The 125,118-nt window shown below is 41.7% G+C and overlaps 6 protein-coding genes and 1 long non-coding RNA gene across 11 annotated transcripts in view; 6 read left to right on the top strand and 1 right to left on the bottom strand.

Annotated features, from left to right (window-relative positions):
• The first annotated feature begins 12,854 nt into the window (after positions 1-12,854).
• NRIP3 (nuclear receptor interacting protein 3) lies at positions 12,855-37,251 on the top strand. Of its 2 annotated transcripts, XM_039244580.1 has the most exons (7): positions 12,855-13,050; positions 30,029-30,190; positions 30,681-30,763; positions 32,767-32,906; positions 33,692-33,744; positions 33,853-33,947; positions 34,236-37,251. In XM_039244580.1, exons 1-7 carry the CDS (start codon positions 12,877-12,879, stop codon positions 34,249-34,251), a joined length of 723 nt encoding a protein of 240 aa, XP_039100511.1. In that variant the 5' UTR covers positions 12,855-12,876; the 3' UTR covers positions 34,252-37,251. The 2 variants fall into 2 exon arrangements, with proteins under 2 accessions (XP_039100511.1, XP_039100512.1); XM_039244581.1 differs by lacking the exons at positions 33,692-33,744; positions 33,853-33,947; positions 34,236-37,251 and adding an exon at positions 33,042-33,226.
• A 581-nt stretch (positions 37,252-37,832) lies between these two features.
• LOC120240041 lies at positions 37,833-72,332 on the top strand. Its single transcript, XR_005530570.1, has 4 exons — positions 37,833-39,574; positions 43,610-43,617; positions 71,512-71,515; positions 72,321-72,332. It is a non-coding gene; the product is annotated as an uncharacterized LOC120240041 (long non-coding RNA).
• Positions 45,795-62,471, top strand: TMEM9B (TMEM9 domain family member B). Of its 3 annotated transcripts, XM_039244625.1 has the most exons (6): positions 45,795-46,026; positions 48,144-48,235; positions 54,122-54,230; positions 56,110-56,244; positions 61,293-61,466; positions 62,015-62,471. In XM_039244625.1, exons 1-5 carry the CDS (start codon positions 45,922-45,924, stop codon positions 61,446-61,448), a joined length of 597 nt encoding a protein of 198 aa, XP_039100556.1. In that variant the 5' UTR covers positions 45,795-45,921; the 3' UTR covers positions 61,449-61,466; positions 62,015-62,471. The 3 variants fall into 3 exon arrangements, with proteins under 3 accessions (XP_039100556.1, XP_039100555.1, XP_039100557.1); XM_039244624.1 differs by having other exon boundaries at positions 61,293-62,471; XM_039244626.1 differs by lacking the exon at positions 48,144-48,235 and having other exon boundaries at positions 45,946-46,026; positions 61,293-62,471.
• On the top strand, positions 69,538-70,083 carry ASCL3 (achaete-scute family bHLH transcription factor 3). Its single transcript, XM_039244627.1, has one exon. The coding sequence runs from the start codon at positions 69,538-69,540 to the stop codon at positions 70,081-70,083; it is 546 nt and encodes a 181-aa protein (XP_039100558.1).
• A 1,295-nt stretch (positions 72,333-73,627) lies between the features above and the next one.
• CUNH11orf16 (chromosome unknown C11orf16 homolog) lies at positions 73,628-83,619 on the top strand. Its single transcript, XM_039244634.1, has 7 exons — positions 73,628-74,049; positions 74,178-74,359; positions 75,608-75,764; positions 77,833-78,067; positions 78,653-79,312; positions 82,599-82,760; positions 83,556-83,619. Exons 2-7 carry the CDS (start codon positions 74,196-74,198, stop codon positions 83,561-83,563), a joined length of 1,386 nt encoding a protein of 461 aa, XP_039100565.1. The 5' UTR covers positions 73,628-74,049; positions 74,178-74,195; the 3' UTR covers positions 83,564-83,619.
• Positions 83,517-92,052, bottom strand: AKIP1 (A-kinase interacting protein 1). Its single transcript, XM_039244633.1, has 6 exons — positions 91,968-92,052; positions 91,519-91,746; positions 90,971-91,051; positions 88,665-88,769; positions 87,222-87,296; positions 83,517-84,361 (listed from the first exon to the last, which is right to left on the bottom strand). Exons 1-6 carry the CDS (start codon positions 92,049-92,051, stop codon positions 84,221-84,223), a joined length of 714 nt encoding a protein of 237 aa, XP_039100564.1. The 5' UTR covers position 92,052; the 3' UTR covers positions 83,517-84,220.
• Positions 92,053-113,305: 21,253 nt separating this feature from the next.
• The window catches only part of DENND2B (DENN domain containing 2B), a 157,540-nt gene continuing 145,727 nt past the window's right edge, over positions 113,306-125,118 (top strand). The window contains exons 1-2 of one of the 2 annotated variants that reach the window (XM_039244629.1): positions 113,306-113,337; positions 113,612-113,745. The gene's annotated coding sequence lies outside the window, so the exon portion shown is untranslated. Of the gene's footprint in view, positions 113,338-113,511; positions 113,746-125,118 lie in introns of those variants that run through there. The other variant, XM_039244630.1, reaches the window with a different exon arrangement.

The raw sequence follows: 125,118 nt of genomic DNA, 5'->3' as shown, positions 1-125,118 counted from the left end.
AGAGGAAGGGAAAGGCAGCAGCCAAAGAGGCCTCCTGTTAGCTGAGCAACCGGTAGCTGGAGGAGACCATAGGAAGAGAGAGTCTGGGACATGTGATGGTTTTACAGCATGTCCACAAATTCTTTGATGCTCCTTCCATGGAAAGTTGGTGGTCTTTTACCCCTCCCCTTAAATTTGAGCTCTGGGACTGCTTCCCCAATATAGTTCAGCAGAAATAACATTTTACCAGTTCCCGGGCCCAGGACTTCAGACACTGGCATTTTCCACTTCTTTTGCTCACAGCGAGAACTCAGTCCCTGCAGTCTATGGAGCAGCCATGCGGAGAGGAACCACGGACCCCAACCCATTGTCCAGCTGAGCTCCCAGGTGACAGCGAGTAAAACTATGTGAGTGAGTCATTGTGGGAGTGAATTCTTCAGGGGCCTGATGGCCCAGCAAGTCAAGCTGTCCTAGCTAGTGCTTCACAGAGCAGTTCCTGTTGAGCCGTACCAAAGCTGCAGACTCATGAGCAAAATCAATGATTATTATTGTTTCCGGTCACTAGGTTTGGGGGTGATTTCTTATGCAATAATAAGATACTGGAAAAGGAGAAATGACCAAGAGCTCAGTTTGGGCCACTCGTACCAAGTATGAGGTACCTGTTTAGGAATCCACACTCAGACTTCAGATAGGCAATTGATTCTATGAAGCCTCAGGAGAGGTCAGTGCTGGAATATGAATTTTAATGTCACAGAATAAAGACATGAGACATGAGGTTGAGGTCACTGGGGAAAATGTGTACATAAAGAAGACCAGGGAGCTCTGAATTCTGGGACTCCCTGTATGGGCACAGGACCAAGACTTGGAGGAACTGCTTGTTAAGTAAACAGGAAGAGGTCAGAGCTGTTTCCCCTGCCCTCCAAGAGCATTTGCTCTGTGGGAGGACCCTGAGTGGAAGTGGAATCTGTACAAGGCCTTCCTTCCAGCTGTGGATATTGTTCTTGAGCCATTTACTCAAGTACTGCATTTGTGGATTTAGTAACGTTTCCCTTGAGTTTCCAGTGCTAATAAAAGAGTGTTTGCCTTCTCACACTACCAGATGATTATCTTCACTGTGGAAAATTGCTTCCTCTGAATCATTCTCTGAGCTGTTAAGTGTGTTGTCTATAGGCATTCACTGGATTTAGGTTTGCAGGTGATGTTAAAGTTGTCATGTGGTAATTTGGGAGAGACTGCAGCCGCACAGCACAAAGCAAGGACTCACTTGTCCTCAGGCAGATCTTTGTGGGCAGAGCATCAGGGCTGTTGGCTGCTATAGTGGGTGGGCCAGTGTGCTGGGAAAGTGCACCCACACTAAGCCCAGCCTCCAGTCTCTCCTCAGTCCAGAAGGGATGCCTCTTCCTAGGGCCGTCAGCATCTCTGCTTCCTTTCACGCAGTGGGATGAGTCCTATCACTCTCAGCCAGTATTTGGGAGGCAGATGGATTAGATGAGGAGTAAAGCAGTTTTTCACCAAGTTTAGGGAGGTTTGTTATCTATGGCCTCCTTGCTTGGCAAGCCATCCTCAGATTCCAGGCCCTAGGTGTGGCCACTAGGGACCCATCCATAGGAGCTAAGAAGCCATGGTGAGGCTTCCTTTCTGTGGTATCTTCTAACCAGGGGATTATGAACCCAGCTTAGGTTTCCTGAGTATTTGTGGTTCCCTGCTTCCTTCTCCCTCATCAGCCTGCAGGAGACCATCTTCAGGGGCCTGATGGCCCAGCAAGGCTGCTCATGTGATAGACGGTCACAAAGACCTAACTACTCAGCAGGGATCACTTTCCAGAAAACACAGTAGGATCAACATAGATTTATAGATTTAGAAAATGAAACCATTCTACTTCTCAGGCAGGCTGCTTTCAAAGCTGAATAAAAAGGTCACAAATTCACCTACTGCAAACAATGACAATAACTTAGCATTATTTGGTTTTCAGAGTATCTCACTAGGGGAATGCTACTACAGATCTGAGTTACTAATAATTCTTTGTTATGTGTTTGCTCATTTATTCATTTATCCAACATATTTCTTGCACACTTACTAAACACTACGTACTGTAGGAGGTGGTGGTACTGTAGTGAGCAAAATAAAGTCTTTGCTTTTGTGGACTTTAGATTCTAATGGAGAGAGATAGAAAATAAACAAATATAAATAGCAAAGGCAAGTGTGATAACTGTTTAAAGGAAACAAAGAAGGGTGAAATGGTAGAGGATGAGTAGGTGGTGAGAGGGAGTTGCTATTTTAGATACAGTGAGCTCATCATTGGAGTCATGAATCCAGGCCTCTCCGGGGCACTGGTTCCTCAAGCCTACCCTGGCAGCACTGGCCCTGGCAAGTTCCCCTACCCACCCAGCAACACGTGACATTTTGTCTCATGCAAGGCTGACCAGAGCTCCAAGTTGTGAACAAGCCATTTTGTAATTTCTAGAACAGGTGCCACCTAGTGGTTGTAAAATGGAATAGGTCAGTGTCTCCATCATCCCCCTGCTTTGGAGTTTAAACGGCCACTTCAATTCGAGGCAAAATGTTACCAGTGAGATGTTGTGGACCAGAGCTGTGACTAACTGCATGTTGTTTAATACATTCCTCACAATGTATCTGCTTAGATCTTTTCCTTCTCTCTGCCTGACCTAATGACTAATGACCAGGTAGGAAGTCATTGAGTTGGGTCTTTTCAAACTGTCAGCAGGGCTCTGAATCATGTACACACACACACACACACACACACACACACACACACACACACACCACTCATTCATTCATTCATCATTCATTGTTATGGTCTAGGCAACATGCTAGGTTGGATATATACTGCTGAGACAGGAGGGAAAAAGAGTCAAAAGAATGAGGAGGGAGAATTCCCATAGTGTAATCTTGTGAAATCTTTTAGTACATGTAGTTCCAGGAGCTACCAACCCCTGATTCTGGACCGTCCTCTGCTCCTATAGTCTACACTAGGACTGCAGGATAACTTTGAAGTACAGTTTGGAGTTTTCTGTCTTTTCCCTACACAGTGCAAAAAGCAGAAATATAAACCTACCTCAAATGATCTTTCGTGCTGGCTTTGCCTTTTTTTTTTTTTAATTAAAAAATATTTATTCGTGAGAAAGAGAGAGAGGGAGAGCACGAGCAGGGGAGGGGCAGAGAGAGAAAAACATACAGAAGAAGAAGCAGGCTCCAGGCTCTGGGCTGTCAGCATAGAGCCCAATATGGGGCTTTAACCCATGAACCAGGAGATCATGACTTGAGCTAAAGTCAGACGTTCAACCAACAGAGCCACCCAGATGCCCCTGGCTTTGCCTTATTATACACACTTTGCGGTTAAAGAAAAATTAATAGCTGCTGAGCAGGAAATGGAACTAATGCCTCGGGGAGGACAGAGCCTAGCAATGTATGACAGCAGGACAATGTGGCAGTTAAAGAGTGTGAGCTTGTGGTAAACCCTGGCTAGGTCTGCTGTGCTCAGCCCTCCGCAGCCTTGCGGGTAACTCACTGTGGGACCACAAACTGGTCATTTTCACACACTGCCAATACAGCTGCATGTGCATGATATCTGTCTATCATATAAAACTGGATGATACAGCAAGACGGTAATGGCGACAAAGCAACAATGTGTTTCGAAAATACCAATGTTAGATCCAGGTGACTTGGCTTGAGGAAGGGAACTTTCAGCAGCCACGAAGGTACCAAAGCAGGAATTTTAGGTGATGTGAGTGCAAGTATCAGAGACCTGGTAAATGTGATTCAAACAGCATCAGTCATCCAATATGCCCCCTCCCAGAATTCCCAGTATACTCTTCTACAAATGCATTCTGTTTATCTTAGTGAAAGGTTTCTCTAAGAGTGTTTCCTAATGCTCATTTTCTCCAGGACTCCTATTATGTCCTCTGCAGTACCTGGATTGGTATCCCAGTTCTGCCACTTAATAGTTGTGTGACCTTGCATGAGTCACTTTACCTCTCTGTGCCTCAGTTTCCTCATATGGTACATACACTGACTGGATAGGGTTGTTGTGAGAACTAAATGAGTTGCTCATGGAAAACTCTTGGAACACCTGCCTGGAATGTAGGAAGGGCTTAATAAATGTTAACTATTATCATCACCATTATTTCCTACTTCTTGAGACTTCAGGAGTTAAATCCAAGATTTTTTTTTAACATCTCCTGGGTTTATTTGAACATTCAGAAGATAAGGCAGGAAATAATAACAGAAAAGAGGATGTGGTATGGCAGTCGCAGCTCAGACCACCTCCCAGAGCCAGGAGACACTTAGCTCAGTAAGTAGTGAGTGGAGCCAGGGCCCTAGGGCTCCAGCCATGTCAGTACCATGGGAAAGAGGACTCAAAGCAGAGTCCACAAGCAAATCTCTGGCCAGGGGCTGTGCCCACCTTAGGAGATGTGATGGCAGGAGGTGTCCGTCATTGGTCACCTAGTGAAGGTTGTCCCAGGCCTTCCAACCACCCCATGGGTCAGCGTAAATCCAAAATCTATTTTTAAATGGGTTCACACTCTGCTGGTTTCTCCCATCTCACTGAAACAGAAAGTCCTTTAGTCGCAGGCTTTGTAGTGGGATGTGTTCTAGGAACAGAATTAGAGCTTGGAGCAGGAAAGAAAGTCTAGAATGCGTGATTTGAGTTCTCACACAAGACCTCTGAAAACCCTTATCTTCCCGAGCAAGGACAGTGAAATGTACTTGTCCAGTTTCCTCAGACTGCTTTTCTCAGGTCAGGAACAGCACATACACGCAAAGGCCTGTCAATCCTTCATCTTTCCTTACTTCCAATCTTCAGCCCCTGATGTGTGAGGACATCAGTACATCTTGCTGAATCCAGGATAACACATTCTCAGAAATGTCTATCTCAAATTTGATGTTTCCAACATGGTAAAGTCCAACTTCTGACTCCAGAGAAGTAGTAATCTGGGTTGTAGACAAATCAAGCCTACAAAGAGGCTCACTTGGCCAGGATGTGAACTCGGGGCCAAAAGGAAACAGTGAGGGATCTGCATGAGCCCTCACAATCCGCAGGACAAAGTCCCTGAGGAGAGGACACAGACCTGGCCAACGTGGGTGTGACCACCATGCAGTACATGCCTGGGAGAGCACAGAACTCAAATGTGCTGATGGAGTATAGACAGCCTGGAAAAGAGAGAACTTCGTCTTTTAAAAAGTCATGAATGGGGGACAAAAAAGTCTAGTAATTATACAGAAGAGAAATCAGGCAATACCTTGGTCAGATGATCAGAATTATCATCGCCAGCAAAGGGCATAAAGACATCACATGGCTCCACATCTCCTGAAAGAACATACCATCACCTGTACAGTACTCAGGCCAAGAATGCAAAGCCTCGGGGCGCCTGGGTGGCTTAGTCGGTTAAGTGTCTGACTTTCGCTTAGGTCATGATCTCGCGGTTCGTGGGTTCGAGCCCCGCGTCGGGCTCTGTGCTGACTGCCAGCTCAGAGCCTGGAGCCTGTTTCAGTCTGTGACTCCCTCTCTCTCTGACCCTCCCCTGCTCATGCTGTCTCTCTCTCCTAGAAATAAATAAAACATTAAAAAAATGTTAAAAAAAATAAAGATACATTAAAAAAAAAAAGAATGCAAAGCCTCAGTGTCAATACAAGGAAACTTCAGACACAAACAAAATGAGGAATACTCTATTTTTAAAAAGGGAGGGGAGTTGGAAAACAAATAACTTGTATACCAATGAAATTTTAAATGTTTGCATTTCAAAAAATACCATCAAGATGGGGCGCTTGGGTGGCTTAGTCGGTTAGGCGTCCGACTTCCACTTAGGTCATGATCTCGTGGTTCCTGGGTTCGAGCCCCGTGTCGGGCTCTGTGCTGACTGCCAGCTCAGAGCCTGGAGCCTATTTCAGAGTCTGTGTCTCCCTCTCTCTCTCTGACCCTCCCCTGCTCACGCTGTCTCTCTCTCCCTCTCTCTCCTAGAAATAAATAAAAATATTAAAAAAAAATACCATCAAGAAAGTGAAAAGGCAACCCATAGAATGGGAAAAAAATGTTTGCAAATCATATCTAACAAGGGTCTTGTAGCTAGAAATATGAAGAACTCTTACAGCTCAACCATAAAAAGGCAAATACTTAAAAATGAGCAAAGGATCTGAACAGATATTTTTCTAAAGAAGATAAACAAGGGGGAGCCTGGGTGGCTCAGTCGGTTTAGTGTCCTACCTTGATTTCTGCTCAGGTCATGATCTCAGGGTTTGTGAGTTTGAGGCCCTTGTTGGGGGTCTGTGCTGAGCATGGGGTCTGCTTGGGATTCTCTCTCTCTCTCTCTCTCTCTCTCTGCCCTTCTGTCTGTTTCAAAATAAATAAATAAACAACTCAAGATGTAAATAAATAAATAAACAAACAAACAAACAGATAAACAAGTGGCCAATAAGCACATGAAAAAATGTTCACCATCATCAGTCATTAGGGAAAGGTAAATCAAAACCACAATGAGACACTATTTCACACCCACTAAAACAGCTACAATTAAAGGGTCAAATAATAAGTGTTGGTGAAGATGTGGAGACACTGGAATTCTCATACACTGCTGGTAGGGATATAAAATAGTGCAGCTACTTTGGAAAAAGTCTGTTCCTCAAAAGGTTATATCTCAATAAAACAATTTTTTCCTATAATATGAAAGACTGAAGTCTTCAAAAATGTCAATGTCGTAAAAGATAAAGTTTTGGAACTATTCCAGATGAAAGGAGGCTAAAGAAACACAGCAACCAAATACAATACCTGACCCTAGCTGGGTCCTATATTGGAGGAATATGTCACAAAGAACATTATTGGGTCAACTGATAAAACTGGAATGTGAACAGTAGCTTAGATAAAAATTTTGTATCCATGTAAATTCAAGAAGTTTATATCTATACTGTGGTTATGTAAGAGAGAAATCCCCATTCTTAGAATATACACAATGAAATATTAGTGGTAAAGGGTGATAATATAGGTAACTCACACTCAAATGGCTCAGAAAAAAATCTGTGTGTGTGTATGTGTGTTGGGGAAAAGCAAATGATACAGCAAATGGAGTAAAATGTTAATAATCTGATTGAAAGATATATAGCTGTTCTTTGGACCGTTTTTGTTTTTGCAACTTTTTGTAAGTTTGAAATCATTTCCAAATAAAAATTTACAAATCATCACAAATGACTTTTCCCTATGGTCAGTGCAGAGCTGTGTAAATAGGTCAGATTGAATGTTGTATGAGTGTGTGTGTGATGTGTAGATGTCTGCACACGTAAGTGCCTATACATGTTCCATAGGGCCCTTCTGTCTCCTCCGCTATTTGCCCCATTTGGCCTAGGACTTGCTCAGCAAGGACCACTGGCCCTTAGCTTCCTTGGGGAAAGCAGCGGAGCCCTCCATGTGCCTGAGGCAGACAGAGGTAACCAGAGTGAATGGCCCTGCAGCTTTCTTGCCTTTGGCTGAGAGCAAGCAGATCAGGCCTAGGCTGCATTCTGAGAGGCTTGCCATTCTCAGAGGTCTGTTTCCAAACTGAAGAGCTCTCTACTGGCCTCTGGAGGGCTGATCTTTCTCCAAGTTCCCTGCAGTCTTGGGAGAGGGGACTGAAAGGGGAAGAGGACTCATATTTATTGAGGGCTCCCTTTGTGTCAGGCCCTGTGCTTTATATGTTAAAGCCCTGCCAGATGGGTAAACTGAGGCTCAGAGAGCTGCAGTAATTTGGCCAAGTTGCACAGTGAGCAGGAGGCAGAGCCAGATTCGGAGCCAAGCCTAGAGTCCCTTCTTTCCCCCCAGATACTCTTGCTTCAGTTTCTGAGATTTTTTTCCCCAGCCTTCTCTCCTCTTTGCTGTATGATTTGAGGTCACAGCCTGTTCTTATCCCAGGAAATGAAATAAAATCATTGCTAACAGGAATGAATCCAAAAGACCCAGCCAACTTTGGAAAACACCAGCAGGGCTGCCATCAGCCCTGTTTTATGAGGCTACGGTGATGCTGGGAATCACTCTGGAGGAAGAAGACAGAAATATCTCATCTTTGCTTTAACCTGCCAAAGTAGACATAATCTTTGAGGCTGCATGCCAAGTCATGGGTTCTGTGTAGCCAGGGATCCTGGCACACATATGGTACCTGTAGTGGACAGATGTTTGAAGAATCTCCCTGACAGAGGGAGTCAGGGTGGGGTGGAGGGCACCAGAGGAGAAAGCAGACTCCACAGCTATAAGGATGGGGATGGTGAGCAAAGGGGGTTCTGGGAAGTGGCCATTACTTCTAGGGGTGCCCAAGGGCAAAGTCAGAGCAAAATATGTATAGGTAGGAAAGAGGGGGATAAAGACTCCTTAGAAATCTCCACTTTCTCTTCTACTCTTCTCATCTACTCTTCTGGCCTCCCAGCCCCAGGACTCATACTATACCCCATTCTCAAAGGTCTTCCTATTAGCTGAAGACTCAAAGGAGGGGTGCAGGGAAAACAGATTATAAGCTGGGAGCTGCCAACAGTCACAAGACAGGAAGAGCCTACCTACGGTGGCATCACCTCAGTGCCTACAGTGGTAATGTCATTTGAGCCCTTGGATCCAGGCATGCCTGAACTCCTTCCAGTTTTAAATAAGAGGACCCAAAGGTTTACACTTTTGTTTAACAAATTTTCAGTAGGGATTCTGTCACTTATAATAAGAACAACATAAATAAAATCCTGATTGAAACAGGATCAGTTTGTCTAGTAGACATTTCAAGAACTAATCTTCTACAACAGCCAAGGCAGGATGTAGAGAACTTTAGTAAAGAACCATATGACATGGTAAATTCAGAATCCAGAGGCACCGTGGACAGGAAGAGAGCTGGCCATCCCCTGCCTCAGGAGGCCTTAGCTCCAAAGAGGGTGTAAGATGCTCAGGTCCAAACTGCCTTGCCTGGAGCTTTATAGAAAGGTTTGGAGCAGGCATAGCCAGGGCCCACTCTGAGACTTAGCAACCTATGGGTTTTTCTGAGTCTGTCTCAAGTGATAACGATGGTAGCCACCTTCTGCTGAGCCTTTACTCTGTGCCACAATGTGTTATGTGTATTATTTTATTTAATCCTCACAGCAGGACTGAGAGGGAGATGTAACTGGCATTGTTTTCTAGATGAGGAACTAAAACATAGTGGTGAAGTAACTAGTAACTTACCTGGTAAGTGGCAGAGCAGGGATTCAAGCCTAGTTGTTTTAAAAAAAATTTTTTAATGTTTATTTATTTTTGAGAGTGAGAGAGACAGAGCAAGAGCAGGGAAGGGGCAGAGAGACAGAGGGAGACAGAATCTGAAGCAGGCTCCAGGTTCCGAGCTGTCAGCACAGAGCCTGGTGCGGGGCTCAAACCCACTGCAAGATCATGACCTGAGTCAAAGTTGGACGCTAAACCAACTGAGCCACCCAGGTGCCTCTCAAGTCTGGTTGTTTTTAACAACTACATTACACTTTTTCCAAGACAGGTCAGTAGGGCAGGGAAGGTTGGCTATGTGGAGAATTAATGATCTTTTCTGTTGGTAAAGCCCTCCAGAGTTCACGAAGCTCAATTTTATATGCAATCTCACTGCATCCATTTTGCAGATAAGGAAACTGAGGCTTAGGGGCAGGAAGTGACTTTCTCATAGTCATTTGGGCAAAATGAATAAACTGACCAGAGGTGATGCTCTTCAAATGGAGCAGCCAGGCTGCAGTTTGCAGAAACTCATAATGTGCATGCTAGCCTCACCCCATTGACCAATGCTTAAGAGAAGTGATGGTATCAGTATGGCTGAGGATGATCTCTAAGAGATAATGGGACCAGTTGTGGTTTGGCCACAGATCCAATTACAGAACACAAATCCCACTACAGCAAAGAGCTCTGCATTCACAAAAAGATCCCTAGCTCCAGCCAAAGCCCTGTTTACTTTTCAGCAACACTTGATATGGACAAATTCCAGTTCAATCAGAGGCATTCAGCTTCCTGGTGTTCCCAGAGTGGGGACAGGGAATCTTGCTTATAAAAGGAGCCCCCTTCTTCCATTGGGCTATCCTCAACAAAAAAGCTGCAAGACTGAGCTAGTTGCCTGAGGGGTGGGGAGCTGGAATCTTCCTGCCTGGCTCCCTCCCAGAGGAAACTAGCTGTCCCAGCTTAAGCCCCAGGAGCCCTCACTATTGGACCTGCCTTGATACACTGCCCAGTCAGAGGTACCTGTTCTAGAGAGACAAGGCAAGGCTGTCTTTCACTGTTCCCTGGGCGATTCATGCCTGGAGGAGAGACCAGGCAGGAATCCAGGTAACAGGACGGAAGGGGCCAGGGTAGCCGCTGTTGTTTGCTGTTGGAAGTGTACCAAGGGGACTGGAAGGTGTGCTGCCCTTTTTGCCCCTCCCTCCAGCAGATCCTGCCCTTGATGAATAGGGCTGGGGGGTAGGGGCTTTCTTGAAGCCAGATGAGTAGCCTTCCTGACTTCTGGATTTCTTTTTCCGCAAGCAGGCTGTGAGCTGTGAATCTAGGGCAAGTGTTGAAGACAGAAATAAAGGGCAAGAAGCAGGTTCATGAGGCGAAACCCAGTCCTTCCAGGTCGGGGAAGTCCAGCCCATGTTGTGGGGGCAGACAGTCTGGGTTTAAAATACTTACACTAGTATTTATTCAACACCTTATATGTCCTGTGCTAGGGATTTAATGGTAAGCAAAAAAATACTCAGTTGCCTTCTTAGAGGTGACAATGGTGAAAGAGGTAGATAGTAATCAAACAACCAATAACATGCCCACCACTACCACCAAAAGAAAAAAAAAAAAAGTGAAAGTCCAGCAAAGATGTAGATAATACAACTGGGGAAGATTCACCTACTCTGGGAAGTGAGAGAAGGCTTTCCTAAAGAAATGATAATGGATCTGAGGTGTAGAAGAAATGATAGTGAAGCCGAGGTCTGTTTACTGAACACGGTAGAAGGGACATTCCATGTAGAGGGAACAGGATATTCAATTAGATCCTTTGAGGGGCGCCTCGGTGGCTTAGTCGGTTAAGCGTCCAACTTTCGCTTAGGTCATGATCTCGTGGTTCGTGGTTCAAGCCCCGCGTCGGGCTCTGTGCTGACTGCCGGCTCAGAGCCTGGAGCCTGTTTCAATCTGTGACTCCCTCTCTCTCTGACCCTCCCCTGCTCACGCTGTCTGTCTCTCTCCTAGAAATAAACAAAACAAAGCAAAACAAAAAAAAAACCTATTAGATCCTTTGGCAAGGAGAATGACTCCTCCAAGAAACTGGAAGAAGGCTGAGGAGGCTAAAGTGCAGATTGGAGAGTCAAGTGGGGATAGACCATGCAAGAATGTGGGCCTTAGGAGCAACAGAACGTTTTTTGTTTTTGTTTTTAAACTGAGAGGTGAGATTAACACACTTGTAGTTTGAAAAGGTTACTCTGGCAGCAAAAATCAATGGATCAGAAGAGAACCAAAGGAACATTCAGGAGAGCAGTTAGGAGGTCTCCAGTATTTGCCTGTAAAATGGGGATATAACAGTTAATACTATGTCATAAGCTGTTGCCAGGATTCCATGAAATACTGCATTTTAAGCGTTCACGCCAGTATCTGACACACCGTAAAGGCTCAGTTAACGTCATTATTTTTACTTTTGTTGGTTGTCTTCGAAGAGCTGATCTTTCTGCTTCGTGTCTGCTCCTGCACACGGGGTGGGAAAGGGTAGTGGCCGTGGTTCCTAGGGTGGACATGTGGTTTGTCTTAAATCACAACGTAGAGGCCAGAAGCCAGATGCCTGAAAAGCCTATTAGAGTGGCTTGAGAGTATTGAGAACTCACAAAGAACACCGAGTTCCCATTGCTCTCACAAGAATGCTGGGGAGGAAAGTTAAAGACCCTCGGACGGCATGGAGGAGGGCACTTGTGGGGATGAGCACTGGGTGTTATGTGGAAACTAATTTGACAATAAACTATTTGTAAAAAAAAAAATAAAGAAAGAAAAAAAGACCCTCGGACGGTAAGCCCTAAGTGTTAGCTGAGAAAAAAGCCGTGCTCCTCTCCCCGGTGTTCCGAAGAGCAGGTGTGGGACACCACGCACTCCCGTGCAGTGGTGCGGAGGCCGGGGCCATCGCCACTCTTCAGCCGCAGGCCGACTCGCACGTTTCCAGCAGGCCGCGGCCCCGAGTCGCAAGTGCGGATGCCAGTACCAGGACAGAGGGTGCCAGGAGGTGGAGTGGGGCGCGGGAGTGGTGTCCCCGGAAACCGGCTCCCGCCGGCTCGCAGGGGCTGCCCCCTCCTCAGTCACGTGGCCTGGTGGGTGGGGACCAACCTGAAGTTGCAGAAATCCTGAGCCGTCCCATCTCTGAAGTGCGCTGTGGACGCTGGGGTTCCTGGAGGGGGCGCGGAGGTGGGAATTTGCAAAGCAGAGCGGCCGCGCGGACGGCGGGACTTGGGGCATGGCTCAGCTGGCGGTGATCCCGGGGTCCGCCACGGCGTGGCCAGGTGAGCGGGAGTCGGGGACCGCGGCGGCTGGGGTGGGAGAGGCTGCTCCAACCAATGAGCTCCTACACCGTATCCTGGTGCAGGGGATGCGGGGCGCCCACAACGGGAGAGGGCGGTTGGGTAAAGCGGCCGTGGTAGACCCTTGGCACTCTGAGTCAGTCCAGCCAGCGTCACCCCTCGTAGCCGGTCGTTCCCTTCAACGAGGTGCCTCGGAGACCCGCAGCCGCAGCGGACGCTGGAGAGCCGTGAGCAGGGAGGGGGCGCTGCGCCGGCCCCGCCCCCTCGCGCGCGCACTGGCTGCTCCCCGTGACGTCACGCTCGGCTATAAAACTCTGGGCGCGCGCCTCTCGCAGCTCTGGAGGAGCTCGAGGCTGAGGGCTGCTGGAGAGCAGGGAGCGACGCGGACGCCGGGCCGCGGGCGCCTCAGCGATGTTTTACTCAGGGCTCCTCAGCGAGGGCGGCCGCAAGGAAACGGACATGCGGGAGGCCGCGTCGCTGCGGCAACAGCGCCGGATGAAGCAAGCCGTGCAGTTCATTCATAAGGACTCCGCTGACCTACTGCCCTTGGACGGCCTCAAGAAGCTGGGCTCGTCCAAGGACACGGTGAGCCCCCCGCAGCCGCGCCACCTCAGGATGCCCGCACGCGGCGGCCGGTCACCTTAGCACGGTGCGGTCCCCCCGGGCACGCCCTTGGCCGCTTTCACTGAGTCACCCGCCCGGCCGCCGCCCGCGCTCCCGCCCCCGCCCTCCGCTGTCTCGCTGTTGCTGGCTCGGATTCCTCTCCATCCAGCATCTCTCTGCTTGGCTTTCTGTCGGGATTCCGTCGCAGCTTCTTTTCTAGCTCGCGCTGCCTTCCATTCTGCCTCTTCCCTTCGTGTCTCTCTCCTCTCAAGTAGGAGACCTTGCCCTGCCTTCTGTCCCTCTGGTCGCCTTTCCTTCCCGTTATTCTCATTCGTACCGAATTTGATTGCATATGGGGCTCGAGCCTCGCTTGGCCGGGCTCCTTGGCCGGTCCAGTGACCCAGACAGAGGGGTGACTGCTTTATGAGTGTGGGAAGGAGAGGAAGAAGTGGGAAGGGGGTTTCTTGGCAGTCACCATACCCAGATGATTTTATTACATCCATTTCCCCCTATGCAAAATCTATGTCTCCGTTTGATTTTGGGCTTATCTACCTTGACCTTCCCCCGGAGGAGGGAAAGAGAAAAAGGGTTGCATGTGAAGGAGGTTTCTTGAACCGCATACATCTCTTCATCATTCTCATCTCTCCTCCTCCTATACCTCTACCTCTACCTCCAAAGAGTGGATAAGGGGAGCCAGGCTGCTCCATCTCACTGGCCTGCTACCGTGTGGAGCTGGAGCTGGCGCAGGCTTTTTTCCAACAGGGCTGTTCTTTGCCTTAAGAAGGAGAAACTCCAGGACAGGAGGTCTGGGTTCAAAGACCATGCTGTCCTCTCTGGGAGGGGGTGGATGGTTCAGGATTGCTATTTTAAAAAACTGCATTTGACTGTCATCCTTCAGTCACTGTAGGTGGTTCTGGACCAAATATATGTTTGGGTTTGTAGTTTTATCTGGAGTTTTCTTGTAGTTTACTTGTTTTCTCGAATTTCACAACCACTTTATTATCTGGGCAATAGGTTGTGAAGCATTAATTAAATGTCTTTTAAATGAGGTAGATGGTCTGTATAATTCTTGCAGTATTTTTTGAGATTTTGGAATATTTAATTTGCAGGAAAAGAAAAGTGTCAGCCTGGTTCACAGAAATTACCATTTCAAGCCCTAGATGACTATGGAAGGCAGAACTTCTGAATCCACTTCTTTTTTTTTTTTTTTAACCATGACTAATGACACACAGATACCAATATCAGATTTGCCCTCCCCCATTATAAAAGAGAACAATTTTAGTTATTTTTCAGCAGGGAATGGCTGTCCAGTTATTTTGCTCTGATTTTTTCCAAGGTATTTTTCTTGCAAAAGCCACGGGACAGTCAACCTATTATGCTTACGCAGAATGGCGAGTGACTGAAATGCATTCCTAGAGAAAAGATAACTCTCTGTCTTCCCTTCTTTCACTTTAAAGTTGTCTAGATACATGTTGCAAACTAGGTCTAAATCTTCTTCCCTTCAGTCCAAAATAATCCTAGTTCCTAAAAATTTCAAGAACCAATAAAGAGGGAAGTATTTAGGAAAAGAAGCAAAATGTGGAATGTTTTTCTTCCCCTTCTGCTGGATATAAGAAATGATTGACATTTGGTTGTCTTGGGCTGTCAGAGTTCCCTAGCCCTGAGGAACTACCACTCCATCCTTCTGCTTAGCATTCCTTACATTACTTTATCCTGTGTAGGCAGAATTCTGTCTGCTTTTCTGACTCCAGTCTGTGTCAGTGGAGCCACATAGGAGCTGATAGCATAAAACATAGGCAGTCAGCTGGAAGGAAGAAGCATCCTCAAGAAGCAAGTTACTGTCGTGGATATGATGCATAGCAATTTACTGTGAGACCTTGAATTAGGGTTCACACTTTTTTCTCCCCCTCCCTCTGTCCCCACCGTTGCCATGGACTTGATATCCCTCTCTTGCTGTTTTCACACTCTTAATGTGAAAATGATTACACAGAAGAGCTATAACAGGTCACAGAAACCAAGGCAGATTGAGGTAGGGAAAGGAAAGCTGTGAGTGCTGGGGTAAGGGAGCATGATTAAGCTCTCTTGAAACTGATGTTGCTGCCTCAGTACAATCTAAGAAATAACTTTAGAAGTACCTTATCGCATACACACACAAAAGAGGTACCCTATCACTTCACTTTATACATATGTCTGGTAGTATAGACAGGTTTTGAGTGTATTTTCTCTTACCAAAGTGAAAATTTGAGCCAAAACGAATTATAGGTCTATAGTACAAAACCAGAAGAAGATGAACAATAAAAAGGAAGGGATGGCAAGAAAGTTTTTGAGCCAAAACTAATTGAATAGGTCTGCAGTACAAACCCAATAGAAGCGTAAGAAAAAGAAGGATATGGGGGAAAGGACAGATTAGGTTGTTGTTGATGATGGTACAGAAATAAAGAGGACAATTTTGTTTGAGATTTATTTTTAAAAATTTTTTAATGTTTATTTATTTAATGTTTATTTATTTTTAAGAGAGAAACAGTATACAAGTAGGGGAGGGGCAGAGCGAGGGGGGGGGGGGAAACACAGAATCTGAAACAGGCTCCAAGCTCTGAGCTGTCAGCACAGAGCCTGATGTGGGACTTGAACTCACAGACCATGAGATTATGATTTGAGTTGAAGTCGGACACTTAACCAACTGAGACACCCAGGCACCCCAGGACAAGTTCATTTGAATTGATTTGGGTTTGTGTCAGTGAGGAGACTGTGGGTTGTTTTCCTCATGCTAGTCACCAATATTAGAATTATACTGTTGGGTTTTATGAATTATCTACCTTTAAACATGCTGTTTCTGAAATATTCACTGTTCGATACCAGCCTGCTGACTTTTATTTATTTATTTTGGATTGGCAAAGAGCATCTGTAGGCAATCAAATGTGGTCTTGTTCACTTGGCCCCAGGGAAGTGCCTTTGTCCTATTCCTGTTTATGTGTAGTTCGCTGGTACAAAGTCTAGGTGTATATAATCTTATTTCTTATGTCTGGTTATCTTATTTTGTTTATCCTTTTATTTTGTGATTATTTTTTTCTGTATTAGGTTAAGAACCAAAATCAGAGATATGAATAATATTTTATTTATTATTTTTTTTAAAGTTGATGAAGCTGGAGAAAAAAATTTCCACTCTTGGAATTTTGCTTCTTACAATTTCTTTTGTCTTAGCTACTAGTTTCATAAATGTTCTTTTCATTGAGGTAAGGTCTTTTTAATTTTTAAAAAATGTTTAATTTTGAGAGAGAGAGCTAGAGTACAAGTGTGAGTTTGGGAGGGGTAGAGAGAGAGAGAGAGAGGGAAAGAGAATCCCAGCAGGTTCTTCACTGACATTGTAGAGCCCAATGCAGGGCTCAATCTCATGATGATGAAATCATGACCTGACCAAAATCAAGAGTTGAATGCTTAACCGACTGAGCCACCAGGTACCCCAGGACTTTTAATTTTTAAAAACAGTCCTGTCAAATACACTGTCTTTCCTATATGATAATATTATTGACCATTAGATCATATCTTTAGTTTTCCAGCAATAGAAAGAGTGTTTTTTTTTTCCTATCTATGATTGATTCTACTTATAGCCAAATGCTTTAGAAAAACTCACTAGAATTAGTAACGAAGGCTGGAGCAAGGATGGTAGAACACAGCAAAGCCAGCTGACCATGAAATCATTAGCCTTAGACTCTGAGCATCTGATTTATCTGATTGCAGAATGCCACAAGACATCCATCCTGCTACACATTTTGAATCAGAGAACTTTGGAGCCTTAGAAGAGGAGCATGAAATAACAATATAACACCAGGATCTGGTGCAAACTGAAGGTGTCCAGAGCTATGATTGTATCCTAATTACATTATTTTAATACTTGGTATGTTCAGGACACAGTACTAGGTGCTCAGACCACAAAAAAGATGGCAAAGTTTCTTTCCACAAGAAGTTTATAAATTAGGGGAAAGGACAGGATAGGTTAATTAATTTAAAACAAGTAAATATGTAATATATCAAGTAGTAATAGTGCTATGGAGAAGATAAACCAGGGTAAGGGGAATAGAGAGTACAATGGCCAGGGTAGGGTGGAGTGGAGCCTTGTACTTTATATAGGGTGGTCAGGGAAGGCCTCTCTGATAAGATTACATTTTAGAAGATATTGAAGGAAATCAGAGCAAAATATCTTGGGAAAGAATGTTTTGGCCAGAAGGAATAGAAATTACAGAGGCCTGAAGTGTCAGTATGCTTGATGTGACTGAAACACTATAAGAAAGTCATTGTGGTCAGAGCAAAATGAATAAGTAGGAGGGTGATAGGAGATAACATCAGAAAAATAGTGGGAGGTCAAATTACTCAGGACATTAGAGGTCATTGTAGAGATATTTGGCTTTTAATCTGCTATGGGAAACCAGTAGAAGACTTTGTGCAGAGGGGTGACATGGCATGACTTATTTTATAAACAGATTATTCAGACTACTGTGTGGATTAGGCTGAAGATGGGCAAGAGTAGAAGCAGGGTGACTGATTAGGAGTCTTGTTATGTAGTAATCCAGGTGAAAGATGAAGGTGGCTCAGAGCAGTGAGATAGCAGTGAAGGGGAAAAAGATCAGGTTCTACATATATTTTGAAGACAGGCTTAGGTGATAGATTGGATTAGAGACCTGAAAGAAAGAGTAGTCAAGAATGACCTTAAGGGTTTTTATCTAGCAGTTGGAAGAATAAAGTTGCCATTTACTGAAATGGGTAAGACTACAGGAAGAGTAGATTAAGGATATGGATTAAGAATCAGGAAAATGATTTTTGAATCAGTTGAGTTTGGGTTCTTAATCAAGTGTAGTTGTTGAGTATACAGTTCCATGAGAAGACAATAATACCAGCAGGAAGCCTGTGCTTTTTGCCAAGGTATTATAGTCAATAAACACTAGAGGAGTTCAGTGGAAGAAGTAATTACTCTGGCTCAGTGTGGCAATAGTGATGGAGATCAACATCTGATTACAATTTCATCATTTCATGGTGAGTCAACTTACTATGAGATGTTACAGAGAGGACACCACTGCCAGAGTGTGCCCTATAGAACCTCAGAACAAGAACTTTACAGTTTTTCTGGTCCAATTCCTTCCTGTGTGTGAATCCTTCCTAACAAAAATGTAGCCTGCCATGGACACCTGAGAAACTGAGCCACTCAGGCACCCCAAATTTTAATTTTTTAAGTATAGTTGACACACAATGTTACATTAGTTTCAGGTGTACAATATAGTGATTTAACTTCTCTATAGGTTATGCTGGTCTCACCACAAATGTAACAGTCATATGTTACTATACAGTGTTATTACAGTATCATTGACTATATTCTATATGCTGTGCCTTTTGTTCCCATGACATATTCATTACATAACTGGAAGCCTGTATCTCTCACTCCCCTTCACCCATTTTGCTCACCTCTCCCATCTCCTTCCCTCTGGCAACCATCAGTTTGTTCTTTTTATTTCTAGGTCTAATTCTATAATGCATGTATTTTAAACACTACTCTAAGCAAGGGTTGGCAAACTTCTTCTGTAAAGGACCAGATAGTAACTGTTTTCAGCTTTTTAGTACAAACAGTCTCTGTCTCAACTACTTAACAATGCTGTTGTAGTGCAAAAGCATCCATAGACAGTAAATGAGTGGGGTTGGTTGTGTTTCAGTAAACCTTTATTTACAAAAATAGGCATCAGGCTGGATTTAGCTTATGGACTGTATTGCTGACCCCTCTTTTTAAGTGGTTCTAGTTGTGGTTCTATTGCTGGCTAAAAACCTGGGTTTCTCTTCTGGGAGTAAAAGCCACAAAGAAGGTAGACTTATGTAATTTCAACCCTGTTTTCTGGTCTGGTCTATTCTTTGGACCACAAAATTCTATTAGTTTGATTCTGTCTGGGTTCAGTCCAGTATAGGTAAAGGGATTAAGACAGTGGCCTTAGAAGTTCTTGTTCAAAACATGATTTTATGGCATTCTGCAGTATAATCTACTTCCTCTCACCTCACTTTTCTTCCCACTCTATAGCCTGATTAGAAGAAGAGATATTTAAACAGATTGGGTGCCAGATTGAGGAACCTCAGCTATTTCAACCCAGAATATAACACTGCCCACAGAGCGCATTTCTTCAGAAGCTCCTGCTAATAGCTAAGGCAGCACATTTAGATGCCTAAACCCTGGTTAGGGTTTAGCAGCCACATTTCAGGAACAGGAGAGAACCAGGAATTGCTTAGGTTAGTAGTTACCTTGTTGAGGTAAACACGAAACAAGATCCATGTCAGAAGGATGACTGGAGAATAATGTCCAAAAGGTCACCAAAGTGCCTGTAGCACCTTTCTAGCTAATTTCTAATGTGTATCTTGAAGGACTTCAGAAAAGTAGAAGACAGTTCTTGGAAAGCCAGTTTTTCAATAAACATAAAAATAAACCACTTAAGTAAATTTACTAAGCAATAGTTAAGGAGTGGGAAAGTAGTACAAACTATGGAATGTGTAAGTATTGAATGGATTCTAAAAGAAAGAACTAGACGATGTTAATCAAGAAAGACTTTTTGAAGAAGAGTAGAGATTTGTTCATTCAGTACTATATCAAGAACTAGGGGTGTAGCTGTGATCAAGACAACTAGGGTCCCTGTTCTTATGGAATTAACAACCTAGTGGGGGAGTGAAATAGTAAACAAGTAAATAAGCAAAATAATTGTGGATTTATAATTACTATGAAAGAAATAGTGGGATATGTTAATAACTAAAGAGGTGGGGTACCCACTTTAAATAGTATAGTCAGGGGGGACATCTTTGATGAAATGATTTGAGCTGAGACTTGAAAGATGAGAACAAGCTAACTATTTGAAGTCTTAGTGGGAGAACATTTCAGGCAGTGGAAATAGCATGTGCAAAGGCATTGGAATTGGAAAGAGTTTTTGAACAAGGAGGTGGGGATGAATACAGGGAGTGTGGCATGTATATGGTATGGAAATAGAGATTGGAGCAATGGACAAGAACCAGATGACGCAGAACCAAATAGATCATGGTAAGAAGTTTGCATTTTGTTCAAAGAACAATAGGAAGTCATGGAAGGGTTTGGAGTACGGGAATGTATTATCCAACTTATATATTTTTAAAAATGTTTTAATAGTTTATTGTCAAGTTGGTTTCCATATAAGACCCAGTGCTCATCCCCACAAGTGCTCTGCTCCATGCCCATCACCCCTCTTCCCCTCTCCCCCACCCCCATTAGCCCTCAGTTTGTTCTCAGCATTCAAGAGTGTCTCATGGTTTGCCTCCCCCCCTCTCCCCAACAATTTTTCCCCTTCTCCTCCCCCATGGTCCTCCATTAAGTTCCTCCTAATCCTCCTATACGTGCAAACATATGGTATCTGTCTTTCTCTGCCTGACTTATTTTGCTCAGCATAACACCCTCAAGTTCCATCCATGTTGCTACAAATGGCCAGATTTCATTCTTTCTCATTGCCATGCAATATTCCTTTGTATAGATGAACCACATCTTCTTGATCCATTCGTCAGTTTTTGGACACTTAGGCTCTTTCCATGTTTTGGCTATTGTGGAGAGTGCTGCTATGAACATTGGGGTACATGTGCTCCTATGCATCAGCATTTCTGTATCCCTTGGATAAATTCCTAGCAGTGCTATTGCTGGGCCATAGGGGAGTCCAATTGTTAATTTTTTGAGGAACCTCCACACTGTTTTCCAGAGGGGCTGCACCAGTTTACATTCCCACCAACAGTGTAGGAGGGTGCCCATTTCTCCACATCCTCACCAGCATCTATAGTCTCCTGATTTGTTCATTTTAGCCACTCTGACTGGTGTGAGGTGGTATCTCAGTGTGGTTTTGATTTGTTTTCCCTGATGAGGGACGCTGAACATCGTTTCATGTGTCTGTTGGCCATCTGGATGTCCTCTTTGGAGAAGTGTCTGTTCATGTCCTCTGCCCATTTTTTCACTGGATTATTTGTTTTTTGGGTTTGGAGTTTGGTGATTTCCTTATAGATTTTGGATACTAGCCCTTTATCTGATATGTCATTTGCAACTATCTTTTCCCATTCTGTCAGTTTCCTATTAGTTGTTTCCTACAAACAATTTGCCTATTAGTTGTTTTCTACAAACAATTATTGATTGTTTCCTTTGTTGTGCAGAAGATTTTTATCTTGATGAGGTCCCAATAGTTCATATTTGCTCCTGATTCCCTTGTCTTTGGGGATGTGTCAAGTAAGAAATTGCTACGGTTGAGGTCAAGGAGTTGTTGCCTGCTTTCTCCTCTAGGGTTTTGATGGTTTCCTGTCTCACATTCAGGTCTTTTATCCATTTGGAGTTTATTTTTGTGTATGGTGTGAGAAAATGATCTATTTTCATTCTTCTGCATGTTGCTGTCTAGTTCTCCCAGCACCATCTGTTAAAGAGACTGTCTTTTTTCCATTGGATACTCTTTCCTGCTTTGTCAAAGATTAGTTGGCCATACATTTGTGGGTCCAATTCTGAGTTCTCTATTCTATTCCATTGGTCTATGTGTCTGTTTTTGTGCCAATATCATACTGTCTTGATGATGACAGCTTTGTAGTAGAGGCTAAAGTCTGGGGTTGTGATGCTCCTGTTTTGGTTTTCTTCTTCAATATTACTTTGGCTATTCAGTATCTTTTATGGTTCATTACAAATTTTAGGATAGTTTGTTCTAACTTTTGAGAAGAATATTGGTCCATTTTGATTGGGATTGCATTGAATGTGTAGATTGCTTTGGGTTGTAATGACATTTTAACAGTATTTATTCTTCCAATCATTAGCATGGAATGTTTTTCCATTTCTTTGTGTCTTCTTCAATTTCCTTCATAAGTTTTCTGTAGTTTTCATCATACAGATATCCAACTTATTTTTAAAAACTCACCCTGGTTGCTATATAGAGAATGAATTGGAAAAGGATGAAAGAAGAGGCAGAAGATGAGTTAGGAGGGTTTTTTTTGTTTGTTTTGGGTTTTTTTTTTTTTTTTTTTTTTTTTTTGCAGTTCAGATAAGAAGTGGTGAACCAACATATGGAAGCAACCTAGGTGTCCATCTGTGGATGAATGGACAAAGAAAATGCAGTATATATATATATATATATATATATATAGTATTCAGCCATAAAAAGTAATAAGTCTTAATGTATCATTTATCATTTGTGATAACATGAATGACTGTGAGGGTCATGCTAAGTGAAATCATAGCATTTATGATAACATGAACGACTGTGAGGGTCATGCTAAGTGAAATCAGTCAGAGAAATACAAATACCATATGATCTCACTTATATGTGGAATCTAAAGAACAAAACAAACAAACAAAATAATCAAGGTTATAGATACAGAGAACAGACTGGTGCTTCCTGGAGAGCAGGAGAACGAAATGGATGAAAGTGGTCAAATGGTTCAGACTTCCAGCTATAAAAAAATAAGTCATGGGGATATCATGTACAGTATGATGATTATAGTTAATACTAGTGTAGTGCATATTTGAAAGTTGCTGAGAGGGTAGATCTTAAAAGCCCTTGTTATAAGAAAAAAAAGGGAAAAAAGGTATAACTATATATGGTGATGGGTGTTAACTGGACTTATTGTGATCATTTTGCAGTATATACTAATATGGAATCATGTCATATACCTGTAGCTAATATAATGCATATATAATGTAATTATACTTCAATTTTTAAAAATTGCATTATTTAAAATAAAACTTAGAGGATGAGGTCAATTAAAGTTACATTGCATTTTAAGGGGCGCCTGGGTGGCTTAGTCGGTTAAGCGACCGACTTTCGCTTAGGTCATGATCTCGCGGTTCGTGGGTTCGAGCCCCGCGTCGGGCTCTGTGCTGACTGGCAGCTCAGAGCCTGGAGCCTGTTTCAGAGTCTGTGTCTCCCTCTCTCTCTGACCCTCCCCTGCTCACGCTGTCTCTCTCTCTCTCTCTCTCCTAGAAATAAATAAAAATATTTTTAAAAAAAGTTACATTGCATTTAAAAAAAAAAGTTACAGTGCGTTTTTAAGGTCTAACAAACTTTGAAGGTTTTCTGCAAGTATAAAAGAAAAAAATGATGGTGGCTTGGATTAGATTGGAGGTGGTAAAGATGGGGAGAAGTAGATCAATTCCAGATATGTTTTAGAGGAAGCCACAACAGTACTTTGGGATGGAAGTTTAGAGAAAGGAAAGAATCAAGAATGGATGGGTGTATGGCGGTGACATTTTACCAACTTGGTGGAAAGGGAGTGATCCATAATGGTAAAACTGAACAGGACTTTGGAGCTCAAACAAACTTATTTTATTACTGATGAAGAAAGCAATGCTTGAAAAAAGTAATGTCTAGCAAGGTTAGTGATTTGCCCATGATAATATGTAACAACTGATCATCTTGCTGAAAGCAGAAAGTCTTCCTGGAGGAATAAGGATAAGTTTGGGAAGGAGGGAAGTTTGGTAGTGGAAGATCTTAAATGTTAAATTGAAGATTTTGTGTTTGATATAGCTGGCCAGAAAACCACTATAGGGTAAGGAGACCATGAAACTAGTTTTTTAGGAGATTTCTTGGATTTAGCAATAACAGTAGAAATGGAGAGGGATGCGGTTCATGGGTTCAAGCCCTGCATCAGGTTCTGTGCTGGCAGCTCAGAGCCTGGAGCCTGTTTCAGATTCTGTGTCTCCCTCTCTCTCTGCCCCTCCCCCACTCATGCTCTGTCTTTCTCTGTCTCAAAAATAAATAAACTATAAAAAAATTAAAAAAAGAAATGGAGAGGGAAATATAAGGTGTTAAAGAGCCAGAGTTTCACTCACCTAGATAGAGAATAAGGGAGAATGTGTAGGTTTTGTGGGAAAGATCAGTGGGACAAGTTAAGTCTGAAAGCGCCTGTGGAATGTCTAAGTAGAAAGTTCAAAGTGGCAGTTGAGTCTATGCGTCTAAAACTCAAAAGTGAGGTCTGGGCATGAGACAGTGTCATCATCATAAAGGTGGTAATTTATGATACTAGCAATGAAAGTTGACAACATTGCCCTGAAAGAATACGTAGAGCAAGAAAAAGACCAAAGACAAAGTAATGATTAAAAAATGAGCAGAGGCAAGGGAACCAGTAAAAGAGACAGATGTCAAATAGGCAGAAAGGTGGTTTTAGGAGCAAGTGGAGGAGTGTGTCAAGAAAAATGGAATGCTGAGTTTTGTTGCAGCATAGTTTTTAATGGCAGACATGTGGAAACAATCTAAATGCCCATTAGTAGTTAAATGTTAAACTGAGGTACATTTGAACCACACATTAGTAGTTAAATGTTAAACTGAAGTACGTTTGAACCACAAACTCAAATGTCTGCAGAGGATATGCTGTTTTAAAATGCAGAAAATAGGGCAGATGTAAGAGAACAGGTACCAAGGTGGGTTACCTGCCTAAGTTACATTGGTGTGTGTGCATACATGCATGTACACACACTTTGGTCATTGCATGATTTGGCTGATAATGTTAGATGTCTAAATCATCTCCCATACTCAGACCTTTTCTACTTGTATGACTCCTCTATAGAGATTAGAAAAGCTGCATCCTCTCCCAACTCCCCTCGCAATTAAGACTGGCCATGTGAATTCTGACCAAGGAGATATAGGGAAAATACTGAGGGAAGTTCTGGGAAAACTTTTGCTATCCTGATAAAAGGCATAGATGGCACTATGTCCCTTCCTCCTTTGTCATTTCTTGAGGAATGTTCATATGATCATGAGGGAATGTCCAAGAATATAGAGACAGTAGCTGTGAAATTGTTAAACTGCTGTTATTGCCAACACTGCCTACTTCCAGACTTCTTGTTATATGAGAAAAAATGTACTTCCATTTAAGCCATTGTAATTTTGCTTTTCTTGTGGCTGAATACTTTCCTAGTATATGGGGTATACTTTTTCATGTAATATTTGCTTATATAAAAGATACATTTAAAAATTTAGACTATTCTTTGTGTTAGGGATCTCTATATATCTAGGTAAATTGTGATATTACTATTTCTTGATTTACTGATTTTACCATTATGTATTGATTTTCTACTATAATAGGTAAGGTTTAATTCTCTTACACCTCTTTATCATGCCCTCTCTCCTAAGATACTAATATTCTGTTAAGTAACTGTTTTGGGTCCAATCAGCATTTACTACTTAGTAAATGAGAAACTAGGACTGTTCATATTATTCAGAGCTGTGTCAAATAATGGTACTGTATTTCCTTTCTCATGCAAATACTTACTTTTCTCAAAATTAATAGTTGTCTAGTTATTTTTTTATGTAAAATTTAAATCTCCTCCAAGTACCTTAAAACTGTAGATGATCTAGCAGGTCCACCTCTTTTTTATTGGAGACATCCTTCCTGGAGCCCTCCATCCTATAATTTCATTTTGGACTGGTTGCTTTCAAGGCCTGTTATATATCCTATATCCTAAACTTTTCCTTCAGCACCATTTTCAGAATATCCTTTGCCTCTCTTCTCTATTGGATCCTTTATTCTTGAACCATATGATTTTTTTCTTTGTTCATTGGTTTCCCTCACTTTGGTGGAGCATATCCTTCAGTAGCTTCTTGAAGGTTCATGGGAAATATCTTTCCTGAGTCTTGATTGATAGTTTGGGTAGGTTAGGAAACTATGTACTATCAAATTTTTAAAAAGTATTATTCCATTGTCTTTTAGCTACTGTTGTTACCATTGGGTTGTTCTATGCCATTTTGGTTCCTAATCCTTTGTATGTGGATCATCTTTTTCTCCTTGGAGGATTTTGCAACCTGTGTCACCCATAATATTCCAAAAATTCATAGTGATGTGAAACTTTTTGGGGGGCCTTTCTACTCTCATTATATGAGTCTCGATGTGGGTTTTTTCAATCTTAAAATTCATATCCTTCAGCTCTGGTTTAGTATGGCACTCCATCCTCACCCTTAGCTGTTCTAGAAATCTGAAGTACATGATTTATAAGCCTAGACAAACTATTAACCAGAGTCTTTTGATTTACTATTTCATTTTTTAATTTATTACTTCAAAAAGAATAAACTTTTGGCATACTTCCCATTTGTCTGGGTCAAGTGGGAGTTTTATCAAGGCTTTATATCTATTTCCAACCCTCTACCTGTAGAGGTTATAATACCTCTCACCCCCCAGCCTTTCCAGAGTTTAAGTAGGAAAACTGCTATTACAGCTTGACCCCAAAATATAGCTCAAATATAATAGTTTATTTTTTCTTAAATAACAGTACTAGTAGAAAGGTCAGCAAGACAGTCCTCTTCCATATAGACTTAGACTGACAGTGGCTCTTCCGTCTTTAACATGGGACCTCTAAGGAGCACCTGGGTGGCTCAGTCAGTTGAGCATCTGACTTTGGCTCAAGTCATGATCTTGCTCATGGGTTCAAGCCCCGCATCACGCTCTGTGCTGACAGCTCAGAGCCTGGAGCCTGCTTCAGATTCTGTGTCTCCGTGTCTCTCTGCCCCTCCCCTACTCATGCTCTGTTTTTCTCTCTCTCTCTCAAAATAAATAAACATTTTTAAAAATTAAAAACAAACATGTGACTTCTAAGAAGGTTATCTTAAAGATCATTTCCATTCCAACCAGTCAGAAGAGTAAAAGAATGGAAGAATGTGCACAGGACATTTTTATGGATCAGATCTAAAGTGGTACATGTCACTTTGCACATTCTGTTTGCTAGAACTCAGTCATACATATGGCCATGTGTAACTACAAGGAAGGCTGGGAAACATAATGTAGGTATCTGCACAGAAAAAAAAAATAGGAGAACATGGATTTTGATAAACAACTGGCAGTCTTTGCCACTCTAGCATTGTATGGAGTGGAATGGTGTGAAGCTTTCTTTAGTCTAGGTTAGTTACCACTTTTCTGTTTGCTTCTCAGATTCCACAATTTTGTCTCTTTTTGTCTCTTCGTTTTTGTTATTGTTTCCTGTATATTGCTCTTTTTGTCCTTATAGGTTTAGGCCTTTCTTATTCCTTAACTATGATTTTAGTGAAATTTTGGTTAGGAACACAGGTAAATGTGCAGTTGCACTGTTTAAAACATGTAGGCATAATAAAATGATGACAGAAAAATATTTCTGAGGTTCATGTGTGTTTATTGGCTGTGAATTTTCAACTCCTAAACTATATTATGAATACTTGTAGTAAGACAATTTAACAAAAAGAATTATATGTATGATATAGAAAATTTTCTTTTAAATATTAAAAGTAGAAAATTTTAGAACAGTGTTATAGTATGATCCTATTTTTTGAATGTGTTTGTATATATACTAAAATGTTTGGAAGTATGTACTTATAAATTTAATGGTGGTTATTTGTAAAGAGTGGGACTGAGAAAAGGTTGAGAAACTTTCTCTTTTGATTTTATATATTTCAGTGATTTGAATTTTTTCACTGAGCATGTGTTGTGTTGGAACCTTTCTTTGGTTACTAAGGAAAAGAACACATAAAGAAATTGTCAGCAGGGTCAAATGCCCTAAAGAAGTCAAGGAAAAATGAAAGCTGAAAAATATCTACCAGATTTGGAAATTAGGAGATTTTTATTGCTGTTGTGGGATCAGAAGTAATCTCAGTGAAGAAAATATAGGATATCAGGAAATATATATAGTGTTTTTGGGCTTATTTAAGAATAGACTATTCAGTGGGGCACCTGGGTGGTTCAGTTGGTTAAGCATTCACATCTTCGGTTCAGCTTAAGTCATGATCTCATGGTTTGTGGGATTGAGCCCTACATCGGGCTCCTTGCCTACAGTGCACAATCTGCTTGGGATTCTCTCTCTCCCTCTCTCTCTCTTTCTCTCTCTCTCTCAAAATAAATAAATAATCTTAAAAAAATAAAAATGGACCATTCAAGACAAGGGTGTGATTAGAGGAGGGTATTGAGGAGGCAGGGTCTGAGGTTATGTGGAGTTTCTCCCCAATATATGAGAACTTTGAGTATGTTTTATAACCTGTGGAAGAAGGATTCCATATGGAGGGAGGAAATTTCAGGAAAGAGATGACTTCAAGGAAAATAATTTTAGAATTTTCCTCATCTGTCCAGAGATGATTAGACTCCTTTGCAAGATTAGGAGTAGCAAGGTAAAGCTGTGTTCAGCAAGACTGATGTAGAAGGAAAACCCCAAACTTTCAGTGAGCAGGGCTTTCATTAAATGTCCTTTGAAGTCCCTTTCAGTCTTCACTTCTACAAATGCAGTTTATCTGAGTTGGTTCTAGTGAGCATGGACTTGACAGAAGCAAACACCCTACCCTGCTTTAATATGACTTGAACTAGGAATCCAGGTTTGTGAGAGATGAGAATGAAGAATTTCTGTTTCTTTTAAGGAGCAAGCATTCTCCAGTGTCGCATCAGGAAATCTGACAGAGTTAGCACTTCTTCTAGCTCCTTATCAAGTTAAGAAGCTCTCATTTTCTGTTTAAGTGCCTCTCTCTCTCTCCTTTTCCCAAGAATACTAATCTAGAATCTGCTTTGCCAAGAATCTGTGTATTTTGGGAATCTATTTCTTCACCTCACCAGGGTTACAGTGAGTCATGGCTCTGACTCCATTCTTCCTCAGAAATTGTAAGATGGTAGATAATTAAGACCTTACCCAGTTTTACCCCCTTTCCTGGGAAAATTCTAGGCTCTAGGCTTCTAAGAGTGATTCTCTTCCCCCTAAAATTGGAGAAGCACCTGGTATGTGTTATATAGAAACTTGGAGTTCGACTCTTTCCTCTGAGAGATTTTAAGTAGTATTGTAAACTGAAAATAAGATGCTTGTGTGTAGAAATTACTTGGGTCAAATGAGTTCTTATCAAGAGGTAACCTATATTTTCTAGAGGCCACTTTGGGTAGAAAGAGCAGAGCATGGATATGGCTGCCCTGTAAACTCTCCAAACAGAAGGTCTGTCAAAGAGCAGACTTGAATTCATATCCTTCATTCTGCCTCCTAATATTAGGTATTGTGGCATAGATATAAGGTCTTATTAAATCTCCTGTTACTTGGTCAGTCTCTGCCCCTTTTATACTCCCACTTTTTGGCCCTTTGAATTGAGAGAGAGTGGAAAGCATGCATCTGAGAAGACTTGCCTTATGCTTCTTGAGGTCCAGAGGATGTCAGTAAAGATTAGTCATATGGGTTCTGCCAGGTTTCAAAGTATGTCTCCTGAGAGGGTTGCTCAGCAGGTATGGATTCCTCTCTTCCCACCCCAAGCACCCCGTGAATTGCTTAGCCCACAGGACAATCAGGTCACTAAGGTATATGAAAACGGGGTCCAAAAGATGAGATTGTAAGGGAGTGAGACTTGAAATACAAGTGGGCAGGGGTACCTGGGTGGCTCAGTCAGTTGAGCATCCGACTTCAGCTCAGGTCATGATCTCACATTCGTGGGTTCAAGCCCCACATCATGCTCTGTGCTGACAACTCAGAGCCTGGAGTCTGCTTCAGATTCTGTGTCTTCCTCTCTCTCTGCCCCTCCCCCCTCTCAAAAATAAATAAACATTAAAAAAAAAAAAAGAAATAGAAGTGGGCAGAGCTTCTGACAACCAGTACTGGGTAGGTTTCTTTGGCCTGTGAGAATGAGTTGCCTCATAGACTAAGGTCCCTTTAGTCCTTTTAAGGGGAGGGAAGGTAGCGGGCTTTCCAAATCACAAGGGTCCCTCAGTTTTCTTCAGCCTTAGAATATTCACGGGCCCTGTCCACATTTTCCAGTGTCCCACCTTGCTCTTTAATTCATTCAGGGTTGTCTACTTGCAAATTGACTTATAGTACCTGCTCTGATAATACCAATAAAGTCTCTACTTGAAGGAAGAAAAAATAAGAAGGGAAGAGCTCAGTTATGTGAGGTTCCTTCACTATTTCTGTAGGACCTGGGGGACAATGGGAAAGGTGGGAAATGACCTGTCACTAAGAAGCCTCTGCTTTCTATTCCTCAAGCAACCTCATAACATTCTGCAGAGGCGCCTCATGGAAACCAACCTGTCTAAACTTCGAAGCGGCCGTGTCCCTTGGGCCTCCAAGACCAACAAACTGAATCAGGCTAAGTCTGAGGGACTAAAGAAGTCTGACGATGATGACATGATTTTGGTTTCTTGCCAGGTAATATTCTGAGAATAGTTTTTGCAGGGTTTTCTGGAATAGGATTTGGGCCCATTGTGATCCCCATAGTGGGGCCCTCTCTTCCAAACTGTATAGAGTGCGGGTCTTATCATGGAATTCGCAAGTGAGTTTTACAGGAAGTATACACAATACTTTTATGCATGTACATCTTTATGAGAAAATGGACCAAAGTTTTCATCATATTTGTAAAAGAGTATGTAATACACACACACACACACACACAATTCAAATTAAGAGCTACTTGTTATAGAGAATTTTAAACACATAAAGTTCTTTGGGATCCTCTGTCAGCTCTAGATTCAGCAGGAAAAAAAGCTCCTCAAAGGAGACACAGCAGTGGTTAAAGATGAGACATTACCAACCCATAATTGTGAGATGCTCTCCTGCCCTGCCTTTCATATGACATCTGCTTGGTCCCTTCCCTTTTGCTTCCCTGGCTCCTGCTGAACAGTATGTTTCCTCTCCACAGTGTGCTGGAAAGGATCTGAAAGCCTTGGTTGATACAGGCTGTCAATATAATCTCATCTCTTCAGCCTGTGTGGATAGACTGGGGTAAGTAGCCACTTGTACAAGGTGGGAATAGGATGTTAATGCTCTCTTTGCCTGAATCTATTTTGAGGTTAGAGATGGTGAGGGTCTCCACCAAGGCTCCAAGAGAAGTGTACAGAGTTCACCTAATCAGCTGGAATTAGTCCTTAGTAGAGGGGGTATGGTAGGTTCTCAGGCATCTGGGAGAAATCAGTGACCCAGGAAAGCCTCAGGTTTTCCATTAACTCCCACCTATTAATTTCTGAGCAAAGACTCTGAGGCTCTAGAATGAGAGAGTGTGAGATCCTTGGCTCATTGTTTGCCACACCCTGATTCTGATATGTGCCTTGCCATGACAACAGATTAGAAGGAGCTGTCCTATTGATATATCCCAGATGAGTAAAAGCAGGAATGCAGTTTGTCTTAGCTTACTCAGGGTACTTCTGGAAGCCATACTGCCTATCCCAAGAAGACAGAACTTAGAATAGGATGGCTATTGCTGCTGGGCCTGAATCATCGTAGGTGTGATTAGCTAATAGTTTCTTAGTGCCTTTCCTCTCTGTAAAGAATATGTAAAATCAAATCTTACTGCTTATCCAGCTGGGGATTGGGTGTGAGGCAGACACTTCATATATTGAATGTCTTTGGTTCTTCAACAGCTAGAATTGAGTTCTTCCTCCTTTAGTCAGAGAAACCCATTTTGTATCTTTCCTCCTTTTCAGTCAGTGGGTACTTTTATTTCTTTCCTTCTTCCTTCTCTTCCTTCATAAGTAACAGGTGGGCCCTAAGGTCTAGCCCAGAATTGGAAGAATCAACCCAATGTCCTTTTCCACTTTTCTAGCCCTCAGTATAACAAATCATTCTCCAGCTGAAATACCTGTATTCAGGCAATCGCCAGTGTAGACATAAGGGTCCATTCTAAGCTACTTTCAAGATGTTCATATTCTTAGATGGGACTTGAACAAGGCTTGGTTTGTATAATTAGTGACTTCTGCCATCTGATCTGTTCCTTCTTGTTTCTACGCTGTCCTTACCCCTCACCACCACTGTCACTCTTTGAAGCTGGCTCTGTGGATTTTGTACACTGATATTTAGGCTGGAAAGCCCAGAACACAAATGCTCTTGTGGGAAGAATCCTGAGCTTTTTTATGTGGTGAAGAGGTGAAACATAGTGCAACATGATGGTTCCAGAAAGACTAATAATGTCCTGATGCATAATTAGGCAGCAGTCTGCCATGGTTCCAGAGGAATTAATAACCATCTGTAAAACTGCAGTTATTTTTCTTTTGGATGAGCTGTAACACCAAAAGAGAGGAAATGGAGTAACGCAGAAGTATTGGCACAGAAAGTCCATAATTAAGTTTTTATCCACCAACCCATAATAGCTTGGGTGCTAGCTGTTCCAATCAGCTTATATAACTTTGTGAAACCTGGGTGCTGTTCCTTTCCTTCCTCCCCTGCAGAAACAAGTTAAATTAATTAGGAATTTCTCCATGTTATTCCTTGATGATATCAATATCAATATGCTTAGCAAATAAGTACCAGCGTCCACTAACCTTATAGCCTAAGACTGATGAGTATAAACTGAAATAGGAAAGGTAAAGAGAAAATTAGACACTGAACAAAAGCATCTTCTAAAATTAGGAAAAACCCCTGAGCTCTCTGAGATCTTTTACCCACGGATGGGTAAAAAGATATGTTAACTAAGTTGCCTTGCATAAGTGGGGATGTTAGGATGCAGAATAGGATTTTCTGAGTGTATCAACTTTCATTTTTACCAATGCAGATAGTGACACAGCTTTTTGAGAAAAGGAGTTAAGTCTTTTTTGGTTTTTATATCCCTTGGCATAGGTAGGAGAAAGTTCTGAAACAAGAAGTATAGGATGGCTAGCACTATTTTTTTCTTTTTGGTAAATTAGTCCCAGGAAACCCTAGAAAATTCCACCTGGGGGTCAGAAGGTAGACATTGCTAGATTCCATCAGAAACCACTGCCAAGGGGATTCTGATAGCTCCCTTTCTGATGCAGACTCAAGGAGCATGTCAGATCTCATAAGCATGAAGGAGAGAAGCTTTCTCTACCCCGGCATCTGAAAGTAGTGGGCCAGATTGAGCACCTCGTGATCACACTGGGCTCCCTCCGTCTGGACTGTCCAGCAGCTGTGGTTGGTGAGTAGAATTGAGAGTGGGACCTATGGACCCCTATTGCAAACCCTCTCCCTTCCACCAAACCCTCGTGAGGTCTCATGCCTGTAAATACTGACTTCTTCAAAATCTCAGGTTTCCACTTTTTCTATACTATAGACTTGTCCCAATTTTTACTCTCCAAAGTACCAAATGGGCTCTGAGCTACATGCAAGACATGTTGAGAATCACTAAGAAAAAGGAGTGTGTAATTCAGGATAAAAAATATCAAAGGATAAGAAAGCAGACATTTTTGTGTGCCAGTGAAGATGGTTCCTGAAAGCTTTTCCTGAGCTAGTTGGAAGTAGAAGGCAAGATCCTCTTACTCTTTTGCCATAAATCTCTTGATAACTTCCCACCACCTCCTGTACTTTCCCTTATGTACTTTACTCTAAACTATTGTAAATTTCTGAGTTTTGTGTAAACTCTTTTAGAGTTTTAAAGTCCTAGGTTTGAATCTTGGCTCTATCATCTTTTAACTATAATGATCTGGGAAAATTAATTAATATAATAGATGTTCAACATATGTTTATTAGATGGATGGATGGATGGATGGATGGATGGATGGATGGATGGATGGAAGGAAGGATGGATAAATGGATGGGTGGATGGATGGTTGGAAGGAAGGAAGGAAGGAAGGAAGGAAGGAAGGAAGGAAGGAAGGAAGGAAGGAAGGAAGGTAGGTAGGTAGGTTGGTTATATGGAGCCCGATGTAATAAGGCTGACTTTTAAACCAGAATGGCAATAGTTGAATCTTCCTTTTATTTTAGAGGACAGTGAGAAAAACTTGTCCCTTGGTCTCCAGACTCTCCGGTCCCTTAAGGTAGGATTGATTTTATTTTCCCTTTGATACTTACGCTCTGAGGTGGGGTTCCTTTTGCATTGACAGTGGGATCATTGACAGTGACCAGTGATTCTCCTTTGTTTTTAGTGCATAATAAATTTGGATAAGCACCGCCTGATCATGGGAAAGACAGACAAAGAAGAAATCCCTTTTGTGGAGACAGTTTCCTTAAATGAAGACAAGTAAGTGCCCAAATGAGTCAGGTCAAGTAAAATCCACTTGTCATTAAGTGGAGGGTTCTCATACAGAATATTGGGTTGTGCCCTGCCTTTGTCCTTCAGTCTTACCATAAGTACACTCACCCGGAACCCCTAGAGTTCACCATTCCACAAAATTTTCTAGCCCATGTTCTGGAATGAGTAGTGATGATACTGGTGGGGAAAATAAGTAGCTTTTAACTAAAATACACTTGCCTTCAACCTAACTTCTTTGAATTTGGTATCATTTCTTCTATTTCTTTCTCATTTCAGCACTTCAGAAGCGTAACTACAGAATGCAGCATGTCTGCATGTATGCATACATACCAGGTTGACAGACTGAGAAAACTGGGTTTGAACCAAATGCAGTAGCAACTTGCTGTGGACCAAGTCCTTCCCTCTGATAGAAGCTCCAGGGGCTCCTTCCCACCCAGACCTCTCTAGATTTTAGTCCGTGCTTAGAGATCTTATCTGGTTATAGCCATTGTTTTTTACTCCTCTGATCACTTAATTTATAGACCTTTTGACACTGCCAGGTCTCACTTGTGGCCTACTTCTCTGCTTCTTCCAGGAATTTGCTTTTATTAGTCAAGTATAGGGGCTTCCAGGTTCCATTTCTCTATAGATGCACTTGCTTCTTTTCCTATAGCTAAAATGTATAATAAACAAGAACCTGACCTTTACCTCCTTTCAGCTGTTTCAAAGAGGTGCAGGATACCTAGGTCTCAGAACTAGAATTTCTTCTAATTCGTTCATTGATTTCTCAAGTATAAATTTATCTGAAAGAGCCCAGAGAGATCATCTAGTCCAACCCTTTTATTTAAAGGTCCAGAGAGGCAAATGAATTATCCAAGTTCTTATACTAAGTGACTGGTAGAGGAACCTAGAGACTCAGACTTGACAAGGCAAGACTATATTCATTCCCCCATGCTGCTATTTTTGTCTTCAGGCCTTGAAGAGGTGAGCGTTTGTAAAAAGGCAGGGTAGGGGAAGAATCTGCTTTGGGGGTGGATGCAGGAGGATCTGAATAGCCCTCTCTCCTGTGTGCTAAGTCTACTAAAAGTCTCTGCCCCAAATTGTCACATGTAGGACCTTATTTTGGTGCCTAAAAGCTGAGGGTACAAAGATGAATGAGATAGTCTCTCACTGTTAACTTCTTAGAGGGGAGAAGGGTGAAAGGAACCACAGACAGAAAACATTAATCACTTTCTGAGATGGAATTGAAGGCTATGATAAATAATCTGGGGATCATTATTAGACATTGACACCCCCAAGATCCAGTCATTATTTCTGCCCAGTCTGTTATTTGTCTGCTGTGGACCCAAGTAGATGGGATCAGGAATAGGGAAAGGAGATGGAAAAAACCCGAAGAGGTCCAGAATAGAAGGAAGTACTGGGTAGAATCAGTTGGTGGAAACTCCTACCTATGGAAACCTTTCTGGGATGGAGGTCAGGAAGAAAACTTCCAGGCAGGGAACTGAGGGTTGGGAAGCTCTTCAGATTTGCCCTATTTCAAGGAAAGAGGCAGGGCAGGAGCTGGCAGTGTTAAGGACAACTTTTTCTGACTGCCCAGTGTCCTCTGACTCTTCTCAAAACATTGGCAATCACAGGGATGTCTTGAAGCATTTTTGTTGGGGTGTCAGCTTAGGCACACAGATACCAATAATGGAATCTCCCTTTCAATTTGGTCATAGAAGTACTTGGAGGAGTCAGAAAAATACTCAGCTGGGAGTATCTTTTTAAGAGATCCCCAGCTCTACCCTTGCTTCATAGTAGTTTCCAGAGCATTTAATGGATCCCATGTTGAACTTTGCCAGGTCCCACCAATAATCTCATCTAGTGTTCAGCTACTGCCTCTACCAAACAACTTTTTGGAACCGTGAATGTCTTGAGGCTTACAGAAGCTCCCTAAAGACTAGGAACTTGGTGACTCCCACTTGAACAGCTAGACAGCCATAGTACCGCCTAGGTCACCCCAAAGCTCCTCTTCTTATCAGCCTCTATATAGAGGAAGCAAGATGGAAAACTAAGCACAGCCACAGCAGAGGAGGCCATGGCTGGACTTCAGCAGGGGTGATTCCAGGTTACCAGCCTTCGGTGCCCCCTTGAAATTTATCTCATTTTTGCCTGGGGTGAGGAGGACCTGTGCCTTTCCACTGAGGCCTCTCCACTCTCCTGCCCTACCTATCATAGCATCACTTTGGCCTGCTCCTTACCCTAAGGCTGAGTTGAAATACTTCATCCCTTCCTTCCCAGGTTGAAAATTCCATGCCAAGCCTTGACTCTTGGCCACAAGAGAGGCATATTAGAAGTTCCTTGGCCTGGTTTATCCTTATTTACATTCCTGGTGGACCAAGTGAGGCCAGGAATTCTTTGGTGCTAGAAAGATGTGACAGATTTCTGACCCTTGAGTTCAGGATTATATGGTGTCAGAGAGATGATCAGTTGCCTTTAGTGATCTTTCTGGCCTCTGAGAATTAATGATTTTCCAATTTTGGAATAGAAACAATTGGGGTGATCTGAGCTTAGGGTATCATAATCTCTTTCAGTGCAGTCAGATTATTTGAATTTACTAACCAAATAATTGTGCTGTAAACCTTGGTTTGATAGAGGTACCTAAAAATGTCTAAGGACAATTATGGGAAGTCTTGAGCTTCATTAATCTTTAAATGCTGCCAAGTTTATTATTATGATAAGCCATATCTCTTTGGTATTCACTAGGGAGCACCTGAGCTACTTTTGGGGGGCTGGCAAGGTAAAAAGGTGAAGTTAGTTCTTCCCAGAATCCTAAAAAATTCTCTCTGGCACCTCTTATTCAGGATGTGAGAAGAAAGTGTCTACCCAGGTCAGAGTTCTCAAGACAGGCAGTAGCAGACATTAACCCTGTAGAACTAGTACCCCTCTCATTCCTTATTAGATGTCCGTCTCAAGTACAGGAAGTTTGAAAAATATTGTTTTTGTTATTTGGTATATCTATGCCTGAGTTATTTAAGGAACAAATGTTTTCTGACTTTTCAATTTCCTTGCCCTGCACAGACCCCATCCGGTAAGCTTTTCTATTCCTTAGCTCAAAGTGTCTGTAGAATGGATTGCTTATTGTGTCAGCTACCCTGACTCTTGTGTAATAGAAGCATCCTTCCAGGCTGGAGACATGGAGGACATGAACTGGATTCTTCCCTCCTTCTGTTGCCAAGCCTCTACATTGGCACTTTTACCTGCTCAGTGTTTCTGGCTGTGTTGGGTTTATTTGTGAGATTGATGTAACAATAAAGTAAAATCTCCCCCTCTGTGTGCTTGTCTCACAAAGTCTCTGTGTCAGGGCCCCTGGAAGGTGAGGGAGCCCAGGCATAGCCTAATTGCATCAGTGTTTTTCTCATAGGATATTCTGAACACAAGGCTTTGAGGTCCTCATTTTTCCTTGCTACTGGTCCTTTAGCAATCTCCTACTTAACTGTGACAATAATTGTTTATGATGGGCCAGCAGTGTGTAAGAGAATATTTCTTTTAGAAAGGGAAATTTTTATTTAGTTCAAATAAATAGGACAGATTTGGGAAGGGGCAGTATTATTTAATGAGCCTTAATATATAGTTAAAGCCATTGCCTAAATGACATTTCAAATAAATGCATTTTACAGATGATAGAAAGCTTTAAATATTAATATTTTAATATTTAAGCAGTATGACTAAAGAGTCAGCAAAAAACATTTTTTAACTACGACAGTGTTTATCACAATCTAGAATTATGGTTCCACTGTTACTCAGATGATACCGCCTCAAAAGGTTTTGTCTTATTTTTGTCCATTTATTCTAATTTAAAAAATTAAAAAGATTTACCCAATGTGACTCTTAGTCAATAGGTGACAGATTCAAGATTCATGATAATCTTAATAGAATGAAATAAAGAAAAATACATTTTAAAAGAGTTAAAAAGATATATCCTGACTTTCATGTTAAAAAAATCTATTGCTCTTGCACAGTGGGGGAATGCTTGGATTAACAGGTTTACATGAAGGTGATGTTGGGGTTTTAGCTAAGGAGTATGGAATTAAGGACTCTGTGTAAGAGATGTCAGTTGTAAGACAGGAACATGTGCACAATTTGTGGAGCATCTAGAAAAGGGCAATGATAACATGATTATTGTCTTCAGAGCTGTCGTGGAAAGTGTTCCTTCTGGAACCAGAAGGGAAGCGTTTCCAGCAGGTGGAGGTTGCAAGGAGGCATACAGATCCTGGTTCAGTTGGAGGGAAGCATCTACTATAACCCAGGGACTATGCTAACTCCTGCAAAGAAGGTGGTATTTTTCACAGTTTTGCAGAAGGAAAAGCTAGGACTCAGAGTGGTATCAAGATAAAACTGTTTAGCACAAATAAATAGTCTCCAAATTTCTTTCACTGGAAGTGAAGGGTGGGATGATCATTTTCTAGCAATATTATGAAAGATTTCTGTATTGGGTAGAAGGTTGGATAAGGAGACCTCCAAAGTAATTTCTAATGCCAAAATTCTTTGATTCTAGGATATCCTTATTAAATGGCATTGTGAATCAGATATAGTCTCTTGCTGACTCACTGCCATCACTACAAACAGACTCATTAATTTGGACTTAAGTTATGATCTTTTTACCCGGATTTGAAGGGTTTCAGGTTACTGTTCTTATGGAATCAGAAAGCAGAGATCAACTGTGTATTATACCTTGGACTCCTCTGTCAGCTGCCACTTCTTCTATTATTAGCGCATCCTGGGCTATAATATGCTACTGTCTTATATTTGCTCATTTGTCTGGCCAATGACCTCTTGGCAGCTGTTTCTCACACGGTGTCAAGCATATGGGCATTGTGACAACTGTTTTCTCAAAGATGTTTTCATTCATGGGCCATGGTATGTTCTGGAAGACCGGGGCTGCCAGATTCCTGACCAGAATGGAGAAAAATGGGCCTTTATCTAATTTTAGTAAGTGATTAGTCCAAAGGTTCTAACAACCTGATGACTACAAGCTTTGTTCTTGCTTTCCAGTACCTTTATCACATTCTTTCCTAGACCTGTGCCTCTAACCAGCAAATCCAAGCTATGAAAATGAGAGAGGGGAATTCAGTCTTAGGATTGCTTTTACTAGAATCATAGTAGTCTCCAAATTTGTAATTAATATAGAAAACTTAGCTCTCCAGGGAACTCATATACTTTGATATTGACATACTCAAACCATGCCAGTTGTCTGGAACAGGAAAATAGGTTGGGGAAAGGGAGTATGGTTGATTTAGTGGAGATACTTGTTTTCCAGGGGAGAAACTTGGAGGGGAAAATATAATCTTTTGTATTGTAAGCCTAGATAATAGGAATTTAACCTTTCTTTCATCATGTAGCAAACTAATGTGGAATGTCTTGGGATTCTGGACTCCTTGGATATACTAGATGACCTTGTAATTGGGGGAGCTGCTAAAGTGGTTCTCATCTTATTTTGAAAATGGGTAAAGAGATGAGAATTTGATTGGTATTAGGGCTGATCATACGAAGAAGCAATTACTTTTTTGAAAGTTCTACAGAAACTGTCCCTTACATGTCTGACTGAGCTCATAATAGTTTCTCTGTGATAAATATGAACTAGTGGGAAATAGAAAGTATATTAAAGTGAACAGGTTTCATAACTAACTCTTATGAGCCCCCCTTTGTTTGCTTTGTTTCTTAAATTCCACATAGGAGTAAAATCATATGGTATTTATCATTCTCTGACTGGCTTACTTTACTTAGCACTTATACTTGCTAGATCCATCCTTGTTGTTGCAAATGGCAAGATTTCATTCTTTTTTATGGCTGAATAATATTCCTGTGTGTGCATGTATACTGCATCTTCTTTATCATCCATCAGTAGACACTTGGGCTGCTTCCATAGTTTGGTTATTGTAAATAATACTGCAATAAACATAGGGGTACATGTATCCCTTCAAATTCGTGTTTTTGTATTGCCTTCCCACCAATAGTGCACAAGGGTTCCTTTTTCTCCATATCCTTGCCAGCACTTGTTGCTTTTTAAGTTTTTTATTTTAGTCATACTGAGAGGTGTGGGGTGGTATCTCACTGTGGTTTTGATTTGTATTTCCCTAATGATGAGTGATATTGAGCATCTTTTCATGTGTCTATTGGCTATTCTGTATGTTGCCTTTGGAGAAATATCTGTTCATGTCTTCTGCCCAATTTTTAATTGGATTATTTGTTTTACTGCTGTTGAGTTGTAGAATTTAAATGTATAAAAATTATCCTTAGATTGCAGACTGTACAAAAACAGGACTTGGCCATAGGCTGTGGTTTATTGGGCTATGTCCAAAGTTATTTCATACCTTCTCTTCTTCTCAAGTCTCTAACACCTCTTTTCCCATTCTCACTTTCAGATGATGAGCTTTCTTTCTACTTCATTCATAGAATAATCAGCAACACTCACCACCCCTACCTTATGTAGCCTCTAACTACCCTGTAACTTGCATCTGTATACATATATTCAGCTTTCTCTTCTGTTACTGTTACCATAGCACAATACCTAACTGCTGTATAATTTACCACATTTGTTTATTGTCTGTCTCCCCCTCTAGAATCTTAATTCCAAAAGATAGGGAGTTTTTTTCTGTTTTATACACTGATGTATGCCCAGTACTGAGAACAGTGTTTACCATGTAAGTATTCAGCAAATACTTGAATGAATGAACATGGACTACTAGACCAGCAAGGAGCAGTTTAGAGAATTTTTCTTCAGAGAAACTTACCTCTCCTTCCAAGAGAAAAGACTTACCTATCTTGTTATTTGGAGTCTCCTTGAGCACACCAAGTGGTAATTTTAAAATTTCTTTGAAAAAACACCCACAATAAGAAATCCCCATTTTATGGGATTGACCCAGTACTTAAATATGTATATGTGGTGTGTACATATATGAAACCAAAGTTTCACAAAATAACTTTTTTATAGGTGATATATTCTGATATATTTTCTATTCTATTCTGTCATTTAGGGCAGCAGGGAGTGTGGATTGGTTGCAACTGATTACATTTATTTCACAAACCACTAATGGGTGTGCAATCAGAATTTTGAAAAATACTGCAGGGTGTCCTAATTACAAGCCCTGTCCATGTACACCGATCTTCCAGTCAGCTTTCTTTCTAAGACCGCACTCTTCACCAAGGATCTCTTAGACATTTAAGAAAAGCTTCTAACACAAAAGACAGAAACAAAGACTGAATAACTCAATGCAGACAACTCAAGAAATAAAACATTAGAAATATTCTCAGAGCAATAAGATACTACACCCCACAGATGGAAGAGAATGCTATTTAAAGAGTGGAGGGAAAGGTGGACAAGAAAGTACTCTAGTAAATACAAGGCAGGATTACTGAAATGTAAAAATTCAAATGTAAAAATTCCAAATTCCAGATTTGGAATATGGAAATCTTTCAGAAAAAAAAGAAGTAGAAAAGGGAAGAAATGATAAATTATCCTAGGACAAAAGCTGTGCAGTAGGTTTGGAGAACAATCAGTCCAGAGTGAGGGAGGGTGATGGATTCTTAGAGGGTTGTCTCCAGCTTAAAAAACAAACTGATACATTACCTGATGTGTTTGAATATATTGAGAAGAGAGTTTTGGATAAATTATTTATAGATACTTGAGTGCTAGCCACTTAAGAAAGTATGGAAAAAGGGACAATGGCTAATTTCAGTCAAGAATCCAAAACCTAGTATTATGCTAATGGGATCAACTATGAATAATATATAGTCATAATATAATGAATGGTTGTATTAGATACATTGAAAGATAGAGAAATAATATGTGTGTTTACGAGAGGGCATTAGAGTATAAATGCATAGTCTATTTCCTATAGCAAGAAGTAAAATAATAGATCAAACTGAAAAATCAAGAACTAGTAGTATAAGCCTGTTATCAAGAAATATGGAGAGGGGCACTTGGGTGGCTCAGTTGGTTAAGCATCTGAGTCTTGGTTGGCTCAGGTCGTGAACTGTTGGTTTGTGAGATCAGCCCTGCGTCTAATAGCGCAGAGCCTGCTTGGGATTCTCTCTGCCTTTTACCTGCTCACACACCCTCTCTCTCAAAAGAAGTGAAGAAACATTTAAAAAAATATTTGGATATAAATCCCAGAAGAGATAGCTAAAAGGTAAGAAAAAGGTAGTCTCTGAGGAGCTGAAATTGAGAGTATAGACGGCTGGGGCAGGGTCTGCTGTGAAATCCGATTTGATTTTTTAAAATATACTATGTTGGTAAAAAAATAAACACAAATAACAGATTTCATTTATTTGAAAGTCATAATGATTTAGAGAGGAGGGACTGTTTTCCTTAAGTGTTCCCTTAGAACACTGTGAGACCAACAATACTGATTTAGTAGTCTTTTTAAAAGAAACTCTTAAGATCCTTCCCAGCCTTGGTACTAAACCTTGTATTGCTTTATTATTTTAGGGATTCCAGTAACTTATCAGCAATAGTGGCACCAAGCATCTCTAGAAACAGAGAATATTCTGGCCCCATATATTGTTATCATGGTGGGGACCAGCATGTGATATGGCATGGCACACTTACACAGCTTTACAGGCAGCGGAGGGCAGAAAATCTCACTAATGGAGGTTGAGTAGGAGGAAGTATCCTGGTCAGGCACATGGTAAAGGAGAGGGCTCATATAAGACATTCTTGGGTATGCTCAGAAATAACTGGAATAACTTGTATGTGCCCTATCCTGCCATAACCACTAGACACACAATCCAAGGAAACCATCATCACTGATGTTATGTATGACTCCATTTGTTCTGGACTGACATGGCCTGGGAAATTGTTGAGTAGATCAGGTAGGGTGGAGAAATAAGAAAGGGGCATCCAGAGAGCTGTTTGATCACTGGAGGAGAAAGGATGTGAGGGGGCTACAGACAGAGCTGGCAAAACCTTGGTCCCAGATACATTTGTCCTGGATACATAAATTGTCGCTTCTGCTTCCTAACCTTCTGATTTCCACATTTAAATTCCCCACCAGGGAAATTTTCAGGCCTAACAAAGAAGTGAGAGGGCCCAGGCCAAGTAGCAGGATCTGTGTCACTCCTTAAAAAAGAATGAAGTAGGGAAACCTAGTCACAGGGAAGCAAGGAAAAAGGAGGGCAAGAGTGGGCACTAAGGCCAGTCTTGCCTATAAAAAGAACTCTGATGTGGCCTGAAGGTCTAGGAAGACCCTACGTTAGAAATCTCCCCTCTCCTGCCTCCTATGGTATCAGATCCCATCCATACTTCTTTGGGCTCAGCATCACCTTTTCATGGTCAGAAAGGAATCAAGTAGGGATTCAAGCAGGTACCTGGTTCTTTGAGACAGACCAGAGGAACCTCTCCAGTTCATGCTTTCTGGATCCCCGGACACTTACTGGTTGTTACACTATCCCAGTCTCCAGGTAAAAAGATAATAGGCAAGGTCCCTGCCCTCAAAGAGCTCACAATATTTGAGCGGAGGCTGGGAATATAGAGGCAGATGCAACACCATAATTTTACCATAATGGGGTAAGTTATGATATATTTGCACAAACACAGAAGGGAGAGCACTTTAATCAGATAAGTCTCTCTAGCTTACAAGACCCCTGACCTAAGGGGAAAGTGTTATCTAGGTGGAGCAGGGCAGAACAAGAGGAACTAGTCTCTTTACTTCTATCGCATCACCTAAAATTACCTTCATTTTTTTGGCAGAGATATACCTCTCCTAAACCCTTGGCTCCAGCTGTGCCAGTTCCTCCCAGTGACCTTTCTCTTTAGCCAAGCCTGAGTCTTCATTCAGCCTCCAGCCAGGCAACCATCTTACAGTCACTCTCCACTCACGGTAGCCATATTCCATATTCTGGAACAATGATGCCTAACATAAATATTAAATTCTCTCCTAGCTACATTTAAGAAGTAAAAAGAAACAAATGAAGTTATTTTAATAATATTTCATTTAATCCAATGTATCTGAAATATTTCAACCTTAATATAAAAATAGTATTGAGATATTTTGGGTTTTTCTGCACTAAGTCTTTGAAATCCAGTGTATATTTCACACTCAATTCAGAGTAGCCACATTTCAAGTGCTCAATTACCACACGTGGTTAGTGGCTCCTGTATTGGACAGTGTAACTCTAAAATTCTGCTTCCATGAGTCTACCTGGTATTTCTCCATTAAACATATAAGGCCTATCAGACAGAGGCATTACTATATATTTATTCTAAGCCTTTGTACTCCCAGTCAAGGGAGAGCAGTTTTGAAGAAAAGGCCTATGAGGTTTTAGCCAGAATGAGAACTCCCTTTATATGCCAGACCTAGACAATTAACCCTAAATTGATCCCAAACTTGCTTTTAGCAATCACAGATGCACAATGCCTCACAGTCATACGCATCTGATCCTAGGTTTCTCCAAGTTGTTCTCTGGCCAACAGACCACCCACAACAAAGACTTGATATTTCACTAATGTGACAGTAATCTTCACAGCAGCCTGGAGGGGCTTTGATGGAAGGTCATCTAGCCCTACCCCTCTGATTCTGGTTGAGACTAGGTGCCATTTGGGATCGAAGGGGTTAAGTATACCTGGGGCAACACCAGACACCTTGTGTTACATTCTAGCATCAACAATAATCAACAATAATCACTTGGGGAGAAAAATATAGAAAAAATTCTATTAAAACATTTCTGCAAACCAGAAAAAGACTACCTTTAAGTTTTGTTAAAAGAAGAAATATGGATATTCCATGGGACAATCTGAAATCCACAGATAAGAATTCAGTCTCATAATTCTCATAACCAAGAGTCTCCATAAGTCTCATAACCAAGAACCAGAGGCCCAGAAGTGTTTTGCCCATTCAGCAAATCTGCTGTAGTGGTGATGAGCCCTGTATCGGTTCCACTATCCCGCTCCACTGTCTCCACTAAGTGAAAAATATTTTAATCGGAGACACCGTGCCGTCTCCAGGGTTCTAAATTACCTGCAGAGGATGACCTGCACTGGAAAGACCGGTCAGCACTCCCCCAACTAGGACTTAGGGGCCAGCCGCCCTGAATAGGATTGCAGCGCCCTGATCCCCCACCTTCTGGCGTCCGGGGCAGAGGCCACTAGGGTGGTTCTTTCGCCAACTCCACACCCTGCGAAGCCCGACCTGGCACGGCCCAGCCCTGCCGCGTCGCTGTGGCCCAGTTCCAGCAGCAGGCTGGGCCTAGGCGGTCAGCCCCCAGCGGGAGGCAAGTGGGGAGAACGAAACAGAAGCCAACCACGAAAGCAGAGATAGTTAGAAACCCTGCGGGGAGCTGCGTCCGAGAGGCGCATGGGCGGCAGGTTGGTGCCCAAATGCCAGAGAGGACCCCAAACCCCTAGTTGGGGGTTAGGCTTCCCGGGAAAGGACGGCTCGGGCAGTCAGTCCCAGAACTCCGTCTCCACGCCTGCCACCCGCCTCCCTGCGCCTGCGGGATGAGCCGCCCTCTCAAGCAATCCCTGCGGCTTGGGCTCACTGCAGCCCCATGTCTGGCAACGAACGGCTCCGGCCTCGCAGGGGTTGCTAGAGGTTCCCATCTCAGCTCCCGCGTTTGTTGGGGGTCTCCCTGGGCGAGACGACTTCCCAGCGCGCTGGCGGCCCACAGCCTCCGCTGCTACTGCGTCCGAGAAAGACAGCCTCGCGCCTCAAAGCTCTGCTAGGCCGAGGCTGCGGCGCCGGAGGTTCCCCCTTCGTGCTCTGGGCCCAAATGTACGCGAGACTGGCGTACACTGCGCGCAGTCTCCGGGCCCTTCGCACCGGGAACCGTTTCCGGGGCGGATGCTTTTTGTAGCTGACCCGGCGCGGCGGGTGACGCCAAAGCCCAGACGGAAGTGCGGGCGGAGGAGCCGGCGCCGGAGCTCCAGCCTCAGCCCCAGCCGGGAGCAGGTCTCGGCAGGGGGAGGGGGGCTCCGGGCTGTGGGAAACTGCTGGGTCTGGCAGCGATGGCGACCCTGTGGGGAGGCTTCCTGCGGCTTGGCTCCTTGCTCAGCCTGTCCTGCCTGGCGCTCTCAGTGCTGCTGCTGGTGCAGCTGTCAGACGCCGCCAAGGTGAGTCCGCCCAGCCTTCGCTCCTGACTGGAACTCCTCCCCTGCCCCGGCCTTGCGGAAACGGAGTCTGTCAACCTGCTCCCCACCCGACTCCTCTCCCAGCCCTGCCAGCCCGACGCCTAGCTTCACAGCCCTAGCAAATCCCCCACCCAACACCCTACTGCCTGGTAACACTGTCGCCCTCCGGCCCTGACATTCTGACAGTCACTGACCCCACTGCCACCCCTAGCCACGACACTCCTCTCCTCTTTCCCGCCTGACTCCGCCGGCGGCCCCGGCTCCACCCAGGCGGACCCCGGCTCCACCCAGCCCTGACAGTGGGCGCAGCCCGGAGAGCAAGTCCTCCACCTCCTGGACACTTCCCTTCCCAGCCCCGACAGCACCCACCTCAAACTTTACAACCTTTCCAACTCTGAGAGCCTTTAACTTTCCACCCTTCAGCTCCAGATAGTCTACGGCCGCCCTCCACCTACCTGCCTCACAGACTGCTGTCTTCCTCTCCCTCCCACCCCAGTCCCTAAGGCAAAGGGATAGGAAGCCCCCAGGTCCTGGAAGTCTTGCCTCTTAGGAAGACTCATTTCACCTCGTGTCTGAACCGATTCCCTTCCCAGTGTAAGAACTTGCCTCTCCTGGCAGCCTTCCTTCCCAATAGGACCTACCAGAGTCTCTCTCACCAGCCTAATAACCTAACCTAACTCCCTCTAGGATCTCTTGGCCCCCTTTTGCTCGCCTTCTCTTTCCCTGAAAATTTAGGGGAGAAGGGAGGATCCAAACTGCAGGAGAGGTGAAGTTGTGGCCTTCTCTCCTGCTCCAGTTCTTGGCCCTTCTAGCCTCCTCATGTTGCCCTTTAATCCCCTTCCGCTCCTGCCCTCCAGACCTGCTCTGGCCCCATACATGCTTGTGCTTCCTCCTTGATGAGCCAGCTCCTTCTTGGGGAAAACAGAAGGAATTCACATTAATGTCATGGAGAAATTTGCAAATGGGGACATTTGCAGTTTTAAAAAATAGGAGCTTTAATCTATAACATCTTTAAATAATAGGGGCTGGGAAAGACAGGTTACATGCAGAGAGATCAGGGAGTTTTAACTGGAAATTCTTTTTGAAATCTTCCCTACCTCCCACCAGAAATGGGGACAGCAGCTTCAAAACCCTGCTGGCATCCTCTGCATGTCTCCTGTCATCACTTTAAGTATTGTGTTGTAATCATGTATTTGTTAGTCTCCATTACTAGGGTGTGTCCTAATTACTGGCAGGAATCTGAATCCACTTCCTTGAGCTCAAGTTCTGGTACTGAGCAGATGCTCACTAAGTGATTGCTTAATGAATGAATGCATTGTCAACTGTTCTGCCACACAGAGCAGCATATATAGTAGCAGTGGACCTTGTCCTCTGGGGACTAATGAGCTACTGCACTAAGATAATTTCCCTTTTGCTAATGAAGCTTCTCCTACTTCCTGTACTCCTATATTTAGTCACCTCTTTCTCCACCTCTTGCAGCTTGCTTTTTCAGTAGTTATCCTCTCTGTCTACCAGAATTAGAAGCAAAATTTCCTGGGAAGGGTGACCAAACTGATCTCAGCTACCTACTTTGTGTACTTCTTTCTAAATTATAGCTGAATGCCTCTAAAACTTCATCCCTTCTATAGAGCTCTGGCCCACCCGCTTTTATCCATATCAATGCCATTCTACCAAAGGGTGGAAGAATGGTGGATAAAAGAATTGTGACTTGTTTTATAAGTAATATTTAGTTTGATTCTTCCCCATCATTTCGTAATAGGGTTCTAATTTGCAGGCACAGCTGTCTGCTGTGTCTTTTTATTGATAGGCAGAGGGTGATAACATTAGCACAGTTTGACTGTCTCATGACCTGTAAATTGTGAGTGATAAATCACAGATCATGTACAGGTATTATTTCAAAATAATTTTATGTAACATATAATGATTCATTAGCATTACCAAAAAGAACCTGGGGCTTTTTAGAGCTTTTATTTCTCAAAATGAATGGTTTTAGATTATTTGGCAGGAGATGCTTAGTAAAATGTTTATGGTGCATTTTTTTAAAAATATTGATGCTAATCTGTCAACAAGCTATACTAAGTTTCCATTTTGGTTTACAGAACTTTGAGGATGTCCGATGTAAATGTATCTGTCCTCCCTATAAAGATAATTCTGGGCATATTTATAATAAGAACATATCCCAAAAAGATTGGTAAGTATTCTAGATTACTGAATTACCTGTCATATTTCTTTCTCTGGTTGTCATTGTTAGCCCAGAATGTTCATCCAATGTGTTGTTTCCTTTTTAGGTACAGCTGATCCTTGAACAGCGTAGGGATTAGGTGTGCTGACCCTGGTGCAGTCAGAAACCTGCATACAAACTTTTGACTCTCTCACAAAACTTAACTGCTAATAACCTACTGTTGACGAGAGGCTTACCAGTAACACAGTTGATTAACACATACTCTGTATGTTATGTGTATTATATGCTCTACTCTTACAATAAAGTAAGCCACCGAAGGAAAATATTAGGACAGTCATAGGAGAGAGAAAATACATTTACAGTACTGTACTGTGTTTGTTTTTTTATACACAAAAAAATTTGTGTATAAGTGGACCCATGCAGTTTAAGCCCTTATTGTTCAAGGGTCACCTGTTTTTCTTTTTAAACATTAAGTGTCAAATTCCACTTCCATTTTATTTTATTTTTTAATTTTTTTAATGTTTTATTTATTTCTAGGAGAGAGAGAGAGAGACAGCGTGAGCAGGGGAGGGTCAGAGAGAGAGGGAGTCACAGACTCTGAAACAGGCTCCAGGCTCTGAGCTGGCAGTCAGCACAGAGCCCGACGCGGGGCTCGAACCCATGAACCACAAGATCATGACCTAAGCGAAAGTCGGATGCTTAACCAACTAAGCCACCCAGGCGCCCCTCCACTTCCATTTTAAAAAGTGAGAGTAAAGCCCTGCGTGCTTGATGTAAACTTAAAGGAATATGGCCAAAACACAAAGCCCCAAGTAGGGAGGAGTTTATAAGGGATGGAGCTGAGTTTGTGGCACCTAACTGCCCATAGCTACCTTCCTGTGCCCCATTAAATCTTAGTCCTCTCTTTTGCTTTTCATTGGAAAGTAAGCAAGCCTCATTTATCTAGGTTATAATTTTCACACCTTGTAGGTTTTGATGATATATTGCCAATTACATAGGAGTCTATGTTTAGAAGTGTCAGAAAGCTCAGGAAAGAATGGGAATGCGATGTGTATTCATAGTTTCCCAATTGGTGTGCCATGGTTATAAATGTGTCAAGAGCAAGTTGCTCCCTCAGTCCTTGGGGTAATCAAGCAGGCCTGTGATGACTGGGATCTTGCCTCACTAGGCACCAGCAGCCTCCTCTATTTATGGACCTTCCAAATGATAGCTTTTCCACATATGGCATAAGATGATGGGGAAGTAGTTGTTTTGCAGCAGGATGGATGAGCCCTTTCTCAGGGAATTGTGAGGTTTTGTGGTTTGTAACCATGGTGGAATATTGCTGGGATAGGCTTATAAGAAAAATAGCTCCAGATGCTAGGAACTTTCACACATACCTGATTTCATAGCTAAATATCCAGCAAAACTTTGAAGGCAAAACTAAATTCATTTGATTACAATATTCCAAATTAACTTTGAAAAAGAAAAGGCAGCCTTTGAGCATGTTATTTTTTTCTGATACCATTGTCTGTTCTTCCCATGATACACATTTAGGTTCAATCTGATATTTGATAAGTGTGTTCTTGAAAATTTCTTATGAACTTCTGTGCTCCACTTTAAATTGTCTCATATCATATTACAGGGGCGCCTGGGTGGCTCAGTTGGTTAAGCATCAGACTCTAGATATTGGCTCAGATCATGATCTCACGGCTTGTGAGTTTGAACCCCACATTGGGTTCTGTGTTGACTGTGCAGAGCCTGCTTGGAATTCTCTCTCCCTCCCTCTCTGTCTCTGCCCCTCCCCTACTTTTGCTTGTTCACACACTCTCTCACAAAAGTAAGTAAGTAAATAAATATATCACAAAGTGATTTAGCTATATTCTTACAGATTGCTCTATCATCAAGTTAGTTTTATGATATAAGAAAGCTGAAGTAAGTTTAGTTATTCCTATAAATTTTCCAAATACATTAAACACTTATATTTAGGTTAATCTATTATTAGTAATAGAATATGATGCCTATTATTGGAGGGGCAAGAAAACTCACTGTTTAGCACTAATCTTTTCAATGACTTTTTATAATTCCAGGTTTGTACAGAGACATATGTCATTCATCTTTGGTTATTGGTCAAAATAGGGGGCTTTGAAAATAAACAGTTGAGAACAAAGCTTGTTTGCAATTTTTCTTCCCTCTCTCCCTTCCTGCAGCTCAGCTTTTACTGAGGATATGTTCTCAGTTGTTAACTGGCTTTAGGAGGGTAGGCAGGTTATGATTAATCAGGACGTTATGGCTTTACAAAGCCTCCAATAACTATTTGGTGCTAGGTATAGTTTTACCTTGTGGCTTCCATTTCATCCCATTGTTAGCATTAATTCCTTATTGACTTACACTGTTTAAAAAATTTGAGGTCTCTGGTTTGTTTGGGATATGATGTAAGTACTCCTTTTGGCACTAGGGGGAGGTGTTGCCTCATTCACAGAGTTGTTGAGTTCTCTCTCTGGGTTCTGTTTATAATGACCAGCCACTTAGAACCTACCTTCCTACTTCTTTTCCACCCTGCACAACTTTTGCACAATGCTCAATATCTCCTTGTTACTAAACTGTATCAGTACTTGAAAAGAAACAGTCAATACTCAACACTTTGATCCCCAAGTAATTCCTAGGTATTGTTGTGAAGGCTTCTGAAGCTGAAATAGGAAACTAGGAGATAAGTCTTATTTTCCTGAGGTTCAGAGAGATACAGGGGAGCTGACCTAGGTGGTAGAAGTCCTGGGTTCTGTGAAAGTGGGGCTGGATAACCTCTAGGATTCTGAGATAGATTCCCCTGAATAGGATTTAGCTTCCTCTGCCCATTTTATGCCTGCACCCAACTGGATACATTTCTGGTCTTCTATATGTTTGGAACAGATAACACAAATTTGTATGCTGTGAGCTATGGGACCTTACCACACTACCAGTTGAGGCTTCTTTTTCATTAATACTTTTGTTAAAATTAAATTAACCTGTTAGGGATAACTGAATTTTTATCATTTATGCCATTTTGGGTTTTCTCTCTTATGCCACAGCTTGAGGGAATGGGACACAAAAAAGCAAAGAGAAAGATGTAGCCTAGAGAATTGGGTGCCTCCAAGAAAGATGGGTGGGGTGAGACAGGATGCTATTGTAGAGTTCTTCAGGCAGCCAGAAGTGCCTAAGGAAACGATGACAAAAGAAAATGGCCAGCAGCTGACAGGAAAGTTTTGCCTACTTTTATTTTAAAAAAATTTTTTAATGTTTGTTTATTTTTGAGAGAGAAAGACAGAGCTCAAGTGAGGGAGGGGCAGAGAAAGGGTGGAGACACAGAATCTGAATTAGGCTCCAGGCTCTGAGCTGTCAGTACAGAGCCCAACATGGGGCTCAAACTCACAAGCCATCATGACCTGAGTAGAAGTTGGATGCTTAACCAATTGAGCCACCCAGTTGCCCCTTGCCTACTTTTGCTGAAGGTGAACAGAGTAGTAGGCTCTTAATAGCCAGGGAGAGTAATAATTTAATTATTTCTTAAAATTGACAGATTTCTGGGAAAATATTTTTTGATAGAATCTCTTTTTTCAAAAACCATAAGTAAGTAGCCTGGAAAATGGGGGGAAAATAGAGAATACCCAACAACAAAACTATTCAGCCTTTTATTTTTTTAATATATTTCTTCTGGGTAATCAGTTTTCACTTTTAAATATTTTTGTTGTCCTAAGCCTATTTCCCCATCCTTTTTCAATAGACCTTTGCTCATTAAGAAAAGTAATTGTTTTTCACTGTACTTTTGAGTGTTCAGAATTTACCAACTATTAAGTGTAATTAGCCTTTCAGATACCACACTGTGGCAGTTAAGACTAAATTAATTCATTCATAAAAGAGGTATCTCATGTTTGAACAATGCCCCAAGATACTTTATTTTTTATTTATTTATTTATTTTACAAATAGTTTATTGTCAAATTAGTTTCCACATAACACTCAGTGCTCATCCCCACAAGTGTCCTCCTCCATGCCCATCCCCCCCTCCCCCCCAAATCCATCAGTCCTCAGTTTTTGTCAGCATTCAAGAGTCTCTCATGGTTTGCCTCTCTCCCTTTCCCCCACCATTTCCCCCCTTCTTCTCCCCCTTGTTCCTCCGTCAAGTTCCTCCTAATCCTCCTATACGTGCACACATATGATATTTGTCCTTCTCTGCCTGACTTATTTCGCTCAGCATAACACCCTCAAGGTCCATCCATGTTGCTACACATGGCCAGATTTCATTGTTTCTCATTGCCATGTAGTATTCCATGGTATAGATAAACCACATCTTCTTGATCCATTCATCTGTTGATGGACACTTAGGCTCTTTCCATGTTTTAGCTATTGTGGAGAGTGCTGCTATGAACATTGGGGTTCATGTGCTCCTATGCCTCAGCATTTCTATATCCCTTGGGTAAATTCCTAGCAGTGCTATTGCTGGGTCATAGGGGAGTTCTATTGTTAGTTTCCTGAGGAACCTCCACACTGTTTTCCAGAGGGGCTGTACCAGTTTACATTCCCACCAACAGTGTAGGAGGGTGCCCGTTTCTCCACATCCTCGCCAGCATCTAGAGTTCTCTGATTTGCTCATTTTAGCCACTCTGACTGGCGTGAGGTGGTATCTCAGTGTGGTTTTGATTTGTATTTCCCTGATGAGGATGGATGCTGAGCATCGTTTCATGTGTCTGTTGGCCATCTGGATGTCCTCTTTGGAGAAGTGTCTGTTCATGTCTTCTGCCCATTTCTTCACTGGGTTGTTTGTTTTTCAGGCGTGTAGTTTGGTGAATTCCTTATAGATTCTGGATATTAACCCTTTATCTGATATGTCATTTGCAACTATCTTTTCCCATTCCGTTGGTTGCCTATTAATTTTCTGGGTTGTTTCCTTGGCTGTGCAGAAGCTTTTAATCTTGATGAGGTCCCAATCATTTATTTTTGCTCTTGATTCCCTTGCTTTTGGGGATGTGTCAAGTAAGAAGTTGCTGCGGTGGAGGTCAAGGAGGTTGTTTCCTGCTTTCTCCTCTAGGGTGTTGATAGTTTCCTGTCTCACGTTCAGGTCCTTTATCCATTTTGAGTTGATTTTTGTGCATGGTGTGAGAAAATGATCTAGTTTCATTCTTCTGCATGTTGCTGTCCAGTTCTCCCAACACCATCTGTTAAAAACGCTGTCTTTTTTCCATTGGATATTCTTTCCTGCTTTGTCAAAGATCAGTTGGCTGTATACTTTTGGGTCCACTTCTGAGTCCTCAATTCTGTTCCATTGGTCTATGTGTCTGTTTTTGTGCCTATACCATACTGTCTTGATGATGACAGCTTTGTAGTAGAGGCTAAAGTCTGGGATGGTGATACCTCCCGTTTTGGTTTTATTTTTCAGTATTACTTTGGCTATTCGGGGTCTTTTGTGGTTCCATACAAATTTTAGGATAGTTTGTTCTAGTTTTGAGAAGTATGCTGGTGCAATTTTGATTGGAATTGCATTGAATGTGTAGATTGCTTTTGGTAGTAATGACATTTTAACTATATTTATTCTTCCTATCCATGAGCATGGAATGTTTTTCCATTTCTTTGTGTCTTCTTCAATTTCTTTCATAAGTTTTCTATAGTTTTCATCATACAGATCTCTTGTACAGATGCATTTTTAACTGTTAACAGCAGCACTTTTGAAAATAGCTACTTGATATATGGCTTTGGTTCTTAGACTGTTAAATCTCACTAAATTGTTAATATTGAGAAAGCAAATGATTTCACTTCCCTTATTATTTATTCCTTAAATTCTTTCATTGGGTAAGGTCAGTGGTTATTCTGAATTTCAGGAAAGTTTTGGTCAGTACAAGAAAATCCAGGTAGGCTGATACAGTATTTTGTCTTTGTTTTTCCAGTGATTGCCTTCATGTTGTGGATCCCATGCCTGTGCGTGGGCCTGATGTGGAAGCCTACTGTCTACGCTGTGAATGCAAGTATGAGGAAAGAAGCTCTGTTACAATCAAGGTAAAAAAAAAAAAAAAAAAAAATTCATCTTCTCTGCTTCTAGAATAGTTCTTGATGGTATCTAGACAAGAAAATTTTGGACATCTGGGTTCTATTTTAGTCACTCAACTACTATTCTTCTCTCCCCTCCTCACTACCCACTAACCCCTTCCTTCCTCACCCCCAACACTAACCCCAGAGAAACAGTGGGTCTGCTTTCTGCCTACCTCACTGAGATTCAGCTTTATTAGAACACATTACATAGGGTGTGATATGAAATGGCACAAAAATGTCCTATGTTTACATCCCAAAACATATCCCAACTTTTCTGTGGGCCGTGTTTGCCAGAAGCTAGTGAGAGCACAGCATGACTAGGCCCTCTCTTCCTGCCTTCTCAACCCTTAGGGAAAAAACTTGTATAAATAGACTACTTTGTTCTAGAAATGTCACTCTGGATTCTAAGATTTCCTTTCTTTATTTCCTACAGGAAATAGAATATAGATCACTCTCCTCACCATTTGGACCTCTAATAAATTAAATTACTTTATTATGGTGGCTAACAGCTCTCCTCCCCAATTTTGTACATAGAGCTTCCCATTCATTACCCCTGAGAAAAGACTTTATGAGGAATCTGGGGTGGTCAGTGTAACAATTACAAAGATTTCTGTGGGATAATTTCTGCTGCAGCAGAGTGCTATCTCGTAGAGAAATTCTCACTGTACTTTTTTATTTTTCAACTAAATTTTTGATGTATAATTTATAGAACCTAAAAGTCACTCATTGTAAGTGTATAATTGAATAAATGTTAGGAAATTTTAAACAATTAAAAAATGTTTTTTAAATTTAGTGTTAAGACTTTCTTATCACCCCAAAAAGATCTCTCATGCCTATTTATAGTTAATCTCATTCCCACCCCCTAACCCTTGACAGTCAGTATTCTGCTTTGTGTCTCTACAGATCTGGATATTTCATATGAATAGAATCATACAATATGGGTCTTCTGTGACTGCTTTCTTTCATTTAGCATTTTTTGAGGTTTATCCATGTTGTAGCATGTTATCAGTATTTAATTCCTTTTTATTACTGAATAGCATTTTAGTATATGAATATACCACACTTATATTATCCATTCATTAGTTGATAGACATTTGAGGTATTTCCACATTTTTATTATTATGAATAATGCTATCATAAATATTTGTGCACATGTCTTTGTGTAGATATATGTTTTCCTCTCAAGTAGATTCCTTAGAGAGGTAAGTTTATTTTAACTTTTCAAGAGACTGCCAGAATGTTTTTCAAAGTGGTTGTACCGTTTTACATTCTCACCAGCAATGTATGATCGTTCAGTTTTTCCACATTCTTGCTAACATTTGGCACTGTCTCTAATTATAGTCATTCTAGAGGTGGGGGGAGGGGGAGTCACACTACTTTTTGACAGTATACTAATTAAGATTTCAGGAAAATCACTGACCTGAAGTGTATTTTTGTATATCTAAATTGATCTAAAAGAGTATTCTGTTGAAATTCATCTGACTTACATTTTTTGTTAGGGTTCCTTTAAGTTGTCATAACACAGTGCTGCTGAATCTAGGATACCATCTTCAGGTGAAAAAAGCAAACGGGTGTGCTAGCAGCTGTGACAGATGATTATCAGTAGGTGAAGATGGAACTTCGAAGATTCACAAAAAGATCCCAAAGACAAAATGCTTACTTTCCTTGTACTATTTAAGGAAATAGTTGGTGAAGAGTTGAGTGTGTTTATGTTGGAATCTGGTTTGTATAGGAATCCTTTGTGCTTTGCTGAAAAATCAGTCTTCACTGTGGCTTTATTATTATTATACAAATTTCTGATTTCTTGGCTTGAATAGAGATGTAACTTATTTTCAATTTCCTTTAGGTTACCATTATAATTTATCTCTCCATTTTGGGCCTTCTACTTCTGTACATGGTGTATCTTACCCTGGTTGAGCCCATACTGAAGAGACGCCTGTTTGGACACTCACAATTGATACAGAGCGATGATGATGTTGGGGTAAGTAGTTGGCATGCCCTAGCTGTGTATGGCCAGTCTCTGTCCTCATCTGACATAAAGAGCAAGTCGCATATAGATGTTCATGTGCTGGAGCAGGTCCTCAACTAGAGAAGCCAAGGACTGTTCTGATTTAGTATATGTCTCTTCATGAGGAAAGTGCTCTGTAAAGCCATCAATATGGTAGTTTAAATGGATGGTCTTTGGCGAGTGTGCTGCACAGGGCTTTGCCCCTTAGTATCAAGGGCTCACTTTTTTTTTTCTTTTATAGTTTATTCTCAAGTTGGTTTCCATATAACGCCCAGTGCTCATCCCAACAAGTGCCCTCCTCCATGTCCATCACCCCTTTTCCCCTCTCCTCCACCCCATCAACCCTCAGTTTGTTCTCAGTATTTAGGATTCTCTTGTGGTTTGCCTCCCTCCCTCTCCTTAACTATTTTTTCCCCTTCTTCCATCATCCTCTGTTTTTCTCCTGTTCCACATATGAATGAGAACATATGGTATCTGTCCTCTGCCTGACTTATTTCACTTAGCATAACACCCTCGAGTTCCATCCATGTTGCTACAAATGACCAGATTTCATTGTTTCTCATTGTCATGTAGTATTCCATGGTATAGATAAACCACATCTTCTTGATCCATTCGTCTGTTGATGGACACTTAGGCTCTTTCCATGATTTGGCTATTGTTGAGAGTGCTGCTATGAGCATTGGGGTACATGTGCCCCTCTGCATCAGCACTCCTGTATCCCTTGGGTAAATTCCTAGCAGTGCTATTTCTGGGTCATAGGGGAGTTCTACTATTAATTTTTTGAGGAACCTCCGCACTGTTTTTCAGAACGGCTGCACCAGTTTACATTCCCACCAACAGTATAATAGGGTCAAGGGCACACTTTTCATTGCCTTTCCCTGTTTACACCGAGAAAAACTTCTGAGATAGATTTCTCCCCAAGCTCCTGCCTGAATACCTTTCCTGTCAGCATGACCAAATATATTAGAAGGTAAAGAGGCTTTAATGAAGGGAAGCATGAAGACTATGTTCTTAATGAGGTGCAGCTTGATAACCTGCTGATGTTTTATATTTCTCTTTTCCTCCTTCTAAAAAAAAACTATCATTCCCAATTCTCTTCCTGCCTTCAAAACACATTTATGTTTCTGTACATATAATTGGAATAATCAGTATGTAAATTATTTTCTGGTCCCCTTTTTGTGTTAATATTACTTCATTCAAAAATGTCTAGTAATTGACGTAGTCCACAAACTTGTTATTCAGTATAGCTTAGAGAATATATTATTTTGTCATTATCCTGTTTGGGTTTCTTTCCAAATTTTCCACTATTTCATTATTCTATATATAATTATTTTTAGATATTACTTTTATTTTGGATTACTTTATTGGCCTGTATTCTATAAAATGGATAAAATTCAATAGAGTTTCAAGAGCCAATCCCAAAAGCTAAAGCAAGTGTGAGCCTTTGCCAACCATAGTCAGAAATCCTTTTACTCTGGAATGGCTTGTGGACTTGTTGGTAAAGGATGGGAAGAGGGAATCTTGACTAGATGGCTTGAGTTATAACTACAAACACAGCCTGCTTTTTAATGAATACGTTGTTATCATATGAATACCAATACTCAACTGATTTGGGCAAGATTTCGTTTATGTTTTGTCAAGAACTTTAGTAGAAACACCTCTGTTTGCCTCTTTTTTCCTTGCTTCCTTATTAATTCAACCAACACATAATGAGTAACCTTTCCGTGTCAGGTCCTCTGCTAGGGACTAGGAATAAAGAGATGAATGAAACAGAGACAGACACTTAAAAGAAATGACTAATTATAGTACATTTCCACCTTTTATTTTTAATCATGTAAGAAATGCCTATTTACTTTTTAAGAATTTGAGGCAAAGAGTGATAGGCCGGGAGAAAGGTCAAGACTGGAGATCTGATGTCAAAAACTAGGCATATGGGGCTAATAGGGCAAGAGAGCTAGAAGCACAGGAGGTTGTACTAGAAGCATTAGAGTCTCAAATACTGTTCCCATGTTACTTTTTATTCACATATGACAGATTTTCTCTGCTTCAACAGTATTGACATTTTGGGTTGGATACTTCTTTGTTGTGGGGTCTTGTCCTGTCCATGGTAAGGTACTTAGCAGCATCCCTGATCTCTACACCCTAGATTCATCGCAATCATGATGATCAGAAATGTCCACAGATATTAGCAAATGTCTCTGTGGGGGGCAAAATCACTCCCAGTTGGGAACTAACATATGAAAATATTATGTATCAAAGCTCACATAAACCATTTCATAATAGGCACACAGATAGATAGAAAATCTGACTTAAACTATATTCTTTGCAGTATAAAATATCTGGCTCCTGATTTTAGAAATAATATAACACATATAGAACATACAAGAAATGGATGCACAAATGTGTAGAAGAAAACATGTAGGAAAGTCGTGTGATTGGTAGGGTCATGTGCTTAATAACCATTTTGTTCACCATCTTAACTGAAAACATGGTGTCTGAGAGGTCTGGCTAACTCTTGGATACCTATTGAATTGATTCTGGGCAGAAAGCCTCCAGCTGTGAATTTATGGTAACAAGTCTGTACAAACAGAAGTTAAATTTAAATTCCTATAGTTGTTGCTTATCTAACATGAGGGTTCTTAACTATTTATGTGCTTTTAAAAATGCTTTATTAAATTCTCAGTTAAATTCTTTTATTTTTTCTATTTTTGCTCACTGTAGAGAATTTTAAATTAAGTGAGAGTTGGTATAAATAGTTAAGAAGCTCACTGCAAGTAGTCACAATATTTATCGTATCATGTATCCATGACACATCATTGCTATTATCAAAGCATTGCATTAAAACGTGTTTTGTATTTATTGTAATTTTATCAGGTGTAAAAAGAATAAACATATAAAAGGGATAAATCTCTATTTGCATTCTCCCGGCATCCATGACCATGAGCAGCTAGTTCAATCTTGTTCTGATAAGGTGGAGAACAGACCAAAAGGATTAACTGGTTTGTTTAGTCCTTTAAATTTCTCCCTTAGGAAGGTTTTTCTCCTCCTACCTTGAAGGGTAGATAACAGGACTATGAAATTGAGAGCTGCTCTGCTGATAAAGTACATCCTTCTTCCCAGATTGTTTAGGTCAAAACAAACCGATGGTAATACTATTTTATATACAAGTTCATTGAAGCACCATATTCCCATAGAGTCATTTTAATCTACTTGAACAAAATCAGTGTGTAAAGATGATATAACACCAAGTCAAGGTTAGGTGAGGTAAGCCTTGTGTTGGTTTGTTACATGACCTCAGATCAGTGTATTTCAAGTAATCCAATAACTTTAGCCTTCCTCGTTCTTGACCTTTTTTCTTACATCTTTGAAACATTTTGAACTTTATGGAATATGTTTTTATTATTTTTATTTGTAAGGTTAAAAAATTTTTTAAAGGGGGGCGCCTGGGTGGCTCATTCGGTTAAGCGTCCGTCTTCGGCTCAGGTCATGATCTTATGGTTCGTGTGTTCGAGCCCCACGTTGGGCTCTGTGCTGACAACTAGCTCAGAGCCTGGAGCCTGCTTCAGATTCTGTATCTCTCTCTCTCTCTGACCCTCCCCTGCATGCTTTCTCTCTCTCTCTCTCAGAAATAAATAAAACATTTTAAAAAATTTTAAAGGACAGGGGGCTTGCTGTTTGCCTTTGTTTTAACAAGCTGTTACCTAAAGTAATGAAAAGTTGAGGCAGTTTTGGCAGAGAAGGCAAGGAGAAAGATTGATTATAGAAAACTCTTTGATGTCTTTGAAACCTAGACATTTTATGAGTGTCTTCCTATAAAAAGAAGACCAGGTGTTATAACTCCACATAGTGAAAGATGTGTATATAGTTAATGTGGTTATAGCTTTCTATAGATGTGCTGACTCCCGCCCAGATACATGATGGAGCTTTTGCAAACATCCACGGCAAAACAGTATTTCTTTCTTTGAGGCAAGGTTTAATGAGAGAGGTACAACTTGTGACTTGGATCCTATGTTGGAACATTTAGAAGCTTTGCTAACACAGGGTCCAGGAAGAAGATCAAGGAAAAGGCAAACAAAAAGCAATGAATTAGTATTGAATGCTTTTTGTCATCTAGGCAGCTGTGTTTATATCAAATTCATAGATAGATTAGCATAGTTGTTTCCTGTGTAATGACTACAAACATCAGTGGCATTGGTTTACTTTCACCAGGATAGCTTGGTTTTCTACAGGTACCTAAGTAACCCTTCAGTAGCCTCTTTCTGAAGGCAGCAACTAACATGGAAGCCCCTGAGTGCTCAGTAGTGAAAGATTTGAGTATTTATCAAATAAAAAGGGTGAAATAATGATTTCCTACTGTCTTTGGTAATAGATGGTAATTGTAGCCCTTGAGCTATGTCTCTTTTCGTTACAGATTGGGGGAGGGGGAATGAAAAGGATTTGGGAAACCAGTCCATTTAGTGTATGTGTTAAAAATGCAGGGAACTATTAAAACCAGCCAAGTTAAGATCCTATCAACTCCTCTCCCAAGGATGAATGTGGTTCCAAGCTGGCAAGTAACAATTCTAATGTAATGGGAATCAGGAAAGTAAAAGACCAATCTTTTCTCTGCCTGATTAACTATAAAGTATTGAATAAAGCAAGGAAAAGTCCTGCTTTCCATATCTGTAACATGTAGATATTAATGTGAAAATGGATTTTCCTTCCCCTACTTGTCAGGGAAAGCTTGTCTTTAACATAAATGACCACTGTCTTTGTCTTAGTCCCTGCTTTTCATGGGAACTGTCTTTGGAAATGGTGACATTTCACAAATACCTCCTTGTCACTCATACTACTTGCACCCCATTACTGTAATCGAGTTCATCCTACTTCTGGCACTTGGGCGCCTAAGAGTGCTTGGCCAAAGAGATGGTCTGTTTGTAAAGTCCAGCTGCTCCTCTCTCTGTGGCTGGATAATTGCTGTTTTGTGTGTGTGTTTCACACTATCATGCCATCTCTGATCTTCTCCATTCCTGCACTTTCAGGATCACCAGCCTTTTGCAAATGCCCATGATGTGCTAGCCCGCTCCCGCAGTCGAGCCAATGTGCTGAATAAGGTAGAGTATGCCCAGCAGCGCTGGAAGCTTCAAGTTCAGGAGCAGCGAAAATCCGTCTTTGACCGTCATGTTGTCCTCAGCTAATTGGAAATCATACCGAAGGTGATTAGAAAGAAATGAGGCAAACAACTGAAAAATATTGACTGAGTATTCCTGGGTTTTGTTTTAATACCCTGTTGATTTCACCAACTTTTGCTGGGAAATTCAGCATTGGAAACAAAAATGTGCTTGGTATTTTCCTTTCTTGTTAAGGTATTAATACAGACATTTTTTAAAAGCACACACCTCAGAGTCAGCCAATAAACCTTTTTCCTATTTGTGACTTTTACTAATAAAAAATAAGTCGGCCTGTAAATTATCTTGAAGTCCTTTACCCAGAACAAATACTCTCTTTTTCACCATGCAGTTTTAACTTGGTTTTCAAGATAATTTTCAGGTGTTGTTTTGTTTTGATTTGTCTTTCTGGCAGGGAAGAGGAGGGGTGTGTGGGAAGTGGTTAGCATAACTTTTCTCAAGTCACTTTACTAAACAAACTTTTGTAAATAGACTTAACATTCTATTTTCAAGTTTCATTTATATTTTGCAGTGTAGCCAGCCTCATCAAAGCCCTGACTTACCCATTTGAATTTTGCACTGACTATATTATCTAGGTATCTGGTTCGCCTGTGGCTGCACTTCATGGTAAAGTGGATCTGAAACACCTGGTGGCTCTTCATAAAATGCAGATTTTCCTCATGTACTGTGATGTCTGATGCAATGCATCCTAGGACAAACTGGCAATTTGCTAGTTTACTCTAATGACTAAACATAGTCTGGTGTGTGTGGTCTTTCTCATCTTCTTCTAGTATCTTTAAGGATGAATGCTAAGAACTTGGACACTTGCAATAAAGGAATTTTCTTTTAACCCGAAGCCTCTCTGGATTGGTGACATACACACCTTTGTCTACATTTCCGGTCAGATAGAGAGGCAGCTGTTTGAGCTCTACTGTATGCTGGGGTTCTGGGGGCCTCCTTCTGAAATGTGTTAACAGTTATTGGATAACTGGCTTTTTTCTTTGGACATCCTCTTTTGGAATGTAACAATAAAAATAATTTTTGAAACACTTACCAGTGTGTCTTTGTCTCCTAACTTTTCTTTCCTCTTTCATTTGCTGCATGATAAACTTGAAGATACAAAGACATTTGGTATCCTGTTATGAGACTGTTTTATGACAGTTTAATTATTTTTTTTAATGTTTTATTTATTTCTAGGAGAGAGAGAGAGACAGCGTGAGCAGGGGACGGTCAGAGAGAGAGGGAGTCACAGACTGAAACAGGCTCCAGGCTCTGAGCTGGCAGTCAGCACAGAGCACGAACCGCGAGGTCATGACCCAAGCGAAAGTCGGACGTTTAACTGACTAAGCCACCCAGGCGCCCCTATGACAGTTTAATTATAAAGTATCGATACTAAATTGTGTGTGTGTGTGTGTGTGTGTGTGTGTGTGTGTGTGTGTGTAGAAAAAGGGAGAAAGAGAAAATGTATGGGTACTTAGACGGGGCTCTGAAAGTATACAAATATTTTGACAAATTGAGAGATTAAAAGTCATGAAAACACACGAAGGAATCCTTTTTCTAAGAAATTCTTGGCAAAAATGATAATTAAATTAATAAGGCCAAGGTTTTAGGAGCTCTTAATGGTTTTTTTAGCTAATCAAAAACATTTTTTGAACCTACAAACCTAACCTAGACTTACTGATTTTATTGTTAGTATTAAAAGATATAAGCTCAACTACAACCAAGTGGAATTTCTCACTGATAAATGAGATAAATGCAAGGCTGATTGAACATTGAAAAATCAATTAATGAAATCTATCACAGCAACAGGCTAAAGAAGAAAAATGACATGATCCTATCAATAGATGCAGAAAAAACATTTGACACAATTCAAAACCCATTTATGATAAAAACTCTTGGTACACTAGGAATAGAGGAGAAATCCTTCAGATTTATAAAGAACATCTACAGAAACCTATAGCTAACATACTTCATAGAAACCAGAAGCTTTCCTATTAACCAGGAACAAGGCAAAGATACTGTATCCTCTCTCATCACTTCCTGATTTTCAACATCATACTGCAAATTCTAGCTAATACAATAGTAAGAAAAGTATGGATTGGGAAGGAAGAAATAAAACAGCTTAGATGATATGATTGCTTATAAAATCCAAAAGAATTAGCAAAACAAAACTATCCATGGATATGACAACTCAATTGACAAGATGTCAGTTCTTCCTAATGATCTATAGATTCAACACAATCCCAGCCCAGATCTCAGCAAATTATTCTGTAGATATCAACAAACTGATTCTAAAGTTTATATGAAAAGGCAAAAGACCCAGAAAAGCCAACACAATATTAATGGAAAAGAACAAAGTTGAAGGACTGACGTATCTGACTCTAAGACTTACTATAAATCTACAGTAATCAGTGTCAGTATGGTATTGACAAAAGAATAGACAGATGAATAGAACAGAGAGCCCAGAAATAGACCCACACAAACATAGTTAACTAATCTTGACAAAGGAACAAAGGCAATACAATGGAAAAAAGCGTTTTCAACAAATGATGCTGGAACAATTGTATATCCACATGCAAAAATAAGACAAATACTAGATACAGACCTGAGACTCTACAAAAAATTAAAATAGATCATAGAGCTAAATGTAAAACAAAATTAAAATGCCTAGAAGATAACATAGAAGAAAATCTAGATGACCTTTGGTCATAACTTTTTAGATAAAACACTAAAATCATGAATCATGAAAGAAGTAATGATAAGTTGGAGTTCATTAAAATTAAAAACTTGTGCTCTGTGAAAGACACTACCAAAAGAACAAGCAGATGAACCACAGACTTGGAGAAAATATTTGCAAAAGACATATCTGATAAAATTCTATTATCCAAAATCTACAAAGAACTCGTAAAACTCAACAGGAAGATGAATTTAAAAACTGGGCCAAACACCTGAACAGATTATCTCACCAAAGAAAATATACAGATGGCAAGTAATTATATGAAAAGATGCTCTACATCATGTCATTAGGGACATACAAATTAAAACAACAATGAGTTACCACTACACACTATTAGAATGGCCAAAATCCAGAACACTGACAACACCAAATGCTGATGTGGATGTGGAGCAACAGGAACTCTCCTTCATTGCTAGTGGGAATTCAAAATGGTACAGCCACTTTGGAAAACAGTTTGGCAATTTCTTAACAAAACTAAACATGGACTTGTTATATGATCCAGTAATCACACTCCTTGGTATTTGCGTAAATAAGTTGAAATCTTATCTCCACACAAAAACCTGCCCACGGATGGTTATAGCAGCTTTATTCATAATTCCCAAAACTTGGATGCAACTAAGATGTCTTTTGGTAGGTTAATGGATAAGTAAACTGTGATACACCCAGACAATGGAATATTATTCATCACTAAAAAGAGATGTTATCATGCCATAAAAATACATGGAGGGACCTTAAATGTATATTACTAAGTGAAAAAGGCCAATCTGAAAAGGATATATGCTATGATTCCAAGTATCTGACAGCTGGAAAAGGCAAAACTAGGGAGGCAGTAAAAAAAAAAAAAAAAAAAAAAAAAAAAAAAAAAAAAAAAAAAAAAAATCAGTGGTTGTTAGGGGATGGAGGGATGAAAAAGGTGAAACATAGAGGCTTTTTAGAGCAGCAAGACGATTCTGTATGATACTGTAATGGTGGATGCATGTCATTAAACATTCGTTAAAACCCATAGAAGTACAACACCAAGAGTGAACTCTAAGGTTAACTATGGACTTTGATGAAGTGTCAATATTGTTTCATCTATTGTAAGAAATATATTACTGGGGCCAGTGGGGGAGGATGTACAAGTGCAGGGAAATGATCATATGGGATCTTTGTACTTTCTGCTCAATTTTGCTGTGCATCTAAAATTACTCTAATAAGTTCTAAATTAGAGGAAAATATAATAGGTATCTTTTTTAATTTGTTTAAGTTTATTTTTTTATAGTTTATTGTCAAGTTGGTTTCCATATAACACCCAGTGCTCATCCCTACAAGTGCCCTCCTCCATGCCCATAACCTCTCTTCCCCTCCCCCCAAACCCCATCAGTCCTCAGTTTGTTCTCAGCATTCAGAGTCTCTCATGGTTTGCCTCCCTCCCTCTCCCCAACTATTTTACCCCCTTCTTCTCCCCCACGGTCCTCCGTTAAGTTCCTCCTAATCCTCCTATACGAGCAAACATATGGTATCTGTCCTTCTCTGCCTGACTTATTTCACTCAGCATAAGTTATCTTAACAAAATTCATTAAGTTTATATTTAGGTTCATGTTTACCTTCCTGGTTATAGCCTTAATCTCTATTTAAAAGAATATTGACCAACATTGTGAGACTATTACCTAAAGATATTTTTCATAAATAATTTTTATAGAAAATCATATAAATCAGATGAATGGGAGGCATTTTTTTTAGAAAATAATTTGATATAAGAGTCCAGTTTTGTAAGCAAACCTTTCTACTTAATATTGTTATGTGTTGTCATATCTACATATTAGGTAGAAAAAAACAGCTAAACCAGAACTAAGCAGTTCTGTTTAACTGTAAGCTACTTTGCATACAGTTACTAAATGATCACCTATAAATCAGGTTAAGTCTGACACAGCCCAAAATACAGCATCTTAGCTACAAAACAGGTAAGAGACTCTTCTCCAGAGTGGCCCACAGGGGGAGAATAAGAATGTGGCCTTTAAGAAAATTCCCAGGCACAGTTGGTAAATGATGAATTTTATCAGCTGATTATTCCATTGTTTTTAACTATCAAATAAGCCCATATATTGAAAGATCCAGATTTTGCTGGTGATTAAATCTGGAAGAGTGGAAAGGGTTTGGTTTGGAAATCAGGAGACCTAGGTTCTGTCCCTTCCTCTGCTATGAGCTCTGCAAGCTAAGCCAACTCACAACCTATAAGAGATTAGATAGGAGGATTTCTAAGATTCCTTCCATCCCTAAAATTCCATAAATCAATTAGATGTGCAGTTGTAGCTTTTTTTTTTTTACAGGCTAGATATTTTTAATGTCTTTGAAAAGTTGAGGTTTTTATGCTCAGCAGAACTACCAGAATCTCTTAGGATTTTATCATTAAGACCTCATCATTTATTTCCCAGAAGACAGAAATCTGAGATTTTCCCATTTGTTAGCTGTGCATGTATCTGGAGCTGCAAAGCCCCAGCACCAATAATCTGTGTTGCTTTCTTTTAAAAATTTGTACTCCATTTCTATGAACACTTTCATCCTCCAGTCAGCTTCCTATCTTGATCCTCTTCTTTACTACATTTATCATTCTATCACTCTGTTGTGTTGTGATTAAATTTTCTTCCTTGAGTAAAAGAGGATCCTGTTTCAATGCTACTGCATTCATTAGTGAACTTTGGGGAAATGCTCAGTAAAAAAAAAAAAAAAAAAAAAAAAAAAGCTGCTTGACAGCGTGTCTACAGAGACATCAAGCTCTTTTTCTAAGAATTATGCATAGTCTAGTTAAAGCCTAGAAACTTTCAAGTACCTGTGCGATATGTAAATTACTCAGATTCATCTGGGTCAAGTTTTAAGACATTAAAATTACTTGTCAGGGTAAAACCATACCTACAGAATTCTTGTGTGTAATCGGCTTTGGGGACAGCTACTTTACATTTTGATTCTCTATCGTGTCAGTTCTGGCTTTTTAGCCATAGGCTCTGCTGTTCTCAGAAATGTAGAAATACAGACTCCATACCCACTGTGCCATTTTTGTAGCTTCTGCCATCCATGTTCTTTATCTCTTACCATCTGGAATTCTTGCCTTGGGAATTTCCTAACTTTTCTCTAGTAACTTTTTATTTTTGATAGAATCTTGGCTAGTTTTTAGTCTTCAAGAGATGTTTGTTTTATGTTAGTTATTTTAAGCCAATTTGGTCAGTAATTTGGAATCTTTCCTTTTTTGTTCCTTTGTTTTGATTTTTAATTGCGCCTACACACTTGTCTCACCCCTGCCCCTACCACAACCCTGTATTTGGAAGAGCTTTTCCTGGCATTTGCTCCCTTCCAGGGTGTTTCACCATGACTTCTCACAGCACTCTTCGCTTCTCACCCTCTCCACCCCTCACCCTCCATCCCCCATGACGTACTGCCCTCTGTGATTTTTGTCCTTCAGTAGCCATAGGATAGGCTTTTTCACACTTTACTTTAAAATAATACACTTCATTAAGGGTGCCTGGGTGGCTCAGTTGGGTTAAGCCTAAGACTCTTGATCTCAGCTCAGTTTTTGATTCTCAAGGTTGTGAGTTCAAGGCCCAGATTGGAATCTTGGGCTGGGTGTGAAACCTACTTAAAAAGAAAGAAAAGAAAAGAAAAGAAAAGAAAGTGCATGCACTTGAATTCTAGTGCTTTGAGGCTACTCCACCCATTACATGGTATAGCTTGCAAGTTGTTGCTATGCTCGGGTAGAGAAGCAAGTGAAATATTACCTAATCTCGCTCATAAACAGGGCTGAGGTTTTTCAGGGGAGAGGAAGTTGCCTCTTTTTCTTTACACATGCCAAGCATAGAGGTCAAGCCCTCATTCCTAAAGATGTTTTAAAATCACATCCCTGAGAAATTAACATAAAGCCATATTTCCCTCTTTTCTGGAGGCCCACAGGTAGCTTTCATGTTGCTTTTCCATTTTAGGTATGGTCATCTCTCAACAAATATGCTTTAGATAGGTCAGTGTTTGATTTTCCAGCATTAGGGAAAATATAAGCCAGGTTTTTCTGTAAGCTGCAATTTAGAAAGGGCCACTGCACAAGTATTTGTCTATAAAGAAAAGAAAGAGGAAAATAACTGATGCCCGTACAGTATATATATTTTTTCATTTGATCCTCACAGTCACCCTGCAGAGCAGTTAATACCTCAGTTGATCATAGGAAAAAACTGAAGCTCCGAAAGGTTAAGAAGCTTGCCTAAGGACACACAGCTAGGACGGGGCAAAGCCAAGATTGAAACTCAAGGGTGTTATAATCGAAAGGAAAAGTGCTCTTTTCCTACACCACTACCATACCTCCCAGTTAACTGGTTACACTGCAGTATCCCTGTAAAATCTGCTGTGGCTTTATTATTATAGTCAAAGGCAAAAAGTAATGGTTATTTAATAAATGAGGTGCATGAAGACCTATTCAGAAAAAAAGGAATGTATTAGTGTGGGACCTCTTGGGTATAATGATTTATCCTTATGTTCCATTAAAAAAAAATCCACCTAAATACAGATGTACTTCATTCAATATAGTTAAAGTTCTGTGTAAGTAAAAATATGTAAATTGACCATGTTTTAAGTGTATTAGGGGAATTTCTTATTTAAAAGAATCTTAAAGTGAATTTTTCAGAGCAAAATGATTCCTTTCTTACTTTTAAAAATATTTTTTATTTTGCCCCGGCATATCAGGTATTATTTAAGATGGCTATGCCCATGAGGTTGCATGATCATTAACTCGTTTGTAATGTCTCCAGCATTTATTTGAATATTGTGGTATTTCAGTGTTTCCCAAACTTTACTTATTTGCATTGCATGCACTTTCAGGGTCTTCATTATCTGTATTCCACCTGTACTATTGTTTACTTACTACTTTTCTTTAAGTGAGGTTTTTGACTCAAGCAGATGTGTTTTTAAAAGAAATTTTATATCTGCCATAAATGTGAAATCAGTATAATTCGCAATTAATAGAAATTAACAGCAAACTATTATTAAATCCTAAATAGATACTATTGCTTGTTGAAGGCTTCCATCTGAGAAGAATCAGAAAGGATTCTAGTAGTGTGGAAGACACACTCCTACAAGACTAAAGCTGTGTCTTTGTAATCACAAGGATAGAAAGAGCTGGAAAGGAATAACTTTCTTATAAAGTGAGTCAATGTTAGTTAATGCTGTTTCCCTGTATCACCAAAAAATCCTCTCTTCCTACCCAGAGTATTAAAACCGCATATCGTTTTCAGAATGAGCTCAGAAACTATGCATCAAAGCAGAGAAGTCTTTAAACCAATGATCTCTGAGAAAGTCGATGATATCTGCTCTCTTTTGATCTGGCCAAATTAATAAACTTGGTTATGTTTCCAGGCTAAAGAGGAAATGATGGACAATCGAAGCTACTCTAATCTGCCAGAAAAACTGCCTGTCTTCTCTGATTCTGGCCACTTGCCGCTGACCAGGTCCTTCTACCTGGACCCCTTGGTCACTTTCCACCTATATCCTGATGCCCCGGTACCGTCTCCCTTCTCTGAAGACCTGCCATTACTGCCTTTTCCCAGTGATTCCCTGATCATGGAAAATTATGGTGAACCCTGCTCCTTCTCCTTCCCCATGCCTTATCCAAATTATAGAAGGTGTGAATACGCCTATGGGCCGGCCTTCATCCGGAAAAGGAATGAGCGGGAAAGGCAGAGGGTAAAGTGTGTCAATGAAGGCTATGCCCAACTCCGACATCATCTGCCAGAAGAGTACTTGGAGAAACGACTCAGCAAAGTGGAAACCCTCAGAGCTGCTATCAAGTACATTAATTACCTGCAGTCTCTTCTGTACCCTGATAAGGCTGAGACCAAGAATAACCCCGAGAAAGTTTCCTCCCTAATGGCAACCACCAACTGCCACAGTGACCCCATTTTTAGAATGATTTGATTCTAAATAGAAACAAATAATTTTACAAAATGGAGTCTCTAACAGCATCATTCAATAGTTTTTCCTAAATGTAATCTGCACAGGCAAATAACAGCTCAAATGTTAACCTATGCTGGCTATTTCTTACCGGGGTTTCAGATGTATGACACATTACCTTATGTGGATTGAGAAGATGCGGCTTAGGCTTTGGTGATTTGTTTCAAGAACTTTAGAGGAGCAGAAGTCCCCAGGATTCCCTATACGTCTCCGCTCGCCCTTCTCACGCACTTGACCAGAGTCTCAGCTGTGAGACACTCTCACAAATGTATTGTAAAGTATGGCTAATGACTGCTCAATGCTTGTAATGCACTTTGCAGACAACTTCATGTGAAACAATCACAATGAACCTCTCTTGACTTTCAGAGTTTGGTGGGTTTTATTACTGTAATTTGGGGTTAACAGGAAATCTATACATCTCTATCTTACTGATGTCCTGATGGGAAATGTGCCAGGGAAATGTCCTGATGGGCTGAGGCAAAGGGAGTTAACAAAATCTTGTTGTCATTTGAAATTATTTTAGAGTCATCTCTTCCCCACATGCAGAAGGCTTCCTCAGGCAGCCGAGTATAGGGGTTAAGAAGGCATTCTCTGAAATCAAACTGCCTCAGTTTAAACTAGGACTTTGCTACCTCCTTTCCATGTCTCATTTCTTCATCCACAGAGTGAGAATAATAACAGACAGCTATCCCCTATGTTTATTAGGAGAATTAACAGTGTCTGACACAGAAATATTCATAAACATTACTATTATTATTTTTTAAACTTTTAAAAAGTTTATTTATTTATTTTGAAAAAGACAGAGAGAAGGAGGAAGGGGCAAAGAGAGGGAGAATCTCAAGCAGGGTTGGCACTCCCAGCACAGAGCCTGATGCGGGGCTTGAACTCAGAAACTGTGAGATCATGACTGAGCCGAAATCAAGAGCCAGACACTTAACAGACTGAGCCACCCAGGTACCCCATTACTATTACTATTATTAACCTTGTTTTGTCCATAGCATCACCATTCTCCAGGTTCTCCTGGCCAAAAAATATCAGGTGCCATGCCTTTCCTTCATCCCTGGGAAGGACTGTTACTGCCCTAAATCTTGGAGTCTGCCTCCAAAATATCTCTATTTCCATGACTAGTGTCAGCTCTTCCTTCTCCCTTAACTCCCAGGTCCCATCCATCATCAAGCCCAGTAAGGACTTTCCATACTCTGGTACATTCATCTCTACTGTCATCTCTGTAACGTTTTCCCACTCCAGTCATTACTCGTTGATTTATTTTGTATGAAGTTCCTTCAAGGAACCTCTCCTATCTTTACACACTGCATAAACACACCTATCTCTTCAGTAGACTGGTCTTATTCCTCCAACATTGCTAGCACCCAGCAAAGAGCCTCAAATCAGGTGGGTGTTGCGGGTAAATATTCGGTGTTACTGTTTTCCTATTCCAATCCTGTCATGTTATATCTGAGTCACTGGTAACAGTCTCCTTCCCTGGCATCCTGGGCTCTATTCTTAACTGGCTGCATTCTCACTCTGGTGTTTTTTCTTCAAGCATTTCATATCACTTCATTGCACAAAGGTGTCAAGACCCTATGACGTCTCCCCTTTGACCACCATTTTATTCACATGTATCTTTTTGGTTTTCAAAACCCCCACCAATCTGGCCCCTTCCCAAATAGTCACATCTTGATTTTCTGATGACACCCCATTTCCTCCAAAAGAGAAAAGCAGTCTTGCAAAGGCGTCCTTCTCTCTTAGCTTTTGACTCCTAAACTGGAATATTCTCCTTTCTCCCATCATCATTGAAATCCCACCTGTGTTATTCAGAAGTCCTCCTCTCACTGCCAGAGACTCCGTTGGCCTTTTCTGGACTCTAACTTTGTGTACCAAAGAACTCAGCCTTTAGGTATGTGGTCCTTAGCAAGAGTTATTCTCCTGACTACCAAGTTGTGCTCTGTGAGGGCAGTAATCAGTTAAGATGCATTTGGTTGCAAGAAAGAGAAAATCCAATCCAAATTTATACAATCAGTAAAGGCTCACATAACTGAAGCATCTAGCAATAGGGCTGCCTTCAGTCAGGTCTCAACAATGTCACCAAGAACCTGTTTTGTTTAGGTCTATCCTCCCTTTTCTCTGAGAATAGCTTCGGTATCCCCAAAAGGCAGCCAGAAGCCCCTAGAACAATTTATTTTCTTATTTATGTATAGAAGGAAAGAGAAAGTCTATAATCCAGAATTCCCAACAAAAATCTTGGGATTTATTCTGATTGGAGAGGCTCAGGAACACGCCCTTTCTTTCTTTCTTTTTTTTTTTTTAAAGTGCAGGCATTTTCTTTTCTTTTTTTAAATATATTTTTTTTAAATATTTTTATTTATTTCTACGAGAGAGAGAGAGACAGTGTGAGCAGGGGAGGGTCAGAGAGAGAGGGAGACACAGACTCTGAAACAGACTCCAGGCTCTGAGCTGGCAGTCAGCACAGAGCCCGACGCGGGGCTCGAACCCACGAACCGCGAGATCATGACCTAAGCGAAAGTCGGACGCTCAACCGACTAAGCCACCCAGGCGCCCCAGGAACATGCCCATTCTTAACCAAACCCCAGGAGCAGAGCATGGGAATGAAATGTGCTGATTGACTCTCGTTCTAGCTGTGGAGGTGGGGGTGTGGTCAGCTTCTCCTAATCACGTGCGTCTGCAAATGGAAATGGGAACTGTTGGAAGAGGGGAAGGAGAGAAACCCCTGCAAATGTCCCTACATACTTTTTCCGTATTCTCCCCTGAACACAGTGCCAGGCACATAATCGGTGCACAATGGCTGTCCCGTGCCTTAAACACCAGCCTCTCCCATGGACATTCAAATAAGTACAGCATCCAAACTAGTGTCCACGCCCATCACCCCCAAGTGGTCACCACATCTCTGCTCTTCAGCAGGGTCCTTTCTGTTACGGACAAGATATGCCCCCATCTTTGGTTATTTTGCTTTAAACTACAGATAAGTTCCATCTTAGCGTCTTTTGGCCAGCCAGTGGCCTACCCGACCTGGTCTCCGCCTGCACAAGGTGGAGGCAGATCAGTAGCCCCTAGTCTCTGTAGGGGCAGCTCCCTCCCTCACAGGACTCCCCTGGATTCAGGAGGGTTTCCCACCATGACTGCCTCTTCCAGCAGTGGAAAAGTCTGAGCTTTGGGGAACTGAGGCTGCAATGACCTTTCTCTCCAATACCCTTTCTCCCCCTCTTCCAAGAGAAACCCTCTTCTCCCTCACCCTGCCGATGTCTCCCAAGACCCTTTGCCACCCCTGTGCACATGCTCAGTACACTCAGTCCACAGCATTCCTGCTGCCTCACATCCATGACAACCTGCTTGGCAACCAGGAGTCTGTTGGGCTGAGGCTCTGAGCTCCAACTGTCAGAACGGACTCAGGCTGCGGTGGAGGAGTTTGGGGCTGTGAGTAAGTCCCCATGGGGTCAGCCCTATGGGCTTGGGCAGGGGCAGACCTTAACAGAGCTCTGGTGGGCTGGGGCAATGCAGTGTGGTCTTGGGACCTGGGTGGCAGCTGTCACCTCTGAACAGGTCTTTGGAGTACACAACCCTGGGATCTCAGCTTGGCCTGGTGCAAGAGTTAGTCCTGTAGGCCATTAGGCTAGGAAGGGAGTCTGTGGCTTAGGATAGGGGTCAGTTTGTAATCAGGGTTAGGCCAGCCATATTTGTATTGTTTTACCTCTGGGAGTCCCTACACCTGGGGAGAAGGAAAAAACATGCATTGAGCTACTTATATGCCAGGTTCATTCCACATATTCTCTCCTGCACCATAACTGAAGCGCAGTGGTGGCGTGAGCACGCAGCCTGCAAGCTGTGGAGGATTTAAAGATCGGCTTGTCTAAAGTCACAACTCTTGCCCTTTCAATCCCTGCTGTATCTCCTGAGCCGAGGTTCCCGAGGCAGGTGATTCAGAGAACAGTCTGTGGGAGCAGTTGGAAGCTGCTGAATGGCAGAACTGAGCCCTGCTCCAGCCAGGTGCCCTCTGTAGTGCCGTGGGCTGCAACTCAGGTAATGGTGGTGCTTGTTCTCAGGTGGTTTCTCTGAAGGCCATGGAATCCTCTGCAGGGCCCGGGATGCCTTTGCCCAAATACTGCAGTGTGGTCGCAACCCTGAAGTCCCCGTCCTGGGCTGGTGCTGCTCCTTGCTGGGACTTCTTCACCTGCCCCTTTGCTGTCCAGGTACCCTGGCTCAGCCGGCACATCCCCCTCACCAGGTACTACTCTCTGCTTCTCCGGCGGAAGTGACGTGCACCCCCACCCCTACCTGTTGTTCCCCTCTGGTCTTGTCTTTCGATGGCATACCATGAGGGAGACCATTTGCTTCCTGGGAAGGCTGAAAGGGCTCTTCACTGGGTGGGCTTGGGGTATTATGTCACTCGTGTCTGAACTGTGCTCCGTGTAGCACCTAGTAGAGAGTGGCAGGTGGCAGGATTAGACGTGGAAGAGAAGGAAGTCAGGTGTTCACCAGTTAAAGGGTTTCTAACTCAGTTTACCATCAACCAGAAGACTTGCCCTGGCACAATGTGAGAAATTAGGGTTTCTGCAACCAACAGGTAAGGCAAGGGTCTCCAGGTCCCTCCACAAGTCCCCTCAGTATCCCTCAGTTATCCTGGCCTTTCCTGACTAGTTTCCTCCGTGGGCTGTCTAAAGTGTGATTGCAGAAGGGAAAGGGAGCTCAGCCCTCAAGCACACACAAGTGGGGTCAGTTCCAGGGACTCACTTGTGTCTGTGACACTCGGTTCTGTTCTACCCAGGTTAGGGACATGCCAACTTGAACCCTTAATAGCCCGGCTTTCTGGATTCAGCTATGTGGACCGTCTCATTCAAAGCCAGAGTTAAGCATCCCTGTATCCAGGCTTGCCCACAAAGTAGCTGCTTCAGAAACCCATGCCCGGACTCAACCATTCCACACCCCTGGTTTGGCCGTGTCCACAAAGCTTTTCGGGAGTAGCTTCTCCTTTATTTCTGTCTCTCGGGTCCTTAGCTCCTCTGTGCTTCCTCTATTCAAATACTTCCTCCTCCCTTCTGACCCCACAAGCAACCATCCAATTTTACCCCTTTAGCACTACCATCCAGACATGCATATGAATCCATCTTGGATTCCCACACACCACCTTAGGATTTATCTCCTCAGTGCTTTCTTTCTGGTCTGCTGTTCAGTCTCAGAACCAGTGTTAATTCCCTTGAATGTATCAAGGCTAATCACATTTTTTATGCCCTTGAAGCATTTCTCAGTCCCCGGACGATATTCCCTTTCACTGTCCTCTTCTTCTGCCCCTTCTAGAAGTGTATCTTAGTGTACTGAGAGTCATAGATTGCCAGCCACCTTCACATGGATTTCTGTCTCACATAACTTTATATGTCATACACCACGGCATTGCTTAGAAATGTGAAATGTGTTTCTCAATATTTTCAGGGCTTGATCTTCTCCATTCCCTAATTTCACTTGTTTTTTTCCCCAGATATGCCTCTTACCACCCATGTCTCCACATTGCTGACTCAGCATGGCAGGGGCCTGGCTGGTTGGGAAGAGTTGGAGATGCTGCTGACACTTGGGTCCTGGCAAGAAGGGGACCAGATGGCTTTTATTACTGGGCTCAGATAAAGGCTGCTCCAGAGGCAAGTTCCTCACACATCCCAGCACACTCCTCTAGATGGCCCTGTCACACCTGCTATGCCTCAGCTGTGTGTGTCCAGCAGTTCAGTTTCTTGGATAAGCACACATTTTTTTGTGACCAGGTTCCAGAAGCACTGTAATGTCAGTGAGTGTATGAGTCTGCTAGGGCTGTGTAACAGAGTAACACAGCATGGTGGCTTAAATAATAGAAATGTATTATCTCTCAGTTCTGGAGACTTAAGTTCAGATGTTGACAGAGTTGGTTCTTTTTTTTTTTTTTTTTTTTTTTTTTTTTTTTTTTTTTTTTTTAATGTTTTATTTATTTCTGAGAGAGAGACAGCATGAACAGGGGAGGGTCAGAGAGAGAGGAAGACACAGAATCTGAACAGATTCCAGGCTCTGAGCTAGCTGTCAGCACAGAGCCCAACGTGGGGCTTGAACCCACGAACCGTGAGATCATGACCTGAGCCAAAGTCAGACGCCCAACAGACTGAACCACCCAGGTGCCCCTAGAGTTGGTTCTTCTGAAGGCTGTGAGGGAGAATCTGTTCCACATGCCTTTTCTGATTGACTTCTGGTGGCTTGCTGCCAATCTCTGCTGTTCTTGGCTTAAAGAAGTAGCACCCCAATCTTTGCCCCATCTTCATATGATACCTACCCTCTGTGCATGTCTGTGTTCACATTTCCCCTTTATAGAAGAACATCAGTCATTGGAGGTCGCCTGGGTGGCTCATTTGGTTCAGTGTCTGACTCTTTGATTTTGGCTCAGGTCATGATCTGATGGTTTGTGACTTAAAGGCCCGCACTGGGCTCTGTGCTGACAGTACGGAGCCTGCTTAGAATTCTCTCTCTTTGACCCTCCCCTTCTTGTGCTCTCTCTCAAAAATAAATCAATGAATTTAAAAAAAAAAAAAAAACATCAGTCACTGGATTAGGTATCTACCCTCCCCCAGCCTAATATGGCCTTCTCTTAACTAATTATATCTTCAATGATCCTATTCCCCAATAAGGTCATATTTGGAGGGGTTTGGACTCTTAATGTATGAATTTGAGGAAGATACAATTGAACCTGTGACAGTGAAGAAAGTTTGCAGTAAAAAGTGATTTGTCCAGGAAAATTCAGTGTGTTGAATTATGGGCACCAGCCTAAAGGAAAGAGAAGCCAACCCTTCTGACCACACTCATGCCTCTGTACCCGCACACACAGAAGTGTTGTCCTCCACGTGCTGAGAGCCAGGCCTGCCCTGCACTTCAGTGGCTGTTTACTTCCTTGGGATTTTTTTTCTCTTCGTTTCAGAGTTAGACTTTGTGCATGTGGATTCATGGAGGGAAGACTAGTGTGAATTTCCATTCAAAAGTCATTTTGTCACTTTTCCAGTAGCTAAATGTGAATTCAAATGAAATATTAGCAGAGTTTTGTTTAAGGAATAGGTTGTCTAGTGATTAAAGTAATTTTTTTGTGGTTAATTTGTTAACCAGAACTTATTTCTCTTTAAAATCATACTGAGTTCTCAAAACAGCTTGTACTTTTCAGCAGCTTAAGTACTTCCTTGCCCTCTCTTTTATGATGTCCACTTGCTAAGCCAAATCTTTCCTCCCTGATGTAATGGCAGTGCTGAGGGCTGCCCTCACATTAGGCCATAGCTACTCCTTGCCCATGTGGGTGTGGGCCTGTGGATGCATATGTGACCCCTGGTTGGTCTTGGGTGCAGGGACAACACTTCTGGGGAATCCTAGCAGAAGAGAGAGTGCACTGGGGAAAGATCCAGAGGAATCAGGTTATCCCTGGGAATTGCAGTCCAAATATATAAAGGAGCAAATACAGACAGGAAAAGGAAGGGAATGGGAAAGGGATGGCAGCAAGTGATAAACAAAAGTTGCTCGTGGCAGAAAGGGGTCGAGGGAAGAGCGTCCACACGGCTGCCAGCCTGTTCCTGTCCCTGTCCCCTGGCCCTCACTGTGGGTAAGCACGTCCCCAGGCCTGGTTCTAGGACATTGTAGGGAACCACAGTGCTTCCCTGTTCTACTCCCCAGTGCCAGATCTTATGCTGAGTGTGTTCTTTTCCACAGCTGGAGAGACAGGGGGCCCTGCTTGTGGAATTTGAGGTTCCCATCATCACAGACCCAAAGCTGCCAGCCCAGCGGCAGAGCGTGGTCTTAGAAGAAGATGTCATTTGGTTCTTGCCATGCGTAGAATACTCACCGCAGCTGGGGGACAAGGTGCTTGCACCCTGGGGGCCAGACCAGCAGGGGTATGGCCCTGGCATGATTCTCTCGGGCTTGGAGGCGAGAGACCCCCTGAGAGGTAAGGGGAGCTGCTTTGACCTATCAGTTCCCAGAGGGGGCCAGGCTGGTATGAGAGAGCCAGAGGTGTCTTAGAGGTGAGCGTAGGGCCTTAGCGCTGTTTAAAAAAAACCTCACCCCCTCACTTGCAGTTTAGTCCTGGATGTGGCAACAGAAAAAAAGATCATAACTTTCAGATTATAAAATGCTTTCTATCAGGGAAAAACAGACTAAAATTATTATGTCTGCATTGGTTAGCTAACCTATGGTGCGATGGGGCCATACTCATGACGGATTCCCCCATCAAGAGAGTCCCCTCTACAGGGTGCACCGGCCAGCATCGTTGTAGTTTAGACAGTGAGATGAGGAGGCCTCTCCTCTTTCCCCTCCGAGGATGCATTTTGACTTTGACCTGAAGATTGAGACAGAGAGGTGCCTGCAAGTGCACTGGGAAGTGGCCGTAGATAGGGGGCAGGTGAGGGAATGTTCCTGGGAAGGCTCTCCAGGGAGGGGAGGCCAGCAGAGCAGAGGCTGCCCTGAGGTTTGCTTTCGGGCTATGACATAGAAGAGGTATAACCAACAAAATGTTGCTCTTTCTGTTGCGTAGCATCAAAAGGAGGAGGAATTACTGTTCGCTTCTGGAATGGCAGGACAACTACTGTGCCTCTGGGCCGGGTCAGGTGGGTGCCCCCAGCTGTGTGGAAGAAGGCTGTGGAGAGGCTGCACAAGCCTTTAACCAGGCAGTACCCCAGTCCCCTCCTCTGGGCCCCTTGCTGCTCTCTGCTGGGACCGGTCGCTGGATGTGTCATCAGTGGGCTCTCTCCGGCCACTCTGTTCTTGTGCCCGCCCTGCCTCCCCCACACCTGCTGCCAGCTGCTGTGCCAGACCTGCCTCTGCTGCTATCCCTGGGCAGGACCCACCTGGTGGCCTCTAGCCAGGACCTCAGAGGCCACAGCCAGAGAACATCCAGAGGTGGAAGTGAAGCCCACAGCACAACTTTTGCCACTAGAGGGTCCTGAAGAAGAGGAAGTAGTAGCAGTGCAAGCTCCCATTAGTGTTTCCTCCTCTTCTTCCTCCTCCTCTTCTGAGGAAGAGGATTTGAAGGATGATCTGGAGATGGGGCTCCCGCAGAGACTGGCAGTGGACAGCACAGTCAACATGGACCCCATCCTTCTTGAGAAGTCTCCGAGGAGGCAGGGTGGCCTCTGCCAGCCCGAGTGGAGGTATTGGAGGAGAATCAGGTATGAGCCCAGTCCTGGGAAGCCAGGTATACCTTCTGAGATCCCTGCTCCCTTACCTCCCATGTATCTCTTGGGAATCTCATGCGTGTGTCCACTGTACTGGGATTGGAAGTAACAGGTTTTCAACAGGCCATGTTGAAGGGGAGGCTGGGACAAGAGGGAAATCGTGGGTTTCCATTTGAGCAATAAAACCCACTAAGAAAGGATGGGCTGAATTTTGTGTGAAGGTTTGCATCCCTGTTTAACAGCTGTCTTTTCCTCTTTTACTAGTCTCTGCTCACAGGGTACTGCTCTTGTCTGGTTTGGCTTGCCCCATAACCCCATTTTTTTTTCTTGGAGCCCTTGAGTTTTCTCTAGATGAAGAGTCAAGAGAAAACTGGGTGCCTGGGTGGCTCAGTCGGTTGGGCGTCCGACTTGGGCTCAGGTCATGATCTCACAATTCGTGGGCTTGAGCCCCACATCAGGCTCTGTGCTGACAGCTAGCTCAGAGCCTGGAGCCTGTCTTTGGATTCTGTATCTCTCTCTCTCTGACCCTCCCTTGCTTGCACTGTCTCTTTCTGACTCTCAAAAATAAATAAAAAACATTAAAAAAATTTTTTTAAATGCCCCCAGGTGTTGATTAGAGTCTTCAGTGTCCTGAGAAGCACAGAAACTGCTCTTTGAACATTGGTGGTCAGGCCTTACTCCCCAGATGGTCCCCGTAGTAAATCAGAATGGGAAGAAGCAGGGTGCTGCATCATACTGCTCACTCCTTACAAGAAGGGAGGTCATGTTACTGTTGTTGGCAATCCACAGCCATCCCCACCTTCACCTTGATCTAGGAAGTGCATGACATGCTCCCCTCATAGGTTTAGAAGCAGTCTATCGCTGGCATGCCTCACGCCTGTCATATCTAAATTCCCAGTAAGCCCCAGCAAGAGCAGCAGCCTAAGTCAGCTGGCAGAGGTGGCTGGGATATGCCCAGCCCTAGACCAGATTCTTGGGGCCCTGGGGTCCCTAGTGTAATATCAGTGAGCTAAATGAACATTCAATCTGAGGCAGGAGGCTATATGGTTAAAGAACACCACTCCTAAGGGCTTAAGGATCTTGAGGCACCACCTGGATTGGGACCCACTGTGCATCCCTGTTTGAAGCGACTGCCCTGTTTCCAGGACAGCTGAGGCTCAGCCAGAAGGACCTCTGAGCCCCTGAGGATTTCAATCTTGCCCCAGGGGTAAGAATTTTATTGGTCTTCAGTTCCAGAAAGTTAAGAAATTGTTTCTACACTGAGAAACTTTCTTGGTGACTCCTGAGCCCCTGTGTTTTGGGGTGGTTGGGAATGGATAGGGGTTGGCTGCTTTGGACTTAAACTGAGGGCTCTAGACCTTCCTTGGTTTTCAAAGTGGGGGATCTTTCCCCTACTTCTGAGGGGGTAACTGAGAAACAAGAATGCAGCTGTGTGCAGCTGAGCTCCTCCTCCCCTGAGAGGAAATTTTGTACTGAAAATATAAAGGGGGAAGCAGGTTCTTGGGTTCCTGTGAAATGGGTCCCTGATCCTACAGTGAGAGGTGGTGAGAGGTGCTGGCAGAAGCTACTTGGAAACAACCGTTTCTACCAGATATACCCTCCCTACAAGTGATAGTATAAAGAAAATGGTGCCCAAACCTTGAGTTTTCATGCCAAATTCTCCATAGCTTCCACTGCCTCCTGCTTCAGCAGATTGGAGAGAAAAGCTGTACCTCCGGCAGAGAGGAGTCTGTAGGGAGCAACTGAGCCGCACTGGGCTCACCTTCAGGGAGGAACGCCAGTGGGGTAACAAGAGGGGCCATGGAGGTTAGACACACCTGGGCACCAGGTGTGCCTTCCCACTGTTGTAGCTCTGCTCAGCACATCATTCCTCCTCGACTGGTTCCAGACCTGGTTAAGTCCAAACAAACGTCCCCTAAGCATCCCCTGCCCTTCTCTCCCTCCAGTGCCCAGCCACCACATTCAGTCTCTCTGCCCCTCACCACATTTAAACAGATCTGCTCATAAGTGTCCTGTTCCCTCCCAAATGAATTCTAATTGGCTACAGAGAAGATAAATATGGTACCTTTAGGTACTTGGCCTGGTTTTCCCTTAGGCACTAGATCATTTGTTATGCTCCAGGCAAAGGTTAATTCTTAGAGCTGAAACGTGAGGATCACAGGACCTGCCCTCTGCCAGTTCGCAACCCTGTGCCCAAAGCTGTGGGGGAATATACTTGAGTTGGGGTGTGGAGAAAGGGGCCATTCCTGACCCTTGTCACAGGTGGGGCATTGTGGGCCAAAACTAACTAGTGAAAATGAGGTGCATCAGGGTTGGAAACGATGGGAACACCAGAACTTTTCTTTTTCTTCCCGTTGGATTTTGTATGCTTTTGAGGAAAGATGCTGCTTTGTTTCTCCTAACTGTGCTTGATGGCCATCAATCAACTACTGATGCCTAACAGTCAGTCTTAGGCTCTGCCTTATAAGAATCCCCTTGTGTGGGTCCCTCTGCCCTTCATACTTTGTTATTTTTAAGTTACTGTTTGATCCTCACCTAATAATCCCAGAGAGGCCAGGTTGCTGGCTGCCCAGAGTTATGTTGCTCTCCTCCCTTGCTTACGACTGAAACAAGATTCAGCCTGTAGTTTTCAAAGCCAGGAAGGGGATGGATTCCTGTAAGTACTCCCTCCTTTTTAGATTAGTGTCCTATTCCCAATGGAGTCACAGCTTCCAATATTTTGCCCCATTCAACCTCTTAAAACTTGTTTTCCCAGCAGCTTACCACCTCTTCCTCATGATCAGTGTGATTTATAAGCTCCTTTGTCGTTGTCGTTGTTGTTTTTTAATGTTTTATTTATTTCTGAGAGAGAGAGAGAGAGACAGAATGAGCAGGGGAGGATCAGAGAGAGAGAGGGAGACACAGAATCTGAAGCAGGCTTCAGGCTCTGAGCTGTCAGCACAGAGCTCGATGTGGGGCTCGAACCCACGAACCGTGAGATCGTGACCTGAGCCGAAGTCGAATGCTTAACCGACTGAGCCACCCAGGTGCCCCAACAAGCTCCTTTGACAGGTGGCAGTTGGCTACCTTTGCTTCCCCTACTGGCTGGTCTGAAAATCAAGACTGATACCTTCTCCACCCAATTCCAGTTCTATCCAAAAAGCACAATGGCCAGAAACGACTACCAAACTTTATTTCTCTTTAAAAACAGCAGTGCCAGGAGCTTACAGATAGTTAAGAGATTCTGGGATCTGTGACATAGTTCTACTTCAGTCATTAAGACTCATCGCATGGTGGCACACATAACTAATTAAATTTGGGGTTTAGGAACAAGACATGGCAACATCTGGAAAGAAGAGAGGGACGGCAAACAACAGAGGGTACGAACCCTAGTGGTGGGGAGAACCCAGGGGCTGGTCCTGGAAGCGAGCAGCATGAAGCCACCGCAGAGCCTGCCAGAGGAAGCAGAACGCAGAAAACGGAGTCAGGGTATGTTGACACACCAGAGGGACAGGAATATCCCTCCAACGGAAAGCCCTGAGGAGTCAGGTAAAGCAGGATGGCCGGGAAGGGGCTTCTCAAGGACTCCTTGCATGGCTCTTCATGCTCCTTTTGGGAATGAAAAATCCCATGCTCTCTTTTCCCGGGAAAATGCACAGACCCACAATTCTGCATTGTTTCAGAAGGCTTACAAAACCCCTGACGCTGATTACAGTCTCCTTGGGGAGGCAAGGATCCCACTGAAATGACACTTTACCCTATGGTGATGGGCATGGGTCTGCTTTATCAGGTCCTCTGTCCGTGGGAGTCTGTTCCTCCCTAGGAATGCTAATATAGCTCTACATAAAATTTAACTTAAATCATAGAAAATATTGGGATTCTTCCTGAGGAAAGACTTGTTACGTTCAGATTGAGATGAATTACCAGGCAACCAAACTGAACAATGCAGCAATACTGTTGACATGGTAGCTTAAAGTTTAGGGCACACCAAGGACTTTTGAAAACCAGTGACTTTTGGGGTGCCTGGGTGGCTCGGTTAAGTGTCCCACTCCTGACTTCAGCTTAGATCATGATCTCACAGTTCGTGGGACTGAGCCCCACATTGGGCTCTTCCTATGTCAGGCTCTGTGCTGACAGCACGGAGCTTGCTTGGGATTTTCTTTCTCCTTCTCTGCCACTCCCCAGTGCACATAAATAAATAAAACCTGTGACTTTTGATCCTTAAAATTATAGTCAGCATAAGACTCTCAGGATATTTTTTTATTTTTATTTTTTTTTTTACAGGAAGCTAAAACAGTAGGGGTGGCAAATACCCTAGGAGGCATTACAAAGTGGCTGACAAGTCCTCCTTCAATGGATGGAGGCAGAGTGCAGGCCTCAAGTGACCATCGAATAAGCATCAGCATCTTCACCCATTAAGGGTTCCTGGCAGACGAGTGGCAGGAAGGCACCTGCCACAGGGGCAAAGGAGTGTGGTGGCTGTGGCTAGGATTCCCTGCTGGGGGCTGGGGAGACTGCTCCAGGATGCCTCTTCCACAGAAGGTGCAAGGGATGACTGGCCTGCTGTGGGCAAATGTGTCCACAGTCTCTGCCATCATAAGCCTATAGCTGGGCGTGAGGGACAGTTTCGCCTCTTAATACCAATAAAAAGGAATTCTCTTCATTTCCAAATCTCTTCCTTTATTATCATAATTAGTCTTTACCTCGAAAGTAAGCAGTTAAAAACCATTCAGATGCATCACATTATTTTCAGCAAAAGGTGGGGAGTGGGCACTTCTAGAGGTAAGCTGAAATAGGCACTGAAAGAGACAAACTCCAGTTCCCAGGAAGGCTGACCCTCTACAGTCAGCACTAAAAGCAGGAGTAATGTGTAAATATTAAGAGAATCATGTGACTTTATTCTTCTTGCTACTTAAGAAAAGGTGATGTGATGGCTGGGATGGTCAACATCACACGGGGAAGACCAAGTCCACACTTTGTCCTGAGTCCACTGCTACCACGTGAGTCTTGGTTAAGTCATTTGCACCCACAGTGACAGAATAGGTCCCTGGATATACTTCAATATAGAGGTCCTTGGAGATGTTCTCCACCTGCGAGGAAAATCAGATATTAGCAGTTTAGAGATTTTCTATCACAGTGCCATCAGGGTACCTCTGGCGGGTGACCCCTGTGTGCCAGAAGTGCAGTGTGATGAAGCACTGATGGGGGACACGGAGGTCCTCCTTTCTAGGCTCAGCCTGGGCAGATAACAGGAATGTCATTTAGGGAAGTCTCCGCCTCTCCTTGTGCTTGTTCCCTCATTTCTAAAACTGTGATAATACCTACCTCACAACATATACATGAAAACACTTTGTAAGCACTAGGATGTTACAGGAACATGAAGGATCCTAAACGGGACACTTTAGTTGTTGCAGAAAGATAAGAATTAGGCAGAGGGAAAGACTAATGATCATCCTGTTGGGGATCAAAAGTGGAGAGTGGCACTTCTTAGCACGAATTAGCAGTAATGACAAGGCACCATGGAATAATAAGACCCTGTCTTTTTAACTGTGCTTTACTAACTCAGGAGGAAGATGAACTACTGTCTTCTCCGAAAGCGGAGCACACTAGAGTAGATCCCGTTCGGTTATGTGGCAAGGCGGCTGGCTGGCCACAGCCTCCCCTGGAGGACTGGTTCTGCTGTAGTACAAAGCATGGGAAGCTGGACTGAACAGAAAGAGTTGTGTGTGGGGCTGTGCCGAACACAGACCATCTTCCAGGGACAGATTCAACACACGGCTGGGAAGTGGGTAGATGTGCAGGCAGAGGAGGGGTCTCAGTTCAGATGGCTGACGGAAGGCCATACACTGGAGAAGAGCCCATAGCGAAGAGTTGAAGCTCGCATCCCGCAGCTGGGACACCCCGCAAGCTTCCTCAGTGCTCAGGGAGAGCCGGAGGCAGGAGCTGCCCTTTCTGCCATCATATCCGAGGCCAAAACCAGCCAGTGAACTCCACGAGGAGGAATAAATGGTAATATTTATACTTTTATCAAACTGCCTCCCTGTCCTCCACTTTGCATACATTTAAAGTAAACTTTTCCCGGGCACCCTCCTACACTGTTGGTGGGAATGTAAACTGGTGCAGCCCCTCTGGAAAACAGTGTGGAGGTTCCTCAAAAAATTAACAACAGGACTCCCCTATGACCCAGCAATAGCACTTCTAGGAATTTACCCAAGGGATACAGGAGTGCTGGTGCATAGGGGCACATGTACCGCAATGTTCACAGTAGCACTCTCAACAATAGTCAAAACATGGGAAGAGCCTAAGTGTCCAGCAATGACAAATGGATCAAGAAGATGTGGTTCATCTATACAATGGAATACTACATGGCAATGAGAAAGAATGAAATCTGGCCATTTGTAGCAACGTGGATGGAACTTGAGGCTGTTACGCTGAGCGAATTAAGTCAGGCAGAGAAGGACAGATAGCATACACTTTGACATATAGGTGGATTAGGAGAAACTTAACAGAGGGCCATGGGGGAGGAGAAGGGGAAAAAATAGTTGGGGAGAGGGAGGGAGGCAAACCATGAGAGATTCTTGAAAGCTGAGAACAAACAGGGCTGATGGGGGTGGGGGGGTGATGGGCATGGAGGAGGGCACTTGTTGGGATGAGCACTGGGTGTTATATGGAAACGGACTTGACAAACTATTTAAGAAAAAATAAAGTGAAGTTTTCCTTGGGCACCTGGGTGGCTCAGTCGGTTGAGCATCCTACTCCCTGTTTTGGCTTAGGTCATCATCTCACAGTTTTGTGAGTTCGAGCCTCCAGTCGGACTCTGCTCTGACAGTGCGGACGGAGTCTGCTTGGGATTCTTTCTCTGACCACCCCTCCACCCCTTTCCTCTCTTGCTCAAACTGTCTCTCTCTCAAAATAAATATATAAAACTTAAAATTTTTTTTTAAAAAGAAAGTGAACTTTTTCCAAAGCTGCTTTAACCTTTGTCCTTTCATGCCCAGTTACTGCAGAATTGGCCTTATTATCATTTAAGTGATACGAATGCATAGGACTCTACCACAACTATTCACTGGTCATTAACTATGTAAGTACACAAAAGTAGGTCTCAGAAAATACAGCTATATCAGAATCGCAGAAAGCCAAGGCTACTTCATTTGTCTGCAATAAAGGAAACATGGGGGTAAGGTAGGCATTTGTGATTCCAACAGCATGAATATCAGGCAGATTAGCATTACCGAAATTCAGCAAGTATGGGAGGCATCTAAACCTTACACTACTTGTGCTAGAAGCAGAATATTCGTCGTTGCCACTAACTCTAGTATATTCCAAATCCTGGCTAGTAGCACACTGTATACACATAAAGATTAAGCAAACTATTGCAGCAACAAGCTAGAGTTCTTTTCCTCAGAATTCCAGCCCTTCCAACTTCCAAAAAATTCCCCGGGTTCATGAACTAATGAGTATTTTATCCTAAAAATGAAAACCTCATCACTGTGTTTTTTACATAGAAACATTTGTGGAAAATGAGAACAAATCCCTTCAAATGTTTTGGAACTCGATCTAACCAAATTTATATGTTTCAGAATTTCAGCAATGGTTTTCACTTTGTAAGCAGGAGGGTCAGCGCCCCCCCTCCCCCCCGCTGCTTGAACAGATGGTGGGATTCCAGCAGGACCCAGTGCCAGCCCAGCTGGGCTGTAGGAATGGAGATGAGAATATTTCACATTCTTTCCAACCACAAGTATGAGTCCAAGCACAGAGAGTATCCCTTAAGCTGCAAGTGAAGGAAGGATACCAAGAAAACATAATTTTATATTGACTCAAAATGCTGTACACTCTCCTTCTTCAAGGGTGAAACCTCCCAAATTCAAATACAAAGAATTCTCTAACCAGGTCAACTGGTTCATGGAATTGCAGAGGTGGTGAAGCTTAGAACAGGGAAGACGTACTCACAGGCTGCTGAGAGGCCTCTAGAGCACACTCTGATGCGTGAGAGATGCCTCCAAGACCAAGAGAGGTGTCTTGTCTCTGAAGAGATAAGTAGAAACATTGATTAGTGCCCAGACTTCTGGATTATAATAAGAAACTTTCTCTTACTTGATGAGGATCTAGTAACTGTCCTGTCAGTTTCTTCTAAGTTATAAAGGCTTTTAGTGAACTCTGTGAGGTATTTGTAGTCAGAAGTTTACCATGATTATTGTTTTATACTTACATGGGCTTTGGGGTCAGACCTGAATTTGAATCCTATCTCTTGCTTTACTGGAAGGGGCAGATTAATTTCTCTAAGTCAGTTTCCTAGTCTACAACATGGGGATACTACATTGGAGATTTAAAGTGCAAGAGTGACTGACACTTAACAGGCTCTCAAAAAATAAAATTCTCTTCTGTGCTTCTCCCAGGAGTGGGGGTACTTGATGAGAAAGGCAGAACTGATAAAGTCGATTTCCCTTAGAAGCACCAACTTACATTTTATAGGAAGGGATGGGAGGGGTAGGACTGACTCTTGCTCACTTGTAACCCCTTAGGGTCAGGCAAGAAAAGGGAACCCAGGATTCAGGCTGTGGTGGAGCTCCACACACCCCAGGCCAGGGAAACGGGAGGCACCTGCAGCGTGCATCCAGCCCTCGCTTACATCCCTGCGGCCTTCTCCCATCCTTTACCTAAACCCATAGGTCAGAGAAGTCAGGAACCCAATCTGTGGATTAGACTGTGAACTTAAGTTTGCTGCCTTTAAGTACAACTAGGGGAGTTTAAGAAGAACAAAACAAAACAAAACTCTCCTCTCTTCAAAACAACAACGGACTCCTATGGCATCAGTTCAACAAGTAGAACCTTTGGCTTCCCCAGCACGTGTGGTAAGAGACAGGTAAGGTGGTAGTGAGAGGCCTGTAATTGTTCCTTACTAATACCAGCAGTTTATGTCCTAATACTTTAGGAAAAGAAGTCGGATACAAGAGACACCCCGCTCCTTGCACTCCCTTCTTAAAAATTACCAAAGACATGATAATTATCATTACTTTAGGGTGAAATATGTGGTTATTAAAAACCTCTTTCATATCCGTAGATGTAGGAGAGGATATCTGGAGCTCTCTTCTTTAAGCCTGTCCAAGAATCCTATGACTCAGGATTGCAGGCTCAAATGAAGATGCTGCGATGGCATCAATCTTATCTTTTGGACAAACTCCTACTTCATTTTCACTGCTGCCAGGTCTCCAAGGTTGGGGGCTGATACATTTCCAATAAACACTGTAATGCTGAGACACACAGTAATCCCCAAAATACAAATCCAGCAGGAGCTCCTGAATACGGGGAGTCATTTCAGGGGCGGTGGGGGCGGGGGGGATGTGTGTGCGAGCGCGCGCTGAGAGCACAGCATGGACAGTTGAGGATACATACCTGACCACTCCCCCTGTCACAGTGTAAATGCAGCTCTGACTTCCCTCTGTGATAACGAGAGACGTGGGCTGCCCCTCCTTCCTCCAGTACAGATGAATAATATTTCTATAGAAGTAATGTGAAAGATGTTGGTAACCAATAGTCTTATCAAATTAAAGAAAAAAAACCCTGCCTGCCACTTAGGGAAAGTGTGGTTAAGGAGGGACACAACAGAGCAAAGGTATATTATCTACTCTCTTGATAGGCCTATGAAGTTAAGGAACAAATCTGAGCCCATGTAAGGGGAAAGGAAACTGCATTTGGCATCGCTTTGCTGCCATCTGCTGCCTTTGTAGGGCAAGAACTCTGGCCAACTACAGTTGGGCAGGTTCATGCTCTTTGCCAAGTTAAATAATTGTCACAATGTCTTTGCCCCAATGTCAAGTACATATGCCCTTCCATCTCCTCTCATCACAAGTTCTGATGAGCTCTTCCATGTTTATTGTTTAAGGACAAGGACAAGGGAAGAGGGGTGCATCTCCTGGAGATTTAGAAATACAACAGGAAATGTAACAAAAACTCAACAGCTAGGCAATTGTTCTGTCCATACAGAGGAGGGGAGGAAGAGGCCTGTAATTTTAGGAGAATAGTCCAAAGGATCAGAAAGCAGTTACATTTTTTCTTGTATACTTCCTTTCTCCCCCTCGAAGTTAACCTTAGACTTGCCCTTGATTATGACCAATGATGAGGACATCACAAATCTGCTTGTTTTGAACACAGTGTAAAAAAGTGTTTAAGACATAAGACCAAAAGAATGAGAAGCTGGGGATAGCATCAGGACATAGGTCTAATGATGTATTTCAGGGGCTCCTTCAAAACTGTAAAGGCAAGCTCAGAACACTTTTTAATTCTATCTTGACAAAGCCAAGGGATTCTGAGACTCCATTCCAGAGTGGAAACTTGAAGTAGAGACTGAAAATCAAAATAAGACCACCAATTTTCTAAACCTCAAACCAAAGACTAACATTATTCCTTTTACTGAACCATGTACCAAAACGTTTAAGTTGATCACTTCACAGAAGGGCTGAAGTTATGGATTTTTCTAAAACCATTTAACAGAATAACATAAAAATATTCCCTGGACCATATCTCATTGATTGGAATCCTGTTCTCAGAGTCATAGGAATTTTACAAAAGATATATAGAGAGGAGAGATTTTTAAAAATCTTAATATATGAAATTGAATCATGGTATTCCTCTCCTTCTCCCTGTAGACCAGCATCCTTATAACCACATTAAGAATCACATCATGTTAAGGCTGGAAGAGACCACAGAGTCTGCTGTAACTTCTAAACAATACAGTATCTTGCATGCAGGTAATTTCCTTGGATGCCAGCTGGCCTGCCTTCACCATTCCCTCAAAGTACTTAAAGGTCACCTTAGCATATGGTTTTGAGAAGAGGATCATTAAAAGCTTTGTACACTCATATCAGTGAATGGTACCAAAAATTTCACTTAAGTTCCTCATGCTGACAGTTCGTGACAATTTTCTAGTGTTCACCTCTCAGTGGAAACCAAAGAAACGGACCCTAGAGGCTGGAAAGCACTTTAGAGATCCTCATTTTATGAAAAAGAAGGTAGGCTGAGAGAGACTAACTGGCCCAGGGCATTATAGCCAGTAAGTGGCAGAACACGGGTGTGATTCCTGGGAGACTGCTCCTGCCATTAGAGCAAACCACCTCTGATGAGGGGACTGCATCTGTTCCACATAACAACCACCTTTGTGGCCAACAAGTCATATGGACTCATAGGGACATACTTAAAAACAAATTACCAGGGACTTGAAACAGAGGTTAAGTTCTAGTGTAGGGATTTTGTTTCAGTTTTTGTTTCAGTACATTTCAAAAACCAGAAAGGCTCGGTTCCAGTTTAGAGTTACCTTACTGATGTTTTTTAACTTTAGCTCAGTTCAAAGTTAAAAAAAAAACAACCCTAATATCTGGACTTGTTCTGGAATTCAGCAAATATGCTTCCCACCCCCTCCCCCACTAGTCTGAAAACAACAGCGAGGAGAGAGACCTTTTGTGGCTTGTTTACTGTTGCATCTTCAATAATACTTACGGAATTAGACATGCAATAAATATTTGTTGAATAAATTCTAACTTGGATTTATCATCTGGTTTAAATCCCTGTTTACAATCTGCCCTTGAAGGCGAGGCAGAGTAAACAGGCAGTCTCCACAGAGTCTCCCTAAATTCCACAAAGATCCACTTTGTGATCCATCTGCAGGTGGGTCAGGGGCATGGCTTTGGCTTACACCAACTTACCCCACACTGACTTGAAGTATAGTCCATGAATTCTGCCATTGTTCTGAAGGAAGCACTGAGGGTTGGCTGTCTTTCTTCTCTCTATTTGAATAAATGGCAAATCACAGGTGAGATCTGGTATTCCCTACTGGAGAATGAAGTCATTTGGGAATAGTGTGGTTTTTGCTTTTCGAAAGGTCTCTGCAAGTTTAAGTCAGTAAGAAGGCTCTTACTGTGAAAGAATTCCAATCTAATGGGAATTTATCCAAGACAAGGAAAGGTTTGCAAGCTTTCCTGTAAAATCAGATGGTAGCATGTAATAATTTTTTTTTTGTTTTTAATAAAAAAGTAACCTACCAGGGCCGACCACTAGTGGTACCCTAAACTACCCAACAAGAGTCTGTCAAATGTCAAGAGTTTTCAATGGGCATTTCCGTTCACTGTCCGGTTACTTTACAGCTTCCGCCAAGGACAGGACCCCTCAGGTGCTTCTGCTGGGCGTGCCCAGATTGCCAGCAGGCCACAGGGAGCGAATGAATGGGCTGGTCCCCAAGCACAGGAGCCCTCACCTCTCCCGGGAGAAGGTGCTGGGAGCCGGCGGCCGGCCGTCTTTCTCGGTAAGGCTGCTCCCGGGAAGTGACCCCCACGCTGCTTCTGGGGAGCTCCCGCGAATGCCAGTCCACTGCCCTCCTCTTGGCCCGCTCCAGCACTTCTTGACCCAGCCTAGCGGTGCGCTGCAGGGCACGTCGGTCCACCCCGTTCAGAGCTGCGGCCGCCAAACAGTTCTCCATGTCTCCCTGCGCGGGTACATACACACAAACACAGGCGGCTCAGCGGGTAGCCAGGACACTGCTCCAGCTGAGGGTGGGAGCCCCAGCCTCGACCTCCCCGGCGACCACTGCCCCCGGCTCCGCCCCCAATGCGCTCTCCAGCCGGCGCCCAGCCGAGAGCAAGCGGTGCGCGCAGATCCCCTCCATTTCCGCCTCCCAGCTCCCCTCGGTAGGGGGCCCTCACCGACCCGCCTCTCCAGGCGCATGCGCTCAGGGTGTGTTGGAGCGGCAGGGCTGGACCTGGAGAACCCTGCGCCCGCGCAGCAGTCCATGGGGGGGCGGGGTTTGTGGCCTGCGCAAACCCCGCCTTTTGCGTACTGGCGGCGGCCCTTGAACGCCGGTTGCAGGGCTAACTGCCGGGCGCAGGGGCGGGGCCCTGGCGGAGTGCGGGGCGTGGAGGTCTGAGTCGAGCCTGGGCGGCCGCTGGCTAGCTTGCGCCTTCGGGGGAATCTCAGGTGTAGGTCCCTCGTCTTCCGAGGTCGTCTCTAACGCCTAACGTGATGGACTCGGCGTGAAGTTCGTTAGTCTCCTGTTGGGATAAGAAACTGGGGAATAAGACCCCTGCCTCCAGGCGCCTTTTTGTGCCTGGTCTGTATTTCGGGATATCGCTACTCCAAAAACTTTGAGATGAGTAGGAGAGGCCACATAGTGAGGCCGGCAAGGTGGCGCTTGGAGAAGAGTTTGGCCCGCCGGCTGTGTGCAGTGGGACTCTGGCCCTCTGCCAGAAGGCAGGTGTTCAGGGCTGGAGGGGCGCCTGAGTTCTATGTACCCTGTAACCCCTCGTGGTGGCTTCCTAACTTCTCCATTGGAGAGTAGGGACTCACACATTTTTGGAAGCCTCTTGGGAGGTTGAACCCAACTTGCACCAACGTTTAAGAAGCTATGCGTTGTTACCTTCCACTCCACTTCTCACCTCTGGGTTATTTGATAGAAGGTATAGCTCAAGGTCTGGCTACTAATTAGCGCTGCGCACAGCCAACAAAGTAAAGCCTTGACGTTCAGGAAAATCCACTTTAAGGGATACTGCTCAGTGGGGGTCATTTTAAGGGACATAAGGAAATCAATGCTGAGCTAGTCTCCTCAGCAGATGGCTTGATCAGCAGTTCTGGGCCACCAGGATACTACTGAAACCTCCATCTGCACTGTGGCTCATTTCCTGCTTTCCCTCTCACAGAAATTAAGTGGGAGGCTTCATTATCGTTGGGATATTTTCAGTGTAGTATAAAATATTCTAAAACTTTCCCTCCAATAAATGTTTTTTATTGCCTCCTTTAGAACTTAGTGATTAGGTGCACATGGTCCGGCATATCCAGTCTGGAGAGCTGAGTTTGAATTCAGACTGCCACTTTTTTGCTGTGTTGATAGTGGGCGAACAAGTTACTTCCTTTTACCTCACTTTTCCTCTTCTCTATACGCGGGAATACTGACAGTACCAACCTCCTGGACTGTGAGCTTCTTGAGAGTGGGGACCATGTCCGTTTTGTTTACTGAGTTTCGGGTGCATCTAGTATTTTATCTGTCACAGAAGGGGCTAAAAATAGCTATTGAATGCAGTGAATTAGGAATTGGGTTGCTGTGTGTGTGTGTGTGTGTGTGTGTGTGCGAGAGAGAGAGAGAGAGAGAGAGAGAGAGAGAGAGAGAGATAAATTCCTCTAAAATGTTTAGCCCAATGCCTTGCAAACAGTAAGTGCTCCGCAGATTTAGTGAGCATTGTAATGCTCCAAGCAGGTTCTAGGACTTGTGGAGAATGGAAAGTGGATCAGGTTAAAGCAAAATAAAAACAAGAGAATGATGCACATAAAATCTGTAATGCCAGGAGTCAAATATTAAGATTTTGTTCATAAGCTGTTGTTATGAAATTGATAAAGTGCTATGAAGCTTAGAGGAGAAAGAGGTATTATCCAGTTGGTGGTATCAAGAAAGGCTTTTTAGAGAAGAAGGCATTTGAGCAAAGTCTTCAGGGATGTCCCAGGAATTAATAAGAGATATTTAAAATACCTGTTAACTGCTTTTATAATGAATGTGGTTTGGGGTAAGACAGAATTTGTTTTTCTTTTATTATTTATGAATTTCAAGATCCTGGCTCTATAACTTTTAACTGTGCCTATGTAACCATGATTACCTAACTGTTCTCTACCTCAGTTTTGTCATCTTTAAAATGGGAATAATAATAGTATATTCCTTATAGAGTTGTTGTGAGAATCAAATAATTTAATACATATAAAGTGCTTTGAATAGTAGGTGACGCATAGTAAATACTCAGGAAATATTAGCTAGTATTATCTTAATCAGACTTCAGCCTTGTCTCCCAATATATCCTTTCTTATTCTATATCCATACCTTACGTCACTTGGCTTTCTTCCCCAGGATTCTGTTACTATCTCCCATTCCCAATTCCATTCCAATTGAAGCATTACTTTTTACCAAGTCAGTTTTTTAAATCTGCTATTCCCAGATGCAACCTCTGTTTCCATGGCCTTTTTTTTTTCATATTGATGTGCTTATCCCAATCTGACTTAAATTATATGTAGTTATGCCTCATTTTCTCCCAAGGTAGAAACCGTTCCTGTTTTGTCCCTAAACATCCAGGGCTTGTTAAGCAGTAGGTGTTCAATAGGCATTTGTTGAATTTACTGCCTTAGTTTTTTATTTAAATAGATCCTTGTAGGCCAGATAACAGTTGGCTTCTTGGGAAAAAAAAATCTACCTACATACTTTAATGAAAATAAGGAACATTCAGTTGTAACTAATTTTCCCAGAATTTAACATTTAGAAATATATGGAAAGAAGATCCTTGGAATGAAACTAGAACCTAAACTCTGACATGAAATTAAGTCTTTGCATTTATTTTTATATTTATAAACATATTTATATGTATCTTTTTAAAAAATAATTTCAAGGTTTGAACCATAAATCACATATTGAGGATCCTTTTTCTCTTTTTTAAGATTGGATGGGAATAATGGAACATGACCTACCATCAGGCCCCATGTGGATCAAACGCACCCCAAGCCAGGTATTCCTTAAAGCCTCTGGTGGGATTTGGAAATAGAACAGAAAAAAGAGGGAGGGCATGTGAGCAGGAATGCATCTGATTATCAATGGAGAAACGAACTGTTGGTGTAAGTCTTTCATGATTTCTTTTTCATGAGGGTAAATACATTACAGAGAACACTAGAAGTTGTCTAGGTTATATTCTGGGGAATAGCTGAGTTGGAGGACATCTTCATTCCTGTAATCTGTGGAAAGAGATTGATGCTGTATTTGAGACTTCTTGAGGAGCAAAAAAACAAAACAAACAAAAAACTTTAGTGAAGAGAAAATGTAAATTATTTTTCTCTGTGTGAAGAAGGCAAAAAAAGGGGTTAAAAACCTATGATGTAAAAGTGGGTATCATGCCAGAGTTAGACAATGATTTATACTGTACATACCAGAGAATATATAAATCATTTTATTTGACAGGTGGTATTTTTATTTCTTCAGCAGACTTAGGGAGCTTTAGAATCATTACAGCTTTGTAAAGTAGTATTATAGACTGAGTCATTAGATCATTCATTTTGCCTGATTACATCAACTCATTGGGTTTTTGGAGAATGAAAGAAAGTCATTATGAAAATTGTCATCTTGATTATATAGATTAAAGAAACTGGATCAAAGTTCTGAGAATTAGCTTTCACAACCTGTTAAAAAATTGGAAGTTAAAAAATTGATTGCAGAGCAGGAATGATTAGGGAGAAGGTTTGTCATTTTAAAAACCATCAGAGATTAAAGGAATAATAATTTTGGTAGATATAAATAGTTGGAATCCATGTCGAGTTAAAAAAAAACTACCTTATTGAGTTGAGATATAATTTACATTACATTACATTATATTCACCTGTTTTACATGTATAATTCAATAAATTTTAGTAAATGTACAGAATTTTGCAAACATTACCACAATCCAATTTGGGGACATTTCCATTACCTGGAAAAGATCCCTGTGCCTACCATATGCAGTTAGTCTCAGCTCCCACCTCCAGAGCCAGGCAACTGCTTTTCTGCTTGCTGTTTCTATAAATTTGCCTTTTCTAGGCAGCTCGTATTATTGAGTCATACAGTATGTGACCTTTTTTTATCTGGCTTTCACTTAGCATAAGGTTTTGGAGGCTCATCCATGTTGTAGCAGGTATCAGTACTTCATTTCTTTGTATGACTGAATAATACTCCATTGTATGAATATCCTACATTTTGTTTATCCACTCACTAGTTGTTAGCCATTTTAATTGTTTTCATTTGAGGACTATTCTAAATAATGCTGCTATGAAAGATTAAGTACAAGGCTTTGTGTAGATACAGGTTTTGATTTCTCTTGGGGAGATACTTAGGAGTGGAATTGATGAGTGGTATGGTAAATTTATGTTTAACACTTTAAGAAACTGCCAAATTGTTTTCCAAAGTGGCTGTCTCATTTTAAATTTCCCCAAGTGATTTATGAAGGTTCCAGTTTTTCCAGATCTTCCACATTTGATTATAGTTATACTAGTGGGCATGAAGCAGTAGCTCATTGTGATTTTAATTTGCATTTCTTTAATGACTGTTGATGTTGAGCACGTTTTCTTGTAGTTATTAGCCATGCCTATTCTAATGTCTATTCAATATGTCTATTCAATAGATGTCTATTTAATGTCTATTCAAATCTTTTGCCCATTTTAAAAAATTTATTTACTTTTTAATTTACATACAAGTTAGTGTATAGAGCAACAATGGTTTCAGGAGTAGATTCCTTAATGCCCCTTACCCATTTAGCCCATCCCCTCTCCCACACCCCCTCCAGCAACCTTCCGTTTGTTCTCCATATTTAAGAGCCTCTTATTTTTGTCCCCCTCTCTGTTTTTATATTATTTTTGCTTCCCTCCCTTTATGTTCATCTTTTTTGTATCTTAAAGTCCTCATATGAGTGAATTCATATGATATTTGTCTTTCTCTGACTAATTTTACTTAGCATAATACCCTCTAGTTCCATCCACGTAGTTGCAAATGGCAAGATTTCATTCTTTTTGATTGCCAAGTAATACTGTATTGTATATATATACACCATATCTTCTTTATCCATTCATCCATTGATGGACATTTGGGCTCTATCCATACTTTGGCTATTGTCGATAGTGCTGCTATAAACATTGGGGTGCATGGGCCCCTTCAAAACAGCATACCTGTATCCCTTGGATAAATACCTAGTAGTGCAATTACTGGGTCATAGGGTAGTTCTATTTTTAATTTTTTGAGGAACCTCCATACTGTTTTCCAGAGTGGCTGCACCAGTTTGCATTCCCACCAGCAGTGCAAAAGGGTTCCTCTTTCTCCGCATTGTCGACAACATCTGTTGTTGCCTGAGTTGTTCATGTTCCCCATTCTGACAGGTGTGAGGTAGTATCTCATTGTGGTTTTGATTTGTATTTCCCTGATGAGGAGTGATGTTGAGCATTTTTTCATGTGTCTGTTGGCCATCTGGATGCCTTCTTCAGGAAAGTGTCTATTCATGTCTTTTGCCCATTTCTTCACTGGATAATTTGTTTTTGGTGTGTTGAGTTTGAGAAATTCTTTATAGATTTTGGATAGTAACCTTTTATCTGATATGTCATTTGCAAATATCTTCTCCCATTCCATCATTGCCTTTTAGTATTGCTGATTGTTTCCTTTGCTGTGCAGAAGCTTTTTATTTTGGTGAGGTCCTAATAGTTCATTTTTGCTTTTGTTTCCCTTGCCTCCAGAGATGTGTTGAGTAAGAAGTTGCTGTGGCCAAGGTCAAAGAGGTTTGCCTGCTTTCTCCTTGAGGATTTTGATGGCTTCCTGTCTTACAGTTAGGTCTTTCATCCATTTTGAGTTTATTTTTGTGTATGGTGGTGTAAGAAAATGGTCTAGATTCATTTTTCTGCATGTCGCCGTCCAGTTTTCCCAGCATCACTTGCTGAAGAGACTGTCTATATTCCATTGGATATTCTTTCCTGCTTTGTCAAAGATTAGTTGGCTATACGTTTGTGGGTCCATTTCTGGGTTCTCTATTCTGTTCCATTGAACTGAGTGTCTGTTTTTGTGGCATGCCCATTTTTTAAATGTTTATTTATGAGAGAGTGCAAGTTAGGGAGGGAAAGGGGGGGACAGAGGATCCAAAGTGGTCTCTGTGCTGACAGCCCCATGTGTCTCGAACTCACAAACTGTGAAATCATGGCCTGAGCTGAAGTTGGCCACTCAACCGACTGAGCCACCAAAGCACCTCAATCTCTTGCCCATTTTTAAATTGGCTTTTTAAAAAGTTATTATTGAGTTTTATAAGAGTTCTTGTTCTGAACTAGAATTCTTGATCAGATGTATGATGTATAAGGATATTCTTTTAGTTTGTGTCATGTTTTTGGTTTTCTTAATGGTGTTTCTTTGAAACCCAAACATCTTAAATTTTGATGAAGTCCATTTTCTTAATTATTTTCTTTTATGGATTGTGCTTTTGGTAGCTAGGAAATTTTTGTCTAACCCAAGGTTAGGCAAGAGGTTTGCCAAATGATGTGTGTATAGGTGGGGGAACACAACATCAAGTCTGCTATGACTTTTATTTTCTGTTGTGTACAAGTTCTCACATTCAGACAGTGAATACCTAGGACACGGGCACATCTTCCAAACCACCAAGGATGTGTGAGAGCTTATTGAGGTCCACTATGGCTAGTGTGCTCCCGGGTCTCCTTGTTAAGTTTCTGGCTGGTCCGTTGCTTCTACCAACCAATACTGCAGTCTCAGCCAGCCGTGATGTTGATTTTCCCTGATCATTTACCACTTGTTTTCTAGGGTCCCTTAGTTCAGACCATACACTGGACACAAAATCAAGTCAGTCCCCTCCAGCAGTAGAACTGCTGGCTTTCATGACTTGTCCTGTCTTAACAGGAAAGGAAGTGAGAACAGCCTCTGTTGTCCCAGATTCCCACTTTTCTCACAGAGGTTCAGTAGTTTTATTATTTATTTTAAAAATAAATGTGTTTCAAATGTTTAATGTTAATTTATTTATTTTGGGGGAGAGAGAAGAGAGACAGACAGACAGACACACCATGAGCAGGAGGAGGGGCAGGAAGAGAGAGAAATCCAAGCAGGCTCCACACTCAGCATGGAGCCTCAGGGCTCTATCTCAGGACCATGAGATCATGACCTGAGCTAAAATCAAGAGTCAGATGCTTAACCAACTGAGCCATCCAGTTGCCCCCAAAATAAGTGCTTTTCAGTTTTTTGTGTACCTCTGGTCAGTTTCCAAAACATAAAAACGAAAAAGGCTGAAATGCTTTTTTTTTTTTTTTTTTGACAATTTTGTATAGTTTTATTGTGGCTTTGGACAGATGATTTGCCAGTCTCCTCACTCCATCATTCTGGAATTGCCCCTAGGTAGAGTTTTGATGTCCTAAAAACTGACACCATATATCCTTTTTTTTTTTTTTTAAATGTTTCATTTATTTCTAGGAGAGAGAGAGAGAGAGAGTGAGCAGGGGAGGGTCAGAGAGAGAGGGAGTCACAGACTGGAACAGGCTCCAGGCTCTGAGCTGGCAGTCAGCACAGAGCCCGGCGCGGGGCTCGAACCCACGAACCACGAGATCATGACCTAAGCGAAAGTCGGACGCTCAACCGACTAGGCCACCCTGGCGCCCCTGACACCATATATCCTGCCTGATGTAGCAGCTTTTTAAAATTAATATTTAGATCTTACCATCCCCTTCCAATTTTACATCCTTCCTAGACTTTTAAAACACAATTCTTGACTCTCTTAAGGTTTCCTTTTATATATTCTTTTAGGATGAAATTTATATTTGTTCTTTCCATCAGTATGTCTTTATTTGTTCAGTGGTCATTTAAGTCTTTATTCTATATTGATGTTGGAATGTATTTGCATTTCAGGAAGCTCTCATAGATCGAGTAGGAATCCAAATTTCCAGGATTGGAATTAACAACAGTTCTAGAGTAAACTTTGGTTATATGTTCTGGTCTGTGCTAAGTTTACCTAATTATAATTATAGTTGTATCCCATTTTAAGACATAGTAGAAATACATTAAAAATTTAATAATAGGGTGATTATATTATTTAAAATATGCTGTTCACACTCAAATATTTGTATCCTTTAGTTTTGTGACTTTTTTCCAGTTACACACCGTCCTCTTAACATTGTGTAGAGACGAAAAAATGGTCTACACAAAAAGTTTCTTTTTTTTTTTCCCCTATGAGACCCAATAATAACTAAGGCAAAGATGTCCTATTTGGGAGAGAGGAGACATAATGGGGGGTTATTGGAAGTTATGTCTGGTGGCTGTAGACTATGAAAGAGGATGCATGACTCCTATGAATCGTAGGATAAGTGTCAACCCAAAGTTGAGGTGGCTCAAATTATTATCTGAAGTTACCTGATTGTGGGATGAGGCATGGCAGTAGAGAGGTATATCACCTTTCATCTTACTCTGTTCCTTGGGCTGGGGAAATTTTCTATCGTGGACTGGGCAAGATTAGGCATAAGGTGAGTGGGGCAGAGAATGCTTTCATTATGAGAAAGGAGGAAAAGAAGATGGTAACCAAATAGAACATGCAGCCTTGTGGAGGGAGGAGGTACAAAAGGGCTCACTAGGCTTGACACAGGGCAGAAGATTTCTCTGACTAATAGTAGGTGTTCTGAGTGAACAGAGTCAACAGCTAGATTCTCATCTTCCTTTTTGAAGTTTAAGAAAGTAAAAATCAGGTGAGGTCAAAGGATTATTTAGTAAAAATGATAGTGAGATTTGGAGGTCCATTATCTGATGTGTAGCATGGACAGAGGGAGATAGACTAGAGAATGTTTCAGCCTAATTGGTCCTCTGACTAACTTATTCTCTGACTTAATTTTTGTACTAACATCTCATTTTATAAATCCTAGCTTAGTGTCAATGCTAGCACTTATAAAATGAGATGTTAAAATAAAAATTAAAGTCATGGATATGAAATACTTTGAAAAACACATTGCTACATAAATGTAAGAAATGATCATTGTGGTAGTGCTAAAATATTAAGAGCTACTGCTAAATGAAACTTTCTCAAGATAAAGTTTCACCAAAGTTGCAATGAAAATGAATGGAAAGATATGGTTTAATTTACCACAAATTTCAACAAGCATGTGTTGAGTCTATCCTTGCTGAACAGTGAGATTTCATGTGTGTTAAAAGTAAAGGACAGATCACTTAAGTGACATAGACCTTATAGGTACCACGATTTTAAAATCCTTTTCTACTTACTGTGTTTATGATGCTAGTTTAAACTGACTACATTTGCTTTGTAAGAATCCAAAGGAGAAGATTTTTCCAAAAAAAGATGATGGTCTGTTTATCTAGGCCCTCCAAAAGCATTTCCTGCCAGGCAGTTGACATGTAGCCTTGGCACAATTTCAGAAAACTATTTGCTTCTGTTTACCCTTCTAGATACAGCATCTCCTAGGAATTGAGATGAAGAATCTCCTTTAACTCTTTTAAACTTTATATAACTTTATAAACTTTATGTAACACTTTTGAATCTCCTCTTTATGTTAGCACAATGAAAATTCTTGTGTCTTTAAATTCTAAGAAAAAAAATGCATCTGTTTTAGTAATTGACTAGCAGAGAAATCAAAGCCTTAAAGTGAATTAACTCAATAAAATGTAATTAGAATATTCCTTTTCCCATAAGATTGTAAAGCTAAGTCTCTTTTTCAGAAAACTCAATGCAATTATATCTGAATATATAAATCTTACTAATCGTAGGATAAGTGTTAACAATTGCAGAATCCTTCTTCCTAAGTAAATGAACCCACTATTGAGTTTTTCTGAAGAGTATGCTCTGCTTAATTTACTTATAATGTTTTTCTTTTTCTTTTCATATAACATTTCAGAAATATTTTTGAGATGAGGTAGAGAGTATGTTTAAAAAATGAAACTTACTCAAAATTTTTATTCCTATTAGGGAGTCAATTTGTTTCTAAATGTTTTTAATACTCATTATATAGTTAGGGATATAAGAGCATGTTATAACTTTATTGTGATCCCAAAATGCATGTTATTTTAATTAAGTATAAATGTATCTTTGAGGGAATGTGATGGCAAGTGTATTAATTTAAAGATGAGAAATTTGAGATACAGGAAAAATACAGTCACTTCAGATACCTACTGCAGTTAAATGTTGTCAAATTTAGGTCCTCTCTGCATACTGTTGCCAAATATATTAATTATTACTTACCTTTTTTGGCCTGCCAGAATGAACTAAAAAGGATTCTAAAATTCTAGTCAGCACCAGGGTAGGCAACAGTAGATGAAGAAAGATAAGAAGCTATGATGACCTGGAAATGAATGGCATGGAAAGGTAGCAAGAGAATAGTTTATGATCAGGCCTAGTCCGGGGAACTGGAGCCAGGTAAGTGGTTCAGATTTGGAGCATATCCATGATCAAAGATCAGAGCAAGCCCATGGATTGGAATAAGATGACTTCTGAATGACAAGGATTAGGGCAAGCAACAGATCAGAGACAAAAGTACAGGAGATTGGCATACAAACATCAGCGGGATGGGAAGATGAGGAATGATAAGCACATGTCCAAAGTTTGGGGTCTCAAATTTAAGGTCACGATTAGAATTTGTCCCATTATTACTCTGGATAGCATAAGTCTCACATTTCCCACCCTCCTTTTCTCTGTAATTTACAAGGCTTCAGACATAGTTGGAAGACATAACCCTGCCTTTCCACAACTGATACTGAAGGCCTATGTGTTGAGATGAATGGCTCCCTGTATTAAGGCAGTCAAAAGCCAACATAGTCTAGAGTCCAGAGAGTTCTGTCTTTGAGACTGGAATTGTACGAGCAAAATGATTTAGCAAAGATAGGGTCACCATTGGTACTATGGACAAGGAATTATCTTGGGCTTGTGAATTGGTGACATTGGTCCATCCCATGACTTCTTATCTCTGTCTTGAAACCATGTTGGTTCCCAGACTGCCTGGCCCAGCAACAATCTTGAGTACTGACTGACTGCCTCAGCCCAATCCTGTGAATCTACATCACTTTAATTTTTAGGACTTCTAGCTATATATTCCGGGGGAAGTGAAGAATAGGAAATCCATAGTCAGGGTGAAACAAGCAGAATGACTGAGACAATCCTCTCTGTTAGTCAGGGAACTAGTATCACGGTCGTCTCAGAGACCGAGCTCATCCGCCTCCGCCCCCCCCCCCCCAACTGCAATGCCTGTCATGGAGTAGGTCCTTAGTAAATATTGGTTGAATATTGAATTATTTCAGGGGCCTGCAAGTGATGAAAGTAACTTAGTGGGAGAAGGAGTGGGAGAGGAACTCCTGGCATAGGCACAGAGCCTGAATGCAGCTTTCATACGTGAGAAAGATGAAACTATATTGCTATATAGGGATGTCCTAGAAATGAAGACACAAAGAAGTTATTAACATATCCAAGGCTATAGAGCCATCCAGGGCAGCACTAGAAGTTTACCGAGTGTCTTCATTTTCAGATTTATGCTGTGTACACTAAACAAATGGTTTGTAAAGATTCAAAACAGTGCTTAGGCCAGCAGAAAACTTTTTAAAAATTAATATAAAGTTTGAGTAAGTGAAATTTTGAAGATGATGGAATCTAATTGATAACTTCCTTACTCTTTAACCTGTAGATAATCTCCCTTTTAAAAGTGTTCATTATAGTAGTGATTATGCAGAGAAGAAGCCTGTGATGAAAATGTGGAATAAAATTGTGTTCTTTGTTCAGCAAGTTAAAACAAGCTGGTCTGTAAGCAATTATTATCTTCATCAAAATTCCTAGCTCTAATGTTTTGGCTTCATTGGCCCAGCACGTATGCCTTCTTGAACAATTGGATGGATTTAAAACACTTAGGAGATGTTTGTGCTTATATCTTAACATAGCATCAGTTCAACAGGAAAGAGGAAAAAAAAAGTAAGATTTGGCATTAGGGCATAGTTTTAAAAAGAAAATCAAACCCAAACTAAAGTAAACAAAAAGCCCATAACAGCGCTTAAATCCCTGTATACGAATGAACATTCTTTACTGAGCCGTGTAATGCCTTCAGTAGCCATGCTGGAGTTAGTGTTCAGGAGTGTCTTTCTGTTCCTTACTGTTTCATCACTTAACACTTCTGGAAAAAATTACCAGAGGGTTGATTACCCATTACTAACAATTTTATATGGGTGATACATTCGAAAGAAACATCTCTTTGCCTTTTTAAAAATTTTTTTGATTATTCCAAACAATAGCAACAACAAATATATACTCTATTCTAAGCAAACTGTTCAGGTACCTGGTTGGGTAAGCAGATGATTTAAATGTGAATTAGCTTTTTAAATTCTGAATTTGCATACGTGTAAGTGACCATGAAGAATGTGCCTTTGGATACGATTGAGAATGTTTGGTTAAAAAATAATAATCTTTTAAGATTAAAAATATCCACAGGTGCATTTTTAAGTTTATATAATTTTTCTAGGGGGTTAGGTTTCTGTTTACATTCTTTGGTTAGCTCATGATTACATAATCAAATATTTATACTATATATTTTCTTGAAACTGCTGTAATGCAACAGCCATTTATTGGGTAACTGTCATTTACTAAGTATTGAAGATGGATATACCTTCAAGAGGTATACATTCTAGCAGAATCATCAGATGGGGTCATGGGGAACAATACTTGTGAACAGATGTTCTGGGCTATGGACCGTGACTTGGGTGCAAAGAGAGAGAGTAAATCTTTCTGCCCAGGGGCTGGCTTTACTGAAGAGGTAACCTTCGAGTTGGGCCTATCAAAAGTGTTCCCTTTCTTGATATTTTCGGGAAATGACAAGTTATTTATGAGCCTAATGAAGCCAATGTGTAGAATTTGATAGAAGAGTTAGAAGGGAAAATGTACAAAATTTCCCATAAGATAGAAGAAAAAGACAATGAGATGGACAAGTAAGGGATCAATCTAGGAGGTCCAACATAGAAATAGGAGTTCTAGAAAGAGAAATTAGAGAAAATTAGGGGAGGAAGTCTATGAAAAACAAAACAAAACTAAATAAAGGAATATGAGCCTCCAGATTAAAAGTGCCCGCTTTTAATGTGCTTTAGAACAATGTTTGAAAAAAGTACCCATACCCAGGCACATCATCATGAAATTTCTGATTTCAGATAGAAAAGATCCTGCAATCTAGCAGACACAAAAAAATGCATTACATTTCCTAACTGCAATACTAGAAAGCATGTGACCAGTGGAAAAATACCTTCTAAAATCTGAATGAAAAATATTTTTTACTTAGAATTCTTTACCAGATTAAACTGGCAGTCCAGTGGTAGAATAGTTTGAAATCATTTTCAGCCCTGTGAAGGATCAATGTTTTTTTTGCCTCCTGTGTACCCTTTCTCAGAAAACTACAAAAGGGATGGAAAAAGAAAGAAGAAGACATGAGATGCAGGAAACAGAAGCTCCAACATAGTAGAGATTATTCTTCAAAACGAATAGACATGCTTCTGGGATAGGAGATTGGGAGGAAAGCAGATGCATTTTTGACATAGTAGAGGATTGTTGAGGAAGATATACCTCTGCTTTTTCAGCAGTGAGGGCAAGGTTGCCTGCTAACAGTAATTGGTTAGACGTTTTGAAAATATACAAACTTGGGACAGTTGCTATGGAAAGCAAGAAAAGAATCTAAATCACTAAGAATAATGAAAAAGGATTGTTGAGCAGTATTCAGTATTGGGAGGAAGTTTGTAGTGAAGCATGTCAGTTTCTTTTGCACCTTTCAGTAGGGTTTCAGAAATCATAAAGGTACTTTTTGTTAACTTCAGTGGTCTTTATCAAAGATCACTTTTCTCCTGAGATGCTCTGAAGATTTGTTATTGTAACACAAACTGAATTTTGGTTGGCGAAGGATCTATTTCCTCATGATATTAGAATTTGCATGCTGGAAAGCTGGGCCTCTTAAAAAATCACAATTGGTGGTAAAAATCACACACACACACACACACACACACACACACACACACAGCTGTGGAATGACAGCTTCCAATGCATCTGTAACCCATACTTTTTGGGCCCTTAACTCTTGGCTCTTTAAGTCGTGATGACTTGAAAGTTGGCTGATGACTTAGATACTTGGGAGGAAGGAACTAAAGACTGAATGGAATGCTAGTTATCCTGCAAGAAAAGAAAAAAGGAAAGACAGGAGGAAATAAGATAGATGTGAGTGCTGGGAAGAGCTTGATCTTCCAGGAGACTGATGGCAGTTCTGTCCTCTGACTTGAATGTGTCCATCATGTTTCTCAAGCTAACAGAGATGTTGGGGTAGGTTACCACTTAGCAATAGGGTAGGCACATACAAACTGTTACCCCCATCTTACTGATGTTTGAATTTTCGAAGTCATAACTATGACTCACAAATGTTAATGTGAGTAAACTTTTCATAACTTACTATTTTAGCAGAAGCTCGCTAAGCATTTATCTTTCCATTTGTTAAGAAAATATTCTATTATACTGTTTATTTAAATCCACTAAGCATGTAATTTTGGTCATCTCTGAACTGGACATCACTTCCTTGACTCTAACCTGTAGTCTAGAGTCTCTCATAGAGCTTTTTTTCAATTTTAAGGGCATAGACCCTACCTCTAGAGATTCTGATTCAAAATCTCTTGAGATATCCTAGACTACAGCATTGCATATTTACAAACTCCTCAGATGATTTCCCCCTGAGGACACATATTTTATTCTTTAAAGAACTATAAAAGAGTTGGAAGAGGACTACAGTTCTCAGGTGATTTTTGATGTGCACCAAGGTTGAAGACTATCTTTGTTTCTAATTTACTCTGCATACTGCATCCAGAATTATTTTCCTCAAATGCATATCATGTTACTCTTTTCCTCAAAAGCATTGTCTCCTCATGCCCTTCAGAATAAAATTCAAATTTCTTAGTATTGCTTTCTTAGCCTTCCTAGATCTGACCCTTCAGTCAGAGTAGGTTTAGTTTATGCTGCAATAGCAACCGCTGAAATTTCAGTGGCTTAAGACAATAAAAATCTATTTCTTGGGGCACCTGGCTGGCTCAGTCAGTTAAGCATCTGAGTCTTGATTTTGGCTCAGCTCATGATCTCACAGTCATGAGATCCATGCTGAGTGTGAAGCCTGTTTAGCATTCTCTCTTCCTCTGCCCCTCCCCTGTTGTCACTCACTCTCTCTCTGTCTCTCAAAAAAGTCTGTTTCTTATTCATACAACATGTCCAGCATGGGTCAATAGGGAGGCACCACTTTATTCAGTGACTGATTCTGCCCCAATGTCTCACATGGCTTTGGATCTATGTGGTTAGAGAAGAGAGGTCTGTGCATCTCTTACTCACCCCCCCCCCCTTTTTTTAAGGTAGGCTCCACACCCAGCATGGGGCTTGAACTTATGACCCGAAGATCAAGGGTCACATGCTCTACTATCTGAGCCAGCCAGGTGCCCCTCTCACTCATTAGAAATTTTGGCCTACAAGTGACAGGAGTCATTTCTGCTCACAGCCTATTGGCTAGAAAGTCATATGGCCCTGTGTAATTGCAGGGTGAGTGGAACATATAGACTTCTGGGGACTGGGTAGGATATTAGTAAGCATTTGTTGTACCTACCACAGACACATCTACCTATTTTTTTTAAGGTTGAGTTGAACTTCATAAAAATTAACCATTTAAAAATTTAGGATTCAGTGGTAATAATTGCATTCATGATGTTGTACAACCATCACTTCTGTCTAGTTCCAAAACATTTTCATCACCCCTAATGGAGACCCCATATTCATTTCTCCCTCCCTCCAGGCCCTGCCAATCACTAATCTTTGTGTCTTTATGGATTTACCTATAAATGGAATCATATAATATGTGACCTTTTGTGTCTGGCTTCTTTCAGTTATATAATGTTATGCAAGTTCATCCACATTGTAGAATGGTTCAGTACTTCATAACTTTTGTGGCCAAGTAATATTTTACTATATGAATATACTATATTTTGTTGATGGACACTTGGGTTGTTTCTACCTTTTGGTTATTGTGAATAGTGCTGTGAAAATTCATGTACAATTATTTATTTGAACACCTGTTTTCAGTCCTTGCATTATATACCTAGGACTGAAATTGCAGAGTCATATGGTTATTCTGTGTTTAACTTGTTGAGGAACCACCAAACTGGTTTCTACCTAGCCTTTTTAGCCTCTGTTACTCCAGTCAAATGAGGAGCAGTCATTGTTCTTTTTTTTTTAAAGGTATCATTATGACTCCTTAATGTTTTTTAAAAAATTTATTTCTGAGAGAGAGAGAGAGAGAGAGAGAGACAGCATGAGCAGGGGGAGGGTCAGAGAGAGAGGGAGACACAGAATCTGAAGCAGGCTCCAGGCTCTGAGCTAGCTGTCAACACAGAGCCTTACGTGGGGCTCGAACCCACGAGCTGTGAGATCATGACCTGTGCTGAGGTCAGCACAGGTCGGATGCTTAACTGACTGAGCCACCCAGGCGCCCCTATGCCAGAAATTTTTGTGCGGATTTTCACTGTCAGTCTGTTAACACAGTAACAGAAGGAACTATTCATTGGAGGGTTTGTTTAAGAAAAACATAAAAATGAGGAAGTTATTTACAAACAGATATGGCATTTTATAACCACATCTGCATGCTAGCCAACATTGCTTGCTGAAGCTATTTTGTAGTCTGGAGTTGTGCGTAGTAATACTCACAAGTAAAGTGAAGGTTGCAATTCTGCTAATCCTTCTAGTGGACTGGAATAGAGCGTGAATGGGGGTTCTTATCTTTTTTGAGATCGTAAACCCCTTTGATAATCTGTTATAGAATCTGGACTTCTTCTCCCAAAAATGCATTAAACACAAATAATTTTACCTTCCCTTTGAATATCTCTGGAAACATATACAAGAAACTACAGTGATTGCTTGAAGAGAGGGGAGCTAGAGGACACGAGTAGGAAGGAAGACTTCTCTTTCTCCAAATATCATTTTATACTGTTTTTCTAAGTTTTCAACCAGGTATATATCTTACATATGCATATACATATATATTTTTTAAAGTCACAATCAAAATTTTGCACATAATTTTGGATTCTGTGCTTCTTATACCCTACAATTAAAAATTTTTTCTTTAATGTTTATTTTTGAGAGAGAGAGAGAGACAGAGCACAAATGGGGGAGGAGCAGAGAGAGAGAGGGAGACACAGAATCTGCAGCTGGTTCCAGGCTCCAAGCTGTCAGCACAGAGCCCAACGCAGCGCTCGAACCCATGAACACTGAGATTATGACCTGAGCTAAAGACTGATGCTTAAACGACTGATCCACCCAAGCACCCCACTTATCCCCTACATTTTTAAAAACTAAGTAGCTTTTAACAGAATATACATTAGGTCAGTTATAGATTGTCTTACTTGATTACCAAAGATAGACATATAATCAATAGTTTCAGTGGCCTATATGTGCTATTGTTTGTGTAACAAAACATGCTGAGTCCTCAATGATCTGTTTTAACATCTTGCTAAACTTTGTTTAGTAGGAATATATATTTCAGTTTAAGGATTTTTTTTTCTTTCAGAGGTAGGCTGTAAAGGCAGTTGTAACTAAGGAAGTTGCTTATTGGGAAGAAAAGAGCTATAGTATGTTTCAATTCATGTAATATCTTGCTTGATTCCTTTTGGGAAGCCTGTGTGAGTGTGGTGATAGAGGAGCTTTCCTCTAAGGGAAAATTGGCCTATGTAGAACTGACAGAGATCTTACAATTAATTTAGTGTAGTGTTTCTTAACTTTGGAGATTCTAATTCAGTAGGTGTGAGACGAGGGCCAGAAACTGTATTTCTGACAAGCTTCTTAGATGATTCTGAAGGGCTCTCGGCTTTAGGAACTAGTGTTCTAGTACATGCTATTATGCTTTACTGATTGCAAAAACTAGTCACAAAGATTCATACTACTGGTGTTGCAACTGTGTAAATGTAAGTCCCGTTCACCTTTTGAGCATCTTGGAAAAGAGGAAAGTAAAAAGCCAAAGGTATGACCTTGATAGCTACTACTGAGGCATGCTGGGCTTCTGGAGATCAGAGTTGTTTTATGTTGAAACTGGCCCTAAGTCTTAAAGCTTATGGAAAAAGTTCAAGGGTGAATATTGGGTTTTTTAGAAATGAGCTTCTACTCAAATGTAGGGGAAATGGAAAGCTGGATTGGATTAAATAGTACCTGTTGAGGTTATAGATTAATAATTAGTAATTATTCTCTCTAAAAAGTATTTTAGAGTGATTTCAATATTTACCATTTAAGTTTAGCTATTTAAAACAAAACGTAAAATTTGTATTAAAAATGTAATAAAAGAAAATGATATGTAGAAAAGCATGCCTTAGAAAACTTAAAGGTCATCTGGGCCAACTTTCTTGCCCATTGCTTGCCTTAGAGAAATCTGGTTATTTGGATCATGAGGCATAAATAAGACTCCCAATTACTCCTTTAATTAAGACCACATATAATATTATAGGCAGAGAATGTAGGAGGAAGTAACTGCTTCATGAGTACTAGACCTGCAAACCTGAAAGACTTCCTCGAAAATCGTAATCCCTTTGTCCTTCAAAGAAAAAAAAAAAACACTCCGAAGCAAAATCTATGAACCAGAAAACCCAAAATACTCACCATGTTTAAGTGCAGGATTTAAAATAGCAAAAGGAAGTAAAGCCCACATCTGTGATGTCAAGTGCTATTTTGGTATATAACAAAATAGTTGAATCATAAGTCCCTCGAAGTTAAAATATTAAACAGACTCTTAACTATAAGATGTGTTGCCAGGCATCTGTATGGAATATAACCATGGAATCAGAGTATATTGTATTTCTCCACACAAAGAGAAGCAAAGCTACTGCTTCTAAAGATTAGGAAACTTTCATTAGACTGACAGAAGACAGTACAGAGGAAATGGCTCAGGGGGTGGAGGCGATGTATGTGAGAGGATGAAAGGAACAGTATTCCTACTATCCAAATTAGAGCCAGGATGTTTATGCTCAAATCTTGTCTTTGGCTCTGTGTTGAGGGGACTGAATAATCGGGACATGGGAAAGTGTATCTGTGAGATCCCTAAATTAGGCAGCAAATATACCAAATTCCTCCTATAAACGCTTCTTATTTGTGAGTAAAGCCCAAAGCCAGCTAATGCTAATTACTTCTTCCTCTTTTCTGTTGCTGGTATCCTTCCTAAAGCTGTTATTTCATTCAGTTGTTTACAAGTCACATGCCTCTACAGGATTATCACCTTATGGGGAGTGGTTTACTTATCTTTCATTTATTCAAATACCATGTATTTATTGTGCATGTATTTCATACTGTGCACTGTGCTAGGCACATAACGATGTAATTATTAGCAAGACAGACTTGGTCGCAGTCCTAGAGCTTGCATCTCTTTAGCTTTGTCAAGTGATGTGGACATTAGATTAATGTAAATTACTTAATTAGCACCTTTTAAAAGTTGCATTAGAACCGTTTCAGATGTCAGTGTCTCTAATAAAATTTTGGCCAGTACTAACTGACTGATACATCCGTGGAGTTTAGACTCAAGACTATATCTAGGCTGTATTTAGAAAACTTAAGGGATGTTAGTTTTCTTTCTGAAAGAGCAGATCTAATTAAGGTTTTTCTTAAGAATTAGAAAAAGTTCCATGCATAATTTGCTATAGCATTGGCAAACAAAAAGAACTATCGTATCTCATTATTTCCCTCTTATATTGCTTTAGCACACATAAGAGGCAGCAGCAAGCAGTTACTGTCCTGGGTCTGAATAAAGAAAATCTTGATGCTTTCTTTTGGGTTGGCTTTCTTTACAGTTGTCACTTACAAGAAAACCAGGACTTTAGTAAGTAGAAGTTTTAATAATCTTGCAAGTGAGAAACTTAAGAACCTCCTTATACAGCTTAGGGAGCTGCAGGTGGAATTTGCCTGGAGTGTTATTAAATTCTATGGCTTGTGTTCCCTAAAGATTCTTCTACATGAATTCTCTTGTTGCTTTTGGAGAGTAGACCACCCTAATTTGAGACTGAAGATTGGAAAAGGCTAAGTCCATCCATAATGGTGTTGGTCTCCTGAAGGGTTCAAGTGCTTCACAGAACGAGAGGCGAAACTCACTGCTAGATTTTGAATTTGGAGTAAAACTTGTTTTGCGTAGTTTCAGGTTGTCACCTGTATTTTCCAGTGTGCCTCAACAATGGAAACCTTGGGTTTTCCTAATGTAGAATCAATTCACTTTACCAAGAACTGATATATTTTTCACACAGACAACTGTGTTACTCTGTGTATAAGGCTTTCTGCTAGAAAGGCCAAATGTATCTTCTGTCATCAGTATTACAAGATAAAGAATTAATGCTAGTAATTTATGTTAATATCCTTTTCGGGCAAAGGAACAATAGACTTTATCAGTTTGATTCTTGCCACTATTTCTGTTTGATCACCACCAAGTTATTTTTAGGATGTATCTTAAAGTCCCCATTATTATTATTTTTGAGAGAAAGAGTGCGAGTGAGTAGGGGAAAGGCAGAGGGAATGGGAGAATTCTAAGCAGGCTCAATGCTCAGCGTGGAGCCAGACTCTGGGCTTGATTCTCACATCTGTGAGATCATGACCCGAGCTGAAATCGAGTCTGATGCTCAACCTACTGAGCCACCCGGGACCCTTCCTCCCGAGTCCCTGCCTCATCTTTATTTTTGATGCTTGTCCTGCAGCTGAGTAAATCCGTCTTTTGGACATGTGACAATTGAATTGGCCTGGGCTTTGAAACACGTTTTGGCTTTTCGCCTTTATAGCCTGTTTATCTTCATTCATATACGTTTGCTCCTTCAGGCTATAACTAGGTTTGTGAAAGTCAGTTTTGTGCATTTCAATATCAAAGTCTATTTATAGTGATTTATGGGATGAGAAATTGGGTAACATGGGTTCCTAACATCCCACCAAGTATGTGTGGGTTTGGATTTTAAGTGGTTTGCATGATTCTTTTCCAAGTGGATTGTCACACTGAGTTAACAATGTCTTTCAGAATTCCACTAATAAATCACAGATTCTCACTGCTAGTGTTCCATTGCTTATTTAATGACACCCTATTCCAGTTTTGAGTTTTGCAAGCCAAATGGAGTGTTTAAAACAAAATTTCAGAATGCCCTTGGAACTTTCGGTTCAGATCAAACTCCTTGGAACCCTACTGCTTTCAGAGTTCCTCTGCCCCTGCTGGCAGTACCAAACATAGCTTCTTGTAATGTCTTTCTGGGTTTTGCAGGGCTGCCCCAGGCCAAGGGCTAGAAGAACGGAAAGAGCTCATCGGTTTGTTTGAAGGCAGACAAGCTATACAGGCAGCTTTTCCCAGACTCTCCCAGCTCGGCTTTTCATGCATACCAGCAGAGCCGCTTTTTTCCTCCAGTGATTGAAACCATCTGGACTGCAGGGGGGTCACGTGTGTATGAGAAAATGACATAAAGTTTCAGATCCCCTTGTGCTTTGCTCCAGACCCAGACAATTCTTGTTCGGATGGTGCCGAGGTGAGGGCCGTCCAGTTTGAGGGCCAACTCCTCATCCTGCCCCCCATCTCTATTTTCCTAACTCCAGTATCTCCCCCGCCCTTCCCGACCCCCCCTCCCCACCCCACCCCCAGCTCCACACTCTCAGCGCGGGTTTTCTTGTTCCCTCCAGTGCCTCGGAGCACACCCCGCCACCAGGCTCAGCAGCCCACCCTCTCTGTCTCGGGTGGAGGCACACCTCCTCCACGCCCCCCTACACTCAAATTCGTGCTCCCTCCCATCTCTCTCCCTCCAGCCCGGCCGCAGCCCCGGGCGCGGATGCCTGCCCGACCACCGCCCTCTCTCCCGGAGCGGCTCCTCCTCTGGGCTGCGCGGCTCCAGACAAGCCCCCATCAGTGCGAGCGCCCAGCCAGGCTGGCGAACTCAGAGGTAAGAGCATCCGGCCGCCACCCTGGCTTTCCCAGCCCGTCTTCCCTCGGGAGGGGGTGGGGTGCCCGTGCCCTGGCTCCTGCGGAGGGCGGGCGGGCAGGAGGGGCGCCGGTTCCGCTCTGCCGCGCCCTGCCCGCCACTGCAGCCCTAGCCCTTCTCCCGCTATTCGCCGCTCCTAGCCCCGGCCAAGTTCCAGCTCTGTGAGTATTCGGCGCCCACACTCTGGGGGCCTCTGCAGGCGCAGAGAAGCAGGACGGAGGGGCAGCTCCGCAGGGTTGGTGGGGACTGCCCTCTGGGTGGTGGGTCCTTGCAGCCTTTCCGGCGCAGTTGGGGGTGGGGAGCAGCGAGACCTGGGGCTGGGGAAGTGCAGAGCTGCCGTGCGCAGAGGAGACTGCGGGCAGTCCCCGCGTGCCGGGAGTGGGTTTCGCGTGCGGCCGCCGGTTGGTTCCCAGGACTCGCCAAGCTGCCCTGCTGTGGCTGTTGAGCCCTAACCTGGGGCTGTGGTGGCTTGTATGCAGGCTCCTTGAGGGGGACACACACACACACACACACACACGCACGCGCGCACGCGCATACACACACACACACACACACACACGGAACTCAAACAAAGGAAAATTAACTTTGCGCTCTTTCACTTTAACAAATTAAACTGAAAGTATTGGTGAATGATTAGCTTTCCTTTTTTTGTCCTTCACCTGAAATTCACTAAGTATTAAAGATGTGTTTTTTTAAGTGACTCAAGACTAACAGAATACACTTTAGCCAATGTTTGTGCTACCTTATCCAAGAATTTAGTATTTAGTAGAATTTAAGAGACTGAACATTTTCAAGTGTTTCTAAGGATTATTGCATTTTCCTGGGATCTTTAAATGAATGTGGTTTACAGTTACTTGGACATGAATAAAACAACTTTACTAACTGAGTGAGTTTGTCTTAATGCTGCCTTAGTCTAGCTCTTGGTTTTATTCCCATGCAGGTGTTTCTGTTGTTTGGGTAGCAGGGTCTTGGGAATGGGAAAGAGGTCATTATCTCAGTTCTAGGACAGTTTTGAGTTATCTCTTACATGCACACACTTCAACTGACCATCTTGGGATAGGGCCACAAGATTAAAACCCAAGTGACTGCATTACTGTTTTTCTTTTTTCTTTTTTTTCCCTCCAAGTAATATTTTCAGAAGGTGAATCCCTTCACTGATGAGATTTTTTTTCAGACAAGGGGTTTCTACAGAATCTGAAATAGTCTAGATTCCAGAAAGCCGATCAAAGGTAGAAACCAAATTGCTTATAGTCTGTCTCCCATGCTGAATTAAGAACTGCACAAAGAGGTAGCTCAAGAAGAGCCTGCTGAATGCATGGAGTGAAGTAAAGGCTTCCTGGACTCTGCTGGCTTGTCTGAGAGTTCCGCTGTGACTGCATAGATACAAGCTTCCTTTTCATTTATCCGGTTACTATTACCCTTGGAAAAACTCCCTAAGATATGGGGGTGATTTGTTCAAGTGCATATGGGAAGTGGTGTTATCTTCAAAGAATTTTTTATGGAATACTTAGTGATTGGCTGTTAATTGGTAAAAACTTTGCTTTTGGGTTTGTAGATTCATTGGGGAAAGAGGAGTGACACATAAGAGAAGAATAAAAATTTTAGATCCATTGGCTTAGAATATAAGAATTAATTACAGAAGCTCAGAAGAGAATGTGATTATAAACCAGGGTGGCTTCAAGGAAGAGAAGGGATTCCAGTTAGGCGTTGAAGCCAAGTGTGGCTCTAAACCTGGTGGAGAGTTACTAGGGAGAGTTTCCAAGAAGAGTGAGTAGATCATTTGGATTGAAGCTGGGGAGAAAAGTAGTACTTACTGAGCATCTTATTCTGTGCCACATGCCACGCTCTGTCTTTCATTCTCTTAGTGATATGAAGTAGGTATTGTTACTCTTGTCTTAAAGAGAGGGGATTCGTGTTTTAAAAAGAGGAGATCTGAAAGATGAGTGACTTGCTGAAGATCACGCAGGTAGTGAGTGGTAGAGCTGGAATTCTAACTCCCGGTTGTCTACCTCTAAAGCTTGTGCCATGGCTTCCTTCCACCATGGGCGGTGAGAAGTTCAGTTGAAGCAGACTGGGCAGCTTGAATTCTGGCTCAGGAGCTGGAACTTTATCCTATATGCATTGTCTGGCTTTAAAGATTTTTGAGAAAAGGAGTAATGGGCAAAGCAAATTTTTAATGATTAATGTGATGTCAGGGTACAGCAATGTGACTTGCTCATTACAGGTAAGGAGCAAGATGTAGCTCTTAATTAAGGGGGTTAAAAGAAGTGAATGTAGCAAAGATACCTGGATGTTTAAATTCCTGCCCCGCCCAGTAGCTTGGTTCACTGGGTAAGACTTCATTGCACTGACCACAGGGCTGCTGGGGATCTAGAAAAGAGCTGGATCTGACCAGGCAAACATTGAACTGGAATGTGTATGTGGAGCAACATGGTTTGTCCTTTATATTTCTCACATGTGTTGCAATGTTTTGGTGAAAAAAAATTTTTTTTTATGACTGCACTGGGACAGAGATCTATGTTGTAATTTATTTAAGAGCCTTTACTGAGAGGCAAAGTTTAGCTCCCAAATCAGGGCCTCTGCTCTAAAGATCTCATTTAATTTGAGGTGTCCTTTCCCCCCCAACATTCCTTTGTTTCCTAAAAATGCTGAATTTTAAAATTTGGTATTGGCAAGGTAAGAGTTAAAACCAGTTAAGAGAAAATGCACATTTACTTCACTTTTTGTCATGGAGGAGCAATAGGATGCCTTTGGAAAGTTACTGTGTGGGAATTTCAAAGGGATAGGAAAGCCAGGATTTAGAGCTGTGCTGAGCTCTTCCTACCCTTCTACATTTCTTACCAGTAAATTGTGTTGTTCATATACACACCTAGGGAGCTTAGGGGGCCTTTGAATACCCAAGTTTATAGCCAGACCCTTTGATTCTCTGCAGATAATGGGCTCAGGAAGGGCAGCAGTGGGTGGAGCCATTTTATTAGAATTGTCTTCCCACTTTGAATACAGTCTAGATGGCTGGTTCTTCCTTGTGCAACGTCTAGGTCTTTTTCTCTGAACTTATCAGTGCTCTAAAGATTTGGTTTTAGGCAAGGGATATCAGGAGTGCAGGGGGTGTGGGGAGAGTTGTGCCAAAAAAGGCAGAAAAATCAAGTTGGTCAACTAGAGAATTTTTATTATTTATTTGTTTGTTTGTTTATATATTTATTTTTGAGAGCGAGAGCTTGTGCATGTGCAAGCAGGGGAGGGGCAGAGGGAGAGAGAGGATCTTAAGCAGGCTCCAGGTTCAGCACAGAGCCAGATATGGGGCTCAATCTAAGGATTAAGATCATGACCTGAGCCGAAATCAAGAGTTGGAAGCTTAACCGACTGAACCACCCAGGCTCCCTAAGAATTTTTATTTTAGGGGCCCCTGAGTGGCTCAGTCGGTTAAGCGTCTGACTTCGGCTCAGGTCATGATCTCACAGTTCGTGGGTTCGAGTCCTTTGTCTGGCTCTGTGCTGACAGCTAGCTCAGAGCCTGGAGCCTGTCTTTGGATTCTGCATCTCCCTCTCTCTCTGACCCTCCCCTGTTCATGCTGTCTCTCTCTTGCTCTCAAAAATAAATAAAACATTAACAACAACAATAAAGAATTTTTATTTTAATGTTAGAGCCAACCATAGTTTTTTTGTAAAATAAAAAATATAAACCCCAAGTAGGATTTCAGTTCTCTATACCTATTTTTACCTTAAAGAGCCTCTAACTGGAGAGCTTGCTTACCCCATTGATGGGGCTTAGATAGGTGAAATTCTCACCAGTGGCTCTAATCATGTCAGGACATGACTCAGTTTGGGTTTTGGATCTCGGAGGAATGTGACTTTTCAGCGTAGGGGATTTAGACTCCAAAGATATGGATTCAAGTTCCAGCTTTGCCACTTTTATTTAGAAGTGTCTGGAGTTTGATATCAGAGGGATTTCTTAGCTCAGTTTTTCTGGTTCTTCTAGGTGAGGATAATGCCTCAGGATCGGACAGAGTTCATGCCCTGATTAGTCCCTTGGTTCCTTCTTGTAGTTTGTTATCTTGTGTCACCTGAAAACCATTTTGTTTTATCTGTAGTTCTAGATCAGAAAGGAAAATCAGCTGGGAGTTCCTCTAGAGAATGGCAACTCTCATTGTTGGTTGGCCGGTGATCTTTTGGTAGGAGTTTCTGTGAGAACATATTCTTAAGTTTTAAGAATTGGGGTCTTAAATAGTGACTTTGGCAGTGCTCTTATTTAAATGTCAGAGATGTTTGGTTGCATTTTTGGTTCACTCACACAGTTGTTAATGTTTTTATATTTGGTAAGCATTTGTTATTTTTATCATTTATTAAAGGAGTGATTTAGATTTTCTAAAGTAGCTGAAAACTTTAGAAAAATAGGACTGGGGGTGGGGGTGGGGGTGGGGGCGCCTGGGTAGCTCAGCCGGTTAAGTGTCTGACTTCGGCCAGGTCATGATTACAGGGTTCGTGGGTTCAAGCCCCACGTCGGGCTCTGTGCTCACAGCTAGCTCAGAGCCTGCTTCATATTCTTTGTCTCCCTCTCTCTCTGACCCTCCCCTGCTCACTCTGCCTCTCTCTCTCTCAGAAATAAATAAAATATTTAAAAAAAAAAAGAAAAATAGGACTGGGATATCTTTTGGTTCTCAGATATAATCTCCCAGTATAGTACAACCATTTGACTATTTTAACTCACTCCACCTCTAAATATCCTTAATCTCTCTCAAGTGATTTGCTGCCTCTCAAGAGATTTCACAACCTTTCTAGGAAACATTTTCTGAGCTTTCCAGACTGATGATCACAGATTATCTCCTTATTGTTAGCCTGAATTTTCTTTTTTTGTGTTTCTTGCTTTCATGGCTTTCCCATCCCTCTTCAACACACAGATGTTCACAGAGGGAACAAGTTGTCTTTCCTGGGCCCCAGTGGCACTACCAAATGTGCAGATTGCCCCTCTGGACTCATCCTTTCTCTCTCTTTGTCTGGCTAAACAAACTGAACACTCTGTATTTTTCTTTATACAGCTCTCTTTTTAGACCTATGATTATACTTGTTGCTTTGTTTTTTTGTTTTATGCAGGAAGTCAATATCAGATATGTAAGCAATTATAGGTTTCAGTGAAGGGAGCCTTTTGGAAAGAAAATGTGCTTTTTCTTCCTATCAGCATGAATAATTGTGTAACATATGTAAATACTGAAGATGATCTTAGGAATTTTGCCTAAGTCCTCTTTAAGAGCTTAAAAAGAATCCAGCCCTAATAAGATTACACTAAAAGTAACAGACTAGTCCAATTGAGGCCCTTCTAGAAGTGTGGGAATCATTTGTTTAAACCAGAACTTAGGATACTGAAGCAAATATGATAGAAAGAATCTACTTAACCATTTGTTAATAGCATAAGAAATAAAACTCTTTTTAATGGACCTTCTATGATAAGGGTCATAGTGATTAGAATATGCTGAGAATCCTGAATGTCAGTGCTCCGGAAACTACTTTGAGTAGACAAGTATAAATGTTAGTGGCTTTTTGTCTTTCTTTGGTGTGAAGCTGGGATCTTGGATGTTATTTTCACTAAGGACAAGTTTGAATCTAGATATTTGTGGTTTTCCCCTTTCTTTTTCCCTATTCTTCCTTCTCCTGAAGGCTAATTGGAGTGGAGTAGAAAGCACCTCTAACCAAGGAGTCATTGTGTTGGGATGTTTGGTCAGACTCTGGTCTGTATTACTGTCATTCATACATTCTTACTTGTGTTCACCATTTACTGAGTATCTGCTGTGGAAAAAGCACTGGGCTAGTGCTTTTAAGCATCTGTTTGTTCTCTTACTACTTTTTTTTTTTTAAGTGAACATCATATTAGGTATTTGATGAATCAGCGAATGGGTAAAGTTAAACAATTAGATGGGAAATTATTTTTGGATGTGGGTGTCGGGTATCTCCTGATTTGAATGCTGCTAGTGGGAAGTGGCCATGCTTACATGATTCTGCCCTCTGTTCTAGGTGCTGTGATGACCCTTGACAAGGAGGCTGAGCATGTGGGGTATATTTTCTAGTGAGTGAACAGGGCCCGTTTAGTGATTTTTCTATCAGGTGTGTTAGATTACATTTCCTGTTGCTAGGAACTTCACTTAGCATAATATCGCCTGCAATAGAAAATACCCAGTGGTTGGTAGTAAGAACTACCTGGAGAAGGTTTTCCTGAAGGTTTGGTTTTGCCAAGGGTGGATTCTAGGTGCTTGGATCCAAAGGGCTTCTACACAGACCAGAGTGATTCTCACACTGGGACCCAAGGGGAATGGAAATTCTCTTAAAATGTTGTACTAGTATGGGAGGGAAGTCAAAGCTTTTGTTTTTCAATGGACAGTAGAATCTGTACTAGAGATGAAGAAAATCCAGCTTACAAGTGAATATTTAGTGCTCTATAGGGGTAGGGAAAGCACGGAAAAACGGGATTTTAGGTCAAAGTGTTCATTTGAGTCCTTAATGTCAAATTAATAAAAAAATCAGTTGTGAGGGTTTGGTTTTGTTATTTTTTTTTTCCTTATCTTTGTTTTGACAGGTCACTGTCTTAAGTTGGAATAGTATTTAGGACCAAAACATTTATATAGAAAGTGATAGTAGAGTTCTAGGAGATGGGCAGAGGCCGCTTTGTGTCTTATTTCACATGGACCATTTAAAAAATCCCCATGAGTAGCTTAGTGATCAGAATTAGTTTGAAATAGCTTTGCTGAAAGGTATTGGTAAAATAACATTTATCAGTTTTTGTTTATTCCTGATTTAGATATAAGCAAGAAAGCCAGTTTGGGAGCTGTATCACGTGCCCAGCCCTGCCCACTTTCAAGTTGCCTACTTAATTCCCATGTATTTGTCACTGTTACTGGTCTCTGGAGGGTCGGGGTGGATCTCAGGATACGAGGCTCAGACTTGGTTGAAGCCACATCAAGAGGTACCTGGCTGGCTTAGTCGGTGGAACATGAGACTCTTGATCTTGGGGTTATGAGTTTGAACCCTATGTTGGGTGCAGAGATTACTTAAAAATAAAATCTTTAAAAAAAGAAGAAAGAGCTGACCCTGGTAAGTCACTAGGGCTGTGGGTGTGGGGAAATGGGTGGATGGGACAGGAAAGAAAACCAGAGGGGCACGTAGTTCTGTGGAAATTGAGTAAAAAAATGAAAAACTTAGAACTCTTTTTTTCCCTCATTGACTTAGACCACCATTCTATTGGAAACATTTATCACTTGAGGTTATTTTATGAACGCTCATAGTAACTAGTAACTAGGTGAAGGCACAGTGACTTCTAGATACTGATAGGAAGGACCCTTCTAGATGATTCCTTGGATGTGTTTTTGGGCTGTTTCCATTCTTTCCCTCTTTTTCTCCTAAGTTGTGATGCTGTTTTGTTTGTTTGTTTGTTTTGTTTTTTAAGAAATATTCTGGCTTTGGTGTCTAGAAACTTTTAGGGTTATAGGGACCAGGGAGAGGGCTACTGAGTGTGACATGTTGCCAGTATGAGAGGCTTTTATACCCAGACAAATGTCCAGGAAAGAGGGTCAGAAAAGTGTATACACAAAGTCAGAAGGGAAAATGGCATGGCAGGTAGTGTAACTGCTTTGGCCACTGTGACTGTCTTTGCTAAGATGGGCCTGATGGTTGGATGATGGAATAGTACTGAGAATATTTTATAATCCACATAATTTCTTACAGATGTTTGTCTTTAGGAAAAAGCATAGTACATTACATTGATTTTTGTTTTGAAATTTACATGACCTATAAGTGAGCATACGGAGAAATGAACTTTCTTGAGATCACACAGCTCAGAAGATGAAGAGCCATGATGTGAACCTAGACAGTTACAGACTGAATGCCAAGCCCGTAACTGGTTCTGTACAGCCGCTAACTGGTCCCAACTCCTCTACTGGTGTCCCTTTATAGTCTCTTCTCCACAGAGCAACCAAAGTATTATATGTGTCCCCTAACTTAGCCCTCATATTTAGAGTTCAGATTTATTGCTAAGTCCTTAAGTTGCTCTAGCCTCTAGTCCTCCCACCTGCTGTCCACCATCCTCCCCATCTCTTCTGTCTCAGAGCCTTTGCCTTGCACCTGGGATATTCTTCTTGAATATTGATAGTTTGTACCCTCCCCTCATTTAGGTGTCAGCTCCTCGAGGAGGCTGTCCCTGACCATCCTATGCAAACTGCTCTTAGTGAATCTTTAATCCTTCCTTTGTTTTTCTTTCTAAAATTATATTACGTATTTGTGTGTTTTTCCTGTTTGCTTTCACAAATAAATAAACTTTGTGAGATTAGGGAGTTGGTCCCTCTGTTTACTGGTATCTTTACTTTTTAGAACAGTATGTAGAAAGTTTTCTTTAAATATTTGTTAAATGAGTAAGTGGTTTCATTTGCATTTGATGTTTGTGTTTAACATGACTTTACTTGGATAAAAATAGTAGAGGGGAAGGTATATGCAGGTGATACATACAAGTCTGGGTCTTTCTTGCTTTTATATTTATTACTAAGGCTTTGCCATAATATCTGGCCGAAAAAATTGCTCAGAATATCTGAGTTGAACAGATGCACTGTTTGATTTATTTTGATTCCACACAGGAATTCAGAGAAGGGAAAGAATAGTGTGGACTGGAATCCTTACAGAAATTTGTTGAGGACTTGTAGGCTTTGAAGACGAGACTGAATTTGTTTGGGTGTATTGGAATCACAGAGGTTAGTTTGTTGTTGTTATTTAATGCTGGAAGGACTATTAAGATGATCTAGTTCAATCTTCTTGGTTATAGATGGGGAAACTGAGCCCAGAGAGACAAAGAACTTGCCCAAAGGGACATACGGTTTTGTTAGAACCATTTCTGCAATCCAGGTATTTTGATTCCTAGGTCAGTTCTCTCTCCTCCATACAGTGCTACCTTCAGAATCAAGGAAGAGCTTTGACTAGGAATAGCATGAGGAAAGGCCCAGAGGCATAAAAGATGTTGGCTTGTGTGGGATAGAGATTGGGATGGAAATTAGGCCATCTTAACTGAATCACCAAGTTAATGAAAGAGATCCATGGGAGATATAGTAGGCTGTAGAAGCTATATAAGCCCAGATATACACCTGGAGGTGTATATTTTTTTAATGTTTGTTTATTTATTTTGAGAGAGGGAGTATATGCGAGCAGGGAAGGGGCAGAGAGAGAGGAGAGAGAGACTCTCAAGCAGACTCCACTCATGGAGCCTGAAATGGCCAATCTCATGAATATTGAGGTCATGACCTGAGCAGAAATCAAGAGTCGGACGCTTAACTGACTGAGCCACCCAGGCACCCTTAATATTTTATTTTAAAGTAATCTCTATGCCCAGTATGGGGCTTGAAGTCATGACCCCGAGGTCAAGAGTTGTATGGCTCTACTGACTGAGCCAGCGAGGTTCCAGATCCTGGAGAATCTTGAATGTTATCTTGAAGAGTTTAACTTTGGAATGATAGGGAGGCATGTGAAAATACTTAAAGTATTATTCTGTATTTTCTCTCCAGTGAAGGTGACAAATAATATAATATAGAAAATGGATTAGAATTGAAGATTAAATTGGAGCCTTGGAGGAGTTAGGAAGCCATTATAACAATCCAGATATCAGAGTAGTTTGGGGCCTATTAATATTTCAGTTTTTTGGTTTTTTTTTTTTTAGAAATTGTGTATTTTTTGAAGATGATATGTAATTCTCTGATAAAATGTGTGTGCCCTGATTTCTAAGAGAGTTTGGGAGCAAGAAGCCTGGAGAATCAGTATTTTACTTTATTTGATTATGTGTATGTTGTAAATGAAATTTTATTGTCTAAATGGTAATCCCTCTTAAGAAACCCAGGTCAGGTTAGGAAAGTAGGGATAGAAGATAACACTGTCCTCTGTGTGAAGATGGTGGTGGAGGGCCTAGGGAGGGACAGAGGGAGCAGATGGACAGTGAATGAGAGCAGCTTCCAAAAGAGAGCCTGGACCTCTCTGTCACAGGAACTGCATGTGGCTGGGGAGTCAGGCATCCAGGGTCCTCAGCCTGGCACTGTTTTTTTCTTTTTAGAACATAAGAGGTCAGTGGAAGTAAGAGCCAGTCTCCTGGGCCCACAAATGCTTTGGATGGATGGGTTGTATTGAAGCCCGGGCCCATTCATGTGGTCCACATAAGTTTTCAACTGGAGCTGATGAGAACAGACTAATACAACCCTTACCAAGCCAGTGAATTGGCATGGGGTATGATACTTTAAAAGTTTTTTCCATCCTCAGGAATCTTTTTCCATCTCTAAGGGAAAACTTTAAAAGTCAGTATGTAAGTGAGAACACAGACCTTTAAATAATATCTCATACTGGATCTGAGAGTTTGGGTTGCAAAAAACTCCTGGAGCATTTAACAGTCAACAAATACTTATTGAGCAGGACCTGTTATACACCTAATACTGTGCTTAGTATTGGAGCTTTAATATTTTGATCGTACTGCATCACATGTTATTAATAAGGCATTAACATTTGGCTCTATTTCACATTCAGTTTAACCCCCGACATTATATTGCTTGTCCAAAAACCCTCAGTTAGTTCAGACTGTTCACTTATACTTGCAGTCACTTGTTGATTCTTTACTGTTTAAGAGGCAATATGCTGAATGCTGAGGCAGTTTTGAAGGTGAACCAGGATTAGTTAGAGTCCTCAGCTGGTCAGCTGGAATATACCAGGTAGATCTGGAAGCTGTTCAGTTTCCTGGGATTCCTCGCCAAGAGGAGGGTGTTTCAGCAAGAGTGCATCCCTCTTCACTTGTTCTGCCCACACGGGGTCCTCCCCTCTCCCCCTTGCCACTGTTCTCTAAGGCTGTCTTTAAATCAAGAGAAATGAAAATTAGCTCCTTTGCATTAAATTGGGGAAGTTCCTTCAAGGGCAGCACTTTGCAGGATGCACTATTCGGTATTTCTCAGGCTCTTCACTCTGGCCTGCTTTGTTGGCTCTTTGTGGGGATGCCAGGAGGGGTGTGTTGCCTTATTTTCTTAGAGTCAATGACACAAATGAGAGGGAGGCAATCATGCTAAATTTTCCTGTCATTTGGAAAAGAGAGGCAAAAGAAGATGGATGCAGAAGAGTGTTTTATTGAGCCTTTGAATTACCAGTTGACTGAGGTTGTTTTCTCCTCCTTTGCTTGGCATCTGGAGCCAACTTGTACACTGTCTGTTTGGGGTTTTCTCTGCTTTATTCATGCCTGCAAGCTCTTTTAATAGAAAGTTACAAAATGTAAAATTATCCTTCTCTTCAGCTTTAAATTGGTTCTTTTAAAAAGATAATATGTGCATCGAAGTTCATTATT

This window comes from Hyaena hyaena, unplaced genomic scaffold (assembly GCF_003009895.1).
Source record: "Hyaena hyaena isolate Hyena2069 unplaced genomic scaffold, ASM300989v1 scaffold_245, whole genome shotgun sequence".
Classification (NCBI taxonomy): Eukaryota; Metazoa; Chordata; class Mammalia; order Carnivora; family Hyaenidae; genus Hyaena; species Hyaena hyaena.
Note: the sequence above shows the minus strand (reverse complement) of the source record. Positions and strands in the feature narration are given on the sequence as shown.

What these genes read in the sequence shown, in the direction of transcription:
- ASCL3 (XM_039244627.1), top strand. Translation starts at nt 69,538, where the DNA reads ATGATGGACAATCGAAGCTACTCTAATCTGCCAGAAAAACTGCCTGTC.
- NRIP3 (XM_039244580.1), top strand. Translation starts at nt 12,877, where the DNA reads ATGTTTTACTCAGGGCTCCTCAGCGAGGGCGGCCGCAAGGAAACGGAC. An exon ending in TGATTTTGGTTTCTTGCCAG is followed by an intron (nt 30,191 to 30,680) that starts GTAATATTCTGA and finishes TCCTCTCCACAG; the next exon opens with TGTGCTGGAAAGGATCTGAA. An exon ending in CTGTCCAGCAGCTGTGGTTG is followed by an intron (nt 32,907 to 33,691) that starts GTGAGTAGAATT and finishes CTTTTATTTTAG; the next exon opens with AGGACAGTGAGAAAAACTTG.
- TMEM9B (XM_039244625.1), top strand. Translation starts at nt 45,922, where the DNA reads ATGGCGACCCTGTGGGGAGGCTTCCTGCGGCTTGGCTCCTTGCTCAGC. An exon ending in AGCTGTCAGACGCCGCCAAG is followed by an intron (nt 46,027 to 48,143) that starts GTGAGTCCGCCC and finishes TTTGGTTTACAG; the next exon opens with AACTTTGAGGATGTCCGATG. An exon ending in GAAGCTCTGTTACAATCAAG is followed by an intron (nt 54,231 to 56,109) that starts GTAAAAAAAAAA and finishes AATTTCCTTTAG; the next exon opens with GTTACCATTATAATTTATCT.
- CUNH11orf16 (XM_039244634.1), top strand. Translation starts at nt 74,196, where the DNA reads ATGGAATCCTCTGCAGGGCCCGGGATGCCTTTGCCCAAATACTGCAGT. An exon ending in CGGCACATCCCCCTCACCAG is followed by an intron (nt 74,360 to 75,607) that starts GTACTACTCTCT and finishes TTTTTTCCCCAG; the next exon opens with ATATGCCTCTTACCACCCAT. An exon ending in AGATAAAGGCTGCTCCAGAG is followed by an intron (nt 75,765 to 77,832) that starts GCAAGTTCCTCA and finishes TCTTTTCCACAG; the next exon opens with CTGGAGAGACAGGGGGCCCT.
- AKIP1 (XM_039244633.1), bottom strand. Translation starts at nt 92,051, where the DNA reads ATGGACTGCTGCGCGGGCGCAGGGTTCTCCAGGTCCAGCCCTGCCGCT. An exon ending in AGCACCTTCTCCCGGGAGAG is followed by an intron (nt 91,052 to 91,518) that starts GTGAGGGCTCCT and finishes TTATTCAAATAG; the next exon opens with AGAGAAGAAAGACAGCCAAC. An exon ending in ATACTTCAAGTCAGTGTGGG is followed by an intron (nt 88,770 to 90,970) that starts GTAAGTTGGTGT and finishes TTACTTCTATAG; the next exon opens with AAATATTATTCATCTGTACT.